We start from the raw sequence: 136,333 nt of genomic DNA on the forward strand, positions 1-136,333 counted from the left end.
CACTGGGGACGCTGGACGGGGACAGACGCCTGAGCAGAGCCCGGTTCAGAGAGGTCGAGGGTCGGGGGGGATTGCCAGGCCGTGGAACCGGACGGCCACCTTCGGTGCCGTCAGTCCACTGGGGAAAGGAAACCAAAGGCTGAGGGTAACTCGCCACAAACTTGCAGTGAATTATGCACGAGGAGGACTGTGTCTGTTACGGAGAGAACCGAGCATAAGGCAGGACCCAGCGTCGGGGTTCAGGGGGCCAGAGAGGCCCTGAGGGCTCCTGGATTCCCGGGGACTCCCCCCGCCCTCCCCCCTCCACGGCCCCTGCCCAGGCCGCCTCTGTCCTTCTGTGGGGGGCTGGTCCCGGAGGACTGGTCCCAGAGGACCCTGCCACCTTTCGCCAGTGTTGATGTTCGCCACCTACCACCTCCGGGGCGGGGGGTGCAGCGGAACAATGTGAGGCCTCTTGGGCCCAGACCGTGGAATAGTGACAGTAATTGGTCCACAGCCAAGCGTAAGCCCGACGCTGCCCGCCCGTCTCTGCATGTGTCCTCACCTGAGATCCGGGAAGCAGGTTTGGGGGAGCGGGGTTGCGGAAGGTGCACCACGCTGCCGCCGAGCTAGGAGGTGGTGCAGCTGGGATCCCGGCCCAGATTCCCCCGCTGATCCCCCCCCACCGGGTCCCAAACCCGCCCTGTGGTCGGCTTCCCACACCTGGGCCTCAGGCCTCCAGGTGGGACTCGTGAATCAGCACTCCCCCTGCTGGGTCTGGGGGGAGGTGACACAGAGGGGCTTGGTCGTCACGGGACGCCTCACCGACCCATCTGGTGACGTCCCGGGCCAGGCCCGGCGCCCAGAGCGGCCGCAGCGTCTGTGGCCCTGCCAAGCGGGACTATTTACACCCGTCTCACAGTTGAGGAAGCGGAGGTGCCCCAAGGCCGAGCCGTGTTCTGTGGCTCCGCAGCTTTTCCAGGCACAGACCCAGGCTCTGTCCCCGGCAGCCGGTCCCCGAGCCAGAGCCGGGCCGAGGTGCCCACTGTTCCCCCGGTTAGGTGCTGCCCCGCGGTCACTCGTGGGCCTGTGTCTGCTTCCTCAGCTGCGGGGACGAGGGGCCCCAAACCCAGCGGCTCCAACCACCAGGGCTGACTGTCTCCTGGTCGTGGAGGCACAGGTCTGAGGTCTGGGTCAGCGGTGGTCCCTGCTGAGGAAGGTGGCTCCAGCCTCTCCCCCCAGCTCCTGGTGTGTGCGGACAGCCTCTGCCTCCGTCTCCCGGGCAGTGGTCCTCTCGGCTTAGGGACCCACGCAGTCCCCGAGGGACCCTGTCCCCATGAGTCACGCCAGCCACACCCGTTTCCAAAGGAGGGTACACACTGATGAGCCGGGGGTGGGGGGTGCGGGGAGGGGAAGGCGCCCAGGGCTTCACTGTGTGGGATTGTGGGGACGTGTTCAGTCCGCAGAGGGCCCATCCACAGAAAACTTTCGGGGTGATTTTTTGTTCTCTGGTCGCCTGCGGAGCGAGCAACATGGGACAGCGCCCCCTCCTGGTGCCTTTGGAAACACAGGGCCTGCTGAGCCTCCCCTCAGCAGGTGAAAATCCCAGGTGGGGATTGTCCCACACCTGGCGGCCAGGGGAGGGGCGGGGCCAGGTCGCCCAGCCCGCGGGAAGCTGTGTACACAAGGTGTGCTCCGGCGCACACAGGTGATGAACACCTTTTTAATTGCTTCTGCTTAATTGCTGTTTGCTCCGGCTGACCCCACGGGGTCGGTAAGCCCCCTCTTTCCCTAGCGTCTGGTTGGGCCGAGCCCCGGAAGGGTCCTAGGAGGGGCCTTCTGCCTCGCGGCAGCGCCCGTGGAGGGGGCTGGGCCACACCCCCGCCTGTGCCCAGCCTCCTCATCCCGCAACCTGCCACCTGCCGGGGCGCCCGCTCCCTGCGCCCGGCCCCTCCCACCCTGTCTTCGATCGGCCCAACCAGGTTGGATGCACGGTGACGCCTCGACCTCGCCTGCACCCTGACCAAGGGCCACCTTGTCACCGGCTGCGCCGGGGCTCTGGCTGGCTTTGTTTGCCCTTCCTCTCAGAGTCAGTCTTCTCTCCCTGAGATGCACTCTGTGTGCGTCCAGACATTTAATTTACAAAGCGCATTCTGCTCGACACTCTCTTAAAACTTTGCAGAGGTTATGTTTTTGGCTCATGCACCTAAAATAGCTTTTTATTCTCTGCAAGATCAGAACATTTCTGCATGGCAGGGACCCCGCATCATTTTTGGGGGGAGGCAGGGCTGGGGGGGCAGGACAGCTGAGTGTCCAGCCCCCGAGGGCGGAGCAGGAGCGGGACCCCTTCCCCCGCGGACACCCGGCGTCTCTGGACTCCTAGTTCGCAGACTTCCCGGCTCTCCCCTCGCTGGGCACAGGCCCTCAGGCCCAGGGCCCAGGGGCCCGAGCAAAGGCTGCTGGGACCGAAACCCACGTCACCTGTGTGCCGAATGACCTCCCGAAGTCTGACCCGGAAGTGCATCGACTCTTTATTTTTCTCTTTCCAATGAAACCCTGCATTCTGAATTTCCACGCTGCGGTGCCTAGCCTTGGGAGCAGAGGCCGCCGGTGAGTCAGCGGCCGCCGGGGCTTTCTGTGGCGGCTTCGCGGCCCGTTCCCAGGCGGGAGGAGGCCGGGTGGGGGTGGCAAGGACGCCGATGGGGCTCAGCTGTGCGTCCAGACAGACCTTGGCCGGCGTGTGAATCACGCTGGGGGGCACAGTGAACTGGGTGTGACCCGGCTCCGGGGAGCGGGGACAGCCGTGTGCCGGGGACCCGAGAGGGGAAAGGCCTGGGCGCTGCGCCCACCGCTGCCCAGGCGCCGCGGGGCATGTGAAAATGCATCACCCTGGGGATGCACGCGGGGTCCTCGGACGCACCCGGGCCCGGGGTCCAGCCCTGGTTTGCGGCTGACCAGTCACACGGCCCTGACCCGGGTGCCCGTCCCCTCGCCTGTCAAAGGAAGGCGGAGCCGCCTGCTCATCAGACACGGTTTTGGTGTTTGTGTGCGCGTCCATCCATCCATGAATGTTCTTTGAGCACCTGCTGCGCACGAGGCTTTTGGAGGGGCGTGGGCGTCAGCAGAGGAAACACGGGGCAGAAAGGGCGAGAACGGGGGTCTCAGGGGAGTCACTCCTGTGGAGACGTTAGCTGGCCCTCCTGGGGGGCGGCCTGGACCCGACACCGGAGGGGAAGTGGATCAGCAGACAGCGATTGGGTCGGACACGCTGTGGGCACCCCCCCACCCCCCCCGGCTGGGCGGCCGGCAGCCCCCTCCCGCCCCCTCCCGCCGGTGGTGAAGGTGAGGCTGCGGCTCTCTGGAGCCTGGTTCTGACCCAGGCACGTCGCGTGCACGTACCCACTGAAGGTCCCCGATAACCGCGTGGCGTGAGTGTCACCATCCCCGTCGCCTTTCTCAAACCAGGAGACAGAGGCTCTCGGAGGCGGAGGAGCTCAAGGGGCAGGGCTGGAGTTCACGCCGCTGTGTGGCCCGTGGGTGCTGGCGGTCCCTCTGAGGAGGGCTCGGCCACCGGCGTGGCCTGGGGGAGGAGGACCAGGGTAGCCGCCGGAGTTCCCCTCGCCCCAGGCATCTGGCTGCCCTGCACGCCTGCGGCCTGGCTGTGGGGTCAAGTTCTCCGCCTGGTGGAGGAGGTGGCCCGGGCCGTTCTCGAGGTTTCCGCACGGGCTCCCAGTCCAGTGGACAGATGACCCTGTCCAGCGGCTGGCCCTTCGAAAACCTTCCGCGGACGTGCTGATCGTGCAGAAAGTGCCCGTGGTTTCCCTCTCACAAACGTATGTCCCCCTGAAAGAAACCGTCTCGGTCCCCGAGCGCCAAACGGCCTGCATCGTGGCCGAGGCTTTAAACTGGACCAAAGAGGGCATCCGACGTTCCCGCTCTCCCCGGCGGGGGACGCGGGTGGAGGTCCGGGGGTTGGGCTGGAGGGTAGGTCAAGACCAAGTCAGCTCCTTGAAGTCCCACGTTTCATCTTAAAAATCCGTGCGAAGTCTCCATTCCCAGGAGATACATCTGTGCTTTAAATAAAATCAAACTTTTTCAAACGAGCGGGTGGCATTGTGATATTCCAGCTGTTTCACGGACACCCCTGCCCCCCTGAACCCCCCACCCCTCATCCAGCCTCTTCATTCCCAAGTCTGCAAAATGCACTGAGACCCCAGATGTAACGCTGTCCCACTGGACCCGGGGAGAAGGGGGGCTGCGGCCCGGACATCGGTGGGGGGGCGAGGGTGGGCAGGAGAGGAGGCCTCGGGGGGCCTCGGCGGGGTGACAGGGGGGCCCTTGGTCACCCTTCCAGCCTGTTTCCCTCCTGGGCCCCACCCCCGACACCCTGCTGGAGTCCTCTGTCCTGTCCGGCCTCTCGGTGCCCAGGGAGCCCAGCCTCGAGTGCCCCGGTGCAGGAGGCCCCCGGAGCCCTACCTGACCCAGATTCGCAGGGCCCCCCCCTTCCCGCACCAGCTCCCTGTGTCAGGGGAGAAGCACCAGAGGAGGGGGTGGCGGGTGGCAGCTCTTCCGACTCCGTGCAAATTGGCTCGAGTCGGCAGCGACTCAGACTCAGCGAGATAATTCCTGCGACTCTCCCTCAGTCACACACCAAACGGACGTTCGGGAACCGTCAGAAATGCGAACCTGCGGGGAACTGCCATGAATATTCAGCGAACGGTAGAGAGGTCGCCAGACAGCCCCCTGGGGCATCTCCGGAAAGGGGTGCCAGAAAGGGGTCCTGTCTGCAGGAAGGTGGGGGGCAGCCGTGGCCTGTGGGGTGCAGCCTCGGGGCGGGGACCTCATTCGAGCCAGGTGGCCGGCCGCGGGCCCTGACGCACCTGGTCAGCCCCTGACCAGGGCTGCGTGCTGACTTTGGGGGCGCCGCTTGACCCCCAAGACTTAGAGGGTGCAGAGCGGGCGGGCCCTGCACCCCGACGGAGGCAAAGCCTGTGTTCTGAGCCCCGTGCACGGAGGCGGAGCTGACACGGCGCTCTCCCTCCGGGAGGCCCAGGGTCGCTTCACCTGGGGACGTGCGCTGGGGTTCGAGCGCCAGCCCAGGGCCGGGGCTTGGCCTGGGGGTGGGACCCCGAGTTCCCGTGCCCCCCACTCCTGGAACGGAGCCCGCCAGGGGCCCCGAGGACGGCCTGTTCCCCGTACTGTCGTCACTCAGGGCTGTGTGGGACGCGAATCTTTATTCTCCCAGCTCCTCACTGCTCTGTGGCGAGTCCCGGGCTAGGACCACTCCGAAAACAGCCGCCGCCAGCAGAGAGCTGGGCGGGCTCCCGTGGGCGTGGCCTCTCCCGGGGTGCCGGCCCCGGGGGTCTGGCGGACCCGACGGCCCCCTGTGGTTTAACAGAGGTTCTCTCTGAAAGCTCGTGGGTCTTGTCTGTCTGTCCTCACTGGGAGCGCGAGCGGCTGCCTCGGAGCCGGAGAGAAGTCCCCAACGCATCTCAGGTGTGAAGACGGCGGAGCCGCCGGTTCCGCTCCGTCCGGGGCTGTGCTGGTTTGGGGGCCGCCGGGGCGCCCGTGCGTGTGCGCGAGTGTGCGAGGTTGGTGTCAGGTGGCAGAGAAGGGGCTGGACGCAGCCGCGCTGCACTGTGGGGGCAGTGATCTTCGGATGAACGACTCCACCCCGCGGTGAGGCTGCTGGGTGTTCGAGGGGCCTCACGCTCGTTTCCGCGGCGGCTGCCCCAGCCTCCGTTCCCGCCGCGGTGCACGGGGCCCCTTCCCTCCACGCTGTCGCCGGCACTGGCTGCTTGTTGACTGACAGCGGTTGTTCCCGGGGGTGTGAGGTGACGTCCCGCAGGCCAGGGGGCACTCGCAAAACTGGTGTTCGGAGCGGCCAGCCGGGGCCGCCGGGGCCGGCGGCGCGGGCGACTCTGAGGTTGGAGGGGTGGGGCCTGCGAGAGCCTCCTGGAGGGTGAATGTCACCTCGGGACGCCGGCGTTCGGTTCAGGAGCCGTTGTGGACCGCCAACCCGGCCCCGGGCGCCCGGGCCGCCTGTCCTCTCAGACTGAGTCGGCTCACCTGCGAGGTTGGGGAGGCTCACACCTGTGCTCCTCAAACCTCCGTGTGCAAACGCCCTGGGACCCTGCTGGAAAGTGGGCGCTGGTTCTGTCGGTCGGGCCGGGCCTGGGGTCCACGTGGCCCACCCCCTGCCAGGCCGCACGTTTTGGGTCTGCGGTTCCGATTCTCAGGGCTCCCCAGTGGACAGGCCGGACACCACCTTAGCTGGCGCCGGCTCTCCCGAGACACGCCTGTGTCTCACGGGGTGACGGGGCCACGGCGTCTGCCGTGTTTGTCAGCTGTCTGTCCATCCTACGCGACCATGCCGTCCCCCGTCCCCCGACCCTGGCACTCGCCGGGACCCTGAGGTTTGTGTCTGCGGAGGGCGCACATCCGGACCCCCTCCCAGTGGCGCCTCCTACAGGAGGGCGAAGAGATTTCAGGTCCAGGAGCAATGGAAAAATTGCCCTGCGGTGAATCAGCTCACAGCAGCGAGACCCGGCCGTGCAAAGGCGCCCTCTTAGCAGGTGGCCCGCCGGGGCCCGGTGACACCCGTTCGCTAACACCGCTGACGGAGGCAGGGGCAGCCGGCGCTGACTCCGCTTCCAGGAACTCCTTCTCCGTTCCCATGGCAACTCGAGAGGCTCCACTTCCCCTCGCTGAGCGGGAGGCAAGGGGAAGGCTGTCTCATCCCTCATTCCTCGCCGCCCCCCCGCCAGGGTGGAATTTTCTAGAATTTGGGGGCAGTGGGTCACAATGCCATTTTCTAGTTCGGGCCACGTAAAGCCCGAGTTTTATGAAAACGCACGCCTCTCGCTGCACAGTCGGGTAGAGGGGTTCCCTCTCGGAGGTGGGGCGGGGGGCGCGCCCGCCTTCATGCCCTTCGGACCGGGACCTGAAGCAAGGGGTCTTCCCACCCCCACGGCACGCACGCTGGGGGTGCAGGGGGGGGCGGCGAGCGGGCAGCCTGCCCGGGGGCCTGGCCGCATCTCGCGCCCTGGGTGAAGCTGCCGCTGGTCTGGGTCTGTGTCGGCAGGACACAGGCGTCCCCCCGGTTCTGTCCCTCTCCGAACGCCCGGCTGCTTTGCACCCCCTTCCCCTGCCCCCCCGCCGGAGATCCCCGAGGGAGGATGCCTGGGGGGCAGGAGCTGCCGCATGGCCACCCTGAGCCGGGTCCCAGGGCTCCGCCAGGGCCGCTGAGGGGCCTGGCTGGTTGCTTCCTCCTTGCAACCCCCCAGCCAGGGGGAGGTGAGGGCAGACCCTGCTGAGTGCCCTCCCAGGAGCCGTGTCCCCTGACTGCAGCACAGTGTCAGCAGCTGAGACGGAGGTGACACGTAGGTGAGGGTGCCAGGCCACCCCGTCTGTCCCTGCCGCCGTCACCCTGCCATCTGCCCCTGCCCGGATGTCTGCCATCCCCCCTCACTCAGCAGCGCCCCGAGTCCCGCAGCAGAAGCCGACCCCACTGACGGGAAGGGCAAGGGGGGGTGCGTGGCTCAGAGCTCCCGGACCCGGGGACCGGGATCAAACGCCCTGGGGCCTGTGAGTGTTTGGGGAAGTGGCTGTCGGAGGCGACTGTGGCTTGGGGGGCCCTGGTGGGTGCCGGGGACCCCAGCTCTGGGCTCACCGATGGCTCACCCAGGCTCACCTTCCTGCCTGTTGTAACCACGAGGGGCTAGGCATGCCATCCCCACATCGTCAATGGAAGCAATTTCTTTTTTTTAAAGATTTTATTTATTTATTTCTAGAGAGAGGGGAAGGGAAGGAGAGAGAGAGGGAGAGAAACATCAATGTGTGGTTGCCTCTCACATGCCCCCTCCTGGGGACCTGGCCCGCAATCCAGGCCTGTGCCCTGACTGGGAATCAAACCGGCGACCCTTTGGTTTGCAGGCCGGCGCTCAATCCACTGAGCCGCACCAGCCAGGGCCAATGGCAGCAATTTCTCTGTCATCCTCTCTTTGGGGTCCATGACGAGATGACCGCCTCCTAACGAGGGTCAGGGCAGGAGGATGGGAGCCGGGGCGACCTCTGCCGCAGGAGCCAGAGCCCCCAGGGTCCCCGGGCCCCCCTGGGCCTGGTCCTTCCCATTGTCGGCAGCCCCCTGGGCACAGTGCGCAGGCCCAGGCCCCGCCGCTGCCCTGCTGCCCGTGGACGCAGGCCTCCCCGCCCCCCCCCCACCCCGCCCCCCAACCCTTCTCTGCAGCCTCGCCGCGTTCAGGTGCTCGGAAAACTAGGTCACAAACAGCTGCCATCCATTAGGAGAGGGAGTTAAGTGGCCCGGGGAACGTGGTGACTGTGTCCTTCAGAGACCGAGGAGGAGGAGGAGGTGGAGACCTGTGGCTCACGGCTGCAGCGGCCCTTGGCGGAGCTGAAGCTGTGGCCGATCCGAGGCCCGGACCTCAGGGCTGGGAACCGGGCCCGCGGCCTTTTGGTGCCCGGGCCCCGCTCCAACCGGCTGAGCCGCCGGCCAGCGCGATGGGTGCCGCTCAGACAGAGAAGCGGAGTGTTTAGTGGATAATAAACCCACGGGCCTATAGATAGCTGAACGTTCAACAAGTAAATACGTCAACACTTTTAACAACACGGGACGGCGGCCCCTCGGGCAGCAGGGTGAGAGGCGCCCAGAACAAATCCCACTTCCGAGGACACGGACCCGTGGACAGTCCGACCCCGGATCCTCTCTCCGTGTTCCCGGTCCGGACACAGTGGGGATTTCTGGCGGCCGCCTTGACCCTTCCGCGGGGCCCGACGGCACACACGGAGGCCGGGGGGGGGGCAGTTCGGCGCCTGGCCGGCCCCTCCCCGTGTGCACGTCCCTGCGTGCGGCGGCCGGGCAGTGGCGGCTGTCGGGACAGTCGTCACTTCATACAGATGGAAACCTCCTCGCTTCTCCGGGGGTCGGGCGGGACGACGAGAGCGATCTGAATCTCACCCCCTCGGTGCGTCAGGGCCTGGCCAGGGTGGAGGGCCACGCCGGGCCTCCCTCTGCCCCCACCGGGGGAGCCACCCCTCCCAACGTCGGGGTGCGGGGCGGTCCCCGGATCCCGGGGGGAGCCGGAGAGCGGCGGGTGGAGGACGGCACCGCTCGGGCGAAACCTCACGGCTGCGTGACAGAAGGCCACGCCCACGTCCGAGAGACAACACATTTTCTCCAGTTTCCCCCCCCCCCGCCCCGCCCCCAAGGGGTTCTCCACGATGACGAACCTCCTATCATAAATCCCCCTCTTCGTTTCCTGGGTAAACCTGATTCAGGTTAGCACAGCCCCTGACTATGACCCAGACACGGGGCGGGAGCTGCGAGGGAGGTGAAGACGCCTCGTGACACACGCGTGTACGGGGGCAAAGAGGAGCACGCGCCTTGTCGTTCCGGGAGGAATGAAGGAAGACTTCCTGGAGGAGGTGGCGCTGGAGCTGGGGAAGTGACAGCGGAGTGTGGGAAGAGGGGAGGAAGGCATTTCGATGGGAGGCAGCAGAGTGAAAGAGTCACAGACGCATGGAAGCCTCCAGAATGTCTAGGGAAAGTGAGCTGCGGAGCCGGGGGGAGCGGAGGGTGGGCGGAGAAAGGGGCCGGGAGGCGTGGGGGTGCCCTCGGGCTCGGGCTGAGGACGACCTTGGGTGCTCCGGGTCTGTGCTGCGCTCTGTCTGCTCTCAAGAATAAAACCACGTTTTATTGCTTCTGCTGCTTTGCACAGAAATCCAGAGGCTGCGCTCCAGAACAGCACTGCTGGGTTTTGCAAACTCCCGTTCAGCCCCTGCACCTCCTTGCAGCACGCACAAATACCTTGTTTGCCTCTGTACTAAAAACTGTCTGTTCTGTCCTCGGGGTTGGGGGGGGTGGGGGGAGCTGCTGTTTATCCTTCTCCTCTTCCTTCTGAGGCAGGAAGACACCCTTTCTGCTCGCTGATGCGCTTCGCAGAAGCAAACTGGCCCCCCGCTGTTCGGCCCAACGAGAACGGGCTTCCTAGAAGCAGAGCCATTAAAACCCGGTTTCATCGCGTGCTGCCCCGGAGCGGTGCCCGCACGGCCCTGGGTGCCGGACCCCCGCCCCCGCAGGCACGGTCCCCATGTGACTGCCCGTCCTCGTGTGCAGGGGCCGGTTGCTAAGCCACAGAGAGCACAGCCTGTGGCTGTTTTCATCGATCGATTCTCCTGTCTCTGCCCCTGGGGACGCGGTGCAGACGCAGCCTTCTCCCCCACCCCCGGCCCTCCCACCTCCCCGCTTGGTCAGTGGGGCACTGCGCCTGCTGACAGGCCAGGGCTGAGGCAGCTTTCGGTGGGGACACGGGGCTCCTGGGACTTGCTGCGGCGTTGCGCGGTGTGGGGCCCCGACTGTGTGTGGCTCTGACGGGAGGCCCAGGGTGCAGGGAGGTGGCGGTGGGTCCCCGCCATCTGGAAACCCATGACGCCACCCGCGGACAAGCAGGTCACCACACTGGGTGGCCGCGGTGGTGCCGTGTGTATGAGACAAGTGACACAGAGTGGCTGAGGCCTCCCCGCGCTTGGAAGTGCCGGGCGTTGCCGAGAGGAGCTTCAGGAATCCCCCGAGAAACGGTGGGCGGCCGAGCCCGGGCCGACCCGCCGCCGGGGCTCCCGCAAAGCTCCCGACGGGGGTCGGCTGCCCTGGGGCATCGGGGACCCTCCGGGAAGCCCTGTGCCCCCTGCCCACTGGAGGCGCCGGTGGACGTAGGGGCAGCCCGAAGAGTGAAGCTTTGTGGGCACACGATAAACCGTTTCAGGGGTCGGTGACCCGGGGGCGGGGGGGCAGGTGCTGCTGTGGCGTGCAGCCTGGCCGGAGGCTTCCGGGGCCAGAGTGGGGACACGAGGACTCACCTCGATCTCAGCGAATGCGTCGGCACGGCTCCTTCATCGTGACAAACGGGCCCTGGCGGTGCCAGTGGATGCCACCCCGGTGCCTGTGCGTCTGCCTGTACCTGTGCGTCCGCGCTGTTCTTGGTCCTGCCGCCCTGGAGACCCCCACCCACTGAGGGGGAGTTGCAGGGGGGGGACACGGGGGACCGAGGTGGGCGGGGGGTGGGCTGTGCAGCGGGTGCGTGACGCTGGAGAGACCACGGGGCAGGGCCTCAGAGCTCCCCCCCCGCCCCCGCACAGAGAGGGCTCAGCGCCGAGAGGACGGACTCGCTTCTCCCGCCCACACGCTCTCCCACGAAGGGCGTGGCGTGACTTAGGAAGCGCCTGTGATGGCCGCTCTCAGACGGGGTGGTGGGAGTGCAGCGACTGGGCACGAAACGGCCCGAGTGTCGGAGACCAGACGAGACGGGCAGAAGGGGGTCCGCCCCGTGGGGACCCACGTCGCTCACTGGGCGGGGAGTCGTCGGCTCGGGGGCCGTTTGGGGAAGACCCGCGGACGCGCCCTGGTGTGCTCACCGGTGCTCCCCGCACGGGGGAGGGGCGGCACCGCGACCAGGAATTCCTTCCCTCGGGAGACGCGGGGCGCCGTCGGCTCGAACAGAAGCTCAGGCTCGTTGCTCTCGTCACTTTGAGACCCATTGAAGCAAATTGCTTTTTAATACGGACTTGGAGATCAGTCACTGCAAACGCACCTGGACTTACTCGGTCCTCTGCGGAGCGTGACTGTGTCCGCCCACGTCTCCCGTCTCGGGCCTCTCTCCAAACGAGGGCGGCGTGGCCCGCAGCCCCCCGCCAGGGGCTTCCGCGCCGCCGTTGACGCGGGACCCTCACGGGGGTGGCTGTGCGCGGCCGTGCAGACATCCGCAGGAACTGCCGTGAGGTGGATGCGCCGCCGTATGGAGACGGCCGGCAGCGAAACCGTAAAGGACGCCCAGGCCGCGTTCCTCCCTCCGAGCTCAGGGTCTGTGCGAGATGCTCTCCCGTCCCACACAGACGGAGCCCTTCCTCCTCGTTCCAATCCCGCCAGTTATACGTGTTTGCACACGGACGTCGTTTCATGAATATTCAACTGTGGAACTCCTCAAATAGACCCGTGCGTTTCCGTTTTTAGGGCGTGAATGCCGAGAGGAACCCCCACCCTCGTGGCCGGGTTCCCGGGCGGCGTGGGCGCCTCGAGGGCAGGCGGGCCGCCAGCTCTTCCTGTTCTGCTTCGAAGAGGCTGCACGTCGGGACTCCACCGGCAGACACGGGCACGTTCCGCAAAGAGCAGATGTGTCGTTTGCAACTCGCCGGACGCAGCCTGCGGGGTGTGGGGAAGCCCCCCTAGCCCCGCCCGTGCAGCGGGACACTGGCCCACGGAGACCGGCCTCGGCCGAGAGAGGCTGCGCCGGCCCCCCTGGCCGCAAGCACCTGGGGGGCCTCTCAGGCCGCTTTTCAAGAGGGAAACGGCCGCAGGGAGGGTGGGCTGGGGGCAGCCTGCCGCCGAGTCTCCCACACCACGGTGCCCCCACCCCCCGCCCCCGGTGCCTCCTTTAGGAGTGACCGCCCCGCACAGTGACCGTGAGTGCGTCTCGCCGGCCCTGCGGCCACTGCTCACCGCCCGCCCCGTGCCCGTCCCTCCTGGGTCCTCCCTGGCAGGGTTCCAGTTTTACTCGGGGTGGCGCCGTGACCTTGTGCACCCCAGGCCCCTGCGAAGGTGGTTCGGCCCCTGCTGGAGCCCCGGGGCTCCCCTCCAAGGCAGGGTTCTTCCGGCCCGGCCTTTCCCGCCTCTGCCCACCTGTTTCTCTCTGCCCGGAGGTCGGCGTCGGCAGCTGGAGCCAGAGCCGCCCGTGGGGGCCAGGAGGCCACGCCGAGCCCGAGGCCACGTGCCGGAAGCACGGCGGACGAGTGTGTCTGGGGCCCGGTGTGGGGCCATGTCTCCAGAGTCCCCTGCGTGAGAGGACGGTCAGCTCTGCCGTGTCGGAGCCGCTGCCGCTCCAGTAACCGCGCAGCTGGGACGAACTCTAAGGAGTGTGGAGCCTCGTGGGTAACAGTGTGGTCTTTCCAGAGTCTGACACAAGTTTGGGGGGAGAGCTTCAGCATCGCAGCCAGCACCCAGCACCCAGCACCCCTCCGCCTCCTCGCCAGACCAGACCACGAGCGCCTGCCGCCTGGCAGCCCGGCTCCCGGGCCTGCGCGGCCCCCGCGGACCGTCCCCCCGAGTGCGGCCCTGGCCGTGGGTGTCAGCACCCCTGGGCCGGAGGGCGGCCAAGGGCATTCCACCTCAGGGCCCCTTCGCACTCTTAAAAATGACCAAAGACCACCAGGGGCTTTTGTCTTACGAGGAGAATATCTATTTATAGTTACCATTTTAGAAATTAAAGCAAAAAGCTTTTAAAGACATTTCAAAAGAACAGTGAAAAGCCCACACCAATTTAATGCAAAATGCTATATTCTTCAAAGCAAAACAATTAGGGAGAAACGTGGCATTTTAAAATACGGTTTTATACATTTTTTTACAAACCCCTGTATGGCCGGACTTAAGAGAAAGCAGCTGGTTCTTCCGGTTGCTCCCGTACACAACAGCACCACCTCCTGCAACCAGAAGGCGTCTCTCAATCTGGGCCCGCGGCCTGGTGACTCCAGGTGGTGGCTGTGTGTGGGGGGGCAGGGCGATGAGCAGTCGTACCAGCAGCGCCCCCACGGCCCCTGCCCCGCGGGACACCCAGATGGCTCCAGACCTTGTCCCACGTCCCCAGGGAGGGGGGCCACGCCACCCCGGCAGAGGGGAGCTGGGCCACGTGGATGGAGGCAGTGGCCACAGGGCCAGGGGCGGGCTGTGTGGGAGCCCCCATCCGGGGTCTGTGCACCTCCAGCAGAGGCAGCTGGGCCTGGAGGGCCCCGGATGGTGGGGAGGGGGCAGCCCAGCCGCTGGGCTGGGACTAGTCCCCCCCCCCCCCCGTGCGTCTTCCTCTGTCCTGGGGTCGTCGGGAGGAGGAAGCGCCGGAGAAAACCTGCAAAGGGCTCGAGGACCCCAGGCCGGGCCTGTGGGCAGGGGGGGTCGTCGGTGAGATTCATTCAGTACCTTTCACCTTCTCCATGGCGGCGCTGGGGTGAGGGGGGGCGCCGTGGAAGGAAAGCCCGGGAGTGCGGCCCTCCCCCGCCCGTCTCCCGGGTGAGTGAGTGAGCGGTTCTCGGAGGCATTGAGGTGGGGGCCCGGGTTCAGAAACTGGAGGAAAAGAGGCTGGCGAGCCGGCGGGGTGGGGGGGTGGGGGGAGGGTCTGAGTCAGCGGATGAACCAGCCGCCTGAGACGCTCAGGAGCTTCGCTGCGCGGGGAGAGCCAGGCGTAGGCGAGCAATGTTCCCCGGCGCGTGGGGGCTGAGTGTGCCCCGGTCCCAGGAGTCCACCTGTCGCCAGGTGCCCTGGCTGACGCAGTTTCGGGGCAGGTGCCCTTCAGAGAGCCCGCCTCCTCCCTCGCACCCCAGCCCCGCGCACACCACACGCGTGCACACACACGCACACGCCTGCACAGACGTGCACGCCGGCCCCCAGGGGGCGTCGCCGAGTCAGGCAGGGCCCGCGCGCCCGACACTCCGCAGCGCGGTGCTCACCGGGAGTGACTGTGCCGCCCGACTGCTCCACTTACCTAATTACTCTGCCCTTGAGATGTTTCTGTTGGGAGCCGCTCGGAGGAGAGGAGCGTTGCCACGGCAACCTGCCGAAGGATGTTGTTTGGCATCGTTGAGTGGATGACATCGCCCACGGGGCCCATCGCCGGCATCACTTCCACCCGCCGAGAGCCTTTCCCGCTCGCTCTCGGTGGAGGGCCGCCGCCGGGGGAGGGGGGACGGGGGCGGGGGGAGAGGTCACGGACGGGGCCACTGCCGTCCCTGTGCAGGTCCCCGGCCCGGCTGCCCGGGGGGGGCGGGGGCCGCGGGTCGGGGGGCAGCTGTGGGCTGTCAGAGGGCTCGCACTGGAGCCGGAACCAGAATTCCTTATCAGCAATGACTCACTGACATCATCTCCGAGAATTCTGAAGTGTGTTTTTCTCAGGTGGACGACAGGCTGAATACTGCCCTCCTCCCCACCGCTCCCCGGAGGCCGCCGGGGACCGGGTGGGTGGGAGGCGGGTGCTGGGCAGCAGGGACGTGGGAGGGGCCTGTTCTCGCTGTGGTCCCCCGGCCCGGCCCACGCAGGCCTCCCGACCTGGGGGGGGGGGGTCCAGCGGTGGGCTCCTGCAGGGGCCGCTCACTCCCCGCCCTGTTCGTGAGCCGGGGGCCTCCTGACCCCCGTGTTTCGTGGGGGACGAGAAGACCCCAGGTGGCTTTCTCCGATGGCTGGCCGCACAGTAATCAACTTCCTTTTCGAGGATCTCCGCTGGCAAACTCATCTCCGCTCTCTCCCCACGGAAGGGATGAGGCAGGTCCTCGACAGACACGTGGAACGGCTTCGGGACCCGAGAAAACACAGGGTCCCCGAGGCTGCTGCCCCCACAGGTCCAAGCGGCCGGAACGCACCGGCCATCCATGGACGCCCGTCCCTCCGGTGGGCGGCCGTGACCGGGGCGGGGGGCGGCGGGGGAGGGGTCCTGGGAGCCGAGAGGAATGGGGGTGGGGTGAGAGCGTGCAGGGGGAGTGTCCCCCATGCCCACCCTCCCTCCTCAAACCCGCCGAGCACCCAGTGCCTCTGGCCTGCGCAGAAGTGACGGACATGCAACCGGAACGGACAGCTTCCACCCCCAGTTTGGGGGGGACACTCAGTGAGGAGACTCGGGCCGGCCCCAGCGTCGGACAGGAGGTCCGAGTCCGCACAGCCTCCCGCTCCCCGGTCCCCCGCCCCGCCCCCCACCTACCCAACTCCTGGATCGACCCCTGAGCCCGGCAGCCCTGCCCTCCTCGTGCCCACGCTGCACTCTCCCCGAGGCCCGAAGGAAACGCAGGTGCCTCTGATCACGGCCTCGTCTCCCGGCCACCCGAGGCAGAGGCTGAACCGCACCTCGCTGCAGGCGTCTCCCCACCAGCAGAGTCTCCCCACGCGCGTCAGACAGATTCTTGCGGCCCGGAGGGGCGGGGGGCAGGTGTGGCTACCGTCCGCTGGCTCCGCGGGGGCCCTGATTCTTGTTTGTGGGGGCAGCGGGGTCCTCGGGCGGGGCAGGGAGCTGGGCCCGGAGGTCAGATGCTGCTCTGGGAGGGTTTCAGAAGGAGATTCCTGATGTCCACGTCCCCCGGGGAACTCGGGTTTTCCCCCAGAAGTTGACTACGGCCTCAGCGTGCAACAGAGAGGGAAGGCGGGCGGACTCCAGCCACACGGGTGCCACCTGCGCCTTCCACGCCCTGCACCCCTGCCCGAGTGCGGTCCCTCCCCCGGGGTCTGAGGGGCCGGGCCCTTCCGCCCCGTGCGGGACGCCCCGTGAGACGGCGCCACGTGGCAGGTCCGCCCGGCCCCTGCCCACCCAGACGCCGGGGGGCTTCCCCAGGACACAGACCCCCGTGGTATCAGGCAGGTGAGCCCCCAGCCTCGCACCTGAACCCCAGGAGACCTGCCTGAAGTCAAGGAATCCGTAAAAACGAGGTCTTTGGAGAACCAAGTTCTTCATGTCGCCAGCACCGTCGGGAACGCCGCCTGACGGAGAGACGGAGTCGGGAGCTGTGCGCGTGTCGGCCGGGGCTCGCGCTGGGCTGGCCCCCACCTCCTCACACTCAGCTCCCCCCCCCCCGGGGGGAAACGCAGCCGGCAGTGGGAAGCCCTCCCAGACGTCTTCGGGAGTGTCGAAACGCCCGAGAAGGCAGGACATGGTCATCGGAGAGGTGAATGAGCGTGCAGCGAGAGGTTCCACGGGTCCCTGAGGTCACGGCCCCCGTCCACTTCCTGCGGGGAGGGAGGTGTTCGCCCCGACCCACCCGGAATCCGGCTCAGCTGCTGGAGCTGCTCACACCTGGCTCAGGACGGATCCGGCTCAGCTGCTGGAGCTGCTCACACGGGACTCAGGGCGGATCCGGCTCAGCTGCTGGAGCTGCTCACACCGGGCTCAGGACGGACAAGCTCCCCTTTGGTCCGAGTCCGAGGCGGCAGCTTCTTCGTGGCCCCCCTCGTGTGGCTCAGCCTGGTGTCGGGGACGGTGCTCTTCCAGGGCCCGCCTCTCCTTCAACCGTCGCCCCCCACGTCGGAGGCCCTTCCTGACCGGCTGCCCCTGCCTGGGCCCGGCGGGCCGTCTCTGTCACTCTGCACCGCGCCTGCGTCCTTCCCGCTGCGCCGCCAGAGACAGGTACGTGTTCCGTGCTGCGAGGGACGGGGCGGGGGGGGACTTTCCTGTGGTTTAAGTGCTTCCTCTGGGATCATGGCCTCTGCACCGGGCTGCCCTGCTCGGCCGTCCCCTCGCGGTGCCACCGAGGCCGGGCCAGGTGGCCGTGCCGGGTGCTTGCGTCTCGGATGTGGGGGTGAGTCTCACCCCGTGCCTTCCGCAGCCACAGGCGCCTTCTGGTTTGCACCCTCTTCACCTAACCGCTTGATGTCTTTGCTCCTTTCTTTAAAAATCCTCACCCAAGGACACATTTACTGATTTTTTAGGTGGGGGGGAGGGAGAAAGAGAGGGAGGGAGAGAGAAACATCGATTGATTGCCTCCTGCGTGCGCCCTGACCGGGGATCGAACCTGTGACCCAGGCGTGTGCCCCGACTGGGACCCCGGCCCAGGGTGTTCCAGCTCGCGGGACGACGCCCGACCCACTGGGCCACACCTGCCCGGGCGCCTGTGTGCTGTCCAAACCAAAGCTGCGGGATGGGCCAGGCACACGGCCGTCCCCCTGCTCCAGCCCGCCCCCCAGCTCTGCTGCAGGGGCAGGCTGTTTGCGCTGCGCTGGGGCCTCCGGGGCGGCCGCCGTCGGAACACCTGCCCGGGTCTTTGAAGTAATCGGTCCGTCACACGGTGTCGTTGTCCAGGTGCTCGTGGCACCTGCAGTCTCGAACCGTCTTCCGCTCACCCTGCAGCCGGGCGACAGGTGTGCAGGGTGAGCCACCTGTGCCCCTCCCTCTCTCAGTGTTTTGGAATCTGGTCTGGGGACTCAGGAGCTGGGAGACGCGTTAGGGTGCGAGTCTGCCTGCAAACAGGAGCGGCGTCTGTCTGCGTGCGTGTCCCCGCCCCGGTCCCGGTCCGCGGCCCCCGGCTCCGTGCGTGAGGCGGAGAGGGCGTCACGGCTGGGCTGAGGATGTTCTGAGTAAGAGTTCCAGAAACGTCCTCCCGGGCCCGTGCTCCAGCGGCCCTCCCGGCCGTGTGTGGCCGTGACCTTGACCCCGGAAGGCCCCGGTCTGCAGGTGCCGGCCTGGAAGCAGGGGGGGTGAGAGCTGGGGCCCTGAGATCCTTTGTCTCTGACCGGACAGAAGCTACTGCGCGGAGAGCCCCCCAGCTAAGCCCATGAGCTCCGGGGGCCCCCGCCCCCCGCCCCCAGGGGAAACTCCCGGTGACCCTGTTTTTACAGAAACGTGAGCACACCCCACGGCGTGCGTGCGTGCGGCCCCACGAGCCCTTTTCCAGAGACTCGAAGCCTCCAGGACCCTGGGGCCGTGGGGGAGACGTTTCCTGAGTGTTCTCTGCCTGGCAGGAGGTGTCTCTGCGGCTGTGCCAGCCGTCCTGCCCCCCCCGCCCCCCCAGGCTCTGCGGAGGCTGCAGCCACCGGAGGGGGGGTGCCGGGCGGGCGCTGCTGATTGGCTGCCCGGCGGTGCCGGCTGGGCTTTAAAAGGGACCTGCCGGCTGGGACGAAGCCGCAGTCTCCGGAGCATCTCCAGAGCAGAAGAGGCCAGAGCGCTCGCTCGCAGGGCTCGCAGGCCCCCAGCGCCGCCGCCGCCGCCGCCGCCGCCCTCCCTGCGGACGCGCCCCCCCCCGAGGATGTGCAAGGGCCTGGCGGGGCTGCCGGCCTCCTGCCTGAGGAGGTAAGGGGACCTTCGGTGGCGTCTGCGCCCACTGGTGACCCGGCGCCCCCCCCCTCGGAGTCGCGGCGGCTGACCTTGGCTTTGAGCGCTGTCGTGACCCTCCTCCGGCCGAGTCGGCCCCAGCGGGCAGCGAGGCGAGGGTCTGCCCGGGACACGGCCGTCTCTCGAGCCTCGGCTGTGACCGGCGCGGTGGGAGTGTCACCGGGGCACGCCGGCTCCCTCTCGGGGCTCTTGGTCCGCAGACACTGGGTCCCGTGGGGGGGGACACCCAGCCGGCGTGAGCTCTGCCCCCTGAAGGGCGCTCCGCTCCCGGGTGGGGCTGGGTGTCGGCCACAGCCTGTGCTCTCTGGACCGATGTCACAGCCACACGTGACTCCAAAGCCGGACCCCCGCCTCTCGGCCCCCCGCCGGGTCTTGGAGTGTCTCGTGTGGGTGGCGGGTAGAAGCAACGCCCCCACCTGTGGGTGCAAGGTCTCACCCCGGGTACGTGGTTCTGTCCTGCGCTGCATCTTGATTTTGAAAGCCCGAACAGCGATGCAGTTACTCACACGTCTTTGGGTCTTTAAAGGGGGTAGTAACTGCTCCCGGGGCACCTCTGCACTGGGCAGCTGACGTGAGATGAAACCCAGCCCCTTCTGGGAGCCGACCTCAGGGGAAGCCAGGTGGCGGGGGAAGCCCCCGCCCTCATCTCCCAGGAAGCGCCATCCTGGGCACCCCCAGACGCGTGGCTTGGGCTCCGGGTCATCACTGGGGCGCAGGACACATGACCCCCGCCTGCCCTCCCACCTGGCGGCTCTGACACGAAGCTGGGGTCCTGGCAGAATCGAGAGGAGCCCCCCACGCCCCGGCTGACTCTCGGGAAATCGGCTGTGCAGCACACAGGCGTGGGAAGGGGCTGTGCTCGCGAGCACCTGGGCAGGTGGACGAAACCCTGGCGCTCTGCCCGCCAGGAGCCCCGGGGTGAGCTGCCGGCCTCTGTCCTACCTGGGGAGCATGGGCACCTGGCCCGGCCCCTTCCCTCCTGTGCCTGTCACTGCGGCTCGGGGTCACAGTGGTGGGGGGCGGGGCCCAGAGTGAGGAGCCGACCCCAGTGTCCTGGCCCCCACGGGGCCCCTGGGGTTTTCTCCCCGAGGGGGCGTGGTTTCTCGAGGACAGGCATCTCCGTGTGCGGTGGCGCCGCGTTGAGCGGCTCCGGCGGCCAGTGCGCAGAAGTGGGAGCGGACTTCTGTTTTCCGACCGAGCACCGCCCAGGGGCGCCGTCCCGGGGCTCGGTCCCTGCGTCCTTCCGGGGGACGGCGAGGGGGCGCCCGCGGGCCACACCCACAGCGCAGCCGCCCCAGAGCCAGGGCCCCGCGTCTCCCCCTCTGAGCAGGGACGCCCGGCACTCGCTTCCCCTAAGAGGCTGCTTCTCTCCTGAAGCGACTGCGGGGTCTTGGTGGGGGAGGGGAAACGAGCACAGGGCAGTTACTGAGGACGAGGGGGCTGAGCGGGGGGGGGGGGGATCCCCGTGTCCGAGTCCCCCGCCGCCCCCAGTCAGAGCCGCGGCGAGGACGCTGCCTGCTCCTCCCGCTCCTGTCCATGCGCCCAGGGCCCTGAGGGTGTAAACGTCTCGGGGGGCGGGGGGGGGGGGCAGGTGGCACGAGGGGGCTGGGGCTGCAGGCTCCACGCCTCCCTGTCGGGGCCCTCCGCGGCGGCCACACGCCTGCCGCAGGCCGCTGGCCCCCCTTCCACGAGGCGGGGACCCCTGTGCAGCCCAGGGGGCCAGCGGCCAGAGTGGCAGTGGCGACCGCTGCCCAGGAGGTGGCGCCACCGGGAGGTGCCCGGCCTCGGCGCCTGCCGCTCCCTGCCCTGCGCTGGCTCCAAGGTCGGCCAGGGTCCCCCAGCGTCTGCTGGAGATCCCCTCCCCCCGCCGTGTGCTCCTGGCGACAGGGCCGGCTCGCAGGAGAGGCTGCCGGTGGCCGGCGGGGGAAGGGGCCCCGCGGCCCCGGAGATCTGCCGCAGCCCAGCAGCCAGGGCGTCTTGGGACGGGAGCCGGCGGCCCTGACGCTCCGCCCCCTGTTCCGCGCAGCGCGAAGGACGTGAAGCACCGGCTGGGGGCGCTGCTGCAGAAGTCGGGGTCCTGCGAGCACGGCTCTTCCCACGGCAGGAGGGACAAGCTGGTCGTCTGCCAGAGGTGAGCGGGCGGGCGCCGCCGGTCTGGAACCGCAGTCCGCGATGACCGAGCCAGGGGGTGGGGTGGGGGGATGATGGGGGAGGGCGGCCCGAGGCAGCGGCGGGCCTCGTCCCAACGGCCGGCGGAGAATAAAGTCTCCGAGTCGTACTTGGGGTCTTAAATTTATTCCCAGCTTCGGAGCATGGCAGTCACACTGTTCTTTTCCTTCAGGGTGGGCCCGGAGGAAGTCAAAAAGTGGGCGGAATCTCTGGAGAGCCTGATCAGCCATGAGTGTAAGTCCGCCCCGCCCCCCACGCCCCCTGGACACACGCCGTCTCACTCGATGTGGGACCTGCCCCTGAGCTCTGTCCCCTACGATGGGAGGCTCATGCAGAAAGTGGGGGAGGGGCAGAGGGAAAACCTCCACACGTTGGGATTTCTGGCAGAACCCACCTCAGTTTCGCTCCCCCAAACCCACTGGAGCACGGGGTGTGGCCGGACCCTGCACAGACTGACATAGGTTATGGGCACCTGCCCCCAGCTGACCCCGCAGAAGGGGGTGTGGGGGTCCGCCCGAGCCCCGCCCCATTCCCTCCAGCCCCAGCGCCGCGTCTGAGGCACGGGGCAGGCCCCCCCTGCCCCCCAACCCCGTGTGGTGACGGCGGTCCCGTCCCCTCCGTCGCAGGCGGGCTGGCGGCGTTCAGGGCCTTCCTGCAGTCCGAGTACAGCGAGGAGAACCTCGACTTCTGGGTCAGCTGCGAGGAGTACAAGAGACTCGCCTCGCCCTGCGCGCGGGGCTCCCGGGCCCGGGAGATCTACGAGGAGTTCGTCTCGGTCCAGGCCGCCAGGGAGGTGCGTCCTCACCGCGAAGACGTGGGGGCGTGGTGGGGCGTCCCGGGGCTGGCGGGTCGCCGGGTCGAAGGGGAAGACAGCGCAGGGGAAGACAGCGCAGGGGACCGCTCACTGTGACCCCGAACCCCCGAGAACCGGCCCAGGAAAAGGCCCTTTCCCCCGGATGACCCGGGCGGGTTTTCGGAGGAGTGCGCCCCGTCTGCGGGCAACAGCAGCGGGGGCGCCCGAGCCCGGCGGCCCCCACGCGGGGCCCGTGCTCCCCGGGGCGCGGCGTGGGCGTCTCACCCGCCCGGCCTCCGCCCCGCAGGTCAACCTGGACGCCTGCACCCGGGAGGAGACCCGCCGGAACCTGCGGGCGCCCACGGCCACCTGCTTCGACGAGGCCCAGCGGCGCATCTTCCACCTGATGGAGAAGGACTCCTACCGCCGCTTCCTCCGGTCCCGCTTCTTCCTGGAGCTGGCCCGCCCCGCCGCCTGCAGGCCCGGGAAGCAGAGGGGGGCCAAGCCGGCCGCGGACGGCCCCTCCCTGGTGCCCCAGTGTGCCTAGTCCCCCCGGCGGCCGAGACTTGTGCCGGAGACCCGCGGCCAGCCGTGGTCCGTGGGCGGCAGGGGCGTGCGAGCCTGCACCGTAGCCTAGAACCCACGCTGCCCGCCCCGTGCCCTCCCTAGATTTCGTGTCCATGTTTCCGCGTCCGCTGGGCCAGCCTCTCATTCCAGCCCGCCCCCCCGCCCCCCGGTTTTTAGAGACCGTTGGCCGCTCTGTCTGCCCAGCGGCGTGGCCTCAGGCGGGTCGGTCGGTGGGTCCCCGTCACGTGACACCCACAGGCTCACGGGTGGTGCTGGCCAGGACCTCCTGCAAACTGGGGGCGTTTGGGTGAGGCTGATCAGTCGTGTGTTCACGTGCACGCACGCAAACACACGCGCGCACACCCGTAAGAATGGACGGAGAGGCCCCAGGCACTCAGCGCCGGTGTGTACACACGCACACACACTTGCACGCACATCCAGTCCCCGTCTCCACCCAGAGACCCAGCAGCATCCCGCTCCTGCCGGCTCGCCTGCAGGCCCGCCGCCATCCTCCAGGGGGCGCCATACCTGATTCAGCTGTGCCCCCCCCCCGCCCCCCGGGCCCACTGAGCAGCACCCTCAAGAGCAAAGGTCACCGAGAGTCTTGTCCTCGACTCGCACTGCACGGCTGCCCCTGGGTGCCCGAGGCGCAGGGCCAGCAGCCGGGTGGGCGTGGAGCTGGAAGGCATGAGGCCTCCACCCGCTGCCCCTGCTGACCGAGGTGGACTTGTCACCCTGTGTTTTCCTGGGGACGCAGCTGTCCCCGGGGGACGTGGGCAGCTGTCCCCAGGGGTGTGGGCTGTGGGCTCCAGGTCGTAGCCCAGGCTCCAAACTGCCCCGGGGACGGTGGTCCTGTCTACGGAACACCCTTCTGCAAACCAAGGGCCCCCGGAGTCGCTGTTCTGCGTGGCATCCACTCACCGCATCCGTTCGTGGCGTCTCACACGTCAGGGTGACGGGCCCGCGTCCCCCGCTCCCTCTGAGAGGAGGATGAGGGCGAGGGCAGGCCAGGGTGTGAACGGCTGGAACCCCGTCTGGAACTCTCCGAGGCACACGAAATACTTGAAGACTCCTCACTCGTGTTGCTGATGAGGCTGTTTTGTACCTGTTTTTATCATCGCGTCGTTTTCTAAATAGAGGCTCACGGCAGCCCCCGAGCGGTTCACGAGGGGCCAGGAAGTCTCGTCCTCCTCCTCCTTCCGAATCCATGGCCCGAGAAGCACCCCTGCGCCCAGTCCCTCCATGCCCATCACACACGAGCCCCGAGTGCTTTGAGGCCCAGGGACCAGGCCGCGGTGGAAGCTGCCGGCATGTGCGCTCTCGTGTCCCGTTGCGTTGAAGCCGCGGGGCCTGGGCCATGCCCTTGGCGTGTCTGGCAGCCACACTCTCCTGTCCCGGGGCCCCTCGTGGGACACCCCCCCCCCCCACACACGTCCACAGTTCTGTCCCTGAAGGGCGCAGGGGGGCGAGCGGGTGACGCTGTGGAGACTGTCAGGACTTGCAGGCGTGCCCACGCCGCCCCCCAGGCTGGTCCGCGGGTCCTTCTTGTGGGAAGTAAACGGTTTTACGGAACGCCTTTTCCCGTGTGCTTTTCAATTGCGTCTCATTATTTCATCAGCATGTGACGTCCAGAGGCCCCTGGTCCTGGGCCCGAGCACCCCTCTGTGTCCTCCCATGGGTGCCAAGGGTGGGTGCTGCCCGGGAAACACACGCACCGTCTGCTGGTGGACGTGACGACGACCCGCGGGGGCAGGGGTGACAGCCGGGAAGGGCGCGCAGCCTCTCTTTCCTCTGCGCCGTGCCGGCTCTGCGGACGAAGCAGAAGATGCACACGGTGTGTGTCCGCCACGCCGCTCCCTCTGGTCGCAGGGCCGGGCGCCTCGGCCTGGGGGCCCGCTGGTTCGCTGCAGGTGCTCGGCGGGTCTGCTGCCAGGAGAGGGCAGGCGCGGCGTCTGGAGGTGCCGAGGGGCAGACCCCGAACGGCTCGGCCTGCCTTCCTGCCTTCCCAGATTCTCTTCCCCGGAAAAGGGGGCACAGGACGCTCGCCTCACGGCCATGGACCCCACGTCCGCCATGTCACGGGCCCCCACTCCCTGACTGCCTCCTTGTCCACCGCGAGACACACTTGCGAGGTGTCAGGAGCCCAGGGTCCGAACTGCTCAGAGTAACAGGCCCTTCTCTGGATCGGGTGAGAGCTGCGGCCATCTGTGGGGAAAAAAGACAGAGGAACCCCCTCAGCCCCTACAAGCGGTGTCCTGGGCTCTGGCGGGCGCCCTGCAGAACTGGGGTGTCTCTGCATCCCGCCTGAGTCGGGGCCGGTGAAGGTCCCTCGGGGACCGTGAATAGGGAGCCTGGAAGTGAGGGGTGGGGGGGGGAGGGGGGGGACGCCGGGCCAGCTTCCTCCCTGAGAATCACTCCCCGTTTCCTTGTCTAAGTTTGCCAGGCCCTGACCTGCTCTCCAGAGCAAGTCTTCCTCCACATTTTATTTTAATGTCTGAAGAAAACAGAAAAAAAAATGGCTCCGCTACCCTTGGGCCCCAGGTCACCTCTGTGGTGGGGGGGACAGCGCACAGGGACTCCCAGTCATCCGGCCACCGCAGGAGTCACACAGGGACAGGACGCCATGCAGACACGGGGTCCTGGTCCCGTTGCTCCTGCCTGTCCTCTGGGAGGGACCCCGGCCGTGACCCCAGGGCCCGGGGGGGAGGGAGCCCCCCCCAGAGTCCGCTCGAGGCCACTGCTCCCGAGACAGAGCAGAGCACGGCCGTGGGAAGGGGTGAGCGGTGATCTTCCAGGGTGACTTGGGGACAGCGGCTCTGAGGAAGGAAGACAGAGCTCTGTCTGTCGCGTTCCCAGCCTGTTCCGCGGCCTCTGGCCTCCCTGCAGCTGTCTGCCCCCCGGACCGGGCGTCCCCGAGACGTGGACACGGTGGCCACAGCCGTGACGGGAGGCAGCGGCTCTAGTTACGCCATCGCCGAGACAAGGCCGCCCGGTGTTCTGTCCCCTCCCTGCCGGGGGCACCACGGTCCCCCCCCCACCTGACCACCCCCGCAGGACGCCGTGTGCTCACGGCCCTCGCCTTGCCCCTGGCTGTTGCGTACCTTTGGGGTGCCCGCAAGGACCCTGCCAGGCCCGTCTGCAAACCCCAGGCCAGGGTCCGCTTTCGGCTCCATCTCGGAGGTGGCCTCCGCTGACCCCAGTCCCTCCGGCTGAGGTTTCCAGACGCGCGCCCAGCTCCTTCTCAGCCGCTCGCACGCCGACGGCCTCCACTCTGCAGAGTCCTCTGGGGGGCCCTCTGAGCCCGCACCCCCACCTCTCCCCCGGCCTGGACGCTGCAGGCCCCTCGCGAAGGGCCGGGCCTGATGCCTGGGCCGGACTTCCGGTCGCTCAGCCTCCAGGCCGAGACCCCTTGACCCCCGGTAACGGGAAGGGCTGCGTGCTCCCAGGTGCAAATCCGCCCGCCCGCTGCCCGGGGGGAAACGGGCGGGACGCCCGCTCGGCAGGCAGGGTCCCAGACTCTGCCTCTGGGCCCCGTGGGGCGTTCAGGCCCGGGCGCGGCCTCTGCCGCCGCTGCGACGACCTGAAGCCGAGGAGGTGGCGGGTGGGGGCCGCCGCCGTCACCCACCAGCCCCGTCCGCCTGCCACCTGCGCCTCCGGCCCGCGGCCTCCCAGCTTCCGTTCGACTCCGTCGCGGACCCTCCCACGTGGGCGGGCGGCTTCCGGCTTCCGGCGCGGTTTACTCGGTTCTCTGCGCCTGCGCCCTCGGCTCTGCGCGGCTCCCCGTGACACCTCCTAGTTCTGCAGCCTCCAGCTGCTTGCGAGTCCTCGGAGTACCCGGCCGGGCTCGAGACCGCCCGCAAGCCGTGCGCGGGCGTGAGCCTCGCACAGGGAAGGGGACGATCTGCAGACGAGGGACGGACGCGCGGTCCCTGCTCCCGGGCGCACGGGGCGGGACCCTCAGCGCCTCTTTCCGCGCTTTCCCTGCGCTGAGCGTCCGATGCGCGGCGCCCTGGGAGGGCGGAGGGAGAGTTATTGGCACCCTGTGTTGCATGCCTCTCAAACACTTATTTTTTCCAAAAGGCAAACTGTATAAAACACTTAAGAAAACATAAAAATGCTTAGAAAATTGGCTCTGGCTGGTGTGGCTCAGTGGGCTGAGCGCTGGCCTGAGAACCAAAGGGTGGCAGGTTCCATTCTGCGTTGGAGCACATGCCTGCGTCGTGGGCCAGGTCCCCAGTAGGGGCGCAGGAGAGGCAGCCACACACTGATGTTTCTCTCTTTCTCCCTTCCCATCTCTCTAAAAACAAAATCTTTTTAAAAAATGTTTAGGAAACTGTAAACATAAGCGGGTTTGGATGCTGATGATAAGCCAGGATTCCGGTTGGAAACTTAGAAACTTCTAGCTAGGAATCCCATTTTCTGGGAGAAGTAGTGTTGGTTTTGGAAAATCCTCACCTTCCGGGTTCACTGCCCAGCCTCAAGGCCATCGCCCCAGGACGGAAATGAGCAGCCCAGCCCAGTGTTTTCTGTGTGATAAGCGGAATTCCTTACTGATCCTTCTTCAAATACGCCCCTGAGTGATTTGCCCATCGTGACGTGGAGTCCTGGCTTATCTCACAGTTTCTGGCAGAAGCAGCGGCAGCAGTTCCCGCTGAAGCTGTTTTTGTTCCCTCCCCCTCCCCCCGAGTTGTTTTGTCTGCTCTGAGCTGTCTTCTGAGTCAGCTGAGCCGAGGGCCGAGGGCCGGGGCGGCGGTAACAATAATGCAGCTCACATTTCACGGGCTCTGCGACCTGCCTTCCGGTCTAGGACCCAAGCCAAGGTCCTCCTGCCCCTCGCCGTGGGCGCCGACAGGATGGGCTGAGCTCGGAACAGCAGATCAGAGACTTCATTCTCTGATGAAGGGATGGGGGCAGGTGAGCTCGGGCCTGAGGCACCTTGCCCCCGCCGGGGCGGGGCCTCTGCCTCCACAGGCTGAGGCCCTGGGAGACGCAATCAATCCCGGGAGCTGCTCCGGCTTCCCTCTGGGCGCCGGGGCCCTCACCCGGCCCCTCTGCTCACAGCCCTTTTGCGCACGAGGCCCCGTGGCCACCTCGGCCTCTGCACCCGCCCTCCTTGTTTCCCAGAACCCTTTGCAGTTCCCAGAAGCACACAGCTCGTGACATAGTTTAGGTTTTGAGAAAGGTCTCGGGCTCCTAGAGGATGCCCCGTGGTAACACTTGAGAGCAGTGATTTTCAGCCGGTGTGCCCCACGGGCTTCTACAACAGGCAACACCTGACTGCTCAGTCGGGGCCCTGACCGCTCCTCCCTCAGGGCAGAGGCCGAGAACTCCAGGCCCGAGGGTGAACTGGCCCTCTGCCTGGTTTTATCCGCTGGGCACCTTGTCTCTACCCTGAGGCAGTGCCGAGCTCCTGGCCCTAGTTAAGGAGTAGTTAGTTACAGTCACACAGTCCCAGAGTTGCACTCGGCCCTCTGAAGGCCACCGAGGTGAAAGTGCGGCCCCCGGTGAAAATGAGTGTGACACCCCTGACGTACAGCGTCCAAGAAAAAAAAATGACAATGAGCCCTGGCTGGCCTAGCTCAGTGGATTGAGCTCAGGCTGTGAACCAAAGTGTCGCAGGTTCGATTCGCAGTCAGGGCACATGCCTGGGTTGCAGGCATGGCCCCCAGCAACCGCACATTGATGTTTCTCTCTCTCTCTTTCTCCCTCCCTTCCCTCTCTAAAAAATAAATAAATAAAATCTTTAAAAAAATAATAAATTTAAAAAGTAAAAAAAAATGACAACAAATACCACAGTAGCCGTCCAGTGTGAATGAATCAAAACTATTCCTATTCTTTGTCAAATTGGCAAAAAGAGTGTGTTTCAGTGCACCCCGGGTGTTTAGTGACCAGTCTGTGTGTGCACTGAGATGGGGAAGGCTGAAAACCACTGCTTCAGATGATAACACCTTTTTCTGGACGGTTAATAGAGCAGATAGCATTATGGTACCTCTTCATTAAGAAAAAAGAAACAAAAAACACTAACAAAAAGATTTTAAAAAGAAACGTGTTCAGAGACTTTATTTCTCTAACACGTGCAGCGAAAGTCTCCTCCAGGACGATGCACCTGGGCATCACGGAGCGTCGCTTTGCACCTGCAGGTCTCACGGACGTGCAGCTGGCGGTTCACAGTGGCACCCACTTCATCTCGGACCTCATTATCTCTAGCCACACGTTTGACCGGTTCCTGCGCACCAGGCAGGGTGCAGGCTGGCCAGCGGGGACCTCGCTCACAGGCCGTGAGAGAAGCAACCGCGTAGGAGCGAAGGGAGAGGTGGCTGTGGTCCGATGGCCCTGGGTGTTTGCAAACAGAAAGGACGGGGAAAAGTCGGGAAGCTCTAACAGCAGCTGCAAAGACGGGGGGTCTGATGCCGTGAGACACACGGCCACGTCGTCTGGGAAAGAGGGACGACACTGTGCACGGCAGCTTTTCTCGAATCCGGCGTGACCCGGGTAGTGGGAGCCTGCAGAGCCGGTGTGCTTGGAAACCGAGACGCGCTGCCAGAGGACGAGGGTGCCGCCGCCCGAGTGCGCTCAGGCCCGGGGCCGGCCGCGGAGGGGAGTGCAAGCTGGCCGGGGCCACGGAGTCAGCGGGAGAGCCCAGCGGCCCTGGGCCCAGCCCACGGAATGGCAGGAAAAGCGGCAGGAAAAGCGGCAGGAGCCAGTCAGCGGAGGGGACGAGAGGAGGTTGAGGAACAGGCAGGAAGGGAGGAATCCCAGGGCACCGTCGGGCCAAAAGCGGGGCGTGCGGCCCCAGAGGCAGAGCCACCAGGGCCCAGAGGGCGAGAGGCTGGCCCTGGGCACGCTGGGCGGGGGAGAGGATCAGACGGTGTGAAGGAAGCGTCCAGAGGTGAGAGGTCGGGAAACGCTTGCAGGACGTGACCCCGAGCAGGGCATGCCGGCGCTGGGGCGTCACGGGAGGACGTCACGTCACGGCCACCGCGACGGCCGGCGAGTCCCAGGTCCCGGGCAACGTGACAGCTGGCTGTGCTCTGAGATCAGGCGTCTTTTTGTCCCTGAATGTATTCGAGGCGTGTAACTCTACGGCACGTCACGTGTGTGTCGATCCATCGTGCGGTGTGCTCACCGCCCCAGTCAGGTCTCCCTCCGTCCCCGTCCACCCCCTTCGTGCTCCCCCACTGCCCCGCCGTCTGTGTCTGTGAGGGTTTTCTGTTCCTCAATCCCGTCACCTTTGCCCCTGCCGCCCCCCTGCTGACAGCTGTCCGCCCGTTCTGTGTGTCTGCGAGTCTTCAGCCACAAGAACCGGACGGGGGCTTTGTGAGTCTGACCGTGGGTGGGAGCAAGGTCTCCGCGTCCCCACGCGGCACCAGCTCTCACCCACTTGGGAAACCGACTCCCTCAGTGGGAAGCCCCGTGAGGAGGGTTCAACAAGAACCATGCTGTTTACACGCACACACACGCCCACACGCGCACCGGCGGTCCTCTTCCAGACCGCCCACTCTGCCGCCAGCCTGAAGCGAGGCTTTGAAAGTCAGAACTGGGGCCAGACGCCGCTCGGCCCCGACTGCTGACCGTCCCCGGGTCGTCTGCCACGTCCACCGACTTCTCCTGTGTCACTCAGGACCCTGACCCTGCGCCCCCTTCCCCGGAGGACGGCGTCACCATGGGGAGCCGCCGTGGGGAGGACCCGTCGGGGCCCCGGGCTGTCGGGGTCCCAGACCAGTTGGTTGAACTCCGTCCCGGACTCAGGACGCGCAGCCTGCGAGGACCAAGACGGGTGCCTCTCCGGCTCACGGCGAGGGACGAGCTTGGGGGGGGGACAGTGGGTGGGCACAAAGCACATCCCTGCTCGCTGCCCTGGCGACACCTGAGACACTCGGTCCCCCGGTCACGGCCGGTCAGCGAGGCCGGCGGGAAGCAGACGGGGCTGCTGAGGCTCCGGGGAAACGCCCTGCTCTGTGGGGCGTTGTTACAGAACAACGGGGCGGGGGGGGGGACTGGGGCGATATGCTATCACTGAAAGGAACCCCCCCAAGTCTGTTATGTCCACCCCCAGAGGAAAGACGTCTCTCAATGCCAGAGATTTGAGAAAAGGAAAGGAAACGTTTATTTAATGCTGTGCAGACTTAGAGTAGTGACCTAATGTTTTCATCAAAATCCCAAAGTCCCTTAAAACACCCACAAACACACATAGTCCTTCCTTCCTTCCCCCTTTGCCCAGTCTGGGGTACCGCATCTCAAGAAAGGAAATAGAAGTCCGAGGCTTGGGCAGCCCCCAGTTCTTCCCAGTAATCCGTCTCGGCTGGGAGGCCTCCCTGGGTTCCCGGCACCATCAGCTGTGTCGTCGGGACCTCTGCTAAAACTGGGTGGTGGTTCCCCCTTCTAAAGCTGTGGGGGTCCCCACTCTGCCAAAGCCATGGTTCTCTCTGCACAATGGCCATGGGAGTCTCCACTCTGCCAAAATGGAGTGGTTTTCCCCCGTCAATGGCTGCAAGGAGGGGGGTCGCCACTCTGCCACAGCCGTGTGGTTCTCCCTCCAATGGCTGCCGTGTCTGGGTTTAAATCCTCACGCCAGTCCTCCTCTGCAGCCCCATTTCCGACTCCTCCCACAATTGGCTACACCTGCCAGCACTCCCCTATCCTTCCAGGTTTACTGGGCTGCCATCGTGGGTCTGGGCAGGCGTGGCCCCATGGCGTGGAGCCAGTCACCTCCAAGCTCCCACGCAGGCGCTGTAACTTGGGGGACCTGCCCCCCCCTTACACCTTGGTGAGGAAGTTACTTTCATTCCCCTGGCTCAGAGTAAGGCCTCAGCTATTTAACATATCCATGGAACCATTAAAGGTTATAGATATGTTAAATGACCACACCACGGGTTAGCTGCAAAGCTGTTGCTGTGCAAAACAGCTCTCAATGGCCCTGCTCCCTGTGTCCCTTCCCCCAGCCCACACCTGTAGGGGGCGGGGGTGAGGATGTCCTAATATTTCCTGGACACCCTGAGTTCTGGGCCCCATTCCAAATCCCTACTTGGGCTGCCCCCTTGGCCGCACCCTCTAACAGCGTGGAGCCCGTTCCCTCCTCACCACGGCCGTGCCGTCAACTCTAAGCAGCCCCCGCGCACGGGCAGAGGGAGGCCAGGCGGGCCGCAGCCACGGAGCTGCAGGGAGGGGACCGGCAGCGGCGACTAGGAAGCCGTCTCTCCAGCTCGAAAGCCCCGGACGGCCCACAGGCGGTGTTCTGGAGCCTCACTCACTCTTCCAGGCGACGTCGAGTTGGTTTTTATCACAACACGCCGCCGTCCCTCCGAAATCCCGTGGGCGTCTCTGGTCTGTCTCCAGCCACTAAGATCCGAATAAACGCTTTCACCTGGATTTCCAAAGGCTCTCTCTCTCCGGGCCGGCCCTCTGCGGGCTGATGAGAACACAGAAGGCCCCTCATACAGGCTAAAACCAGGCGCTCTGGCCTCTTCCGCCTCCTCCTAGTCTTTCTAGGAGGACGGGGCCGGGCAGCTTTGTCCAGACGAGACACACACAATCCCCACGGGCCACTCATTACCCCTTCTTGGGGGAATCAATGTGGTTTCCAGGGGGTGGGGCGAGCCCCACCCTGCTCCCCTCCTAATGTGAAATACACACGGCGTTTTTTTTAAAAAAAGGTTTTATTTATTTTTAGAGAGAGGGGAAGGGAGGGAGAAAGAGGGAGAGAAACATCCATGTGCGGTTGCCTCTCACACGCCCCTACTGGGGACCTGACCCGTAACCCAGGCACGTGCCCTGACTGGGGATCGAACTGGCAACTTTTTGGTTTGCAGGCCAGTGCTCAATCCACTGAGCCCCACCAGCCAGGGCTAAGGGGGAACTCCTGAGTGATGGACAATGGCTAACAAAGGGGGACGAGTGGCCACTGACGGTTTACGACTGGTACTCAGGAAAGTTGGCGTGAGAACCCTGCCGGCCCTGGCATGCTGGGAGAGACGGGAACACCGCACGGTTGTCGCTAGAGTGACGCAGCGTGAGAGGCCGGTCGGGCCCCTGCGTCTGGGCTGGGCCCCCGCGCTGCCGGGGGACGGGGCTGCGGGCCATGCGCGAGGGCGGCCGGTCTCCGACCTCGGCAGACCTCTCTCCCCCCGCCCTCGGTCAGCGACCCTTCCCTCTGGCTGTTTGCAGGGAGGTCGCAAGAAACGCGCGATGGGGCCCATCCTACGGGAGTCGTGTTACAGTGCGAAGAGCTGATACCTCTCCAACTGGCTAGTTCACTTTGAGAGAAACGTCCGTTAGCGGGAAGGTTGTCTGTCTGCTCGGGGAGATTACTGGGGGGCGGGGGGAGGCGTCTGTTTCTGAGAAGCCTGTTTTCCCGGGCCCCCCCCCCCCCCCGCACCCCCCCCCCCCGGCTTCCCTGACGTCCGGCGGCTCCCTGCCGTCCACTCTGAGATCGCCTGCCGCCGTCGGAGACACGATGGGATGGGTGTCGTGCGCACTGAGCCCCGGGGAATACCGCCCCGGGCTGGGGCCACGTGCTTCTGTGACGCGCCTGCCGTCACCCAGACGCGCAACTTTGGACAAATCGTCTGCTGTCCGCGGGCCTCGGCGCCTCCTCCTGCCGGTGACGAGGGGAACGGTGCCTCCTAGCGCGGCGGGCGCTGCTGTGGGGGGGGGGGCGACTGTCCCTGGGCTGATGCCTCCTCGGTGCCCAGAGTGTCTGTGCCGCCCCCCCCGCCCCGTGCCCCCCGCGGCTCCCACCGCTGGTGTCTCAGCTGCGGAGAGCCTGCAGGCGGAGGAGGGCTGGCGCTCTGTCCCCAGTGCGCCGGGACAGCCGCCGCTGTCCCTCCTGCTCTGCTCGTGGTCCCCGGCCTGTTAGCGAAAGCCCAGCGCACGCAGAGGCTGTGCGCTTGGCAGCTGTTCACCCAGCAGCCGGAACAGACGCCGGCGAGAGGATGCACGGAAACGCCGGCCTCGTCACCCCCCCCTCGCTGCCGGCCCCGGGCACCGGCTCCTCCAAGTCCGCCGGCTTTCCAAGGAACCTGCAAGGCAGCCGGGGGGCTCAGTGCGTCTGGGGCGGGCGTCACATGTCACGGGCAGTCCCTTCCCGGCAGTCACGAGGCCGCCCTTCCAGACGGAGCTAAGGCGTCTGAATGACGCCCTCCACCGCGGCCTCGGCCGCTCTGCGCTCTCCGAGGGATGCTGCTTTGGGGCCGTGACCCACTCACGTGGCCCGGCAGCGGCCGCGCGGCCAGCAAGTGGGACCGGCCCCTCACAAGCGCTCGTCCTAATAAAGTTTCCACCCACGTTCTTTACCGTCTGGGCAAGTTCAGACGTTGGGAAGGTCGGGTCGGACCAGAAGATGGAAAACCTGCAACAGGACCGGGGATGTGCCCTACGAGGCCGCCCCCCACGCAGCGTGCGCCAGGGGCTTGGGGGCCGACAGCACACTGGGGTGTTTGGAACGAGACTTTCGGGGGCAGTGGCTTCCCCGGCTCTCTGAGTGGGGACGCGCAGCCCGAGGCCGCTGTGCTCTGGAGACACGGGGCTTCCGGGGCCCGCCCGAGCGGCCGACGCACTGGGCGGCTGGGCACTGAGTCCTGCCCGGCCACGCGGGGGCCGGTGGTAATCCTGCTGTTTTGACGGCTGCACTGACCCAGCCGTCTGCGAGGGGTCGGCCTGACCTCGGAGCCCCGCTGCTGGTCCGCAGGGTGACCCTGAGGGCGTCGCCTCTGCTCTGTGGGCCGGACGGAGAAAGAGCGGCGACCTTGGCCCTCCCAGCCCCGGGTGGACGCACTCGGGCCTCAGCCGTGGCCGTGGGGATGAGGAGGAGGAGGACAGGATCAGAGGGAGGCAGGGGCCGCGAGGCCCAACAGTCAGCGGCCCGCCGGCCCTGCCCGTCTCTGTCCACCCCGCTGTCCCCACAGGGTCCTTTCTCCCGGCCCCTCCGCGCCTGGTCCTGCTCCTCCCGCACCTGTGGGACTCAGTCTGTCACCTGAGCCATTGGGGCACCAGACCCAGGCCAGAGAACAGAGCTTCCAACAGTGACACCGACCTCGGACCTCCCCCGGCCCTTCCCAGGCGGAGGGGACGGGGTGGCTGTGCCGGAGCCACAGGACACCAGGCGCTCGGTCCCTCCTGACTGGGGAGAGCTGGGTCCCCCCCGAGCAGAGGGGAGTGGTCAGCGGCGTGGAGAGAAGGGGCCCTTGGAGGGTAGCTCCTGTCCGGCCCGCGGGTGGGGCTGCCGGTCAGCGGTGACCGCCAGGGCAGGCGTGGTCCCCATCGACAGAGGGCTCCCCGAGGTCGGCAGCAGGGGGGAGCGCGCGCCCCCAGAAGGGAGGGTCTCTGACCGAGAGTGTTCGCGGCCCAGGAAGGACTCGCACGCGGCTGTGCCTCAGGTGTGCACGGTGCTTTATTGGTGGAGCGTGATTGTGGTTACAGAGACACTTGGGTGCGCCATCCACCGGGACGGACACGCCACCCAGCACACAGCGCGCTGGATGCAGAACCGCGAGATGCACGCGGGGCCCCCCCACGGAATCCCGCGGCGTGCACGCCGACACGGATCTCCAGCGCCGCCATTCCCGCCCCTTTCTCCGGCCGCGTCTGCGGAGACAGGCCGCGCCCGGCAGCCTGCTACACAAGTCTGGTGTCCCCCGGCCCCGAGCCCGGACACCGCGACCTAGCAGGAGCCACGGGCGGCCACGGCCCAGCTCCCTCCGCGTCACCCCGGTGTCGCTCCCGTGCGGCCCCGGACGGGCGGGCGGCGCTCTGCACGCGTCACGCGTGTGTGGCCCCGGAACCGTGTTGGCGCCGACCCGGCTGACGCCGCCCCTCTCGGGGGAGGGGGGCGGCATGCGTGAGGCTGGCCGAGCCGACGGGAATGTTGGGGCGTGGTTTGCGGCTCCTCTGCGGAAAGGACACGGGGGCTGTCACCGTTCGACTGTGCGATGAGGACACCGTCACGACGTGTCTGGGTTCCGCCCTCTCTCGGCCGGTTTCCAGCCCGAGCTGCCTCTGTGTCCTCGGCCGACCCCGAGCCCGGGGCCTGGGGGGAGCCTTTCCCGGGGCCCCAGCCCTCTGCCCGGCCTCGGGCGCGCGGGGGCGCGGGGGGGCGCGCGTGCAGCAGCCTGGACCACGCTGGGCGCCGGGAGCCGAGACCCAGGCGAACGTGAGCTGCACACGCGTGTGCGACAGGACACGGAGACGCGTGGGGACGTCACATCCGGGACCCGCCGCTGGCCAGGCCTCGGGCTGGGACCCCTGGGTGTTGGAGGCGGAGCCCACCCACTGCTGCGTGGCCCGTGCGAGCCACGTGGGGCCGGGGGCGCTCCGGAGCACTGACGTGGACCCTGCCTGCCTCCCTCCCCACAGACACGCCGAGGCCCTGGGCACGGCCGCTCGCCCCGCACCCCTTCTCCTCCTCCCCGCCCCCCGCCTCCTGCTCTCCTGCCCCTGCCCCTGTCCCTCCCACACCTGCTGCGTCCCCAGGACTGCTGGGGGGGGCGATCTGGGGGCTGAAACTGTTTCCCTCAGACATGATCAGCCTTTGAGGTGACCCTCAGACCATCACATCGTGACGGGACGGGCAGCTGGATGGAGCCCGGCCCAGGGATGCGTGGGCGTTTTTCAGCTGACCGGCGACGGCCAGGTTTTCACCGGAACCCCTCGCAGCCGCTGTCCTTGGGGAATAACTGTCAGCGCCCCCTGCCGAAGGGGGGTGAGTCCAGAGGGCACCCCAGCCGGGCCACTCGCGAGGCCACACGCAGAGGGTGAAACTGCAGCCATTTCCTTCACCACCTTCCTTCTTCATGCACCAAACCTGAGACCTCCTTCAAGCGTAACGGCCGCCGCCGAGACCCGGGTGCGTGCAGGGCGCCTGCTGGCCGGGAAGCGAAGTTTCCCGAACGCCTCGGCGAGTCCCGGGTGTCAGACGGTGTCCGTCCGGGAGAAAGACCGCGTGTGTGGGGTGTTCACACGCGTGAGCACAGCCCTCGCGGACAGACACGGAACACAGGGTCCCACGGTCCTCCACAGCCCGCCGCCCGTCTGGTCCTTTGGGTCCACGTCACTCCTGGTCTGCCCCCAGCCGGGGAGGAAGGCTCAGTCACGGGCCACCCCCGGCCGAGCCCTGGTCCCCCCCACCCCCCCCCCCCGAGAAGGAGGGCCACCCGCACGTTCCCACGGCCGCCTGCCACGTCCCAGGTGCACTCACAGCTGCGGCCGCGCTGTCCCTGGGGGCGTGTGCCCCCCAGGCCCCGCGCCGGCCACTTTCCCAGGCCACGCGCTGGGGGGCGGGGGCGGGGCGGGGGCCACAAACAGCTGTTACAGTTTCTTTCCCGGAAAGATCGTCCCAGACCATCTTTCCCAGGGTTAAAAAAAAATGTATTGTCTTTGTGTTGCCATGGAGACTTTAGAAACAGTGTTTTTTCCCTTTTCCTTCCCCGCTCCTGCTAAGACTGAAAACATCTCCAAAAGAGTTCAGAGAACTTTTCTGGGCTAGTTTTCTCATGTCTGGCTTTTCGGCGGGGCACCCACCGCTCCGAGCTCAGGCTCACCCCCACCTGTCCCACCCCACGTCACTGTCTCACTGTCGCGGTCGGCCGGGAGGGGCCCCTCCGTCCCCCCCACAGCTGCCCTGGGGCTCGCCCGCCCCCGCCTCCTGGGTCCGGCCGGTGAAAGGTGGACCCACGAGCCCTCCCACCGCCGGAGAGTCCAGCCGGCCCGAGTCTCTGTCCGGCCGCCCCTCCGGGTGAGCCCCGTGCTGTGTCCAGTTAATTCTCTGGGCACCTTCAGACACGCAGCCGTCTCAAACAGCGTGAATAAAGCATCCCATTTTTCGTTCAGTCCTGTCTGGCATCCAGGGAAGAGCAACGGGCCCGGGGGTTTTGGTTCCTAGCACGGCCGGCGGCATTGGCTGCCGGGGCCACGGGACAGAGGGCTGGGGGAGGGGTGCTGGGAACCCCCGCTGCTGGTCAGCGGCGCGGGTGCATGGGGTGGGGGCGGCTTCGCGGTGGGGCGTGACCAGGCCCGGCCATGCACGGCACGGAGACAGGGTCTCCTGGGGCGGCTGCCGTGCAGGATGCGAACGGGCTGACCCGCAGTCCCCTCCCCCCAACCTGGGCAGAGTGTGGAGTGGATGCCCAGCTGGGGCCGGCCGGCCGGCCTCTGCAGTGACCACAACTGGGGGCACCCAGCAACCCCCTGCGTGTCTGCCGGACGGACACCGGAAGGGACGGCTCCCCCCTCCCAAACCGGGAGCGGGGGAAGGGATAAAACCCAGGAAACCGAGACTGGACGATGCAACCTTCCGCCGAAGCAGTGCGGGCTTTATTCGTCCTTAAGAGCACTCTCTTGTTAATTTTCTGAGCCGCCTCATCTTGGTGGCCCTCGTGCAAGGCTCCCTGCGACTCTCCTTGTTCCCAAACCGGGCAAATGCGGACTTCCCCTGAGCACACCTACCTACTCTCGCCACGAAGATGCCCTGGCAACACTCACAGTGGTGAGATACAGAGGTACAGCCGTGCACTGCCAGCGGTGCCGTGGCGGGCCGTGAGCCGTGAGCCGTGAGCCGTGCGCGGCGGGGCGGGGTCAGCGTGCGGGGGTGACGGTTTACTGACCCGGGGGGCGGAGCGGCAGGGGGGGGGCCGGGGGTTGCGGGACGAGTCCGTTCTTTTGCGGAACGCGGAGACCTGGAGTGCTGCCTCTCGCTCAGAAAGCCCGGTGGGCCGGCAGGTCGGACTTCCCCCACGGTGACTCCTGTTTCTCAGACAAGCGTCACGTGCCGAACACGCAGCGTCACGGGGCCGTCAACCGTGTCAGTCCCCGTGTCGGCCCCCGGCCCTCCGGACTCTGAGGCGGGAGACAGCAGCTGTTCCGTTTTTGCATCCTGGAGTTAAACATTTCAGAATTTCACACTCACACGGATTTAAAACAGCGGGGACACCGAGTCTCTGGGCCCACCCACTGCAGGCTCAGGTGTGTTTGTGAAGGAGCCCACTGTCGATCTCAGGGCCTAACACAGAACCTGGCAACTCCGTGGGGGCGTCTGGGCAGGCGCAAAGGGAGAATCGATGGTAATTGTGCTCAGACAGATAACACACATGTTGTCGGTGGTACGCCTGGTTTCTAACCTCCGCCTGCACGAAGGTTCTCCATGGGGAAGAACAACGGTTTCAATGATTTGCTGAGGACATCGGGGGGTGGCCGCCTCGTGGAGCGCTCACCACCGCCCTCCAGCCCAGGTGGGAAATAACCGGGCGGTGATGCCCCCCACCCACAGTGAAGACAGCCAACGAGGCGACTCATCTCACCGGCGGTCGGCCCCCCCCCACCACCCCCGTCCCCTGTCCTGTCCGACCGACATCGGGCGACCTGTGACCTCAACCCAAGGCCCCCCGGTCGGTCGGGGGGGCCTCACACGCCTGTCTCTTTGCCTGGGGCAGAATTTCCTGGGATTCTGAGCGGGTTTGACCACAACGAACGGACTGGAGCTTGATTAAGAGTCGGGGCGGGAAGAAGCAGCCGGGAAAGGAAATCGTTCAGACAACCACCGTCCCGAACCACGCAGGCCGGACGAGGAGGCGGCCGCCGGGGGGTCCCCGTGGGGGCGTCTGGGAGCAAAGCCGGGGGGGGGGAGGGAGGGCCGTCTGCTGGGGGCGCCAGGCTGCCGCGCGGCTACTTGACGAGCTCCTGGTAGAGCTCCGAGCGCAGGAAGCGGGGCAGCGAATCCTTCTCCATCAGCGCGTGCACCCTGCTCTGCGCCACGTCGAAGCTGCTCAGGGACGGCTCCGCCAGGTTCCTCTCCGTGAGGTCCTTGGTGAAGTGGTCGATGTTCACCTGCGGGCGGGCGGCGCGGGCGTGAGCGGGGGGCGGGCGGGGAAGTGGGACTTCTCACTGACAGAACACACACCGGGGCGGGGGGGGCGCCGCAGAGGGAGGACTGTCGCCCTGGCCGGGTGGCGCGGTGGCTGGGAGTGTCGTCCCGCACACCTTAAGGCTGCGGGTTCGATCCCCGCCCGGTCGGGGCGAGGACGGGCGGCAGATGGTGAGTGCTGCTCTCTCGGGCCGATGTTTCTCCCTCTCTTTCTTTCTTTCTTTCTCTCGAGCCCGTACACGCACCCTCGGGTGACGGTTAAAAGCAAAAGTGAGAACTAACGTTTCTGCTTTCTAGGCCGGGGGCGGCCGCCGGTGGCTCGGGCTAAGTGTGTGACGGCGGCTAAGACGCAGCCAGCGCGGGACGGGCACTCGGTGCCGGGGTCCCCGTGGCTGTGGACGCACGCGAGCCTCACGGACCCCTCTGCACCCCGAGACTCAGCCTTCCCTTCTAAGGGGGGAGGGAAAACATAGACACACAAGTATCCAGGTGACGTGGCTTCCTCACGGTCACAGAGCTCAGGGGCGTGTTGAAACCAGAGCCCCAGACTCTGAGTCCAGGGGCGAGTCCATCTCACTCACAGCTCAGAGGACGCCGGCCGGGCCGTCCGCGGGAGCCCAGGGGCCCCTGGGGGGGCCGGACGGGCTGCCGTTTGCGGGGGCTGCAGACCCAGCCAGGGCTTTGTCTGCTCTGCAATGCCACTTCCAGCGTCTCCGCGTTTCGTGAGGACGCCAGGGACCAAGTAAGGAACCCGAGGACAGTGTTTCCCGGGACGCAGACCAGCAGGCCCTCGCCCCGACGGGCGGCCACCAGGAGCGGAGATGGCAGCGAACCCCCGAGTCCCGCGAAGGGGAACGGAGCTGGCGGGAAATGGTCCCTCTACGTCCTCACCATCTCCTTGCGAACATCATCAACGGAGACTCGTGGAGGCAGGGAAAGGGCGGCCCGGCACCACGGCCTCAGGAATGGGGGGGGGAGCTGAGGGGCAGAGGAGGAGGCCGGAGAGGGTCCCAGGTCTCACTCTCCCCCACGGCAAGGCGGGGCCCAGGTCTCTTCGGGACCCTCACCCTCTCCACCTCGCCCGCCGGCTCCCACCACCAGCTCCGCGGCGGGGAGCGCGCCCCCTGGTGGCGGACAGGGGCATAGCTCGTCATACTAATTTGTGACCAGAGCCTAGAGAATCATGAGGGAACAGGCACACTGGGGGCCGGGGTCGCAGGGGCGTCCCTCCCACACCCCGTCTGGGGTCGGCTGCCACCCGCGGGGCTTGCTCGGACCACTCCTGGGTCGACTCCACATCCTGTGAAACACTCAAGGCCCAGAGCGGAGTATGGGGCCCGGTGAGGCCCCGGGGTGTTGCCGGGGTGAAGCCACGGGAACCCCGAGACCGGCCTCTGCCGTGGCCGCCCGGAGGTCCCCGGAGGGCCTTGCGATTCCCTTCTCACGGACAGCAGAGGGCGGATAAACCGCCCCAGAGCGTCCGTGAAACCAGCACCCATCCTGTCTGTGGTAGCCAGCCGCCGGGACCCTGGCTTGCAGGGCCCCTGGCTCTGTGCTGTCCGGGGCTAAGGGGGTTTCCGCGAGCGGGGACCCTGCCGCTCCAGCCGGAGAAGCCACGGCGGACGCCCGGGGCGGGGCGGAGGGTGGGGAGGGGTGAGGGGAAGAAGATGTTCCACGGAAAGAAAGGGGCAGGGGCGGGGCAGAGAGACGGTGCGGGGTGGGAACACTCGTTGGCAGTAATGAGTTGGCACACGGACGGACGCACCCACTGGGTGAGTCCGCCCTCCCCAGCCTGACAACCGTCCTCCGGGCCCCGTGCTCCCCCCCAGGGAGTCACGGGACTCGGAGAGACTCGCACGTCCATCCAGCCTGGACGACAAGGTGTGTGCCTCCCACCTGCTGCAGTGGGAGGCAGCGCAGCCCCCAGGTTCGGAGCAGGGTTCAAGCTCACACCGGCCTGGCCGCGCGCCCCGCCCCTGCACCCCGCAGGGGACCCGAACCCGGGCCAGAGGTGAGTCCTTTCCCGAGGGGTGGCTGCTGCCCCCGCCCCGCCCCCTCCCGGGCCACGCCCTCCCGCTGGCCCCTGGGACCGACCTCCTTGGGGGCCTCGGTCCGGATGAACTCCTCGTAAATCTTCCTCGCCTTCTCCGCTATCTTGTCCGGGGACCTGGTCTTCTTGAAGTCCTCACAGGCCATCCAGAACTCCAGGTTTTCCTCGCTGAACTCCGACTTCAGGAAACTCTGGAAGCTGGCAAGTCCGTCTAGCGAGGGGAGAGGCCGGAGGTAAAACAGATACATGTGTCTGTCTACGTATCCATCCGTCTGTCTGCCCACCCATTCCTGCGGCCTGTGGTGCCGCAGCCGAGGCCTGCTCGCTACGTGCTGACCCTCCACCGCTGACGACGGGGAACCTCACGGAGCTCCCTCCTTTGCTTCCCCTACTGACCCGAGAGGCCGGTGTGACTGACACCCTACTGCTCGGGGGAGGGCAGCGCGGTCACGTGACCTGCCCCCCCGCCCCCCGCCCAGCGGGTGGGAGGCCGAGCTGGGTCCGGACCCGAAGGCCGTCCGTCTGCAGGTGAGGGGGGCTCACCTGCAGACGGCCTCAGGGCGTGCCGGGACCGAGAGGGGGTGCCTGCTAATTTTGGATTTCGAGGAGGAGAAAAAACACACTTAAGACTTGGCTCGGGGGTGAGAGCAAGACGACTGTTGAATATTGTGCATAAATGACGTACAACCCTTTTTGTCTTTCCGCAGATGATGTCTGAGCAAGTCAGGCCCTGGGAAGGGTCGTTAGTGAGTGACATGCACGAGGTCCTTCCCGAGGGAGTGACAGACTGTGGGGTGGGGGTGGGGGGGCAGACGGGAAATGACCACAGGAAGCACACGCGCCCAACGGAGGAACCACCACGAGGAAAGCAGTCACAGAGGGATGGATAGACAGGAAGACAGGGAGAAGGGCCCTCGCCTGCTCCAGGAGGACGCGCGCGACCTTGGGTTTCGGCCCTGCAGGGTGCAGGGAGGGGCCTGGGGCCGAGGGCACACCAGAGGAGGGGCTGTGCCGCCAGTCACCCATCGGTGTTAAGCCGGAGCGAGTTCACCCCGGCTGGTGCGGCTCAGTGGGATGAGCACTGGCCTGCCAGCCAAGGGGTCGCTGGTTCGATTCCCAGTCAGGGCATATGCCTGGGTTTGGGGCCAGGTCCCCAGTAGGGGGCGTGAATGAGAGGCAACCTCACATCGATGTTTCTCTCCCTCTCTTTCTCCCTCCCTTCCTCTCTAAAAATAAATAAATAAAAACTTTAAAAAATAAAACGGGGTAAATTCAACCTGACTGTGGCCGCTCTGACCCTGTGTTCAGTGCGCTGCCGCTCATGTGACTTCTGCGTGTCATTAACAATACACACGGGTTTACACACACACGCAAGCACGCACACGGGCGACTCCGGGCCCGGCCCTCCACGCCTGAGGGTCTGCCTGCTTTCCGGCCCCACACCGTCTCTGGGAGACCGGGAATGAGTCACTGGACAAACACAGACACTGTTCTCGGAGTTAACCTCGTGGGCTTGGGGGCTCGATAAGCAGATGAATTCGTTGCCATCCATCGAGCCAGTAAACATTTATCGGACACTTTACATGTGCCAGGGCGGGGCTCTGTTTAGCCAAAAAAAAAAAAAAAAAAAGAAAAAGAAAAAAACAAGAAGAGGATCTGAAACGGGTAAGACTGAGAAAGTCCCAAACACAGAGGTGTCGGGGTTCTGCCTCTGAACACAGGATTCTCAGCGCACTGCGGGGAGGCGGGCGCTTACCCACCAGAACAACGAAAACATGTTCGTGTGGTTGGAACTCACATTGCTATCTACTCCGGGCTTGTCGGTCTTGAAGATCCCGCGAGAAATGGTTTTTAAATCCTGGTTCTCGCAAAGCATCTAACAAAATTTCACATGCCATTCTGGTGGTGAAGATGGAGAAACATGGGGTGGATGTCTTAAGTAGACTCTTTTTTTAAGAGTGAACTCTTGAACAAGTATTTACTTTCCTCAAACTGCACTTCCTGCTGTGAAATTTCCTGGATCAGAAAGACCAAGTGCCAGCTGCCAGTGAGTCCGGGATCTCCAGCTGGAGGAAATCGATTTATAAAGAGAACACAAACTAGCAAACACTAAGCACGAAGTAGCAAACACTAAGCACGAAGTAGCAAACACTAAGCATGAAGTAGCAAACACTAAGTACGAAGTAGCAAACACTAAGTACAAAGTAGCAAACACTAAGCACGAAGTAGCAAACACTAAGTACAAAGTAGCAAGTATTAAGCAGCATAACAGAGGTGCGGGCAAATGTCTCTGGAAGCTCGGAGGGAGGAAGACAGACCAGACACTCAGGGCTTGGATTAGCCTTGATAGGGCTGGGAGAACTTCCACAGAAAAAACATGAAATCAGAGCACACGCAAGAGTCACCCCATGAGTGCATAACCAAGTGGAACAACTGATCAGCATTTCTCTGTCTAAAATCAATCAATGAGATACACAAATACACAAACAGACGAACAAGCATCCACACAGAGGGCCGGAGGGCAGTTCCGTGTGGCCGCTGACCAGCCCCATCATCACTACGGAGGGTCTCCAGTGTTGGAGACTGGCACCCGACACACTACAGGAGGCCCTGGAAGTGCTAAGGATCACGGATCGGGGGAAGGTGGGTTCAGGTGTCTCGGCCTTGTCCTGGGAAGGCGTCCTCGCCGACAGTGATGTCGCATCTCGGACGAAGCTACGGCATGCGTGCTGCCAGAAGCGGGAACCGGGGCTGGGGACATTACGACCCGGGTCAGGCCACGAAGGCAGTGACCACACTCGCCGCCCGGGGGCCCCGGTCCCGTGGTGATCCCACGCCGTCTCAGCCCCCACTGACCCGCCACGAGGCCCAGCCCGAAGGGGCAGGGTCGCTGTCACACACGGAGATGCCGGCCTGCGGAGGTCGCGGCTCATCTGAGAGATACCGGCCAACTCTTTTCTCAAACATCGTTACGTGTGTCGGTGCACGGGTTCAAGGTCGTGGCTGGCTGAGCGTTAGGCCATAACGTGGAAGCCGTCAGCTTGCTTATCGCACGTATTTTGTGAGGGTGTGCAGTTTCCTATAGTAAACTTTATCTGGGAGATACCACAGACTCTGAAGTCAGTGTTGCTGTGGCGGTTTTTTCGTGAACTTCAAAGTCAGTGTCGTGGGTTTTTTTTTTTTCTCATGTACTGTTGAACATGGCTGGAAAGATATATCAACTCGATAATCCAAGAGATGCTGGAGAACCTGAGCGCTACTCAAGCCGCCTATCAAAGCAGTTTTGCGAGTGCCGTGAGCAGTGTCCGTGCCGGGAGCGCGGCCACACTGTGTGCGGAGCTGATGCAGACGCCCGCAGGGCCAGTCGCTGAGGGTTCTGACTGATTCACGCTGAAGACCTGGTTTGGTTGTATTTTTTAGCTACACCCACGTTTCCGTTATTTGAAAAGAAAAAAAAATTATTCTTTACGTTTTTACCTTTGTTTGTTGACTGACTTCTAGACTACAGCTGAAACTAAATGGAAGTTGTGTATTTTATGACACAGATATAATAAATGCAAATTTGCAGCGTTTTAAAACTTTTTCTCGCATCTCAGCACCTACCAGTAAGGAACGCATCTCTCAGATGCACGCGCCCTCTGCAGTCATTTTTGGGGGCGCGCGGGTCAGGACACAGGTGCCCCTGCGGCGGGGGCGGGGGCGTGGCCTGTGTACTGAGTCCTCGCGCCCCCGCCCCCTCGCACCGTCCCTTGCGGGGGTCCCGTTGGAAAATCTCAGAAACGCGAACGTCGTAGGAACGGTCGGACTTACAGTTGTTCTGCAGCAGCTTGTCCAGGGAGTCGCGCCACTGGAGAGCCTCCCCCGACGAAGGCCTACGGCGGGGCGGGGACAGGACGGGACGCCGTCAGAGGGAGGCAAACCCGGGCGCCCACCACACCGTGCGCGCGCGGACCCGCCTCCGCCGGGAGCGGCACAGCGGGGACCCGCCCCCCGCACAGGGGCCCGCCCCCAGCACCAGGGGGTCGTCGACGGAGGAGCTGGCTTTGCTCTGGGACGTCCGCTCTACATTTTGACCTCTTTCCGGACAGCGTGGTTTGGGGGGCCCCTTTAGAGGTGCAGTCTATTTGCCTGAAAGCTGCGTGTGACCTTCTTGTAGACACCGTGCGGGTGGCTCCAATTGTGTTTTTTTTCCCCTAAATGGGAGTGGGTGAAATCAGGGCGCACCCCGGGGTGGGGCCCACCCCGGGCGGAGTCGGCCGAGGGCACCGACGCCACGCCCGCGCCCCACCGCGTCTCCAGCCGAGGCCGCTGGAGGTCGGCCCGTGTGTTGGGGGCGAGTCTTCATTCTCAAACCTCTGACTGCATCCCCCCCCCCCCGCCCCCCGTAGGACCAGCTGGCGACGTCTAACAGATCCTCCGCGTCCTCGGGCGCGAGGCGGCTCTCCGTGCACAGCGGGGGCGGGGGGGGGGGTCGTGCGCCAAGGGTCCAGCCTGGACTCGGAGCGGGGGTGGGGTGGGGGGGTGGGAGCCGCCCGCCGAGGCCCCTGCGCCGGGTTCGTTGGAACACCCACAGGCGCAGCGCCCTGCGGTCCCCCGGCTACCGCCCGTTCTCTCGGCCCCGCAGGCCGGGCGGGTCGCGCAGGGCTGTCGGGGAGGGCGGCTGGCCGAGCCCGCAGGACTCGCCTGCTCGCGCTGGGACGGGACTTCCTCGTCGGCACGTCCCCACGGTCCGGCGCGGCCTTCGTGGGGAGGGCCAGGCCGGCAGAGGCGGTTCTCCTAATCGGACTTTCCTGCTTCTGGGCTTTCTAAACCACGGTATCTCGGGGCTTCAGTTGTGCAGATGGGAAGCAGAGGCTGAGGAGGCCCCAGGCTCCTCCGGTCCCGCCTGCGTTTCCGTAGGTGCTGGCGGGGGGTGGGGGGGGGTCCCTGGTGTTCTGGGCGCAAGTGTCGGAGTAACTCGTCCGGCCTCTGCCTCGCGGCGGGACACGCACAGATCAGGAGACCCCATCCTGCGACTAACGTCTCACCAAGCGTTAGGGTCACTGTTTGAAGGTCGCACACGCCAGACACGCGGGTGACCCTCTGGGCGAAATGCCATGAGGGGCCTCTTCCTGTTTCCTGGCCGGAGCTCAGGGGTCCCCGGGCAGCACCGCAGCCCTTGTCCCTGGAAACTCAGTCCCAGGAACGGACGCCCTCCCCGCCCGGCGCAGGCCGCGCGGGAGGGAGGGAGCAGGTGCAGAGGGGTTACCAGTGTGTCCCTTCATTTTCTGCCCCATTTTATCGCCGCCCAGAGACGGGCCTGGCTCCCTGGGGCCCCACTCCTGGGGCCCGGCTCCTCTGTGTTGCCCCCCCCCCCGCCCCCCCAGAACTCGCCCTGGTCCACGCTCTTTCACGCCTACGTCCCTGGCGCCGGCCTCGGGGACCCTCACGTCCTCAGGGCCCGGGCTCGGTCCTCTGCGTGTGGCAGAGGCCGCCGAGTCCCTGCTGGTGGCCGGCAGACACCGCAGGACGCGAAATCTCCGGGCGAGAGACACAGGCCCGCGACCCGCCCGGAACCTCTGATTCTGTGAGCTCTCGTGAAGGCGCCGTCCCCGTCCTTCCCCGTGCCGGCCGCCGTCGGCTCAGGGACACGGAATGCCGCCAACGGCCGCGCCCGCCCTGAACTTGTCCCCGGGGCCGATTTGTCCCCGAGCCCCTGGGAGAACCGGACCAACGCCCACTGTCGGCGGGACGTCGCAGCCGAGACCCGGTCCCTGCAAAGGAGGCGAGTGCGGCCCCTGGGGGGGCCGAGGAGTCCAAACTGACCCGGGAACACAGTCGAGCGAGACGCGGCCGGCCGGCCGGCCGGCAGCACGAGGCCGGCGTCTGAGGAGCGGCCTGCCCCGGCCCCCGGGTCTGCCGGCCCTCCCTACGTCTGACCCCTCAGGAGCCGGGCAGGCGCCGCGCTGAGTGGCCGCTGAGTGCCCCGGCCCGCAGGCGGTGGCTGACCGCGCAGCTGGGCCCGCAGCCTGTGTGGGCGTGGCGTGGGGTGGGGGGGCTGGCTCCGGCGGAATAAACCTCACAGAGGCCATCGGCTGGCTGGGCGCTGCAGGACACCCGGGCGCAAACGCTGCCTGGCCCAGGAGGTGACAGCCTCTCCCTTCACTGCACCTTTCCCGCAGCGCAGGGCGCTCAGCCTGAAGGTGCGGCCTGTCCGTCACGGAGAGCCCCTCCCCCTCCGTGCTGTGGCACCTCCCCGCAGCCTGTCCGTCACAGATAGCTCCCTCCCCACTCCATGCTGTGGCACCTCCCCGCAGCCTGTCCGTCACAGATAGCCCCTCCCCCTCCATGCTGTGGCACCTCCCCACAGCCTGTCCATCACAGTTAGCCCCTCCCCCTCCATGCTGTGGCACCTCCCCACAGCCTGTCCGTCATGGAGAGCCCCTCCCCCTCCGTGCTGTGGCACCTCCCCGCAGCCTGTCCGTCACAGTTAGCCCCTCCCCCTCCGTGCTGTGGCACCTCCCCGCAGCCTGTCCATCACAGTTAGCCCCTCCCCCTCCCATGCTGTGGCACCTCCCCGCAGCCTGTCCATCACAGTTAGCCCCTCCCCCTCCATGCTGTGGCACCTCCCCGCAGCCTGTCCATCACAGTTAGCCCCTCCCCCTCCATGCTGTGGCACCTCCCCGCAGCCTGTCCGTCACAGTTAGCCCCTCCCCCTCCGTGCTGTGGCACCTCCCCGCAGCCTGTCCGTCACAGTTAGCCCCTCCCCCTCCATGCTGTGGCACCTCCCCGCAGCCAGCCTGCGGGAAGGTTCCGTTCGCCCACAGTGAGCCTGGGTGCCGACAGCCGGGAGCAGCCCCCGACTCAGACGTGAACGCGCTCAGCCCCTGAGCCGTCCCCACTCTGACACCGAGTGGCTGTGGCCGTGGGAACGCGTGCCAGCCTCTCTGAGCACCAGGGTCTCTGTCCTCCTTAAACAGCTGCCCCGTCCCCGCATCTACCTGACGCTTCCGGTGCCCGCCCCACCCGCCCTCGCTCGTGGCCCGGGAAACGAAATCCCAGCCCCTCGCCGGCACGTGCGGGTGTCCGCCCTGTCCCTGCGTCCCTCCTCCCCACAGAGAGAGGGGTCTCAAGTCCACGGGCACAGAGCCCCTACCCCGAGGCCTACAGGGACCGGGTGCGGGGGGGAGGGGACACAGACACAGACAGACACCTGCCACTTCCTGGGCTCCGTCTGGGGCCCAGACGCCTCTCCCCTCACGGCGCTGCTGGCCGTGCGGCCGTCGGTCACAGGGCTGGCGGAAACGCTTCCGAACCACCCTGCCCGGGACCGGTCACGCGTGGGGTCACTGTGCAGCTGCTGAGGGGTAAGGCGAGGATGAACAGGGGAGCCCCAGTCAGTGACGTGGCGGGGAGACCACGGAGTAAAGTGCAGGGGGGCACGTCTCTGCCGGCTGCCCAGCAGGTCGCCGTGGGGGCGACAGGCCTCGGAGACCGTGCCTGCGAGCTAGAGCCGGGCGGCTCACTGGTCTGTGTGTTGTGTGTCACGGGCCGTGCCCAGGGGACCGGGGGACAGCTATGGAGGAAGACAGGCTGAGGCGGCTGGCACAGGCTGGGGACCAGCGAGGGTGAGGCCTGCGAGGGGGCTGCCCGGCTCGGTGCTGGGGCTCGGGGAGCCGTCTGGGCAGGTGCGGGAGCAGGCCCTCGGCGTGCAGAGGTGTCCGGCGGGAGAGGGCAGGGCCAGGCGGGGAGGGCGAGGGGCCGGGGCAGCGTGGATGCGGGTACCGGCCTGTGCCCCTGGGGCAGGGGCAGAGGGACCACCTCCCCCCGAGTTCTGACCCAGGCGGGGAGGCCGGCTTGGGCGCTGGGGCCGAAGGCAACAATGATCTATTCTTGTCATGGTTCTATTTTTTCCCCAACAAGAAGAATAAAAATATATTAAAAAAAATTGAAAATGTTTGTTTTTTTAAAAAGAGTGGCTTCTTTTTTGGAAAGATAAAAGGGGTTAAAATCACCTCCTGTCTGGAGAGGGTTTCTTGCGTCCTCTGACGCTCATGCTCATGAATAGGAAACAGCACAGAGAAACTTTGAAGTGAGAGAGGGGTGGGGAGACCGCCAGGCTGACCGGACCGCCGTCCCGGCTGGTCAGCCTGAGGGTCAGCCTGAGACGCTGGGGAACCGGCCGAGCGGCAGGCGGGGGTGGGGGCGGCCCGGGGGCCAGGGGTGCGTGGGAACGCTCCGTCCGTGGAGAATGCAGTCTCCAGGGGCATGATGAGTTTTCCAGAACAACTCCAGCCCCTGCAGGAAGATGGGTCGGAAGGCAAGGGAACCGTCCAGTAATGGCCGCAGGTTTCCTCCCAAACTGCTTCGCCCTGAACCCCTGCAGCCCCAAGAGTCCGGGTGTCCGTGAGGGGCCCCCGGAGCAGAGGTGCCTAGCGGGGAGCCCGCTCCCGGGCTCGCGGGTGACGGGACGTCCAGTGGACCGGCCAGCGCCACCACTGACCTCCAGACAGACTCTCTGACCCACTGCCACTCCAAAACGGGGTCCTCTCCTCCTGGCACCCGCACCCCACCGGGACGAGCGCCCCCTTTCTGAGGGCAGGAGATGCAGTGATGCCTGCCTTCTGGCGGGGGGGGGGGGCTTTGGAGCAGCACCAACAGGGGGTGGGAACCCCGCCCCCCCCACTGGGGGAACGGAAGAAGGATGGACGAAGAGGGACCCGGCCGGCTCCCAGCCAGGCCACTCTGTCAAGCCCAAGGTCATCCGTGCGGACACAACATGGGCCACTTTGTACAAACGGTCACATCTAAAAAGAGGTGGAGGTTAAAGGGGTTCCCCTATTCCTGCCACCCTCCTCGGCCGCCTCGGAGCTCCTGGGCGGGGAGGGACGCACTGTGGACACCTGCGGCTTCTCTCCTCCCACCGTCCCCCGGGCTCCCGGGAGACTGAGTGTCACCGTCCCGGCAGGGACGGGCTGTGCCGGGTCAGGGGTGTGGCTGCTGGAGCCGCGGTCCTGAGTCAGGTGGGGCCGGGGCAGACAGGGGCCACGTTCCCTGCCTCCCAGCCCCGTGTTTAGAACCGCGGTTCCCACAAACGGACGGGGTGTGTGCGGGGAGCTGGGGGGTGCGTGCGGGGAGCTGAGGGTGAGGCGCAGCCGCAGGGGCCCCGTGGTGGTGGTGGTGGGGGTTCTGATGCAGGAACTGGGGGGGAATCGCCCGACGACGTGCACTGAACTGAAACAGCGGGTCCGGGGCTCACACCTCCTCTGCCCCCCTGTGGGCCCAGGAGATGCCACAGCTCAGGGAAGACACCGAGGGGTTAAATGGTCAGCCTTGACCTGGGCGTCTTCCTCAAGGGGGGTTCCCCCTGGCACGTCCCTGCTGGGGAGGGAGGCTCGGAGACCCCCAGCAGGTGCGCACTAGTGGTCTGCTTTCCGTGGGTCCCAAGTGGTCACCTGACCCCAGAGCAGCAAGCGACCAGGGGACGAGGTGGCGGGTGCCACGTTTTAAGGTTTGGTCGGTCTCTCCAACGAGGTCCCGGGGTGGGAGGCTCCCCTTTACTTTCCAGCATCCTGCCTACGTGCAGAGCTGCGCCCCAGACCCAGAGTGGACAGAGATGCCCAGGCAGCAGCAGCCTGGGGAGGCCCCCGAGCTCAGTGGGCAGCCCGAGGGGTCTTGAGGGCGGGGGGCTGAGCGCCGAGCCCCCCACCCCACCACGCTCCGGGGACCCAGGGGGGTGACCCACGCCCACGACTCACTTCTGGGCCTTGGCTGGCTTGGCTGGCTTCTCGTTGTACGGGATGACCAGGTCGATGGCCGAGTCCGGCTTCTGCAGGAGTGTCCCCAACTTGGTCTTGATCTCCTTGGCCCTGAAGGACGAGACAGAGGGAGGGGACAAGGGACCCGTGAGCACCCGGGCGCCCCTGCAGGAGGCGGGGTGCTCGGGTCCCGGGAGTCAGCGTCACCGAGGCCGTGCCGTGTCCTTGGTTAACATGCGTCGTCACGCCTGCACCTGAGTTCATACGTGTCACTCCGCACACGGCAGGGGCGGTGGCGCCCCTCCCGTCTTACTGGTGGGGACAGGAATGGCGGGGAGTTGAAGTCTCTGGAGGCCCCAGCCCCGGCCCCGAGGGGTGAGGGTGGGCCGGGCTGTCCGAGCCGGGGGTCCGCAGACGGCCCCCCGTCGCACTGCCCTCGGGGCTTCTGCGGGCTCTGGCCGCCGCCCCATGTCAGCGAGACGCCCAACACGTGAAAGGAATGACCCCTCCCACTGCCTGGCCTCCGTCCCGACGTCCGGGAAACGGCCACGTCCCGCCGTGGACTCGCCTCCCCAGCCTGGCCATGGCCCCACCACGGCCCCGTGTGGGACCTGCTGCCCGCGCTCGGGGTCCGATCGTCCCAGCCCCCCGCCCGCTGTCCCGGAGTGGCCGCTGCGGCGCCTTCCGGGCCGCGAGCCCTCCCCGGGCGAGCCTCTGTGTGTTACACTCCTCGCTGCCTCCCACGCGTCAGAGGGTCCGCGTGGTCGGGGCCCCGGGCACGGCTCCATCAGGGGTGCGACGCCCAGTTTCACGACCACCCTGCTGAGTTGTCTGTCACCACGCGTCTGAACTCAAAAGGAGACCCACCAAGTCTTTTTTTTTTTTTAAGATTTTATGTATTTACTCTTAGAGGGGACTGGAGAGAGAAAGAGAGGGAGAGAAACATCCATGTGTGGTTGCCTCTCGTGCGCCCCCTACTGGGGACCTGGCCCGCAACCCAGGCACGTGCCCTGACTGGGAATTGAACCGGCGACCCTTTGGTTCACAGGCCGGCGCCCAGCCCACTGAGCCACACCAGCTGGGGCGAAACCCAGCAAATCTTACACATGAATCCACAAGACACGCCGTGGTAGATGGGCGGAGCCAAAAAGCCGCCCGTCCCTGTCACCTGGACACTTCACGCAGACCTTTACCATGGAGTCCACCAAGCGGCATGATGGTTACTGATGTGTGTGTCTGTTTTCCGGGCCGCAGTGAGAACAGCCCGCAGTGGGAAACTGAGTCTTAAATACCTCTGACCCCCGAGTACAGCCCAGCGCTTAGCGACACAGTCCACACGCAAAAATATCTGCCGCAGAGAACTAAAAATATCCTGGTTGTGCCGCTCACAAATCCCCTCACATCCATCTCCTGGGCAAGGCGGGTCCCAAGCAAAGCCCTGGAGGTCTGTGGGGGTGCTGGGGGGGGGACGCACGCTGCGGCCAGAGCGGCTCCGGGGCCGGGGACACCCCATCACCGGTCGGTCCGCAGGGGACGGCGGAGGGACGGCCCCAGGAAGAAAGATGCGTGAGAGCAGCCATCGTGCAGGGAGGGGGAGGGAGGTGAGAGAAGCCGCGTGTAACTCACAAAACGCCGTGGCACCCAGTCACGCCGAGGCACCCAGTCACGCCGTGGCACCCAGTCACGCCGGGGCTTCCCGCGGCGTCGCGAACTGTGACTTGCCCACCGCCTTCTCCTTCCCGGGTCCTGTGCACCCGACCCCCCCCCCCCCCGGGGGACGACGCTCTCTGCGGCTGAGGCCAACGGGGGGCCTGGGACAGCGGCCCCCGCGTCGGGGCCGAAGCTGGGACGGAGGCGGAACCAGAGGGCCGGGAGGCTCTGAGCCCGGGCTCTGCACGTTTCCCGAGTTGCCCACCCCCCAGTTGACCCTCTGCCGTTGGGACTGAGGAGCGGCCCCCCGAGCAGAAGTCCCAGATGATCAGTCACGCGTGTGAGCCACGCAGTGCCGGCGGACACACGGACACACGACAGCTTCCTTGGAGTCGGTCCCGGGTGTGCGGTCACCCTCCATCATCCGCACTCGGTGCCGCTCCTCCGCGGCGTCCGTCACCGAATCAAAGCCTCCCCCCCCCCCCGAGTCCCACAGGGCACTGAGAACCACACCCGCCACCGCCCGTGGTGTCCCTCTGGAGACACGAGTCCCCGGTTGTGTGTCTGTCCCCCTGCGGTGGGGCAGGCGGGCGGTAGTTGTGGCCGCCTGCCGGGCTCCTGTGCAGGGACACGGCGGGAAGCGCCGGCCCGTCCCCTGGGCCGGGTCCCGGCCCCTGCCCCCTGGAGGAAGTCCCCTCGCCCCTCCTGTGCCTGTGCCCACCCCCCGTCCCCACACACACGCGCGCACACACACACACACACACACACGCACACGGGCCGTGCACCGTCTCCACGCTCAGCCCGGACCGGGAGCGCACTCTCTGCTCTTCAAGGAAAGATTCTCCACCGAACACGCTCGGGGCTTGGCCCTCAGTGCGGTTGGCTTCTAGGTTTTCACCTGCTGTTCCCTCCGTCTGTCCCGTTCCTGTCTCCCGTGCCTCTCGGGCTCCGTCTGAGCCGTTCGCTTTCGCCAGAGGCAGGCAAGCGGGCGAGTGCCCTGCAGCTCCACTGACCGCCTCCGGGATCCCGCTCACGTCTGGCCACCGCACGGCACCCACGAGCATGCACGGGGGTGGTCCTCGCCTTCAGGGAGCTCACAGTCGGCTGGGGCCTGCAGCTCAGTCTCTAGAAGCTTCCGAGGAGTGGAGGCCCGCAGGGCAGCGGAGCATGGGTGGTGGGACCCCCTGCCCACGGGGCGAGTCCCAGGGCCTGCCGGGGGAGGGGAGGCTGCAGCAGCTGGTGGGCACGAAGGGACACGCCTGCCAGGCTGGAGAGGGGTCTCGCCCGCGGTCGGGAGGGACGCAGGAGAGACCCCGCGGCGCCCCCTCCTGGTGGAGGCGCGGGGACGGGGACCCCGTGCAGTGCCAGCCCCCAGCAGTTCTGGCTCCGAACACAGAAGGGCAGAGGCCAGCACGGTGGGCTTCAAAGACGCCCCCGCTGGGGACGGGCGGCGTCCTGTCCTGCCGACTCCACCTGTCCCAGCGCTTCCCACGGCTCACTGCCCGGGTGCCGGGCCCCGGGACAGCGATGTCCGTACGTGGTGGCTGTGCGACGAGACGTCCACGCAACCCTTTTGGGACCAGAATGGATCAGACCCCAGAGCAGCTGCACCGTGTCTCTGCTCACGGGGGACTTTGGGGGGTGCCTAGAAACCCACCGGCTCTGGGGGCGTCGCCGGTGGAGTTGGAGCCCCCGCCCCAGAGCCCACCCAGACTCCGAGGTGCCCGGGCGAGGGACAGAAACGCCGTCCTTGGAGAGCACCCTCCCGGGGCTCACCTCCGGGCTCTGCACAGGCTCAGACCTCGACGTTAAAACATAGACTATGCTTCTCTCTCTCCCACCCTCCCTTCTCCTTTCTAAAAACAAATAAAATCTTTAAAAAGAAAAGAGACATAGTTAGACTATGTACGTCACGATGTCCGCTGGTTTAATCAGGAGTTTGCGAGAACACAGAGAAGGAATGTCATTACTGCATCTCACGGAGCGGTGGAGGTTTAACAGCCACAAAGCTGGCAAATGCGGGAGCGGACGGCACTTGGAATATTTTCTTTTGGTAGGGACCGAGTGTTTCTACCTTTGCCCCGCCGCTGACGGGTTCCCGAGACCCCCCCCCCCCGTTTCCTTCCCCCCCCCGGCAGCCAGGCCGAGACAAACGCCGGAGAAAAACCCACCAAATGGGAGATGAAACCAATGAGGGCTCGAAACCGCCGCCCTACTCTCCCCTTCAGAACGCACAGGGCTGCGTCTGACAGACTCCACGTTCGGGCAGCTCCGCCCGCGGAGGACGCTCCCAGCGTGTTTTCGGTTCAGCTCAGCCTCGGCGGCCGCGACTCAGTTGGCGTCTCTCCCGGCCGCGCCGCGGCAACGCCGGTGAGCGGGCGGCGGTTTCCGTCTCCTCCTACGTGGCCCCCTTCCCTCCCACCTTCTGGGTGAAGCTTTAATTAAAAGTTTGGAGGACGCCAATGCTCTCTCTCGATGGCTCACGTCAGTGCGTTCAGCCTGCAGACGGTTTGACTGATCTCAGGACGGCGCAGCTGTGAATGTGTGCCCTGCGTGCGGCCGCCGGCTGGGAAACCCACCCTTGACGGGTCCCGGGCCGCCGGGCTCCTTGCTGCCCGTGGGTGGCCCGAGAGTGGACGTCACTGCCTCACCGTGCCCCGTGCGGAAGGCCTTCCAGGTCAGCGAGGACAGGAACATCGCCGACTTGTTAAAAATAACACAATGATATTCAAGCAAGATTTGTCCACAGCCGCCTGTTCATGAACCCCTGTGCTCGGCGTCTCAGGGTTACGGCGATGTCCCTTGCCCTGGACACGCGTGGCACAGCTGCCCCCGGGGCACACACGTGTGAATCGTATGTTAGGCATTTCCTGGCAGAACCGGGCGGGACGCACCGATGGTGGGAAACACAGGCCACGACCCCGAGGAGCCCCACTGCACCTCGTGTGGCAGCAGGAGGACCGTGCGGTGGGGTGGCCGTCCCCCCCTCGCTGCCGGAGCCCTGGGCGTCCCCCCCCCCGGCCCTCACGTTACTGGGCTGCCATCGGTCCCTCCCACGGGAGTGTCTGGTCCCCAGGCCATGCAGGCAGCACCTGCTTTGTTCAGAGTTCCCGCCTGAACCCAGGGCCTGGCTTTGGCCCCAACGTGGCAGGTAGAACACGGTAGCCATCACCAACACCATCATCATCATCACCATCATCACCATCAGCATCACCACCACCATCATCATCATCACCATCATCACCACCACCATCATCAGCATCACCACCACCACCTCCATCATCATCATCACCATCATCACCAACACCATCATCACCACCACCACCATCATCATCATCACCACCACCATCACCATCATCACCATCATCAGCATCACCACCACCACCATCACCATCATCACCACCATCATCACCATAATCAGCATCACCACCATCACCACCACCATCACCATCACCACCACCACCATCATCACCACCATCATCACCACCACCACCATCACCATCATCACCATCATCATCACCATCATCACCATCACCATCACCACCACCACCACCACCATCATCATCACCATCATCACCACCACCACCATCACCATCATCACCATCACCACCACCATCACCACCACCACCATCATCACCACCACCACCATCACCATCATCACCATCAGCATCACCACCACCATCATCAGCATCACCACCACCACCATCACCACCATCATCATCATCACCATCATCATCACCATCACCACCATCACCATCATCACCACCACCACCATCATCAGCATCACCACCATCATCACCATCATCAGCATCACCACCATCACCATCATCACCATCATCACCACCATCACCATCATCACCATCAGCATCACCACCACCATCATCATCATCACCATCACCACCACCACCACCATCACCATCATCAGCATCACCACCACCACCTCTCCCTTAACGCCCAGCTTGTACCCGTCTATTGTAGTTGGTAGTCGTCCCCCTCAGCTTCTGGGACATTACTACTTAACGGCACCAAGGGTGAATGAATGAATTCTGCGCCTCCAGCTCTTGCTGATCAGCTGGGTGATCTCGGGGAGTTCCTTCAACTCCAAGCTGCCATTTTTCTACGTGACATGGCGACGGTACAGTTTCCACCTCGCCTCTGCACGCACGTGTGTACACGTGTGTGTGTGTGTGTGTGTGTGTGTGTGTGTACATGTTATGAGGCTGAAGGGGTAACGCACTAAAGAGCCGAGCCCAGCCCCTGGCCCACGGTGAGCAGTCTACCGTGTCCCCCTTCTCTTCCCACGCGGGCGTGTGCGTTCTCTTCCCCACCGACAGCGTCTCACTCGGGGATGTCGGCTAAGGGGTGTTTCTCGAAGGGACAGACACACAGACCAGGACGGACCCCAGCAGACGGTGCTCAGCAGGGGTCTGGAGTCCACGACCCTAAGCCTGGCGGGGAGCACGGCCCAGACACCCAGGGCCCGGAGCGCCACGCCGAGACCCCGCTGTGGCCCGGCAAGGCCCCGAGTCCCGCTGGCACGTCACCTGCCCTGAACTGCGATTTAAAACTAAAATGGCCCTGGCTGGTGCGGCTCAGGGGGCCGAGTGTTGGCCTGCGAACCAGAGTGTTGCTGGTTCGATTCCCAGTCAGGGCACGTGCTTGGGTTGCGGGCCAGGTCCCCAGTAAGGGCGAGTGAGAGGCAACCGCACATGGATGTTTCTCTCTCTCTCTCTTTCTCTCTTTCTCCCACCCTTCCCCCCGTCTAAAAATAAATAGATAACATCTTTAAAAACAAAAATAAAATAAAATAACAGAGCGAGGGAGAATGTTGTTTTTTCCGAGCACGGCCACGCCCCGGGCGGGGATTCCCACGGAAAGAAAGCCGCTTCCCAGGGTCCCGGGGCTGCCGCTGACCACTCATCCATCAGAGAGCTCCCGGGGGCGACGAAGGAGAGAGTCAGGGGTCAGGACAGGACAGGACGGAGGCATCTGGCCCCTGCGCCCTCCGGCCCCTGCGCCCTCCCGCCCCCGGCTTGTTCCGCACTGCTGGCAGCACTGCCGGACCCCGGCGGCCCCGCTGGGAGGCCAGACGGCCACCAGTGGGAGGACGGCCCTGCGGTCGGGGAAGACAGGAGGTGACGGGTCATTTATCCCGAGTTCCGCAGGCGGACGGGTCAGCGGGCGTTCCCACGGGAGCTTCTCGGGGCCCGGGCGGGGCCGGCCGCTGTGTGGCCTCATGTTGCTCGGCTCTCGGTCACGAGGGGGGACCCGAGACGCGGTTCCCTGTTGCTTGTTTGCGGTGCACGATGCGGAGGAAGGGAGGAGAGGTGGGGGGTAAAGGGTGCCGGAGGAGGAGGAGGGCGGGAAGAAGAACACAGTTCACCGAGACCTTCCTCCGCGTCCACGCGGACCGCGTCCCTTGGTCACACTGAGTCCCACGAGGCAGCGTGTCCCGTCCCGCCGTCCCGTGAACTTGGGTCACGGAGGCGCAGACCCGGCGCCGTGGCGCGCCGGGTAGACTGGTGCCTTTGTCAGACCCGCCGGCGGCTGGACCCAGAGCGACTGTCCCGTCCGGAGGGCGGACTGGACTTCAAACCAGCCCCGTGGCCCAGCCCAGCGTCTGGTGCCAGCACCTCGTTGGTCTCAAGACCCTCGTTTCCAAGGTCCACTTCTTGGTTCACACGCTTGTCTCTCCACTTGCTCTCTGAGACCCCAGTAAGGCCACCGCTGCCTGTCGGGCCTGGTGGGGGGGCGTGTTCCCCAAGGTCAAGGAGACCCTGCTCCTGGCCTCACCCGGCTCCCGCCTTCGAGAGGAGACAGGTGCCCCTTGTTCCGGGGCTGCGGCTCGGAGGTGGGGGGAGGGCCCCCCCGGAAGTTAGCACACCAGAACTCCGGGCGTGCAGCGGATGGTCCGACCTCGGGCCCGATGGGACATTTCCCTGCTTCTTCTCTGCTGAGACAGCGAGGCTGACAATGCCCAGCACGCGGGGGCTTAGCAGAGGACAAAGCTAGGTGACGGCAAATGCCCAGCCCAAGCTGAACCGGAGGGCCGCCGGGCAAGAAGGGGGGGTGTGAGCCGCGAGGAGGACGGGAAGATCTTCCTGTGAGAGGTCGCAGGACCCCGGAGGGTCCGCTGCCCGGGGGTGCTGCTGGGGTGCGGGAGGGGGCTGGGCCCCCAGGGCCAGGGGCGTGGGTGCTGCTCCCACCCAGCTCCTCAGGGGTCCTCCCCGAGCTGACGGAGAAGCCCACGTCTTCCGAGGACATTTTCTGGAAGTTCCGAAGGAGCGATCAAGGTCCCCGCCTCTGTCGCCAGGTGCTCTCAGCCGGTTCCTTCCCTTCCTCCTGGGGCAGCAGTGAGGTCTGCCCGGGGCACGCAGAGTCCGGAGCCGCAGCGCTGGGGCTCCCGGGCGGGGTGGCTCCTGGGTGCCAGGCGCCCAGTGGGGGGTCCGGGCTCAGGGTGGGGACACGGTCCAGGGACCTGCACATGGCTGCCCAGGGGCAGCAAGGGGACAGACAAGCGGGGTCTGCGGGCTGAGCAGCCCCCTGGACAGAGGAGGGTGGGTCCCACGGCCGACACCACCTCCCACCGCTCCCTGGGTGGCCGCTCCCAAAGGACCCCCCGGGTGGCCACGCCCTAGTCCTGGGACGCAGCTGCCTTAGGGGACGAAAGGGATCCTGCAGACATAGCCGGGGCCGTGACTGGTGGGCAGAGCCCTCGTCCACAGCGAGGGCCCATCCACCCGAAAACGATAACGTTTGCCCCCAGAGGAAAGCTCGCGGGACCCGTCTGGCTCCCGATTCAAACGCTCCAGCCACCGGGAGAGCTCGAGGAGGTCCGGACGCCGCCTCCCAGCTCCCGGCGGGAAAGAATCGTCCGTCTTTAGGAACGGGCGTGGTTTCTAACGCCTCCCGTACGCTTCTCGAAGAGTTGGCGTGGCTTCTCAAAGGAGGAGCCGCTGAGGGAGTTACGGGTGACATGGCAAAAGCATGGTGCCACCTCACAAATTCGTCGTCGTCACCGTCCCGGTCCTCCTCGCCCGAGGACTCGCTTCTCTGGGTTTCACAGGGAGGGAGGACGGGGGGGAGAGCCGAGGCCTGTGGCCTGCTGGGTGGCGCGCCCGGCCTGGGATCGAACCCGCACGCTGGGGTTTTTGTGGGATGGTTCTCCAGCCCACGGAGCCGTCTGGCCGGCCAGGGCTCCTCTGTACTGTTGACGACAGACTCGGGGGGGATGGGGAAGCCCAGGAAGAAATCAGCGCGACCACCGTTTCGTTGATTTCTGAGGCTCCTGCCTCGGGGGGAGCAGCGCCCTCGTTCGCAGATGGCGCCCAGAGAGGTGCGGAGACTTTCCCAAGCACACACAGCGAGGAGGAAGGGCCGGGGCAGGGGGCTGCCCCCCACTCCGAGGTCCCTCTTGCCCACCCCCTGGCTGCTGCTCCCGGGGCGGGGCAGGGGCAGAGGGCGGGCTGGACCCTCCGCCCTCCTCCCTCTGGGTTTCTCCAGCGCCCCGAAAGGTGTCATTGCAGGAGCTGCCGTCCGAGGCAGTGGGAAAGCCACCGTCCACCAGGGTTCCGAGCTCCGTGCCCGCCGGGGCTCTGCCTTTGCAGCGCCGCGCAGACCCCTGCTGCCTGAGAGCGGATTGGGGGCTTCCAGGAGGAAGACAGGGACCCGGAGTCTCTGGCCTCCAGCCACATCCTGGCTCCTGTGACGCGGGATCCTGACCCGAGGAGTTAAGGTCCAGGTCCCTGCGTCCAGGCCAGCAGGACGGACAGATGGACGCCATCAGAGCTGGCCCCTGGAGCCCGCCCTGTCCCCTGACATCATCCCTCCGTGACAGGGAGCGGGCCCGGCTGCAAAGGGAAAACAGACCAGGTCACCCGCCCAGGGTCCTCCCAACGCCAGGCGCTGGGCCCCAGCAGCTGTCTGCGCTGGACGCTGGCAGTCTGGCCCGGCCCAGACCCAGGGAGGAGGGGGAGGGGGTGGCGGCCGGCCAGAACCCGCAGCCAGACCCGGCCTGCGTGAGAGGGGGCAGCTCGGCTCTGTGACCACCCCCCCCCCCCCCCACGGCCGAGGGCCTCCCGCCCTCGGTGGCCGTCAGGCGTCCCCTGCGTGCCAAGGACAGTCCGTCCGTCTTCTTGGTAATTTAATGTTTAGGCCGAGGAGACACCAGTCTTTCCCCTGCATGAATCTCCTGAGTGGAGAGCGCCAGGAGTGGGGGGGAGGGGCACTGGAGGGTCTGCCGCGGTGCGGGGCCCGGGGCCGGAAATTCAGTGTGTCCCCCCCCCACCCCCGCTGGCCTGGAGAGGAGGCGGGGCCGCAGCCGGGACCCCCGCCCTCCTCCTGTCTGCAGCCGGCCGACCGCCGGCCCCTTCAGGAGCCGTCCCGAGCCCCGTGTGACTGCCAGGCACAGCTATCTCTGGACCACAAGCTCCCCAAGCCCCCAGGACCGCCCCTCACCTCCCCCCCACCGCCTTGCTTGCACTTTCACTCCCTCCCCGGGGGTCCCAGCGCCCAGGGCACTTCCCCCTGTTTCTCCGAACGGCGGGGGGGGGGGTGAGATTTTCCAGCGAGCTCTCGGGCTGCCCCCCGAGGGCCAGCACAGGGGTTCGAGCGGCCCAGAGACACAACCCACGCCGCTGCATCGGCGACGGGGGAACCGGGGGCATTCCTAGCGACCGCCCCGTTTTGTCACACGGCTGGCTCGCTGTCTCGGCATCTCAGAGCTGCGCCGGAACCTCTGCGGCCAGCTGTGTCTCGAGGCCCGGTTCCCCCACCGCGAGCTCCCGGAGGGTGTGACCCTACTACGCTCAGCCGCAGCTCTGCCTCCCGGCTCCTCGGACGGTCCGGGTCCGTCCTCCCTGAGCCACAGTCCCCACTCACTCCGCGCTCGCTCGGCGTTTCTCTCCGTGGACCCCGGCAGGGCTTGGGAGGAAGCAGGCTCCGTGGACCCCGGCAGACCCTGGAGGCTGGGCCCCTCCCTGGCTGAACGCCCCCCTCCGCCGACCCCCCACCCAGGCACCCAGGAAGAGGCCCTGCCTCCAGGCGCCGTCCCACCCTAAACCGCCCCGTGAGACCCACCTAAACCAGAGACGACGGGGGAGGGGGAGGGACCGGAACGGTCAGTAAAACACGGAACCAGAGTGTCCACGTCCCCACACGCTATGTGCAGCTCCCGAACACGCCGGCGTGCCCCCCGAGAGACGGCTGAGCCCGCGAGACTGTGGCCACACGCCCGCCCCCCTCCCAGCAGCAGGAATCAGACCCTCGCGGTGCAGGGGAGGGGAGGGGTCCGTGGCGCCCGATCCCCGCCCTGTGGCGAAGGAACTCTGTCCGCAGCTCAGCCCCCGCCGTCCCTCCCTGCCCCCGTCCGCAGGGACGGCGCACTGGGTATCGGGCCGTCACCCGAGGTGGACGAACACAACTGTCATCGCGCTGGCTGCCTGCTATTAGGGTGGCATTTTGGGGACCCTAATAATTACACTCTGTATGTCAGAATACTCTCATCTTTTCCCAAAGAGCGCTGTTCGCTTTAAAAATTAATCTCCCTCAGGGAAGCTCAAGAGGCTCCGGAAATAAAGTGAGTTTTCAGACGAAGTCTGACATTGCAGGTGGATTAGTCACCGGGCGAAGACAGGCCCCTCAGCTGACTCAGCCCCTGTCCCCGAGCTGCCTGGGCTGCCCCCCCAACAGGCTCCGCCCCCCCCACAGGCTCCGGTGGCGGCGGCCTGAGCCCTGGGCGGGGGGGCGGGGGGGCGCGGGGGGCGGCCGCTGCCGGCTCAGATGCCGGGATTATTGTTCTCTTTAAACACATAAAAACACGCGAGGTCAACTTTGCGTTTTCATCAGCAACCGTCTCGGAGATCTAAATAGACAGAGAAAGAACAGCTCCTATAAATACATCAAAGTGGACCTTGGTTAATGCCTCTTTGAACGCGGAGACGGAAATACTTCCTAAGATTAAAGCTCTCTGCAGACGAGCGGAATTTGCGTTCCCGTAAATCGGCCTCAGCTGGGCGTTCGGCGCAGGGCTGGGCCGCTTCAGGGCCACGACGAGTCCACTGCCGACTCTTCCCCGCTCCCCAACTTTTAGGGGGAATCAGCCAGGGGAAGTTCCCTCTCAGCGCATCTCTGGCTCCTCCCGGGCACCCGCTGCGTCTCCCTGTGTGTGAGCGTGAGGGGAGACCGGAGGGGGACGCCAGGGGGTCATTCACCCTGGGTTCACGTCGTGCCCCAGGAGACAGAGCCCCAGAGGGCGAGGGAGGCGGCCCGTGGGTGCAGACCGGAGCCCGGCCAGACCCAGCCTGCTCTCCCCGGCGCGTGTGTGTGGGACGCAGGGCTCGCCGTGAAATACAGGTTGCCCTGCAAAGCGTGTATGCGCGTGTCGTCCTAATTTACTTTATGCGGATGTTAGACACCTTGACCTAAGCACAGAGGCTCGCCGGGGCCCCTTAGCAGCCTGGAGAGAAGACAGGGAGGGGGTGTGGGGGGGAGAGGGGCGTGCGGACCCGGGGACGGGAGGTGGGGGACCGTTCCTCATGCAGGCTGCCAGCCCCGCCGCTCCCCGGCGCCTGTCCCCACAGCAGCCCCGCGGCAGCGCGGTGACCGGAAAGGGGCTCCATTTATGACGGGCACGGGGGGCGAGGGACGCACACAACCATGGCGGGCTCTGCCGCCTGCCGGGAGAGCGAGGGGTGCAGGAGCCCGGCGCGCCAACGGCCCCCCCTCAGGGGGAGCACGGCGTGCCCGTCACCGGCAGCTGCGTCCGGCGGCGTGAGCACTGGCTGCGGTAGAAGGTGCAAGAAGGGGCCGTGAGCGGTGATGGAGCCTCGTCTGTGAAACGCCGGGCGGGGGCAGGGATGGGAACGTCCCCGCCGTGTGTCTCGGGGACCGAGGTGCACAGCGCAGCAACACGAAAGCAACGTCAGCAGTGACGCCGAGCGGGTGACCGGCGCCGAGTGACCGTTTCCCGGCCGCCAGGGCCGAGCCACAGGCCGGTGTCACTGCACTGCAGAGGTGCCCGGTTCCCAGAGAACCAGGTGGCTCCGGCCACGACGGGCAAGGACGGAAAGATTTCGGGCAACAGGAGGGCAAAAGGCGCCCGTTCGAGTTGTGTGGGGTGTGGATTGTGGTTCTCAGAGCTGCACGCCTGGGGTGGGTGGGGGGGGACACCGTCGGGCACCGCCTCACCTCCAGGGGCACCTGGGCGCCGCTCGCCTGCCCGGGTCTCCCGCCCTCGGGCTTTCTGGGGAGTGAGGGCCAGGCCGAGAGCCCCCAGCAGGGACGCCTCCCCCACCCCAGGTGGGTCCGATGGCCAGTGTCGCTCCCTGGTCACAGTCCAGCCACTGCAGCCTAACAAGCTACTGTTCTGTGTCTTTTTAAAAACAGCCTTCGCTTCTGACAGCAGGGAGCGAGGGCGGGCTTTGTGTCCTGTCTGCGCATCCTCGGAGACAGACAACCCCCTTCGCTGTGGGGCCGTCTCTCTGAACACCCTTCGGGGGCTGTTTCTCGGGTGGAAGCCGCGGAGGAGGAGACCTGAGCCCTGAGCTGGGGACAGGAGGGGCCGCGGCTGCCCACCGACCGCATGGCCTCGTGGGGAGACAGCGCTGGGGCCTGGTGAGGGGGTCAGGGTATGAAGGCCGGCCCCCCTTGCCCTCCTGCAACCAGGGCTCGGCCCAAACTCAGCCGAACCCCTTCCTCAGAGACACCAGGGAGCCCCTCCTCCCGTGTGTCAGCTGGGGTCGCCGGGGTGAACTCCTCACCAGCCGGGCCGGGTCCCCGTGGCGTGGCCCGCCTAGGACGGCGCCCCCCCCGCCCGCCCCGGCCCAGAACAGCACCCAGCTGCAGGGGAGCTGGGCCTCCAGGGCGTGTCCGCTGCCCTGAGAGGAACTGGTGGCCGACAAACCGACAAACCGCTCCTGCCCCAGGGCCTTGCTCTGCCCTACAACCGGCTGCTTCCTCCCCGCGGGGTCGAGGGGCACCGAGCAGCGAGACGCCCTGTGCCTCCTGTGGGCCCACCTTCCTCCCTCCCCGCTGGCGTTCACGCAGGACCCGCAGGCGCCGGACGGGTCCCCCGAGTTCCCTGTCCAGCCGGCGACCCTCCCGACCGGCCTGCAGCCCACGGGCTGGGCTCCATTTCACAGACCGGAACACCGAGGCGCCAGAGCGGGTGTCTGGGCTGTGGCAGCTGCTCGGGGTGCCGTGGGGTGCGGGGGTGCCCCGCCGCCTCCGCCTCCCGGCCCGGCTCTGCAAACCCCCCGCAGTGGTGCACACGGGGGGATCCGACTGCCCCACCGCAACCCAGCCTCCCCCAACCCTGCTTCCTGGCCCAGTGGGGTGCCCTCCCGGGGTGGACAGACGCCCCTCTGCAGCCGCAGCCGCAGCCATGAGGGCTCTCACCTCTCCAGGCAGGAGTGGGGCAAGGCTGCTAGGCCTTTGCACATGTTGGCGGCTGGCTCTTCGGCTGGGAGCACGGGGTCTGAGCTGAGCGAGTCTCTCTGGGAACGGAACTGGGCACTGACCAGGGCCGGCCGGCTGCGGGCTATAAGCAGGCCCTGCCCTGCCGCCGCGGGGGCTGGCGGCCAATCCCAAGCCCGGGGAGCTGGGGGGGGGGGGGGTGGGGGAGGGGGGCAGCCTGCACTGAGGGGGAGGCTGCATTCCTTCCAGGCCAGCAGGCGCCTGGGGCTCTGCCGGCTCCACCGGGGCGGCCACTGCTAATCCAGGGCAGGGCCCTTGGGTCCCCTGGGGCCAGGAGCCCACCTGGGGCCGGGGCTCTGCCAGGAGGCCGCTGAGATGCTTCCACGGGGGCCCCCAGGGCCCCAGACTCCGGGTTTCCAGGGGATGAATCACAGTGTGTTTGGACGGATGTACCGACACTTGGAAACGGTGTTGTCACTTTCACCGTATGACCCTTCCACCCCGGGATCATTAAGAAATGCAGGGTGGGGGGGGGGTTGTCACTGTAGCTCACTTTCAAAAAGTGTCAGTTTTACAGTAAGACTTTCTTCACTGTAATTGAATGAGGTCTGGAAATGTCAAATTCTGTTGAAATTTGCTCTCTGTTAGTTTTTTGGTAAACATTCCTTCTATGCTTGGGAGAATGTGCATTTTCTTTTTGGTAGAGACGGGCAAGGTCCCACACACCTGGAGCTGTTATGATTATTGATTATACGCAAATCTTCTCCGTGCCTTCCTGTCCATCAGTGAGTGACAGACACAGTTCAGTGTTCTCAGCAGGAGATGGACTTTTCAGAATCCCCTAGTCACCAGCCGTATTTGCTCCGTGGACTCTGAAGCTTTGCTGTCGGATGCCCACACAGCCTTTGTGCCTCTTCGTGGAGTGGCTTTTAGGAACCTGTGTATCAGGCCTGCGATGGTCTCTTCCAGCGAATTTTGCTCTAAAACCTTTCCTGTCCGAGGTTACCATTTCTGCCTCACCTTTGTTTTGATTAGTAGAGGCCTTCACCCATCATTTCTGGGTCTTTCTTACATTAAAAAACGTATCTCCATGTTTCAAATCCAATAGTCTCCCTTCCTTACCAACTGGTGATCGGTAATATCTGTGGGTATCTCCTTACCATCCTATGTCGTGTGGACATTTTCCCCTTTTTCTAAGCACTGAGCTTATCCGTGCCTTCCTATCAGGCTGGACTCATTCGGTAGTTACACACTCCAGTATTTTAACAGCTACCCAGAGATTTTTAATACGCGTATTCAGTTAAAGTCTAAGCGTCTCTTAAATAACTCTCTGCTCTCCTCAAGTAAATCAACAACCCGAGCCCCCACACACCCCTCCTTCTGCCACCGGGATCTTCTATTCTTGTCCGGCCGAAGTTCTTGTCCGGCTGAGGAGAAACGCCCGCGGCACAGCCGGTCGCTGCTTCTCTGCTAGGTAGTCAGTCGGTCACAGTGGCCGGGCTTGTCCCCGACGTTTCCACCCGCAGCTACTTTGTGTCTCCCGCTTTGTTTTCTCCCTTCATCTTCCTCCTGGGTTTAGTGTTTCTGTCAGCGCGGGTCTGTGGGTGTGGACTTCCCGGATCCTGGTGTTTCTTAAGGAAAAAAAAAAAAGGGAGGCTGGTTTGGGAGTCTTGGTTGTGGAATCTGGTTCCTTTCCACCGAGCACGTTGAGGGTGCGATGTTTACGCCTCTGGCGTCTGTTACCGATGGTGCTGCCCGGCCCCGAAGCCTGCCAGCCTGGCTGCGGGCCCGCGAGGTCCGCCGGGGGGGCCCCGAGGGGTTCCCTCCGTGTCCAGCAGACACTGAGGACGGTCCACGCGGGGGTCCCAGGCTGTCCGCGGTGCCAGACGCCGCCCGCCGTGCTCTGCCCGCGGCCGCACTGCCCGGGGTCTCTGCTGTCTGGGCGGCCGGCTTCCTCCCGGGGGGGGCGAGGTCCGGTGTCACCCCCCCCACCTTGGGGTGTTTCCGTCCCGCTCAGTCCCCGGGGAACGCTGGGAAGGACAGTCTGAACGCTGTTCTGCCCGCCCGCGGACTCTGGGTCCGGCTGTGGTGGCTCTTCCGTGGACCCCTAACACAGGTGTTTCCTTTCTAGAAATTCTAGGGGCTACACATTGAACTTCCAGGATTCCTACTGGCCCCGTCGGGGTAACTGTCCTTGTTCCGGTTTTATGAACCTAATGTGCTGCTTCATTGCCTCCACATTTTTTTTTTTTTTACATTCAATACATCTTTTTCCCATCACAGCTGACAGGTGCACAGCCCGGGAGTCAGACAGCCGCGCACCTGGCACAGCGGTCTCCCCGATGTTCGCGGTGCTCACCCGGCACCGACCCCGTTTACACAGGGTCACCGACCGAATCCCCTGTGCCTCAGGCCCAACACTGCCCGTCTGGGCTCCTCCCTCCCTCCACCTTCTCCACGCAGCCCCCGGCCCCTCCTCCCCCCGCCAACCACCAGCCTGGTCTCTGCGTTCGTTCGAGAGTCCGTTCTCTCTCGTGGGTTCACGCAGTTGCCCCTTGGGTCCCACCGACACGTGAAACCACACGGTGTTCGCCCCCGTCCGTCCGACCTACTCGCCGAGCGTGACACCGCCCAGGTCCATCTGTGCCGTCGGAAACGGTCAGCGCTCGTCCTGCTCACGGCCGAGGACCGCTCCCCTGTGACCCTGCACCCCGTCTGTACCCGGCTGTCCGCGGGGGGCCCTGGGGCCGTGTCCACGGCTTGGCTGCCGCTCCTCACGCCGCAGTGAGCGCACACGGGGTGCCTCCGTCTTTCCGAGTCAGGGTTTTGAGTGTCTTGGGGCGAAGACACCAGCCACGGAATCGCTGCGTCCTGACACTTTTAAAAGCACGTGCCTGTGCCCTGCGGGCTGCCCGGCCCCCCCAGCAGGGCGGTGGGACCTCGTGGCCCCGAGGGCAGACGGGAGGCCGCCCTGCCGCCGGCCGTGACGCTGAGCGGACCCTGCGTTGTGGCAGCCGTGCTTTTCGAGGAGCGGAACCTGACGGGGCGGGGCCCGCGCTGCGTTCACACCCGGGGGGCACTCACCGACGGTTCGCCGCCGGGACGGCCTCTCGCTGGTTCTCTGGTTTGTCTTCCCCGACGCCGAACCTGCTCCGGGTCTCTGACCCCGGCCTGGGGCCCCGTGGTTTGCACGGGTTCCCCTGAGCGTGTCCTGGGTGTCACCGATGGCGTGGTGGCCCGGTGTCGGGGTTCGCGCCAGGTGTGCACTGGGGACTTGGCGGGAGCTGGAGGTGGGCGGCGGGACGGAGAGTCTGACTTGGGCCCGAGCGCCGGCCCGGCAGCCCCACGGGACGGAGATGCGAGGTTCCGCACTGAGGTGGGGGGGGAGGGGGAGGGGGAGGGGAGCAGACTCGGTTCCGGCCTGACTCCCGCCAGCTGACCGCGGGAGCCACCTGGAGACGACAGAGAACCCCACCCGCGGGAACCCGCGAGTGAGTGGGGTGCGGGCAGGTGTGGCCAGGGGTGGGCGGCTCTCTCCGGGAGGTGGGAGTGCCCAGGAGAGCGCAATGGCGGGGCGGCGGGCTGAGGTTCGGGGTGGGGGGGGGGTGGGGGTGTGTGGCCCCGCCCGAGACCGGGTGGAAGGTCGAAGGCGGACGACAACTGGAGGGGACTGTGGGGTGACGGGCACAGAGGACGGGGCGGGGCGGTGGCTTCGGGCTTCCCCACGGAGCCGAGGAAGGCCCGGAGGCCTGGAGACAGGCTCGGTCGCTCTTCCCGCCCGGTGCCAGGAGGGCCGGGCCCGGCCTCCCCGTTTTGTTCAGTCGGCAAAGGTTTCTCTGTCAGGGACACCCCCGCCCCCCAAACAGGGCTCCGCGGCCGGGCCGGACGACGCCCGAGGACATTCCGCGGGCCCCGCCGGTGCGTGCCAGACCAGGTGTCGGGGCAGCCGGCCCCCACTCCGTGGATCTGCCTCAGGCGGGCGCGGACAACAAGGAGCCCCCCCCCCCGTACCCCGAGTGTCTGAAGGGAACGGACCGAGAGCACAGCCCGGTGACAGCCGCTTCCCCGGTGCCATCACCCCGATGCGCGTCTGTCCTGAGGTCAGCAGGCTGCTCTGGGGGCGCCTCCCCCCCCGGAGAACAGTGTCCTCCCCGATAAATCGTTTCTGTGGCAAGAACACGCTGTGAGTCCATGTTCCCGCCACAGCCATCACCAGCCCAGTGCCGGGGGCGTTTCAGAGACACGACCTGTCTCGGTCGTGCGGAGCCAAGGGCCTCGGGGTGGCTGCCCTGCCCCGTGGCCGGGCCCGGCCGGGCCTGGCGCTGCTGGGCTCCAGCCTGCGCAGGTGCCACCCCCAACCCCGGCCCAGGTGAGGGGGTGGCTGGACGCCGCCCACCCCCCGCCACGTCTAATGTGCCGGCTCAGATTCCAGCGACCCCAGCGACCTGCCTCGCTGTAAACCCGTGGTGTGGCCTCCGCATCCTGAGGTTGCCTAGGGGACAGGACGAGGCTTGGGGCCCCGGAGCACGTGGGACGGGAGGCTTGCGTCGGTAACTCTCGGCTTCTGACCACGGACGTGAGACCGTCAAACGAGGGGCCGTCCGTCCCAGCGCTGCGGCTTCGCCCCAGGGGCCACCGTGGAGAGAGTCAGACGGGAGCCCCAGCCGAGTGTCACCCCTCTTCTCGGCCACGGGCTCCTGTGCGGAGCACGACCTCCTGTGAGACGTGAGGGTCGGGCCCCCGCGGCCCCCACTGGGTCTGCAGGCGGCCCGGCTGTCCTGGGCACCACAGTGCCGCTGACCTCAGCACCCAGACTGGGACACATGCACGCACACACACGCACACATACACACACACACACGCGCCCCTGAGGTCACCGACCGCCCGCCCCCCCCCCCACGCCCCTGCCCCCCCATCTTTGTGGACCAGCCACTTCCCTTGTCTTCCCCCGCCCGCACCCCCCGCTGCTTCCCGGCGTCACAGAAACCGAACTGCCCCTCCGACTGGGGGGGCTTCTTCCCACTGTTGTCTGTGTGTTCACAGCCCGCAGCTTCTGGGGCAGCAGGTGGTTTGGTCCCCTCTTTGCACCGTCGCTCGGAGACTGGGGGCGTCCCTGCCCCCCAGGGGGACCCTCCCGCCGAGCCCCGCGTCCCCTGGTAGGACGCGGCCCGCCCTCCTGCGTCCCCATGTGGACGGACGGATGGACGGACGGACGGGGAGCTGGTTCTGAGCGGAAGGCCCGCCGTGCCCAGCTTTTCACACGGCTGAAACGAGCCTCCCTGGGCGCCTCGGCCCGTGCGGCCACAGGGTCTGACTTACCCCGAGCGCAGGAGACGCAGCTCCCCAGGCCCCGCCGCCCCGTCTGACCCGAGTGACAACCGCGGCTGTGGGCCCTGGGTCTCGGGGACCCGGAGGCAGCGAGCGTGACCGCAGGCAGGGCCGCACGGGGGAGACGGGGGTTGGGGAGAGGGGCCGGCATGAACGCGGAGGGCGTCTGTCTGCGCAGACTTCCTGGGAAGCCGGGGGCGGGGGGTCCTCGGGGGCTGGTGACGCCTCGGCCGCTCTGGTTCCTGCTCCTGGCTCCCCTGGGACCATGCCCGGGTGGACCGGCCCCCCCACCACACACTGTCCTTCATCCCGGCTGTCAGCGCTGGGACGTTGGGACCGAGGGGGGGGCAGTTGATGTGTACCCCCAAAGACCTTTCCCGCTCACTTCCGAGATGCTTTGTCTCACGGCCACGGACTCGCTCAGGATTGTGCCCAGACCAGAAACCCCCCCCCTGCCCCCACTCCCTCCGTTCAGCTCCTCAGACCCGAGCCCTCCCTGTCCGGCACCCGTCCCCCCCGCCCATCGCCCAAGCAGTCCCGTGAAGATGATGTGGGACCTCGTGACACCGCCCCCAGGAAGCCCTCCCTGAGTGGCTTTCCCAGGAAAACCGCTGTGAGACGCCCCGATCGCCACCCTTCCTCCCTGCACGTAAGCACAGCTTTCCTTGGGGCACGTTCCACTGTATACGTGTGTGTGTGTGCGTCTCTCCAAAAATACCAGGAGTCCAGCCGTGCGTATTTATTTTAAGCCACACGAACCACGGAGTCACTCTGTCTGAGACCTCTCCACGTGGATTCGCATCATCTGGGCCCTTCTCTGGAAAGTCTGTGCGTGGTTGCCGTGACGCGGGCCGACGCCGTGTGTTCGAGGGGCCGCGGTGTGCGGGGTGGGGGTGTGGGGGAGGGACGGCGCCCGGGGGTGGGCCGTGGGCTTCAGCCCGAGCCCGTCCCTCGCCGGCCGGGGGACCTTGGGCGAGGAGGCCTCTGGTGTCTCTGGCGTCAGCCCGTGTGTCTACAGAACGCACGCAGTGGGTCCACAGGCCCGAGCTTTGGGCTTCAGGGGGGCGTTGAACACGCTCACCCGTGCGAGTGAAGCGCCCCCCCGCCCGCCGTAAGCACGCGGTGCGAGGGGTCGGTGGGGAGACAGGTGGCAGGTGGGAACCGGGGCGTGCGGGTCACGGGGAGCGGGTCGGGGCGTGCCCAGAGAAGGACCAGTCGGGGACGTGCGGGTGAGGGGGGCCTCCAGGGGCAGGACAGGGACCCCGGGCCGGACGCAGTCAGATCCGCCCCCAGGGCCGGGGGTGGGGGCAGCAGAGGGGGGTGCAGACGGGTTCCGCCCCCCGCCTGGGCCCTGCACCCCCTTCCCGCGGGAACCTCTGGGGGGCCTGGAGCGCGGTGAACGGCCTGTGCGAATGGACCCCAGTTTTCCGCCCGAGCACAGAGCCGTCTCGCGCCCCTGACGCGGGCGCAGGCTCCTGCCCTCGGGCTGCGCGTTCTACGTCCTCGCTCTCCACGGTCGGGCGCGGGGGAGGTTTGCTGTTCCACGGAGGCGCCGGCGCGGGGGACCCTGTGAGAAGGCGTCCTGCTGGGGGGGCGGTTTCCCAGGACGGGTGATGCCGTCGCCGGCGGGACGGCAGGGTTGTTCTTCCCTCACGACACGGCGGCGCAGTTACCTCTCGGACCCTGGTCCGGCGAGGAGGGTCCCTCAGCCGCACCCCTGCCTCCCACACACCCCCTCCCCCCACTGGGCTCGGGGACCGGCTTCCGACCAGTTTAGAACATCATCAGCCCCCATTCAGATCGGACACCCGAGGACCACCCCAGCGGCGGCGCCCTGGGCTCCGCCAAACCGTCTCCGGCCCCGTCTACGTGCTGCTGTGGTCGCAGAGCTCTCACTGCAGCCGGGGCACGTGGGTTCTTGCATGTCTGTAAAGCTGTAAGAATCCCGTCCCGGGACAACACCCCTCCCCCGCGGGACCTCCTCGCCTGTCGTCGCAGCCCCGCGGGCGCCGCGTGGCTCCCGGGGAGACGGAGACCAACACCTGTTCGCCCGTTGACCCTGTTCCCTCCGCCCGGGCCCACCCAGGGTCGGCCAGGTTGGCTCTCCCCGTCGGCCGCCCCCCGGCTTCTCGGCGTCTCCCGCGCGGTCACCCCCGGGGGCTGTGACGCAGGGCGAGTCCTCCCCATCTCTGCGCCCCGCCTGTCTCCCCCCCCCCGTGGGAGGGAAGGGGGTTGCGGCTCTGAACGTCTACAACTGAAGAGTCGGAAGAAGGGAGACGTGCACTTCGGCGCGTTTGTCCCTGGGCCACGTGCCGGTCCCGGCGGTCTGGTCTCGGGCGGCGCAGGCAGAGCAGCGATAAGATCTCCCTCTTTATTAGATCTGGGGGAGGCCGGCCGCCCCGGCAGGCGCCGAGCCCGCCCGTAATGTGGTTAGAGAGCGTCCCTGCGCCCTGTCCCTAGCCGTGTCCCTGCGCCGTGTCCCCGTGCGGCGCCCTGGGGCCCGAGGCGGACGGCGGCCAGGCCTGCGGATCAAAGGCTCCTGTGGTTCGTCTCCCCCACTCCCTGTCATGACAGCTGACACCCCTCAGGCGGCCCGGAGCCCAGATGGCGCTCGGTGGCTGTGCAGCACGAGGGGACAGACGACCCGCCAGGCTCTGCCGTGTCCTGTGGTGAACCACGGGGGGTGGGGGGGGGCAGGGAAGAGCGTCGGCTGCTCTGGTCCCGGGTGAGCCGGCCCTGGGAGGGACTGGAGACTCAGAGGGGCGGACGGCCTCTGCTCCGGGCCGGGCGAGAGGGGCCCCGGAGGGTCCGGAACGGGCGTCTCCCCGCGCACATGCCACTCAGTGCGCACGAGCCCTTTGGTCCCGTCCCCATGGGCGGCGCTGGGCGCCTCTCCCCTCTGTGGGCTCCTGGGGAGCGGGAGATTAGGGGGAGGAGACCCAGCCCCGTGGACGGCTGGTCAGCACAGCACAAACGCAGGGCTGGTCGGCAGGGCCGGGGTGGGGGTGGTGGCTGGGCCTGGGCCGACCTGGGGCATCCGCAGGTCGGGTGCGGCGGGCAGAGCAGGGTCTGCTGCACTCGCTGGACGGGGGCGAGGAAGCAGCCCACCTGCGCCAGGGGGGGCCGCCTGCCTGTCTGCTTGCTCAGGAGGGCGGAGGGCGGGGGGCCTGCCCCTCCCTCGACGTGAAGTCAGGAGAGCGCTGCAGAGGCGGCCAACCCCCCCCCCCCCCCCCCCGAGTGCCTGCTCCCTCTCCCGGGAGGGACCTGGGGTGTGACGGCAGGCCGTGCAGGGGCGTGAGGATTAAAGGGGCCAAGGTCAGAGGGCGCCCGTGGGTGCTATGTGTCCTGCTTTGCCCTCCCCGCTTGGGACACGCGTCCCGGTCGGCGGGCACGGCCCCGCCGCAGCCCCCAGAGGCACCAGCGGGTCTCGGCGACCCGGCGCCAAGCCCCCAGGGGCCCCCTGGGCTTTCCCGTCCAGCCCCGAGTCGCCCAGAGATGTGGCTCAGCCGCGGGTGCGGGGACAGCCGCCGGCCGGTGGAACCAGTGCTCTGCCGGGGGCGGGGGGGGTGGAGGCCAGAGACGCCTGCTACGGATTCACCCGGTGGAGACGACCGGGCGGCTGTGAAATGCCACCCGTGGGCGTGTGGAGCAGCTGGGGACAAGTGTGTTGGGGACGACTGTGCTCAGGGCAGTGAGCGGCCTGGGGGCGTCCGTGCGTCTCGGGGACCTTGTCTCCTCTGCCCCACCCCCCTGCAGTCCTCGGCGGCGGTGGGGGGGGGGACAGCACTATAGCCCCGACGGGGACCCAGCGCCTTGTCCCTACGGGCCACCTAACCCAGGGCCGCCTCCCCTCGGGCCACCGGCTGGGGGCGGCTGCGGCGGGAATGGGGACCCTCGCTGCAGCTGGCGCGGGGGCGGGCCCCCAGGGTCTGCTCCTCGGACAGGAAGGGCTGTTTCCTGCCCACCTCGCCACGCCGACGCCCTGCCCACAGACCTTGACAAATGGAAACTATTGTTTGTGCTAGAGAAGAGCCAGCTCCAGCACGGCCGGTGGGGCAGGAATGCACCCCAGGGGCCGGCGGGGAGCAGAGGCATGAGCAGTGCCCAGGGTTCCCAGGCCCTTGAATTTACAACCTGACAAGTCCGCCCATAAAAGGGAAAAAATCCGGGCACACGAGTGGCAGACGGTTTCTGCCCGGGGCCTGGGCGCGAGCGAGGGGGGTTCCAGGAGGGCGAGGTGCGGGCATTTCTGGGCGTGTCGCCGGCCCGCCCGTCTCTTCTGGGGGGGGGGGAAGCCCAGGGAGACAGAGGCACCGTGGGAGCAGCAGGGCCACCCCTCGCTCACCGTTGGACGCTGGGGGTCTCCGGGAGGGAAGTCCACTCGTGCACGCTGTCTAGTGATAGAGTTTTGATATTTTCCCCCTCAAATTACATTTCTGTTGGCCACCGCACTCCATGAATTAACAGGCTCTCCCTCTGAGGAGGGGGCTCCCCGGTGGAGTCGGGTTTGAGAAAAGGACCCCAGGACAAGCAAGAGAAGCTGTGTCCTGTCTCCAAGGTGCTCACAAACACACCCAAACGTTCCTCTGAGCACTTTCCACGGTTAAAGCAATGGAACTGCCCCGGCTGCTGTGGCTCAGTGGACTGAGCATCGGCCTGCAAACCAAAGGGTCACCGGTTCGGTTCCCAGTCAGGGCACATGCCTGGGTTGTGGGCCAGGTCCCCAGTAGGGGGCGCACAAGAGACAACCACAGAACAATGTTTCTCTCCCACTCTTTCTCCCTCCCTTCCCCTCTCTCTAAAAATAGATAGATAAGTATAGATAGATGATAGACAAGTATAATAAATAAAATATTTTTAAAGTGATAAAACTACAATGGAGAAAATAAGAACAAGGGAAAATTGCCCCCATCCCCCTCACTCTAACTCCCTGCGGCCATGCCTGCCTCAGTTTCCCCCGTGCACCCCCTTCCTTTTCCCACGGATCCCTGACCGTGTCCGGGCCCAGGGCTCGTCCTCGGCTGCTTCGCCCGCTCTGCGTCCACCTCCGGAGCGGCGTCCGCGGGTGTCCACCCTCGGGCTGGCGGTGTCGGGTCCCGGCTGCCCCGAGACCCCGTCCCCCCGCGCAGCCGCCAGCAACCACACAGACGTCCTCCGGCTCCACACTTCGGTCGTCCTGAGAATCCCACACAGCTGGAACCGTACGGCACGTCACCTTCCGAGATCAGCCTCCCCCGCCCAGAGACGCACCTGGGCTGCCGTGTGCTGACGCCCCCTCCCCCGCGTCGAGGTCGGAGCCCCGTTGTCCACACGGCGCCCGCAGAAAGGCGTGCAGACGGCCGTCCACGTTTGGGGGTCACGGAGAAAGCTGCCGTGAACATCCCCACACGCGTGTGTGTCGTGTGGACACTCACTGGTCGCTTTGGGGTACGCGCCCAGCGGCGTGAAGGCGGGCGGCGCGTCTGCGTGTTCGGTTTTTGGAGAGACCCCCACGCCGTCCACCTCCCACCTGCGCCGCACTCAGGGGGCAGCTGGTTTCTCCGCGTCCTCACCAACGCCGAGGGCCCCTGTCCCCTCGGTCCGGGCCTCGCCGGTGCCCGCACACGGCATCTCGCGGTGGGGTCTTCGCTCCGCGGGCGACGGCGAGCAGGGATTCCGGCGGGAGTCCGCCCCCTGCGAACGCCGGCCGCTCAGGGGCCGCCTCCCCGCGTCTCCTGCCCACTTCCCCGCCGTGTGGTCTGTCCTGCGGCTGCCGGCCTGTGGCTCTTCTTCGTCGGACCCGCGGTGGCAAATGTCTTCTCCGCCTGTAGCTGGCCCGTGCGCCCCCTCACGGGTCACGGGCACCGCGAGAGCGAAACCCCCCACCCGCCTGGGTGTGTCCCGACAGTGCTCGGCGGGCTTGCCCGAGGTCGCGCCGCTCGCCCCCAGGTAGCCTCTCACGGCCTTTCCCGCAGGAAACACAGACTCCAGTCGCCTGCCGTGTCCCCAGGTGCGCCTGCCTGAGAACACCCGATTCTGCCCGGTCCCGCTGACCCTCCACCGGGGTCGGCGCTGATCCGAGACCCCCGTTCACGGCACGGCTGCTCCTCGGGGACACGGGACACGCTGTCGGGGGCTCCTGCCGGCAAACATCGAACAAGCCGGAGGAGCTGGGGAAGGTGGGAACTTTAGGGTCCCGGGAGCTGAAGGGGAGCCACAGACGGAAACGGTTGTCCCAGAGTTGCCCCTCGTGGTCCGTGGGACCCTGGGTCAGCTGGTCGGTCCCAGACCCCAGGGCCTCGTGGGGAAGAACGAAGGGGCTGGAGCAGAGGAGCCGTCTCAGCGGCAGGAAACTGCGGCAGCACCGCCCCCCCCCCCCGACCCGGACCCCGACGTAAACGCAGGTCTCGTGGGCGAGGACACCGTCCGGATCCGCCGGGGCTCACGCAGCACCGGCTGCGTCTCCGAGACCCTCGGAGCTCCCGGGCAGCCCCGGTTCTCACGCGGACATGAGGGCTTCCCCTCGGTTGCTCCTCAGAGCCTTGACCTCAACCCCCCACGTCTCCGGGGTCCGGGGTCGGGACGCCGCGAGGCTGGTTCTGCTTCACGTCTCCTCTGAGTCGGCACCGGACGTCAGTGGTCGGGGGAGTGAGGACGGAGTGCACCCCCCTTCCCCCCTTTCCCAGCGTCGCCTGGATCTGGGGGGGCCGGAGAGGGAGGCAGGGGAGCAGGGAGCCTGGGGAGGAGGCCGACGCCCACCCCTGACCCCTGCCCACCCAGAGACTGGTTCGCCCCCAGGTGGGCAGGGCCCCCGCCTCCAGTGATGGGCACACACCGAGGTCCCGCCCCCAGGGGGTCTGAACGTCAGCGTGGAAGGGTGCTCTTCTCCCGGCCTGGCTTCCGGAGCAGCTGGGGGCACGGGGGCGGGGGCAGCAGTGTTGGGCACCTGCCACCCTGGCACCGGAGGAGGAAAAGGCAGAGACATGAGACTCGGGGAGCAGACGTCTGAGAAATCGTGCAGGAGGGCTGGCGGGAAGAGCGCCCCCCCCACCCCGGGGACCGCGTCCGAATGGAGGGAGCACCGGCCCCCGGACCAGAGCTGGGCGGACTCGGGCTTGGAGGGAGCAGAAAGGCCACTCGGCCGCTGGTGCCCATGTGTGTGTGGGCCCGGCGTTTCCCCGGCAACACCGTCCGCGCGGGGAGCTGCCGTCCTCGCCCGGCTCGGCCGGGCCGCCCGACCACAGCCTAGTTAACGTGCTGTGGGTCTGGGTTTCTGGGGATGGGCCAGGGGAAACTGGGGGACGCTTCCTCCCGCCTGGGCGGGTGGGAGGCCCTCGGGGCGGGGGGCGGTTCGGGAAGGGAAGACAAGGTGGGAAAGGCCCCTTCTCAGGGGTGACCGACACCCCGAGTCCCCTTCTCTGAGGGGGCAGGCGGGCTGGCGCGAGGGCGGGGCGGGGCCACCAGACCCCACGATGTCCCCGCTTTCTGCGTCCGAGCTGCTGCCGCCTTCTCCACCGTCCAGATCAGTCCCCCGGAGCGTTCTCTCTCCCCCCGCTCTGCTCTGCGTGCGCCTCGGCCGGGGCCACGCCTGGGAACGGCCCCTCAGAACCTCAGCACGAGCGTTGACCTCACGGGAGGTCACGGGAAGGGCGGAAACTGAGTCCCAGCAAGACGGCGTCGCGCACCCCAGAACGTTCTAGCATGGCGGGGGCAGAGCTTCTGCTCCCTTCCCACCCCCCCCCTTCCTGCCTTCTCCCTGCAGACGGCCTCCCCGGGGGGCTGGGGAGGACAGGCACAGTCTGGCTGTTTCCATGTTCGCCTAATTTTCCCATGAAGATGATGTTTCCTCTCAGGCGTGACCCGTGACCCGTGACCCGAGGGCCGCAGGCTGGCCGGCAAACCGATCCCCCTTCCCCCAGGACATGCTGGCGCTGTCCCCGCCCGCCCGGCCCCTCCCACGGCCCCTCGCAGGCGGTGCACTCCGACCCCTCGCAGGCCGAACCCAACCCCGGCCTCGTGTGGCATTGGAGGGGAAAGCCGACTGGGGTCTGCGGCCCCCGCCCCGGGAGGTCTCCGGCGGCAGGAAGACCACAGTTCGGCAGCTTGCCCCCTCACAGGGGTTCCCGCGGGTGGGAGACGGACATTGGTGTGGAAGGAAGGACACGGCTGACCAGCGGCAAGGCCCTTTCCCCCGAGCCTCTGACCTCCTCCGGCGACTCACTGGGAACCCCGCAGCCGAGGCCAGCGGCACACGGAGGCGGGGGGGGGGGGCACGGCCGCACTGACGTGTGGTTTGGGAAAAGGAAAACCCGCACCCACCCAGCTCCTCGCTCCCCACGACCCTCCCTCTGCACGGGCCTGGCGCGTCTCTCTCGGAGGGGCCCCGCCTGGAGCCACACGCCCCGACGCCCCGTCCGCTTCCGGCTCTGAGTTGCCGCAGACTTCGGTCTCGGCTCTCCAAGGGCTCCCGGCCCCCGGGGACAGACGGGCCGTGAACAGGGGCCACCGCGCGGTGCGGGAGCCGGGTGGATGGTGCGGGTCTCGGGGATGGACGGCTGTGCACAGGGACAGGCGGGGACCTCCGGCTCCTCTGGGCCGGTAGGGGCTGTTGGCGCGTGACTCCCGGGAGCCGCACACGCCTGTCACTCGTGGTTGTGCAGTATCCGGGCGTCCGCGGAGACGCCGCTCGTACCCGATTAGGAAGAGGGACAGCTGGGCCGCAGGGTCCCCGGGGCTGGAAGGGGGGAGAGGAGGTGCCGTCCGCAAACCCAGAGTGGCCAGGAGGGGCAGGCGGCCGGCGTGCGGGCGTGCGGGTGGGGCTGGAGCAGCGGCCACCGGGCTCTCGGGTGACAGGCTGGCCACCCTCCGCCTGGACGCCGAGAGAGGGGGGCGGAGCGTGTGTTTGCCTGCATCGCTGATGGGGGGCTGACGTGATCCGAACACTTTGCCATCACGGTCGATTCACTGCATCTTCTGACGAGGACCCAGCGCGGGGGACCGCCGACCTGCCCTCCTGCATGAAGACCGAGGCCCAGAAAGGGAGGGAGGGCCCAGCAGCCGCCTCGGCCCGGGCCCCAGAGCGGGAAAGGCGGGGGGTCGGGGGGGGGAGCAGGAATTCAGACGCGAAGCCAGAACGCTCCCCACGCTGTGGCATCAGACGCACTTGCGTTTAAGTAAATAAAAGTGGATTCTGTCCTTGTCCGGGGCGAGTTTTGTTTTTATCTCCCCTCTGCGTTAATGAGGTCTTCGTTAACGGGCCTGTTCCAGTTCTGAGCCCTGTGTAAATATTTGCAGCTCCCGGGGGCCCGCGCTGGCTTTCGGGAGGAAACATTTTCGGCTCGCGGAGGTTGCTGGCCGCGCGCCAGAGAGCGCGAGTTCCCGTCGGCTCGCCACGGTGGTCGGCGAGCTAGGAGCACGTTTTCTCAGCCAGGGAGCGCGCAGCTCTCCCGGCGCCGGCGCCCCCGGACGAGGCGTGTGGAGTCCTCTCCTCGAGTGGTGTGCGTCCCCCGCACGGGAAGAGGGACGCCCTTGGTCTTTCCAGGCCGTGTCCTCGGGCACTAAGCCGCGGTGGACGCCGGCAGGAGCCCAACAAGCCCTTGCGCGATGATTGAGTGACCACCGGACGTCGGAGAGAGTTGAGGACTCGAGAGACACCTCCCGGTGTCCGTGTGCGTGTCCAGGCGGGGACCGGAGAGAGAGGCTGCTGGGCAGGTGTCCCAAAGCTGGGCTCTCACTCTGGTGTGTGGGACCCTGACTGTCCCCCTGTCCACCCCACTGGGGCTTGGCCTCTGTGCTGCCCCCAGGCCGGCAGACAGGGGACGTGCCCCCTTCCCGTCCCCGGCCCGAGCCCACCCTCGGCGGGGGAGAGCTTGGCGGGCCTCGCCCCTGGGGTGCTGCCCGACCTTACCCGCTGTCCCATCACCGTCGCCGTGTGAGCTCTGCCCCTCTCCGGGGCTCCTTCGGGGGTAGGGGCTGGGGGCGGTTCCCTGACCCCCTGCCTGGGCGCACGGATGCAGGCACTCCCACGCCGCTCTCCGGCCACCTCTGGAGGACCGCCTCTGGGGCTCCGCCTCCATTCTCCCGGCACCCACGCCCCGCGGGGGGCTCGTCCCCTGTCCCGGGCTCTGTCTCCAAAGTGGCCCGCCAGCTCCCAGGGCCCCCAGACCTGGCAGGGCCTTCCCAGGACCGTCCCAGACAAGGAGGGACAGGGGCCCTTCCTCTCTTGTGTGCGCAGAACTCCGTCTTCAGTGTCTCCTCCCCAAGCCAGAGCTCTGCACCCCCACCCCCTGAGGTCACAGGGAAACGGGGGCCACCCGTGAGCCAGAAGGACAGGCTCACCAGGAACGGGCGCGGCCGGCCCCTCGACCCTGGCCTCCCCGGCCTCCCGAACGGTGAGCAACAACCGTCCACGGCCGAGGCCGCCCCGCCCTCGGGGCTGGCTGCGCCGGTCCCAGCGGGCTGGGACGCAGCCCTGCAGCTGACTCAGCCTGTGGGGGCCTCAGGGAGTGGGTTTGCTCGTTGAGAAGAGAGAGTATCGGGCAGATAGACAGAACGAGGGGCACGCTGTCCTGCAAAAGACGTTCCAGAAACTTCTCCAGCCCTCGTCCCGGATGAAGTGCAGGCGTCCGCTGCGTGGACCAGTCTCTCCTGGGCCGGCGGGGAGCCAGGTGTCCTCTGGGGGAGGAAGCGCCGGCCTTTCCCACAAGCCTCTGCTGCTGAGAGCGGGGCGGACGGAGTCGGACGGTGAGAACGCGAGGCCGCCGGGCGCAGCTCCGTCTAAACAGACGAAACCGGACTTGACCGGGGCGCTGCCCTTTGCCGCCCACTGCTTTTTTAAGCTCTTGTTAAAATAGTTACTAAAATAGCTTCAGGGAAGCACATGTGTTAACTACCCTAAAGTCCGCCAGTGGAAGTGCACAATCCAGTGTTTCAGGAACTTCCCAGAGTGTCACAAGCTGCACCACCGATGGGCCCCTGGACCCCCCACGGCACCCCCCCCCCCAGTTCTCCCCGACAGGTGCTGTTTCCGTCTCGGTGACTTGGCTTCCTCCGACCGCCCCACGGACACGGCACCTCAGGCCAGGAAGTGGGCCCCGTCACGCGTGCGTCGGTTAACCCGCGTCGCCGCGGGCACCGCAGACGCCTTTCCCTTCGCCGGGAGTGGTGTCCTGTCCTGCTGGGGGGGGGGCTGCACACCCGCAGTCACCTCCAGCCCCAGTTGGTGGGCAGCCGGGTCGTTTCCAGACAGAAAATCAGTGAGAAAACAACAGCTTTTTAAATGTCGTGTCAGACGAGATCCGCTGAACAGACCCGTCAGGCAAAACCTGCGGCATGCACCGGGACTCCCGGTGCCGGGGAACGTTCTCCGGGGCAGATCACCCTTCGGGGCATCGGACAGCCTCCGGGGACTCGGGGGCACGGAGGTCTCCGTCAGCCCCTCGTCCGACCTCAGTGGCCTGGAAGCGGACGCCAGCTTCAGGGAGAGAGCTGGGGAAGAGACCGACACCCCGACTCTCGGCAACGCGCCCTCGACAGCCCGGAGCGGAGAAGGCAGGCGGGCAGGGGACCAGGAGCTGCACCCCCCCCCCCCAAAACGTGCGAAGGGAGACTGGCCGTCCCAGAGCTGGCGGGACGCGGCCCGGCTGCTGAGGGGGGTGGAGGTCTGCGCAGGGCTGCATCCTGGACAGAGGAACCCGCAACGGACGACGCACCCCTCCAGGTGAGCTGGGGAGGAAGAGCCAACCCAACCCCAAGTAGACGGAAGGAAGGACACCGCTGCGGTCGGAGCGGAAACAAACAAAATGGAAACAGAAACAGAAACACAAACACAAGACGGAATACGAGCTGGTTCTTTGGAAAGCAAGTAAAAAAAAGCCTGTGCCAGCCTCATCGATGAAAAGAGAAAACCCAAATACGTAAGATCATGGACAAAACAGAAGCTACGACGGACACCAAGAAATGCCAAGTATCCCAAAGGACACCACGAACCACGAATTACCTGCCAGCAAACTCGGCAGTTTAAACAACACGGATAGATTTTCCACAGCTCATCACCTTCCGATGGAAGAGGAAGAAACACGAGACCTCGGCAGGCCCATCCCAGCCGTGACCTTGAGGCCGCGACCAGGCCCCCTGCTGACCGGCCGTGGACGCGCGCTCGTGAGTCAGGGCGGGCTCTTCCTCCTCGAAGCCCGGCGTCCGAGTTTGTATCACTCTCCAGTCTCCCTCTCTGCCCAGTGACACTTCGGGGCCACACCAACGACTGGACAGGGTTTAATCTCAGCCGTCACAGCAGTGGACACTGGTACACTCACAAACTGCCCCGAATCTTCCCTCCAGAGGCAAGTCTGGTGTAACTGTTGGGCTCACCGGGGCGGACAGTGCCGTGTCCTGGCTCTCAAAACGCTGGGCAGTGGGTTACAAGCGTTTGCCCTCTGAGTACAGACAACAGCAGATTTAGCCCTGGCTGGCGTAGCTCAGTGGATTGAGCTCGGGCTGCGAACCAAAGCATCGCAGGTTCGATTCCCAGTCAGGGCACATGCCTGGGTTGCAGGCCACGGCCCCCAGCAACCGCACATTGATGTTTCTCTCTCTCTCTTTCTCCCTCCCTTCCCTCTCTCTAAAAATAAATAAATAAAATTAAAAAAAAGAACTGCAAAAACTAAGAGGAAAATAAATATTATAAAAAAAGAAAACAGTGGATTTTATATTAAAAATACGACTGGAAACGAAAAATAGGAAGATAACCTGTTCCATCAGTGGACCTGGCTCCATAAAAAAACCAGACAGATTACGTCGGTTTGGGAAAAGCGGGCTTGAGCTGCGATTTCCGCAGAAAGGCTCGGAGAGAGCACAGACAGGGATGGGCCCCCGTCCGAGACCGTCAGAGGCATCACAGAGCCGTGCCTGCGACCCGGTGACCGCCTGGGACGCAGCCCCCCGCTGGTCCACCACGAGTGAGGCGTGGGCCGGTCCGCACCCCGGCCGGCCGGCGCCCAGGCGCTAGAGGCCAGTGCTAGAGGCCGGCTGGGGAGCCACGGGCCACGTTTACAGAGCGATTACTGCTCGCCGGGCAGCCGCTAACCCATTCACGTGGGCGCAGGAACCGAGTCCTTAAAACAGCTCCGTGACGGCACAGCTGGTGTCTCCCCGGTGTGACCAGGTGACAGGTCGGGCCTCGCCCTCCGGTCCTGGACAGTCGGCTGCGAAACGCTGCCCAGCTGCTCCCCGGGGAGAGCTCACAAGCCGCTCTCTCCCCTCCCCCTCCGTCTGGCCTTCCTCACGGCTCTTCTCTCCTGACTCTGGCCCCCGCCCCCGTTTCTCAAATCCCTGGGGCGGGGGACAGTCACGACATCAGGACTGGAAGCGAATGTCCTGGCTCCAACCTTGACGGGTGGCATCGGCTCGATGCTGTGAAACGTTCAGAAACGTAGATGTTTTTGTCCTTAAATACTTCAGAGTGTGGCATCAACAAACCAAAATAAAAAAAAAAGTCTCTTGATAATGTTATTATTATACGCGGCCAGTTTCTTCCTTAAAAAACGAGATCAGCTCGCCCCGTTCAGAGAAGTGGGCCGGGCAGGGGGAAGGAACAGGACAGAGAGTCCCGCGGCCACGAGGGCCCCTGAGAACCGGGGGCTGGTGCGGTTTCCCGAGAACGTGACTCGGCCCTCACTGCACCCGTGATGCACGGAGCATCCCAACAGGCGGTGCAGCAGCCGAGGCCACCTCGCCCGGCCTCCTCGCGCTCTGTCTTCCGAGCCGGGAAGACAGAGGGCTGCTGATTGCCCGTCGTGTGTCGGGAACGCCCCCAAGCTGGGCTCCGCTGGGGGGGGGGGGTGATCCGTTTTTCTGGAGGCAGAAGGAACAAAGCCACTGCTGGGCGGTGCCGACACACTTGCACACCAGCCTTCTTCTCTCACGTCACGTCTGATTTCACAAACACCTACTCACGCACTAACGACGAACCAGCCCAGTGCGAGGGGTGAGGGAGAGGAGAAGGAAGTGTGAGGGGCACACGCGGTGTGCCCCTTCACCCGGAGGGGCAGGCGCTCACAGGCACACGCACGCACACACGCACATTCGTTACATCCACACTCACCCTCAGGACTTCTCCCTGCAGGTGAAATCGACAGCTGCCTTACCTACTTGGGGCTGCGGGCAGGAAAGCCAGTCCGTGCTTCCCTTTAAAAGGACACTCGGGTTCTGGGACAGCGGCGGCCAGCCGAGAGGGCGTCCCCTGGTCAGGTCGTGCGATGGGAACCCGAATGTTTTCATGCCCAAGTGTGTGATTTCCCACGTTAGCGCCTCCCCACGCAGTTCCTGCGCAGGTTCAAATCCCGAGTTTTCCTCTGTGCACAAACCCTTCCTTGGAGGTCGGGGTCTGGGGAGACAGACCCTCGCCCCCTCCTGGTCTCCCAGGTGCGCTCTGCCGCCTGCTCCCAAACCCCACAGGCAGCCCGTCAACGGTGCGGCCTCACCGGCCTTCGCGCCTCACCCCCACCTCGCCAGCCGGCCCCTGGGCTGGGGGACCCCCCTTTCCGGGGTCTGCTGCCACTAATTCCTGTCCCGTGCCCGGGGCGCAGCGAAGTGGGCGACCAGCCGGGGTCCTCGCACTCTGCTGTGGCCCGCCCTGCCCCCCGCCCCCCCACGCCCCACCCCCCGCCCCCCACCCCCGGTCCTGCCACGCTCCCGGCCCAGCCAGACGAGGCCCCGGCTTCTAGGGCTGGAAGGACCCTCTTCCTCTCGGGCACTTCTACGGCGTTCTCGCGGCAGGTTTCTCGTAAACCTCACTTTCACTTGGCAACTCGGTTATTTGTACGTGAGTCGCATTGGGCTCTGGAGCGGAATCTACGCCTGGTTCCTGCTTTCTCTTCCGCACAGCCCAGCTTTTAATAGGGTGGCCGATTTAAAAAAGAAATTAAAACGCAGTTACACTTGAATTTCAAATAGAATTATTTTAAGTGCAATCTTTGAATATGCAAAACACGCAAGCACGGTGCACGCGCTGCGTTTCAGGAGTCCCCGCTCCTTGTCGAAGCTCAGACTGAACGAGGCGTCCGGCCGAACAGCGCAGGCTGGCAGGCAGCGTTTCCTCCGCGTCCTCCAGATCGGGGGCGGGGGGGGGGGTGGGTACGGCGCAGAGCCGGCCTTAGAGAGTGCGGGGACCCCCGAGACAGCCGTCGGAGATGAGCGAGCCCCGCCCCCTCCCTGGGGGCCTCTCCTTAAGGACCGGGTTTCTCCTAAGAGACCGGCCCGGGCGGCGCCCTCCTCGGGGCCCAGCGGCCCTTTCCAGGCTGCCCCGTCCCACTGCTTTCCGTGAGTCTGTGCGCACGCGTGGTCTGGTCTCACGTGTGCGGTCCCAAGGGCCGGCGACTGTCCCGCAGGCTCAGGGAAGTGCCGTCCCGAGACACGTCACCAGAACTGGCCTCCCACCGCTGGCCCCTGGCCAGGCACCGCCCCGTCTGCAGTTCGGGGCTTGGGCGTGGCTTCTAGGCTGATACTCTGTTACACTCTTTCCGCGGCGTCTCGGTGGGTTCACTTAGCATGCACAGTGTCAGGACGGGCTCGGCCCAGCCCAGTGAGTCAGCCGCCCTCTGTGCTCTGGGGCATGTAACCTCCCTCGTCTCTGTGACCGAGACCCAGAGTGTCAGTGTTCTGTTTACTCCCCTTGAAGCTATCCAGGCCCGCCTGTTAGGAGTTCTAAGAAAAATGAAATGGAATGAATCACACAGGCCGAGCGTGTGGCCCTCAGAGGACACCGGTGATGGAAACATAATGAGGGATTAGGGCTCCATTTAAACCCGGGCTGGACTCTGCCCTGCGGGGAGCTGGCACACGCGCCCTGCTGGGGCCCTCTGGCTATTTATAGGTCCTGCTGGGGAGGGCTTCTGGCCCACCCTGTGGCGAGCCGGCAGCCGGGGGCGGAACTGTGTCCTCCAGAGACATGGGGGGTCCTCGCCCCAGCACATCAGGATGGGGCCTCGTGGGCAAACAGGGTCTTTTGTGAAGGTGGTCGGGCTAAGGTGAGGTGGTGAGGGTGGCTCTGATCCGCTGTCACTGGCGTCTGGTGAGAGAGGGGACCCCGTCGCGCACAGACGGGTGCAAAGATGGAGCAGGGGTCAGGGTGACGCGTCTGTGAGCCGAGGCCCCACAGGCCACCAGCAGACCCCCAGGAGCCGGGGCCAGACTCCTCACAGCCTCGGGACGAACCGGCCCGCCGCCCCCCGGCTCCCGTGTCTGAGCCCGGAACGAAATCCTGGCGGCACGGAACCAGACGCCCCGTCACCCCACACGACCACGGCCCTGCAGTGGGTGGGGGCAGTAAGGGACTACACAGTCCTCGCCCGCAGGGCGGGCGTGGTCTCTCAGCAGGACGCAGTCTGGTCTCTCCCTAGGGAGTGAGGCCCACGCAGCGCGGACTCCGTCCGTGTGGGGAGCACACAGGGGCTCCCTCGGGAGAGCAGGGCTCAGGGCGGAGGAAGCGGGTCGCGCGGAAAGCACCCATCGAGGGCCGAGCTGAAGCGCGGAACCAGGGGCCGCTGGCGGTCCACGGACAGCGAAGCCGAGAAGCTTCCGGCGGAGATAAAAGGAAACGGAGAGAACCTGGGACCTCCTTTTTCCTGGCGGCCGTCTCGGTCCCGGGAGGCCGGGGCCGGGAGAGACCCCAGACGCGGCCACGGTGGGGGCCAGAGGAGTGGGCGAGAGGACGAGGGGCTGCCGGCCCCCCGCACGCCACCACGGGGACACCACCACGGAGCTCGGCAGGTGGATCACAACCGATGAGCCAACTCCTTCCCACGAGAACCGCCTGCCCCCCGGGGTCTCTGTTCACAGCTGGTGCGTGTGCATGTGCGTGTGCGCGCGTGCAGTGGGAGGTGCTTGGGGCCAGAAGGCATCTCGGGGTCCCATCCCTGCAGGTGACAAATGTGCCCACTGGCCCACCCCCTGTGCTGGGGGCTCGACAGCAGGCAGCGCGGTGGGTAGCCGAGGCCGGAGCTTCTGCCGCTCCGTTGCTTGGGTTCGGGTTCCGGCCCATCGGCCTCCTGGGCGTGTGACCGTGAGCCCACTGAGTGTTCCTAAGGGGCTTGTTCTCGGGTCCTCGTCTGAAAAGTGGAAACAGACCCTTCTCTCTGCTGTTGCGGTGAGAAGTGAGTGCAGTAACTCAGGGAGGACCTCGGGCACCTCCCAGGAATGGGAGCTGTGGGTGCTACCATTAAGCGCCGTGTGCAAACTGTAAACACAACGCATCTTAGTGGGTGGGTGACCCCAGCAACGCTACTCAGGTACCAGTTTGGAATTTGTGTGGGCCACCTGTTTTCCAGGTTGAGCCTGCTTAAAAAATGGTGGAGGGGGGTGTGTGAAAACTGACTTTATTTTCCGTCCAAATACTAAGGATGAAATTAGATGTTACTTGGTTTTACACAGAAAGGTTTTGAGAAAACTGGCCTCCGTTTGTTGATAGAAAACGGGATTCGGAGCCATGAGAAGTGGACGGGAACTTCGACGTGACCTCCCCCCAGGGCTCCTCCCCCCGGGGGCTGACCGTCGGGGACAGAGACCAGGGCACCGAGGACCCCACAGGACGGGGGGCCGGTTATCCCCCGGGGACACCGTCTGACTTGGGACACTGCCATCCTTGGGTCCAGTTTTTGGAACTGCCCTTGTTTCAAACTTTGTGTGATAAATGATTAACCTTAACACTGATGTGCATGAACATTAACATTTCCCCCCCAAATCTCAGTAGCTCCCCTGGAACAAGTGGGCAGACCACAGGGCAATGTAAAACGGCTGCTGAAACACCCAGAGCAGAAAACTTATACTAAAAAAGTCAGGTTGGGCAAATATTTTCATCAGCTCCCGAGGGTCATCAGCTCCCCAGGTTCTCTCCACGGCTCACGTCAAAATCACGAAACTCCCGGGGGAAGCGGAGGGAGAAGACCTCAGTGGGGCGGAGTCCACCGGGCCCCGGTCCAGCCTCCTGGGACCTGGTCTCCAGCCCACCCCCAATGCGCTTCGCACAGGACGTGCATTTTAACGTTTCTAACGGAAAACTGCGTGTGACTCCTTCACGCGCTGTCAGCCTCAGTTCTCAATCCACGAGTGAAAGTGAACACGCGGCGGGATGGAGCAGGCGGACAGGTGACCTGAATCCAACGCCGTCCTCCTTCCGGAGCCCCAGAGCTAACCTCGCGTTTCCAAGCCGCTTCATTCACACTGATCGTCCCACCCGGAACGGAACCCTGCGTCCGGCGTGGACAGCCTGACTCTGTTCACGCGCGGAAGGAAATGGGACCAAACTGCCGGGTGTCGGGTTCACGCCGGGGCGGCAGCGCCACCCAGTGGCTGCGCGGCGCACGCGCCACGCTCCCGGGATTTGCTCTTGCGAGTCCCGGTGCGTCTCCGGCGAAGCTGCAGCCCCACCAGGTGCCCCAAACAGGAAATACTCCGCAGGCACGTCCTGTGCACCTACTAAGTGCAACGCTAAGTACTCAAAAGCCTTGAGCCTGCTTGGCTGTCCGTTCATAATTAAGTGCAGGAACGCTGTGCGAAGGCCAGTCCGACCCCGGACCGCGGAGGGGTTTTGCACCCACGAACCCAGCCGCGAGCTCGCGGCACCCCGCCGCCCCCGGCCCCGGCCCTTGGCCCCGGCCCCGGCCCCACTTTCTGCGGAGCGCGATTCCGACCGACGCCCGCGCAGTCCGCGCAGCCGGAGTCTTTTGAGCCCCACCGGCCGCCGCCGCGACCGTTACCGGAAGTGGGCGGAAGGGGCGGGGCTCCCGGGCAGGCGGGGCTTTCAAATCGGGACCGCGGTCCGGGGCTGGGCGCGCGGCGGCTCTGCGGACTCGGCGTCTCCCGGGGCGGCGGCGGCGCGCGCGGTGAGCGCGGCGGGGGCCCGCGGGGGCGGGGCGGGCGGCTCTGCGGGGTCACGGTCCCCGGCGGCGGCGCGTCCGGAAGGCTGGTCGGGGCTCCGACGTCGCCCGGGGGCCGCGGCCTCAGCCGAGCCTCGGGCGGGAAAGCCCCGCGGTGGCCGGAGGCGCGGCTGCGCGCCGCCCCGAAGCGTCCCTGTGCCGGCCCCTTCCCCGCCGCGAGCAGGGGCTGCGACCGCGGGGGGACCCGGGCGGTCGTGGGGGAGGGGGGCTGCCGCCCTGGAGCCCCCGCCTTCCTGCCGCCTGCAGTTTGGGGGCGAAGCGCGACCCCTGCGAAGCGCAACGAGGCGCCGCGAGGTAGAGCGAGGCCCGCCGGTGCTCGGCCCCGCCCCCCACGAGCGGGTCGGAACCGAACTCTCACAGGCGGAAACCGGGTGCGGGAGGGGCCTCCAGGCCCCGGAGCCCCTGGGAACCGGACGGCTCCCCGGGCCGGCCTTCCCCCCGGCGGCGTGTCCGCCCCCGACGCGGTGCGGGCAGGCGAGCGGGCGCGGGCAGGTCCTGGGCCGGTGGCCGCGGGTCGCGCGGACGCAGCTGTGCCCCGTGTGTCTGTCCGGTCCCCCGTGGGGCGAGCAGGGCCCGGGTGGCCGCCCACGTCGCACGGTCGTGCTCGGGGTCAGCGTCCCATTTCAAGGAGACGTGGACGAGAGCTGGTCTCCCGGGGGAGCGGGGAGCGAGCGGCACAGGTGTTGCTCGCTTGCGGGACTGAGCATGCGCACAGCGGAGCCCGGGGGCCTGCTGCCTCCCCCGGGAGCGGGGTCCTCAGGGGCGCTGGCAGGTGCCGCCCTCTGGGCGGCGGCCGCTCCTTCCACGGCTCCCACCGCTGCTGCCGCGAACCGGGAGGGGGGGGCCTCGCTGGGCAGCCCGGCGTTCTGTGACGTCACAAGCACTGTCACGCGGCAGCCAGGGTTGTGACGTCACGCAGGGTTGTGACGTCTCGCAGGGTTCCAGGCCGGATCTCCGGCTCCAGCGTCACTGCGGTTTGACAGCTCGTTTTGACTGCGGGGCATCCCGCCGCCGCCGTTCCGTGTCTCTGACCGGCTCTTCTCCCTGCAGGCCCGCGGCAGACCTCCGGGATGGAAACCTTGTCCTTCCCCAGATACAATGTGGCTGAGATTGTGACCCACGTGCGAAACAAGATCCTAACGGGGCCCGACGGCAAAAACCTCTCCAAGACTGACCTTTACCCCAACCCGAAGGTGAGCGGGGAGGCTTGGCGGCCGGGTGTGTCTTGGGGGCGAGCGTGGCGCCCCAGACACAGGCTCCAGCCGGGCCGGTGGTTTCAGCGCGGAGGCCCCGCTCCTGCACCTCTGAGCGCGGCGACTGCCGCGTGGTCCTTGTCTTCCAGAAGAAAAGGCTTTCGAGCCCCAGGCACGCGGACCTGCATCACGTTTCCCGATGTCTCTGGAGGGCGCTCTGAGGGTCGCTGGTGGGGAGGGTCTGCAGGGGACGCTCTCGGGGGGTCCCAAGCACAAGGAGCGGGAGAAGCAGCCCTCCTGGGAGGCTCCCAGGTTAACGGTCCTCCGGCGTCCGCCCCAGGGGGCTGACTTGCTCTCACAGGCGTTCCTCTCTGTGCCTGCGCTTGTGACCGGGGGGACGACCGGCCTCCGTGACACAGAGAGCCCTGGAGGCCCCTCGAGCTTCCCGCGCTGGTCGTGAGGTGGCGGCACAGGGCGACCCGCCTGGTTTATGATGCGGAACTCAGCCTCCTGATCGCGGGGCCCCTTCAGTTCTTTAAAGTGAGAGAGGGCGGCTCTCGGAGTAAACGAGCCTGCGGACGAAGCGGGTCCCCCAGGCCAGTGCTGGGGGACAGCTAACACCCCTGTCTGTGGGGTCGGCTGGGCGAGCCCCCCGGGCCTAGAGGTCGCCGGACCGGGTCCCCGTCGGGGCGCGTGCGGAAGGTGGCCCGACAGTGTCTCTCGCACACTGGTGCTTCCCTCCCCCTCCCTCCCTTCCCTCCCCCTCTCTGAAAGTCAGAAATAAACCGGACCGTAGATGACGAGACTCCAGAAGTCCTGTGCTGCCCTCTGACCTTTGAGCCCCACTCAGTGCTCGCCAGGCTCTGACGCCTGCGGACGCCGCACGCCCGGGGTCTGTGCAGCGGGCGGGCGGCCTTTCCCTTTTCTAAGGACAGACCGCCCCAGGGTCCCCAGGGCCCCCCTGTGGAAGATGACCCGCCCCCGCTCTGGTGGGGGGGTCGCTGGCCTGGATTCGGGCAGCCTTGCTCTCGCCCCCTGAGCTCGAGCGGCCCACCTCCCTGACCCCGCACCGCTTCTGCGGGAACTGGCGAGCATGCGGGGGCTCCGGAACGCGGAGCGGTGGAGGGCGCTGTCTGGGGTCCTCTGCTGCAGGAGCCCCGCTGTGGGGCAGCACGGCCGCGTCACTGACAGGCGCTTGCCCCCGCAGCCCGAGGTCCTGCACATGATCTACCTGCGCGCCCTGCAGATGGTGTACGGCACGCGCCTGGAGCACTTCTACATGGTGGGTGCGGGGCCGCGGGCGCTCGGACGGGGCGGGGGGGGAGTGGGGGGCGGTGGCGCTGGGGGCCGAGCAGCTGCACTCGGGCGGCGGGGCCCTCGCGGGTTGGGGAGTTCTGGCGGGGAGGTCCTGCCTCTCACGGGCGGGTCCTTGGGAGATGCGCAGAGACAGAGTGTCCGTCGGTGTCCCCAGCGTCAGGCGGGCAGCCCCCAGCCCTGGGCTTGTCCCGAGGGTCACGGCGCCCGGGGAGCAGCTGGTGGGCTGTGCTGCGCGTCCGTGACGGGAGCCAGCCCCTGCCTTGTCCCCCGCCGCGGGGACTGCTCGTGAGCACCCGGCGACCCCAGGGTCCCCGCCGCTGACAGCAGCCCTGGTCCGTGTGCACGTCTGGCTGTGGGTCGCGCTTCCCCTTCCCGGAGAAGTCCGCGGGACTCGCTCTGAGACCGAGGGCTCTCCTTGGGGGTGGGGGGGCCCGCTTGGTGGGTCGGTGCCGCTCAGCGCCACTTCCCCGCAGATGCCAGTGAACTCGGACGTCATGTACCCGCACCTGATGGAGGGCTTCCTGCCCGTCAGCAACCTGTTCATCTACCTGTGAGTGGGGTGGCCTTCCCTTCCGCAGCCCGCCTGTCCCCGGGACGCTCGGCTGTCTTCACGACGGCGTGGTCTCCGTTGGGGGGGAGTTCCTGTCGTCCTCCTCCCCGCCCCGCCCCGCCCCACCCTGCCCCGACTATGGTCAGAACGGCACACACCTGGCACACACAGCTCCCGGCCCACCCACGGCAGTGTCCACCCACGGGCATGGCCCCGAGCCGCCCACCTGTGCGTTGTCTCTGGTCTTCGCTGCAGCTGGGTGTGCACTTGGGTGCTGGGCAGGAGGCGTCCTTCGGTGCTTCCTAGTGGGCGTTGGGAGTGGCCTTCTGCGTGGAGGACGCACGCGGCCAGGGCTCTCGCTGACGGGAAGGTGGTTCTTGCCTCGGTGGTGGGTGTGGCGCACGACGCGCTGCTGAGCATCCCTCTCTCCCCCGCCCCTTCCAGGAACTCGTTCCTGCCCATCTGCCGCGTGAACGACTTCGAGACGGCAGACATCCTGTACCCGAGTGAGTGTCCCCTCTGCGGAAGGGGCGTCCCCCCGGGAGGTGGGCGGGTTTCCACCCTGGCGCCGGATGTCGTCCAGCAGAAAAGCTGTTCACAGTCCGCGGGGTTGAGTGCCCCGGGGTTCTCCTGGGGGCTGCTGTCCTCGGCCACCTGCCCGCAGTCGGGGTCCCGGCGCTCTGGCCGGTCAAGGGCGAGGGGGGATCGGCCCCTGTCCTGCCCTCCGGGCCGGAAGTGGTTCGCTTCTTCTTGGGTCGCGGGCGCGAGGGGAACCCTGGTCTTAGGGTCGTGGAGCGAACTCTGGGCCCTGGGAGGGCGCAGCCCACACCCAGCTTCATTCTGTCCCATGGGCAGAGCCGTGGTGGGCCAGGGGTCCCCCCGCGCTGTCCCCCCTGCGCTGTCCCCAGGACCCACGCGAGAGCCTCGGCCTGTGTTTCAGAGGCCAAGCGGACCTGCCGGTTCCTGAGCGGCATCATCAACTTCATCCACTTCCGGGAGGCGTGCCGGGAGACGTACCTGGAGTTCCTCTGGCAATACGTGAGCCCTCGGGGTGGGGGTCCCCAGCGGGTGAGGGGTGTCATTTGTGGGCTGTGGGCTGTCTGAAGCGGTTCTCACGGACGGCTCGTCGTGGTGGGGGAGCCGAGTTCCTTCTCACGTCTGAGCGGGGGCGTCACACTCGTGCCCACCGGGGGCCGCACCAGCCTCCGGCTGCCCCTCCCAGGCTGGAATAGCTCTAGGGCTGTACGGGTGGGGCCGCCCCTCCACTCTTCGGAGCTGAAACTGCGCCTGGCCCTCTGACGGCCACCACGAGGCCGCTGTGGCCCCCGGTGAGCACGAGCCGGACGGCCCTGACCTCGAGGAGGACGCAGGTTTCTGTCCCCGGCGCGTCTCCGAGTGAGGCTCTCTGAGACGGGGCAGCGCTGGGCGGAGGCCGGGTCTCCCGCTCCGGTCTCGCGCCTGAGGTGCCCGTCCCCGCGTTGGAAGCGCAGGGAGGGGAACGGAGGGGCCCGTCTCTCCCTGCCTGGCGGGCGGGGTGACGGCAGAGTTCCTGAGGCCCTCGAGGCCCCAGGCCTGTGCTTGCTTCTGAGTGACGGCCCCGCGGGGGTTCGCTCCGTGTGTTGCGCTGGTCGGCGTCACGCATTTGCACGGCTCAGCCCCGGTGGACGGCAGAGAGACTCGCTCCGTCACGAGTCAGGCGCTTGGGGCGGGGGCCTCAGAGGAGCCCGGGGCCCAGGTGGTCAGAACTCGCGCCCCGGCTGCGCGGGGCCGTGGGTCAGTGGGCACGCCCTCGCAGGGGTCCCGCTGAGCCCGTGCCCCCTGGCGCCGCGTGCTCTCCAAGCCCACATGTGCGCACGCAGCTTGGCTGCTTCCTCCTCGTCTGTGAGGTGCAGCCCGACGCCCTCTGTGACGCTCCCCCAGCCGTCACCTCGGCTGAGTCGGATGCCACCGTCCTGGGCCCTGCATCCTGGGCCCTGCGTCCTGGGCCCTGTGACAGCTGTGCTGCGGTTTCGATTCCTGGGTTTGCCCCTCCGAGGGGGCCGAGCTGCGGACGGCCGGGCTCCGTGTCAGCCTGCATGTGTGGGCCTCCCCCCACCCCGGCGGGAGTCGTGGTGAGGGAGCTGCAGGCTGGACCGGCCGGTGGTTTCTCGGCGCGCCCCTGACCGTGGTGGAGAAGCACTAACGGGGAGTCCCTGGGGTCGCTCTGCAGAAATCCTCGGTGGACAAGATGCAGCAGTTGAACACGGCCCACCAGGAGGCGCTGGCGAGACTGGAGAAGCTCGAGTGAGTGGGAGAGGAACAGAGGAAATCAGAGCAGCAGCGCTGGGGCCCTCCCGTGGGCGAGGTTGGGACGGGCGGGGCCTCTGCTGGTGCCGCCGGGGAGGGCGGGGAGTGGTCCCCTCGGAGATCTGAGGGCAGGGGCTGCGGGAGTGCGTCTGTGGCCCAGGGGGCACGTGGTGACCCCACCCTTTGCTCAGCTCCGTTCCAGCCGAGGAGCAGGCGGAGTTCCAGCAGCTGTCCGAGGAGATCCAGGAGCTGCAGCAGCTGCTGAACCAGGACTTCCGGCAGAAGACGGTACCTGTCGCTGGAGACCTCAGCTCTGGGCCGGCCCGTTCCTGGGGGCGGGGGCTGCGTGCTCCGTGATGGACCACCGTCACCACCTCGCCTGTTGGGGCTCTTCCGAGGGGCACGCGCCTCCGTCAGCCCCGTCCGACCGCCGTGTCGCTGGTGGTGCCCAAGTCACACGCTCTCTGGGGACGGGGACTTCTGAGGGCTGTCCTCGGCCCAGCCCTGCTGTCCTCAACTGCGCCGGCCCCTGGGCACTGCAGCCAGCCCCCGAGGGCTTCTGGGCACTGGACCGTTTCCAGGGAACCGGGGAGGGCGGGTCTGTCTGTCCGTCCCGCACTGCTCGAGCTGCAGCCCACGTGCGCTCGGGTCCAGCCTGAGCCCCGCTCCCTGCTGTCTGAGCCGAGCCCCGGCCTTCGGCACTCGCCATGACGGGTGGCGGGCGCCGTGCGCAAGTCCTCGTGGGGCAGCACCGCAGGGCGCCCGTGGGCTGCGTCTGGGGTGTGCGGCTCCGGGGCCCAGGGGGTGCGCGCCCACGTGGCCGTCCTGTGTGTCTAGGGTGAGGGGAGGTCAGCGCCCGCTTCCAGCTGGGGCTCCCAGGCGTCAGCACGTGGGTGCTCGTGCACCTCTGTGGACGTGGGGCCGGGGCCTCGCGAGCGGAGTCTGACCCTCCGACTCCCGTCTCTGCTCTGCGAGGAAGCGCGGAGGCAGCGCTGACACCTCGCTCCGCATCGTCGGAAAACGGTCCTTCGCTCTCCCCTCAGACGCTGCTGCAGGAGCGCAACGCCCAGAAGAAGGCCGACCTGTCGGAGAAAGCCAAGCACCTGGTGAGAGCGCCCTTCCGTGCGGGCGGCACCAAGGGTGCAGAGGGTGTGTGCGGGGCACGGAACCGTGTGTGCCGTGGCTGGGTGCCCCTCCCGTGGCCTCCCCCCACACAGCGTGCGGGGGGCCAGCCTCTCCCGTCTGGCCCGATCCTGCGATGGGAAGTCGCCGAGTTTCTTGTTGCCGCCGACACAGAACGGTGTTTGGTTTCCTCCCAGAACGAGCTGAAACTGTCCGTGGTGTCCCTGAAGGAAGTGCAAGAGGGTCTGAAGACCAAAGTGGTGGATTCTCCAGAGAAGCTGAAGAATTACAAGGAGAAAATGAAAGACACAGTGCAGAAGCTCAAAAATTCCAGGGTGGGTCTCCTTTTCACGGGGGCCAGTCCCTCGTTCAACCACACGCCCCCCCACCCCCTGGGGCCGGGGCGGGGGCGCGCTTGGCCGCGGGGGCATGCTGCCCTCCTCTGTCCGCGGCGGCTGTCCTGGTTTGAGGGGAGGGAGGAGCGGGAGGAGCTGTCCTCACAGAGGACCGAGGCCACGTCAGTGCGTGGTGGTGCCGTGGGGGCCGGAGCCCTCGGGGGCGGCTGGGTGTGGGCGGACGTGGAGTCTCCCAGGTCACTGTGACGAGCCCGGGTGGGTCCCCCCGAGAGGTCACACTCGTGTGGTGCTCCGACCCCTGGCAGCCCCCAGGCGAGGCCGCCACCGGGCCCTGCGTTCCCCCCGCAGCTTGAGGTCATGGAGAAGTACGAGCTCTACCGCGACTCGGTGGACGGGCTGCCGTCCTGCCAGCTGGAGGTGCAGCTGTACCAGAAGAAGATCCAGGACCTGGCCGAGAACCGGGACCGGCTGGCCGGCGTCCTGAAGGAGGTGGGTTCCTGCTCCCTCCCCGTGGGGGCGTGCGCGTCCATCCGGGGTGGGCTGCGGTCCCCCGGGCCGTCGCCAGGAGAGGCAGGGCCGCCCCAGTCGCCCGTGTGCGGGGCAGAAGGGCTGTCTCTGACCCGGGTTTCGGGAGGAAGCGGGGGGTTTCCACTCACGCAGACAGCGGAGGTGACCCTCCCAACAGCGTGCACCGGGGCCCACGAGATGCCTGGCGCGGCCTGGGACTGACCAGGCCGGGAGCCAGGGCCCACGCGCGCTCAGGCTCTCAGGCCGCTCAGGCTCTCAGGCCGGGAACTGGAAAACCCTCTCCCCCCTCCCCCCTTACGTCCTCACCCGCCTGTCCCCAGGGGCGGTCACCGTGACGTCACAGGACACGGCTTCCTGTGGGAGGGGCCTGGGGCTGGAGTGTGGTGATGCCCGGGGTGTCTGTCCCCCGCTGCGTGGCTGGCGGGGACAGCGTGGGGGTCCCCGCTTCCGACCCCTCTGGGCCCCCCTCCCCCGCGGTGGGTCTCACATGTGCCCCGCCCCCACCCTCGCTGATGGAGCAGCGACACGAGCCGCCCGAGCCTCAGCGTGTGCCCCCCCCCCCCCCCGCCGGCACCCACTGCCGTGCAGTCCGTGAGCCTCTGCGGGTGCCGGGCATGTGCCGCCGCGTCTCGGGTCGGGGCCGCAGCCCTCACCTGCGGCGTCTCCCGGACGGCGGTCGTCCATCCATCCGGTTGGCACGCCCTCCCCGGCTGCGGGACCCTGAGCCCCTCCCGTGGCCCGCAGAGCCTGCACCTGGAGGACCAGATCGAGAGCGGCGAGTCGGACCTGAAGAAGCTGAAGGCGGAGGAGAACGCCCTGCGCAGGCTGGTGAACGCCAAGAAGGAGCGGCTGGCCACGCTGCAGTTCAGGGCCCGCCAGAAGCACGAGGACGCCAAGCAGTACAAGCGCGCGGTGATCGAGTACGGCCCCCGTCCTCGGGGCCCCAGTCCGCGGGGCTCTCGGGGCGCGTCCAGGCTCAGAGAGGTTTCCGAGCCAGGGGTCACGGTTCCGGGATCCGCGTGACCCCCCGGAGGGCCCGGGGGTCTGCCACGTCGCCCGGCGGGTCCACCGCCCAGTCCCGCCGGCTGTAGCCCCCGTGGAGCCTGCGCTTTGAGAGCAGGTCTTGCCCCCTGTGTGCAGATCAGAACCGCGCTGACATCTGTCCTCGTCATCTGTTTGCTGGGGTCCCCCCGCCCCAACCCCGTGGCCTCAGACTGAGCGTCTAGCACAGTCGAGGCCCCCGGGGCGGCTGAGACGCCATTGTGAGCCTCTCCAGGGTGCGCCCGGGGCGAGGGCTGATTTCCCTTGTTCATCCTCCCTCCTGCGGGTGGAGCACAGGGCAGAGCCCCCTGGGGCCTTGGGTTCTGGGACAGGCTGTGCGGCGGCCAAGCTGCGCCGACTCCCAGGCCCGCCGACACTGGGCGGGTGCACACCAGGCGGGTGCACGCCGGGCAGGGGCCGTGGCCGCAAGACCCCGTGTGGCCCACGGGCGCGGGACCCTGAGTCACGCCACCCCAGGGTCTCCCTCTGCTCGCCGTTTGCCCAGAGAAGCGGGCGCCAGACCCAGGCCCACCTTGTAGTGGCCGTCAGAGTGAGGCGTCGCCGCCTTAGGCGCTGCAGGGGGTGGTAGCCCGGCCGTCTCTCCCCCTCCAGAGACTGCAGTAAAGTCCAGGAGAAGAGGGGGGCCGTCTACGAGCGAATAACCGCGACCAACCAGGAGATCCAGAAGGTCCGCTCCGCCATCCAGCAGCTGAGGGAGACGGCCGAGAGGGAGAAGCTGAGGTCCCAGGTGAGAGCCGACAAGGAGTGGGCGCGGGCCGCCTCTCGGGTCCACACGGGCCACCGGGGCAGGCCCCGTGCTGCGGCTGGCACCGTCCGGGCGCCGGCTGGTCTGCGCGCCCCTCGCCCCGCTGGCCTCTCCCGACAGCAGCCGGTGCCCGGAGTCCACGGCGGTCCCGCGTTTTTTCCCGGTCGAGGACCTCAGAAGCGTTTCTCATCCCCGGTGCCTGCGCGTCTGAGATGCTGCCCGGGACGCGGGGGAGGTCCCTCTGGCACAGGGGTGCCGCTGGCTGGGCCCCGGGGGACCGCTGGTTCGGACGGGCACCAGCTGCCCCTCTATCTGGCCAGGAAGGATCGCTTCCCACCAGGTGGTTTCAGCTGCTTCTCTAGTGTATGTACACACACACACACACACACACACACGTACATATATACACACACACACCTATAGAACCTAAATTGATAGCAGGTGCTGAACATGCTAATTTTTTAAAAGGGCACTTACACGTGCTGGCAACTAGTCCACCGCACTTTCCTACCAGAGTTAGGAACCAAAGCTTTAAAACTCTGCTGGCTTGTTTTCCTGATGCTTCGTCTCCCGTCCCAGTTGTGGGGCCTCGAGGTGCTCGCACAGGCGCCTGCCCCTGCGTCCGGGTCCGGCCCTGTGGGTGCCGACGAGAAGGCGCTTCCTGGGGCGTGTGGGCAGTGGTGCGTTCTCGCCGGCGTTCGGGCCCCGGCCTTAGGGGTGACTTGGCCGGCGTGCCGCCCGGCCGCAGGGCGGGGGCCAGTGGCAGTGGGCACGGGCGTGCACGGGGGACGTGGGGCCGCAGAGCCGTGGCCGAGCCCCACGGAATCCTCGCGGCCCCCGGTTCCTTGGGGTCGCCGCACGACTGACCGCCTCTCCTTCCCTCCAGGAGATCTTTCTGGCCTTGAGGGGGGCCCTGGAGAAGTACCACGAGGGCGTCGAGAGGGCAGCGCAGGAGGGCCGCGCGGAGCTGGACGAGCGGGCCGCCGAGCTGCAGAGGAGGCTGTCCAGGCTGCCGGCCTGACGGGCGCGCGAGGGCCGTCCTGTCAGGACTGGGGCCAGCGGGGGCGGGGGGAGTGGACAGTGCCGAGGAGGCTGTTTTCGGGTGGCCCCCGGGTGGTGGCACCCCCAGGTGGTGGCGCCCCCTGGTGGTGGCCTGTGGGGCGGTGTGTCTGGTGCAGACCCTGTGGTGTCACAATAAAGTCTTGCAGCTGCCTGCGCCTTGGCCGCCCCTCTGTCGGCTCCTGCGCCCCGTCGGGGGGAGCCCCCTCGCAGCCGCCTCGGGAAGCGTGGAACACCGGGGAGCGAAGTCAGCCCAGGAGGTGAGGACTCCCCCGCTGGCACGGGTGTCAGCCTCACGTTCCCGGGGCCGCAGCAGCCTTGTGGCCGCCTTCAAGGGGCTGAGTGTGACTTCAGCTCCCTGAGGAGGGGTCACATCTGCGCAGTCCTGAGGTCATTCTGGCCCTTTGAAGGCCCCCGCGAGGCTGCTCTCCCCCGGGGAGAACGAGTCTGACCCCTGCTCTGAAAGGTGAGGGACACCGCAGGGACCTGAGTGAGATCCAGTTCGGTCGCACTGAGAGACGGGAGGCCGTGCTTTGCTCCTGGGGTGGAACGCACCGCCGTCCAGATGTCCTCGCCTGACTCGGAAACCCTCCGTGTCTCCCGCACTCAAACCTCCGTCTGGCTGCTTTGGCTGAATAGCCTAGAAAACCTAGATTTCCCCCCCGAACCTCCTTGGAAACGACGCCCGTCAGGGCTGTGTGGGCAGGCAGGCTGGTCGCCAGCGTGGGCGTGGAGCCCAGGCCGGGGGTGCGGGCCGAGCCCGACCGTGAGGCAGGCGGACCTCGGGCCCCTGGCGAGTGCGGCTCCTGCGCTGCCGGCACGCAAGGGCACACACGTTCAGCGGCACGTCCCGGGGGCCGTGCACTTGGGCCCAGAGCCGGGGGGCTGCGACGGGCGCCCTGCGGGCGGAAGCTCACGCACCTTCTAGTCGCACGGGACGTCTCCCGGCTTTAGGGCGACCAGAGCAGCTGTATGGGAAGTTCCTTCTCGAATTCGCGTCCTGCCGCCCATTTCAGTTAAGCTGGTGCTCCCCCTTCCACGGGGGACGCTGCCGTCTTCCTGCCCCCGCTGCCCCCGGGACACGGGTCTGAGACCCCCCCGCCGCAGCGACCAGGCGGTCAGAGCGACGCAGGGGGCAGGGAGGAGCAAGTGACCGCCCGTCTGCGTGGACCAGCTCCAACCTGGCACCTTGGCATTCCTTCAGGGGCTCTCCGACGGGGCGTTGGCCTCCAGAGCTCCCAGCCCGACCCTGTTTTACCTTTTCCGGGTTGTTCCCCCAGACTGTCCCCCGGCCGGTGCTGGTTCCGGGTTTCCGGCTTGGACTAAAGCACGTGAGCAGCTCACGTGGGACTGGACCCAGGCCTCGCCCAGCCCATGCTCTCGTTCTCTCCGTGTGCCTCCCTCCCTTCTGGTGGGACGGTGAGGTCGCCCCCGCCTCGGCCCCACGCAGATCTCCCTGAAACACGCGCCCAACCACCGCTTGCCCGCCGGCCGCCGTGCGGGTCTCGGAGGCCCGCCCATCGCAGGGCGGCGACGCTCAGCCACCGACACCTCGGCCTGACGACCGCACACGGGGGCACGCGACTTCCTTTAGGGGAGACGTCTGGCACAGACCACCCCCCCACCCTGAGTCGCACGTGATCACGGCCACCCACGCGCCGCCGCCCAGTTCATAGTCCATGGAGAGATTCACAGGCCGACCGCCGTCTGCACCGTCGCCCCCACGGCGGGCAGCCCCCGCTGCTCTTGGGGAGGGGGGGCCCCTTACTCTGGCGTGAGGTGGCTTGTTGCACCGTGTCCGGCAGCTTCTGCACACATCGGCTGCCCGTGTGACGCGGCCCTGACACCGCGCGGGCATGGCGCAGGGCGCCCGCCTCTGCCGCTGGTTCGGTTCAACGGGAACCGCCTGAGGGGCCGGGAGGACCTCAGGCGGGTGGGGAGGCTGGAGGCTGGGGGCGAGGGGACGAGGAGGAAGGACGGCCCCCGGGGTGTCTGCTCACGGCACCCAGTTCTGGGCCCCCCCGGACCGAGCCCGACAGCGTGGCTGGGACATGGTCGCTGTCTCCCAACATCGGCGGCTTCTCCGGGACTGCGGGGAGGCCCGGACCTCGCTCCGCGCCGGGACAACGAGGCCGGAAAGAAAAGATCTTTTTTTATCTTTTTAACATTAAAAGAGAAGAAAGCGAGTCAGAGCCGAGCAGTTCAACAAGTGTTACTCATGTCGTCGGCAGGAGGAAGAAAAGGGGGTTCTGAATAAAGCTCGGGAGGCGCACACGGGGCCTCGTGTGCTTATCAGAAAAATTAATCTGCACACGGGCGCGAGGGCCTGCGATCGCAGAGCCGGGGACCGGGACAGCCCGGCTGAGGGCGATTTTCTAGCCAGTTAATTTAATTGCATAAATCATTCCTTTGTTAGCAATAAAGAGATATAATTAAAACGAGATTGCCTCTCGTTTCTATTCTCTAGAAACTAAAGGAATTGGTTTCGGGCAAAGCATTCTTCCAAATACCAGATCGGCAAATTACATTTACCTTTTTAGAAGAGCGAAATTATTTTGCCTTGATATCATGGTGGGTTTAATTAATTATAGATCTGCCATATGATCTTAAGGAAATAATTTGTTTAATGTCCTCAGAACAGAAGTTTGCCGCCCTGAGGGTGTCCCTCCGGGAGCCGGTGTGCAGGTTTCTGCGCGCACGCAGGTCAGAGGCCGAGCCGCTCGCTGTCGGGGGGTCGGGGCTGGGGGGTCGGGGCTGGGGGGTCGGGGCTGGGGGGCAGCCGAGGGGCGGTTTGGGGTTCGGGTTTGCTGGCAGCGCCAAAGCCCAGACGCCACGCTTGGGTCGGCGCGCTCTCCCCGGCCTCACTCGCTCCGGTATCCCGAAAGTGCTGCCGGCAGTTGTTTGCCGTCTCGGAAGCTCTGTGACCCGAAGAGCCCAGGGCGGTCTGTGAAACGGGGGTCCGAGGACGGAGGGACGCCGGGGGCAGCCTCCCACTGTAAGGCCAGGCCCGCCGGCCGCCACCGCGCTGCTGGCCGGGACGGAGCCCAGGCCCGTGTCCATGGGGTGACCTTGAATTTTTAAGAACACCCTAAACTGCCCTGGGTTGCTCCGGAGTTGTGAAGGTGGGGCATCGCCCAGTCACGGGTCTGCGGTGCGGAGGTGGGGGGTTGTCCCCTGGGCCGCGCTCCCTGCGCTCACAGCCTGTGGACGTCCGCCCTGGGGCGTCAGTGGGGGCTCCCCCTCCCCAACCGGATGGGACACCGGGGTGGCTGGTGTGTGAGATCACTGAGCTGTGTCCGTGTGCTCCTCCCGTCCCAGCCGGCGATGGGCGCCGGGTCTCTGGCCACCGTGACTGGAAACCAGGGTCTCTGGGTCCCCGTCCCCCCCAATGCCACGGGCCCGAGCCACCTGAGGTCATCAGTGGCCCCTTCCCCTCCCTCAAAGTTCCCAGCGGTCCCTTCCACGGTTCCTCCTCGAGGTGCCGCTCTGGGAAGGTCTCCACGCGGCCGCTGCAGACGGGACGCGGTGCAAGCGAGCAGCCTCCCCCTCTGACAGCGGGTCCGCGGCCACCAAGGGGCCGTCGGCTGGCACACGACAGAGTCACCCCCGGGGGCGACTCGTCTCACCGGCCTCGGAGCCGGGCGGTTCCCTCCTCGGAACTCACCCCGACGGGGCCCACGGTCCAGCCCTGGCACTTTCCCGAGTGCGAGGTCACACCCGCTTGTCCTGCGGATGGCTTCCAAACGAAACCCTCGGTCAGAGCAGGAGATGCTCTGGCCAGAGTTGTGGGGACGCCGCCTCTGCTGTCCCTGTGCGCCCCATCGGCGGCCCGCTGACTCCCCCGGGTCGAGGGGGGGAGGGTGTGGGAGGGGAGGCGCTCACACGCGTCCACACGGGGCGGGGGGGGGCGGGGAGCTGCCGGCTCGGCAGGACCGCCGCCACCCGGGACAGGCTGGCAAACTGCAGGCTCCAGCCGGGACCGAGGGGCGGGCGCTGGGAACACGGAGCCAGCCTGGCCCCTGAGAGTGGGAGGCACCCAGTGCTGCGCTCTGAAGCCCCCGAGAGCTGCCGGCTCCTCGGAAGCCGGGCAGCCGCCCGCCGGGCTCCTTAAACCAGTCAGTGCGCGTGCAAGGGGGCCGGCGGTGAGGGTCCCTCCTCTCCCTCCCTGATGACGGTCCCTGAAACACGGGGGGGGGGGGAGGCGCGGCCAGGCCGGCAGGAAGGGAGACCCACCGCCGAAGACGCAGATCTCTCCGGGAAAGGCTGCCCGCCTCCCAGATTCTGCGTCTGCCCGACGGCACCCAGTGGTGGTCCCCTCAGCCTCCCCCCGGGGCCGGGGCCCCGGCTCATATTTTTCCTCTTGAAAACGAACGCAGCGTCAGCTCGCGGCCCGGAAAGCTCTCCAGCTGTTGACCCACCTGCACCTGCCCGGCCTGCTCCACCGCTGCCAGCGGAGCCCAAACGGAACCCGCGAGGGCGCTCAGGGCCACGACGGTGGGGGCGGTCCCTGCTGTCCCCGCGGTGGCCTGTGCACGTGGGCACACCCCGCAAGCGGGCCCCCAAGGGCCGGCGTGAGGACAGCGGCGATGCCCATGGTGCGCAGGGGGCCGGGCGGCCCCACAGCTCATTCCGCCCGGGTAAAGAGAGCGCCCCCTGCTGCTGTCCCGTGATCACACACCTCCGGACAGCCAGCGACCCCCAGGCCCCCGGGCGTCACGGGAGTCGTCTAGTCTGAAGAGAAAGGCACCCGATCGCATTAACTTCTGTCCTGCACGCTGGTGTCGGGCTCTGACGTAGGACCTGGGAGGACCGGTCTTCACCGGGAACTCCCCGGGAGGCGGTTGGTGTCTGTCTGCCTCGCGGACCCCGCACCGAGACGCCGCTGCTGGTGGGGGACCACCGTGGGGGACCACCTCGGCGGGCCGTCAGGAAACGGGGGTCCACGGTGGTGTCCAGGCGAGCCACCCGCCTTTCCTCGCTTCTGCTTCGGAAGCACCAGCTCGTGGCCCGTTACTGTCTCTCTCTCCACCTGCAGCAGCAGGTCCCGGCGGCCCCGGGGCTGGGAGGTGACGGTTAAAATGGTTTGTAACTGTCCTGATCGCCTGCGCTGCTGATGCGTTGGTTCTAATGCCAGCGGCGTGGCACCCATGGAGTCCCCGCGGGGGCCAGCCGAGGTGGCCAGCTGAGGGGGCAGCAGCCTGGGGGGCACGTCCATGCCCACCCCCCGCACCCAGTCCCCCCGTGGGGGCAGTGAGGGCTGCTGGCATAATTCCGGCTCTTCTCTCTCGGACTCCGTCATTCTCCTCCCCGTGGTGTCGCCCTTCCTGCTCACGGGCCTCCAGGGCGTGGTGGGTCCCCTCCGGGTCCCCACGGCCCCTCACAGCTGCTCATCCCCGGCCCCGAGGGGCGAGCGGCCGGCGGGTGGCGGCCGCCAAAAGTTGTGAGCAGAGGTGCAGGTTCCTCTTGTCCGGGCGCTGACTTCTAATAGCTCGCGTGCGTGGGGCCCATCGCTGACAAAAGTCAGCCTCTGTTCATCGAGTTTATCACACTTCATCATAAATCCTTTGTCGCCGGCGGCGTTTTGACAAGCCCGGGGTTAATTAAAACCAAGAAGACAATAACACACACCTAATCAAACATCACAGGTACAGAAATCAATTAGCGGATTTATCGTTCTGTGGGGGTTTCCGGAATGGATGAAATTCAAAGAAACTGTCGTTTCCATTTCCCCCAGACAGTGTAATTAAATTTCTCACTGGAACTGGATTATCAGCAGATAATGCACAGGCCTGATTTCAGTTTCGGGGGGTCGGAGGGGGTCGCGAGAGCCCGAGGACACAGGAGGATCGTTGCCTCAGGTCCCAGCTGCACCGGGTCTGCCGAGCGCCGGGGAGGGTGCCCGGAGTGAGGGGGGAGGGCAGACACCGCCCCCCACTCCACCCTCCTTCCCCACGTCCCTCCCGCACCCCAGTGAGTGCCGCCCTCCCCTGCGCCTCCACAGACTGCCCTGCCAACCACGGTCTCTGTGTCCTGCTGGGACGTCTCTCTCAGACGCTGGTCCTCTGGTGCCACCGGCGGCCGGCAGATGTGGCCCCCCCCAGACCACCCCTTCCTGGGCAACATCACCGTCCCGAAGACAACCAGTAGAGTCTGAGTTTTCTAAAACAAACAGACAAAAACGTGCAATGACTCGAACTCGGTGGAAGTTTTCCATCACCCGACAGCATGGGTGGGGGGCGGGGGACAGCCCGAGGGGCCCTTCCCCGGACGCCGCCCTGTGGGGCCCCCGTTGTCACCAGCCCCGCCAGGCGGGGCTCTGTGGGGGCGGGCCTTTCTGTGCCACGTGACCTCTGCCCTGTCCGTGGGCCGGAGCTCAGGGTCGCGGCCTCCCTCGTCAGCCGGGGCGGCTGGGAGAGGCCGCCCGGCGATGCGATGCGCCCGGGACATGGACTTTGATGGGCGGCCACCTGGCTCTGCCACAGGCACCTAAACCCACACCCGGCAGTCGGTCAGTCCACGGCAGAGGAGGCCAGGGCACGGAGCGGGGCACGGAGTCCCTGAATCCAGTGCGCGGTGCTGGGAGAGCAGGGCCGACGCAGGGAGAGTGAGGCCAGGCCACCTTCTTGCACCTCACTCGAGAACACACTCTTGACAGCGGTCCAGGACGCACACGCGAGACCTGCACCACGGAGCTCCGAGAAGGAGACACAGGCGGGGAAGTCTTTGGGCCAGCTCTTAGCCATTTTCGGGGGGGGGGGGCATATGTCTTCTTGGGCAAGAGAAATGAAAGAATATACAATTTCTGCAGAGCCAAGGAAACCATCAACAAAATGCAAAGACAACCCACTGATGGGGAGAAAATATTCGCCAATGATACCTCTGATAAGGGGTTAATATTCAAAATATTTAAGGGACTCGGTAATTCACCACCAACAGATCAAGAGAAGTCTAGTTACAAAGTGGGCAGGCGACCTGCACAGACACTCCTCTAGAGAGGGCACAGAGGTGGCCCGCAGACGGGCGGGAAGATGCTCGCGTCACCGACCCCGGGGGACGCACATCTAAGCCGCAGTGAGCTAGCCCCTCACGCCTGCCAGGCTGGCCGTCGTCGACAAGTCCACACACCACGAGGACCTGGTGAGAGGGGGACCCCAGCGCACGGTTGGGGGGGCACGCAGACGGGGCACCCATGGTGGACAGCAGACTGGAGTCGCCTCAACAAACTACACGTGGAACTGCCTCACCGCCCTGCGGGTCCGCTGCTGCGAACCCCCCTCGGAAACCCACCCACTCACTCACTCACTGGAAGGACACGTGCCCCCCCCGCCCCCCGTGCCCCCCGCTCCCCGCAGCAGTCGTGTTACAGGTGGGGAGAGAGGCCCCCAGCCAGGAGGCCCCGCCCCCACCTGGGTTCCTGTCTCCCTGGCCGGAGGACGACTCAAGCGAGAGACCAGCCTGCGTAGTGGACGCGAGAGAGCGGGTTTAAGTGCTAAACCCGTGGCGGGCGCCCCCCACCCCGACCCCCCCCGCAGAGTCGCTACTTTGTTAATAAATTTGGGAGAGTTTATGTAGGAAACACGCAGCCTGTGTCAGCAGAGTCGTTACTTTGTTAGTGACCTTGTGAGCTTGTGTATAAAACTCACCGCGGGTGCCCACGGAGTCGTTCCTTTGTAGTAACTTTCTCCCGCACACTCGAGCCGGGGCTGCAAGCGGGCGCTTAGCTCGCCCACCCACGCCGACCGCTGGGGCTCCGGGGTCACACGCCCGAGCTGGCTCCGGGCAACTGCCCTCTTCCCCCTCTTCCCGACCTGGGAGCGATGTGCGGCTACAAAGGCTTTCTTTCCCGTCAGTAGAGGCTCCGTGTCCTCGTCGGTGGGACTGTTACAGGGACCCCTTCCCAGCACAGAACGTGAAGGACCGCCCCCCATTTCCTGGACGATTCCCGCTTGTGGCGTTCAGGACGCAGCAGCCTTAGCAACACTGATTGTTGCAGAAGCAGCTGGAGGACACGCCCCGCCGCCTGCGCCGTTCTGCTTGCGACGCTCCCGGCAACCTTACCAAACGGGGCTCAGGACGGCCGAGTCCACGGGCGAGACGCGTCTCCCTCGTGCTTCGAGCCCCCCCCCGTGTTGACTTCTGGCCGGGTCTCCCTCCGGCTGCTCCGTCCCAGCTGCTGCCTCCCAGTCCCAGTCCCCCGGTTCGGGAGCAGCCCCGGGGCCCCCGGTAGGCGAGCGGACGGGAAAGCAGTGGCACGGTCACGCAGCGGGCGGAGCACTACTCGGCCGTGAAAAGGAAGGAACTCGCACCTTCTGTGAGACGGCATGGACGGACCTGGGGGCATCACGCTGAGCAGAGTCCGTCGGACAGAGACCAGCAGCGTCCGATTTCACTCACACGTGGAATCTCGAGGACAAAACGAGCCAACACACGGAACAGAGAGAGACTCTTCCACACAGAGAACGAACTGACAGTCCCCAGACGGGATTGGTGCCGGGGGGCTGGTGCATCGGGCACGGGTTAGGAAGTGCAGATGAGCGGTCACAGAGCGGCCGGGGGACGTGAAGTACAGCACAGGGACACAGTCGGTGACGCTGTAACATGATGCACGGCGTCGGGTGGTGCCAGACTCATCGGGGCGATCGCCTCGGAGGTTGTGCCGACGTCCCATCACCCGAAACCAGGGTAGGGCTGCCTGTAACGTGATACACGCGTGTGGTGCGTGGTAACTTGTTACACAGCAACCGGAAATGAACACACGCATTTCCCCAGTGTGCTACTCCATTACCGTAAAATACAGGTTTGTGTAAGTTTAATCATGTTGAGAATATTTAAATGTTCATTTTAAGACCTGGGTTAATTACAATACAAAAACTCACACCAAACAAGCGTGCTTTTGACTCCAAAACACTGATGGCACCCCCGGTCAGGAAGATGGCTGGCCACCCCTCCCCTCTCCCCGCGCCAGCATCCACCCCCTGCTGGCCTGACCTTTCCTTCTGGGAGCCCCCCCTGGGGGTCAGCGTCCCCAGAGGCTTTGGAGGAAGACGGGGGTCTCCCTGCTGGTCCGGGGGAAGGGTTCCGGGGAAGCCGCGAGCAGGCAGCCCAGCCATCCCTGCCCGCACCGCAGGCACACGGCCGCAGCCTGTGAGCACCGCCCAGCCCAGGAGAGAGCCAGCCCAGGGCGAAGAGGGGAAGGTGAGGAGGTCTCGCCACCCCAGGAAGCAGCCTCAGGGGCCGGGGGGGGAGGCCTGGGTGTCCCCTCCTGGCTGGTCGGTCTGGCGAAGCTCTGGCAACCCCAGCACCCTCCAGCCTCGCCGCCGGTGACTCAGTTACCTGACGAGAACCCGGGGACGGGGGCAAGAGGGGCGTCCCTGCTGGGCAGCCGCGAGCGCGTTCTTGTCCTGAGCACCCGCCCCCCGCGGGGAGGGGTGGGGGGCCTTCCCCGGAATACAGCACCCGCCCCTCCCCCTGGCTCCTCTGCCTGCCCAGCCTGCCCTCCTTGATTCCTTGAGAACAGCCTCTGCCCCCTCCGAGCCGAGCTGTCCACTCTTAGAAACACAGCCGCGCTTGCCCGCCAGGGTGTGGGCTTCTGTGCCTCTCCCGCCTGCACGGCTCCGTCCCCCATCTCCCCCCCCCAGGTCTGGGTCCTCCCCGGGGGGCTGCCTCAAAAGCCACCGACTGTCCCTCTGGTCCCTGTGGGGCCCCTGCTGGTTCCTCTCGGCCAACAACCCCCCGGAGGCTGGGACTGGGGAGGCCTGGGAGGACGTGCCCCACCCCCAGCTCCAGGAGCAAACTCAAGTGCACAGCCCCCCCCGCCCCCCACCGCAGAGCAATTACCCCCACAAGCACCCCCCTCCCCCCCCAACCCAAGCGCTGGATTCTGACGAGGAGCCGACAGAGAGACCAAACTGAGTGGCCGGGGAGCCAGGACTCACGGGGGCCGCCCGACGCCCTGTGCCACAGGTCTCCCCCTCCTCCCCTCCGCAGGGTGGGTGGGGCTCTGCCCAGGTGCGCTACCCATCTGCCAGGTATCCTCAGTGAGTTTCCACAGCCCGTGCAGCCCCGCCAGAGGGAGCAGGCAGGGTGGAGGGCGTCACTACACGCACCTGGCCTCCCCACCTGCGCCTCCTGCTCCGTGGGTCAGCGCCCCGCTGGCCTCAGCACCTGCCCGCTGCCGCCTGCGCGGCCGAACCCCAGCGCGCAGTGGACACAGAGCCCCCCACGTCAGGCCCCTCCCGAAACGACTGTGTCTCACTCACGTGAGCAAACATAGGGTCAGAGCGAACGGTAACGAGAAAAGCTGCCGGATAAACCCCCAAGGGAAACAGAGATAACTGCCGCTCAGAGAGACCGACCCGAGGACGCCCGGCCAGCCCGCGTGCAGCGGGAACTCTGGGGGGAGCCGCCCCCACCGAGAGGCCGGGGCGGCAGAGAGCCGGCAGAACGGGGGGCGGGGGGCTGCCTCCGCAGGGGGGCGTCCCTTTCTCGGGGCGCAGACCCCCGGTCCGGTCACGGGACTGAGTGCGCCCGAACGCAGGGCACCTCGGGGACGGGTGGCCGCTGGCCTGTCTGCCTGGTGACCCCTGTCTCCCGGGCCGACCCCTTGGCTGGGGCGCAGCAGGGGGAGGCGGGCCGGCCCCTGGAGGCATGCGGGGCCTCCCCGGGCGCGTCCGCGGTTGGGGACTCCAGAGGGCGGGTGGGGAGACGGGAGACCGACGCCGGCCAAGGTGTCCGTGGCGCACGGGCAAAGGGACCCGGTGCGGCTCGGGGCCTGCAGGGTCCCGCCACCAGCACGCCGCAGCCCAGAGGCCTCCGCGAACCCTGGGCAGGAGCGGCCCCGGGGACGCCGCGCCTCCCGGGTCTCCCCACCCCCGTGGCGTCTCCAGACTCCGGTCTCCCCGCGTCTGGGTCCCCGCGGGCGTGGTGGCCCGCGCCTTTCCTCGAGCCAGTTCCAACCAGAAGGCCGCTGGGAGGTTTCCGCGTCCCTCCTGCGGCCACGCGGAGCTGGAGGTCAGGACACGCGGTGGGGAGAGGGTGGTCAGCTGCTGGGGGGGGGGGAGGCTCACCCAAGGAGGGCTGCGAAGGGGAAATCTGGGGCACGGCGGCGGGGGGGACTGTGGGTGGGACTCCTGAGAAGTCAGGGGGTCCACGGCGTGGGGGGCTCCCCAGTGTCTGAAGGCGATGGCTCCCCAGAAGGAGCCTTCCTGAGGGAGGGAAGAGCCTGCTCCCCGAGATCTCGGCCCCTCCCACTCCCCCCCCTCGGGCTGAGCTCGCCTCTCTGTGACCCTCTCCGCTGGACCCCCATTTCCACAGCCACAGACCGAGACCCAGTGCTGCCCTGAGGACAGGGTGCTGGGCAGCGGGGGACCCCCGGAGAACTCCCCAACCTCCTGCACCCAGAAGAGCCTGCACCCCACCCAGCAGAGTGCGGTCCCCAGCCCTGGGGCCCAGCACCCTTCTCTCGTCCGGTCGGCAGCTCCGGCAGCCGCCTGAAGAGGGCGCTGCTCACCTGGAGACGACGCCCTCCCAGCCGGTCCCGGTCGCGGAGGCTGCGGTCTCTTCCTCTCCGCTTCCGCCCCGCCAGAGGGCGGGGGAGGGCCAGTGCCGTGTCCGGGACAGGCCGGCGGCTGCGACCCTCCACGGGGCTGCCCGCGTGCCGTCCAGGTTCACAGCGCGTGGGCCCTTCCCCGCGCCCCCTCACCGACCGTCGTTTTCTTTGGGGTGAGGGACGTGTGTCCCCAGACAGAAACCCCCTGTGCAGGTGTGCACCTTCCTCTTGTCCTTCTCACACAGCTGCAGCCCCGGGGCCCTGCCGAGCGGTGCGCTCGCGAGGGCGCGGCGGGGGGCGCAGGGAACAGCAGGGGCACGGCAGGGAACAGCAGGGGCGCGGGGAACAGCAGGGGCGCCCAGGGAACAGCAGGGGCGCGGGGCGCGGCGGGGACACAGGGCACAGCAGGGGCGCAGGGAACAGCAGGGGCGCGGGGAACAGCAGGGGCGCGGGGAACAGCAGGGGCGCGGGGAACAGCAGGGCAGCACGCGCAGATTGTGGGCGACACCAGCCGTCTTCTCTGTGGGCTGACCGGTAAGGGGGCCGGAGTGCCTTGATCTCTGACCTCTGGTGTCAGGCGGCCACCCGCTGGGTGTCCCCGCTCTCACCCTTGTCCCCTGCACACGCCTCTGAAACCAGCTGCCAGGACCCTTCCAGAAGCCCAGTTGCACAGACGTCTCCTCTGCCCACGGCTCTTTCTGCCGTCGGCTAAAAGCCGGAGTTCTCATAACAGCTACCAGACGGCCGGCTGCCCGCCTTTGTGCTGGAGGCCCCCCGGGCCTGGGGGCGCATCCCCCCGCCCCCCTCCCCGGTTTCCAGGAGGCCCACGCTCTCCCCCCGTGAGTCCCTTTCCAAACGGCGCCGCTTCGAGGACACTATTCCCGACGAGCCCGTCGAAGACCATTTCCCGCCCTCATCCCCTTCCCCGCCCCCCCCCCCCGAGAACCTACACCCCCACCCGACACACTGTGAACTTGACCCGTGCGCTGTCCGCCCTTCACCGGCTCTGAGTCTCCCTGGCAGTGTCTCCGCTGGGCCCCGGGGCCTGGGCGTGGCGTCTGTCCCGGAGACGCGCCCGGGAAGAGAGCGGCCAGACCCCCAACGGCCGTGATCTCCGCGATGCGCGCCCTCCTCCTCAGGGCAGCGGGGGGGGGGGGGGGGGAGGACGTCGAGTAAAACCCCAAAGCGCCTCGGTGGGCCTGGCTTCCGGCCGGCACGGAGAGGCCCCTGCTCGGGCTGTGGGGCCCCCTGGTGGGTCCACAGGCCGTCAACATGGGGCCCAGGCCCGGGGCCGTCTGGGGTCTGGCGCAGTCCAGACCGGCCCGCAGAGGGGACTGGAGGCCCTGGGGAGTGACTGGTTTCGTGAGAGGAGACGACCCACACGTTCGGACGTCAGAGCAAACGTCCCTCGGTCGTCCGCTCGGCTGCCAGGCCTGGGGCTCCTTCGGGGCGGGGCCTCGGCACCGGACCCGGCAAGGCGGGCGGAGAACACGCAGGCCCGCCTGCCTGTCTGCCTGTCTGTCTCTTCCTGCCAGAGGCACAGGCCCGGTTGGCGCGGTGGTGCCTGCGAGCCCGGCTCCGCGGGGACAGTGCTGACGGCTGACGGGCCGAAGGCTCCCGCGAGCCTGGCCGTGGTTCCGTCACGAGCGCGTCACACGAGGGGGTGGGCGTCCGTGAGAGTGGACTGTCTGCCTTGGCTGAGAAGCGCGACCTTGGTCCCTCAGGCAGGACACCCTGGGGGAGGCGGCGTCCGGGGTTGCCGGCCCGTGTCGACTCGGGGCGCCGCACCCGAGACGGAGCCGACGTGGTCCCCGCCGCAGACGCCTGTGATGGGGGGACAGACGGGGGGCAGACCGCGATGGCTCCCAGACACGCATGGCCCCAGGAGCCCGAGAGGGGCAGTTGGTGCCCCTCCGTGTGGCTGAGCCGCAGGCATGGCCTCTCTCCCTTCTCCTTCCTCTTCTCAGAGCCTAGAGATTCCGGGGCAGAAATGAGGGTTTTTGGTGAAACACCGGGTGGGGGCGGGTGGGGGGAGGTTGGTTCAGCGGAGCCCGGACCCGTGGGCCTCGGCCGGGCCCTTCGCAGCAGGAGCCTGTGCAGCCCTGGGACGGCCCTGTGTGGTCCGTGTCCGTGCAGAGAGGGTCGTGCAGGGAGGGCCAGAGGGCCTGCGAGGGTGACGGGGGACCCCGGTCAGGGTCGGGACAGAGGTGCCTCATGTCACCAAGCCACAGGAGCCCCGGGGGAGCTCCGGCTCTGGGGGGCGGGCAACAGTGGCCCGGTGGTGTTTCCGCAGCAGCCACAGCTCAGCGACACGGGACGCGCGTGTCTGCAGGGACAGACGCGGTTTCTTCTCCATAGCCGTGGCCTCCCTGGCTGCAGCATGCACGCACACATGAGCACACGCACACAATGCACGACCACACACAGGCACACATGTGAGAACACATGGACACCAAAAGCACAGGCTATCACACACTAGAATACAGGCACACACAGCACACATGAACATACAACCACACATGAGAACACATGAACACAGAAAAGCACATGTGAGCACACAGACACCCGTGAGAGCACATAGACACAGAGACACACCTGCATACGAGAACACACGAACACAGAGAACATGTGAGCACACACGAAAGCACATAAACACAGCACACAAGCACACACAAACACGCGAGCACACGTGCACACGCAGGCGTCCCCCAGTCCATCACATGGTGCACGCATCCCGGCAGCCACTCTCCCGAGGACCGAGAGCGCGGCAGGCACAGAGCAGTGCCCGGGGGGCCAGAGCCCGCCCCGCCCTGGGGCCTGGGTGTGGTCAGGGCGGGCCCCCGAGAGACGTGAGGCTGTGCACACGCCTGTGACACGTGCCCTGACCATCCTTACGGTTCCAGCGTGAACACAAAGGACCGGCGGGGAGACCCGCTGTGGGCCGCTGACGCCCAGAGGGAACTGCAGCTCGGACGGCTCTCCCGTGAACACTGGGCGCGGCCCATGGGTCTCCGTCCGGTACGGGGCGGGGGGGGAAGGAGGGAGCCGGGGGTCTCGAGCCCAAGGCCAGCGAGGAGGCCCGGGGTCCACGGGGCGGGGCGGGCGGAACGAGGACCCCCTGCCCGGGCCCCACGTGCTCCAGTGGCGGTGGCGGCAGCAGCTGTGGCCGGACGTCCCGAGGAGCAGGAGGAGGAGGGGTTGGTGGAGGGGTCCGGGGCCCGGCACACGCACGGCCCGTCTCCGTGCGGCCGCACATCCGTCCTCCCAGGCCGCGCGGCCTGACTCCCGGAACAAAGGGCGGGCGGGCGGGCCGCCCTCCAGCGCCCGCGATCCGCAGGAATTTACATCTCGGCGCGGCCTGTGCGGTGGTCCCCCATCTCCCCCCCCCGTCCACCTCCCCAGCCTCCTCCCCATGGAGAGGAGGGCCCCCCCCCCGCCGCAGGAGAGAGGGGAGTGGGGGGGGCTGCAGACATCGGAGGGAGGAGATTTACGGGCAGTCTGGCCAGAATTTATGCCCTCGGAACCCTATTTATTTTATTTATGTGTGTAAATCATACATTACCAAGTACAATGAAATCTCCTAAGAACCCGGAAGGGAACTCACTGTTCTCCGAGCTCTGACAGGAGCGGGGCGGGCGGGCGGGCGGCACGGAACCGTCCGGGGTCCCCTGTGTCTGCTGGCTTCCCCGGGAGTGGGGCGCCACCAGGTGCCTGTCCCCGCGCTCTCCCCCGGCAGGTGACTGACCGTCAGCGTCACGGGAGGGACCGCGCCTGGTGGAGGTGTGAGAGCACAGTCGCGCCTCCCGTAAAGGGGCAGGGGACTGGGCGGCATGGCACCAAGGAGCCCTCGGGACAAAGACGGAGGCCCCCTCGGCGAGGACGCCAGGGTCCCGGAGCTTCCGCTCTGCCCCCCAAACGGGCCACCCTGTCCCTTCCACGGCTGCTGCAGAGGGTGGGGGGGCCGGGGGCCGAGGGCCCGAGGTTTGGCTGCGGGGAACAGTGGCCCCACTGGGACCCTGCACGGTGAGTGGGGGTCTTATTCGGCTGTCGCTCCCACCTGTACTCAACCAGCACCGAGACCCGCGCCCTCGCCCCCAGGCGTGTCCCCGTGCTCGGGGCGCTGACGGGCCGGCACGCGGCCTAGCACAGGGAGACTGGAGATGCAGAGGGGGCACCCCGGCGGCTGCATGGAGGAGGCGGCACGTGACGCGCTCTGGGGAAGCGAGAGGGGCTGACAGGCGAGCGGCCCGGGGAGTGCGGCCGGCGCCCAGGGTGCAGGGGGTGGCCGCGGGCGGCGTGGTGCTGGGTGTCGGTGGCAGAGACGGGTCGATGCGAGACTTCACTCGACGGCACCTGCTGTGCGCGCACCACGCAGATGGGTTCTGGGTTGTGTTCGGTGGAGAACGAGGCACTCCCCCCGGAGGGAAGGAGGCGTCTGTGGACAGCTGGGTGGGAAGGAGGCGGGAGAGGAGAGGAGTGGGCCGCGGACATGTGGGCGCGCCCCTCCTCTCGGGGGGGTGGGGGGGTGAGGGCCTCTCAGCCAAAGCGAGGGCAGAACCAGGGGTCAGGCCTGTCACACCACAGGGACATCTGGTCGACCGCAGCTGGCCTTCCCGTCACAGGGCCGGGCACCTGTGCACGGAGGCCCACCTGGCGCTCCGCAGCCGCTGCTTTCGGGAAAGCAGGTGCGTGTGGATCCAGCCCCCCCCACCCCACTCCAGGTTCCAGGTCTAAGTCCTCCCACTGGACACCCGTCGGTCCCTGTCCCAGGAGCCGCAGCTCTGGTTCCGACGGGCGGGATTGGGGGCCGGTCGAGATGGGTCCCCGGGGTGCAGGGCAGGCCCGGGGCCCGGGGATGGTGAGGCGGGGCCGCAGCTGAGCGTTCTGTGACGTCACAGGACTTGGACCTTCGGGACCGAGCGCCCTGGGGCCACGGCGGACAGGCGGGCCCCCGCTGCTCCGAGCCCCTCCGGTTTCGCTCAGGGGGCAGCCTTCCCTTGACCTTGGGAGGGGCGTGGGCGCGAGGGGGGACGTGGCCCGCCCAGGCTGCCTCGGCCCTCATCCTTACTCCAGACTCGGGGAAGCGCTTCGGTTCAGAGGGTGCCCAGCCCCGAGCTGCGGGCCCCCGATTCTCGAGCTCCCCCCGGCTGACCCCCCCACCCCAGGCTCCCCGCACACAGCTCAGCCGCAGCGAACCGCAGAGGGGGCGGCGGTCACGCGGTCTGCCGTCTCAGACGCAGGTCGGAGCCGACCGGGGTCCCGGGCCCTTCGCAGGCCCGCGTGCCGTCCTTCACGCGCACCGACGCCGCCTGGGCTCCTGTGGTGTGTCCCTGTGCCGCGTCCCCAGCCCGCGGTCCCGGGAGGCGGGGCCCTGGGCCAGAAGCATGGGCCTCACCTGGCGGTTGGTCAGGACGGAAGCCCTCGGGCCTCACGTGGACCTGCCGCCGGGGGGCCGTGGGTGGGGCCGGCGGCCTGTGCCCGGCAGGACCCCCAGGGGCGGCCCGCCTCGGGTTCGAGGAGCCGGGGCTGGGCCGTGAGCAGTGGCAGTGGCGGGAAGACCGCCTGCCGTCCCCGCGACCAAGGAGCTCAGAACTGAACACGGGAGTCTGGCTCTCAGGTCCCTGAGGACGACAGGTCCCACCTGCCAGGACAGCCTTCCGGAGGCCCCGCTGGGGGTCTTCCGTGACCCCCACAGACGGGCCATGGGTTGTCCCTCCCTCCACCCCAGGTCCGATGTCACGGGGGTTTGCGCGTGCGTCCACGTAGAGTCGGCCTCACGGCGCCGACTCTGGACCGGGTGCTGCGGGGCGGCCAGGGCGGGGGAGGCGTCCTTCCTGCCTCCAGCGAGGTTCTGGGGCGGACGGGAGTGGGGGGGAGGCCAGTGAGCCGTCACTCAGCGCCGGTCGCCGCCGTGTCCAGGGCAGCAAGAGTCTGTCGCCCTTTGGGCGGCCTGGGACTGGGGCACGAGGTGGGGAGGAAGCACTTCTCGCTCCTGGAAAACACGCGCACGCATGTCCCGAGGCCTGAGAGGAATGGGTCAGGCCCGGAACACGGGCGCAGGCGGGGTGACCCGTACGGAGGAGCGGGCCTTGCGGGGGTGCCACGGCCTCACGCCAGGGCCAGCAGGCGGGAGGGGGCTTGTTCCCGGGGAACCGGCGGGGGGGTTGGCTGTCTGGGAGCGCATGCTTGCAGACAGATGGCGGCCGCCGCCGCCGCGGGCCCCGCGCGCCTCTTGGCCGGGGATCACAGGGCCCCCGGGCGGCGGGGGAAATGGGATGTGACGGGGCGTTTCTCTCGCTCTCGTTCTCGTCTGGAGACGTGCAGTGACGGCGAAACTTCGTGACAGTCTCCCCGAGTTCATGTTGGTGAGTCGGCTTGCGGCCGGCTGAGTCAGGGGCGGCTGGGCCCCCCGGCCTGGAGACGAGGCGGCAGAGAGCGGGGCTCACCTGGGGCGCCACGGAGCCCTCGGCCGGGGCGCGTGTGTGTGTGTGTGTGGCCAGCCCCGGGGGGGGGCAGGGGGACGCGTGTGGGAAGCACACAGCAGTCCAGCCGCCTTCCCACCTGCGCCCGCACCAGCTGCCCGTCTCGCCACTGTGTCCCTTCACTGGACGGGGGTCCCGGCCTGCCTGCGGGGGCTGCTCAAGGCCCTGGGGTCTGCAGCTGGGGGCGGGGGGCGTTGGCTGGGTGGCCCCGGAAAGGAGGGGTCCCCACCGCCGAGACCTGGGTGCTAGAGCCGCCACCCCGCCTCGTCCCTCAGAGCGTGGCCCCGGCTGCCCGCTCAGCGTCTCTGAGTGACCGCTGACGCAGCCCCGCACCGCGGGGGCGAGGAGGGGGACGGGCGGGCCCCTGAAGCCGCTGGTGCCCGGGAAGAGCCTCGACGCCCACGGCTGACCAGTCGGTTTGGGACCTGGGACAAGGGCTAGACCGCCTGCTGCTCCAGTCCTCACCAGCCAGCCAAGGGTTCAGGGTCACGGCCACCCCTCCCCGACCGGGTCTCAGGCCGGGCCTTCGACTGGGGGCCCCAGCGACTCTCGGACTTGGGGTGCAGGCCCGCCCCGGGAGCTGCGCCCACACGCACGTCCCGGGCCCAGGAGCGCACTGTGGGGCGTCTGGGAGGGCCCCGCACGGTGTTTCCGCCTCGTCCCGGTGACGGGACTCTGAGAGCACCGGCGGTGGCTGTCCTCTGGCGGCTCCGCCTCCTCGCGGGCCCAGGTCCCGGCGCCCGGGGCTGCCCGGCGTCCTTCCATTCCATTGTCCTCCAAGCATCTTGCTCACCACGGACCGGCCCGCATCGCAGCGGGACGGGGGGGTGGGGGGGGGGAGACCTGCTGGAGCCAGCAGAGCCGCCTGCTCTCCTCCCCCCTCCCCCTCCCCCCCTCCCTCCTGGCCCCCGCTGTCCCTGCCCCTCCTCGGGGAAGGAGGCAGGAGACGCGCAAGGGGCCGGCCGGAGTCCGACGTCTGAGCAGCCACCACAGCGACAGCGACAACGGGGACACCGCGGGGCTCTGCCCAGGGTTTTCCGTGGACAATACTGCCACCCTGGGGGGCGGCACAGCCACCCCACTGCCGGCACTGACGGGGAAACTGAGGCACGGACAGGCCCAGTAACTCGATGTGAACACGACCGAGAAGAGAGCTGGGCACCCGACCCGTCTGACCCCGAAGCCCGGGCTCACCCACCACGCCCGGCTGCGCCTCTGCAGGAAGGGCAGTCTGGGTGGCGTTTGGGGGGCAGTCGGGGACGGGGCAGGTGGGACTGGCAGCAGAGCAGGGGCCGAGGGTCACCCGGGGGCACTGGTACGCCTGAGAAGGCCGGTGGCATCGCGGGGTGCCCTCCGTCCAGGCCCTGCCCCCCAGCCGCTGCCCTCGGAACGTGGTCGGCTGCCTCAAGGGCCCAGGGGGGCCTGGCGCCTTGGACCCTGCGACCTCTGCGCCCCTCGATGGGGGTCCGCCCGCTGAGGAGGCGTGCTGCAGGGGGCCAGGAGACGCAGGTGGGCCGAGGTCAAGGCCGGCGCCGGGGAAGGAAGACTGTCCGCAGCTCGCTGGGTGCCGCGCTCTGTCGCAGGAGCCCGCGCCCACCCACTCGGGGCTGCCGCGGGTCAGAGCGGCCTGGGCGCCCCTTCCAGCTGGAACCTGAAAGGGGAGGAGGACGGAAGGCAGCGACGCCCATGGTGTGGCCCGGGCAGCCACTGCCGACGCATCCCCCACAGGGAGCCCCCGGGGAAGCGGGGGCCCCGCGAGGAAAACACTCGTCCCCGCGGACGGAGGGCGGCAGCTTGAAAGCCTTTCACTTCAGAGCCAGTGGGAGCGCGAGGGGGTTTGATGTATGACGGAGGCTCTTCTCCCTCTCCCCTCCCCTCCCTCATCTTCCTCCCCCCCCCCGTGCTGGCGGAGCCGCTGAGCTAAATGAGAACAACCTGCGGAGCGCCGCCCGTCCGGACGCAGCACACGGCCGATCCATCACCGCCGGCCGGGCCGCTAATGGGCCCCGTGTGGGCTGGGCACACCGAGTGCCCACCTTGAACGGGGAGGGGGGCACGCACGGCTGCCGCGGCGCCCCTGACAAGGGGGTGACGTCAGACTCGGCCGCAGGTCCGGCATCCGGCTGACATCCTGCTCTGCTTGGCGGGGTCCCAGCCCGGGCGGGCACCGAGGGGCCCCGGTAGGCGGGCGGGGGGCCGCTGCTGGAGAGTCCTGTGGGCTGAGTGGTCAGCACAGACTCGGACTTGGGGCGGGAGCAGGTTTCTGTCCCACCTTTCTGTGTGGGAAGCGGGCGATCGCCGGCACGCGGTGTTTCCTAATGAGGCCACGGGTGGGGGGGGCAGGGCGCAGGGGCCACGGGGGGGGGGACAGGACGCAGGGGCCACGGCGGGGACAGGGCGCAGGGGCTGAGTTTGTGCCTGGCCAGCGAGAAAAGGGAAGAGCAGCCCCCAAGCCCCCGACCGTGCCCAGGCGGAGGGCAGGCCGGACGTGGTGCTCCTGGCTCACCCCTGGGGACCACGCGGCCGCAGACCGGAAACGACAATGACTCGGGAGTCCGGACGGCGCGCGAGGCTGTGGGCCAGTCCCCTTGTCTCGAGTGTCCTCCGGTCCCGGGGGTCCCGGGGGAGCCAGCAGGGCCTCTCGCCGGAGACCTGCAGGGGGAGCGGATTCCCAACAGGACGGTCGTCCCCAGAGAAGGGCGGGTCTCGGTGCCACCGCCGGGCAGAGCCAGCAGGGCGGCTGCAACAGGGTGACGCCCGGGTCCAGCCCTGAGAGACACCCAGTTTTTAAAAAGACGTCGGTGGGACGGGGCCCAGACATCGGAAAGCCCCGGAGGCGGTTCCGCCCCGCACCTGAGCACCTGAGCACCTGAGCCGGGGGGCGGGGGGGGCGTGCTCACTGCAGCCAGAGCCCACGAGGCCAGGAGGCGGCCAGGCGCCCCGACAGTTTGGAAGTTCACCCCGGAAGCAGAAATGAGCCTCATGAACGTGGCTGTCTTTTGAAGGTCGAAAGTGCCAGGGGCCCCGGGAGCCCCAGGCTGAAATGGGTCCCAGGGGCCCCGGGAGCCCCAGGCTGAAATGGGTCCCAGGGGGAAAGGCAGACTCTGCCTGGCCTCGCTGATGCGTGGAGTCCGTCCGACACACGAGACAGCGTGGGCTCGCAGGAGCAGAGCAGACCGGCGGTGGCCGGGGCGGGGGGGTGGGGGGGTGGGCGGAGAGGTGCCGGGATGGCCGTCAGTGAGACGAGTCTGCACGGCGGCAGGTGAGCGCTGGAGCCGGCGGGACGAGCACACGTAAGGTGTAAAAACGTCCAGTCCCTGTGCCGTGCGCCCAAAACCCGTACAACTAGTGCAGCCGAGCGCCAGCTGCGCTTGAAAAAAAATGACGTTGAATTCAGTCACGTGTGTGCGCACAGCAGCGACAGAACACGGGCAGTTTCACGGGGTTCAAGCAGCAGGTCAGGGTGCGGGCCTGGGGGTCCGTCCCCTGGGGTCCCCTGAGCCGGCGGGCAGTAGGTTCCCGGGGCCCCTGCCCCCGATCACACTCCTCTGTCTGTTTTAGTCCGACTGTGCCCTATAGTCTGCTGCAACCACGGCAGCACACCCCCGTGTGAACACACTCTGGCACTCGTGCCCCCAGGGCAGCAGACGTGCATGTTAGAAGACGGTCAGAAAGACGTGGGAAAAGGTCGTTATGGAAATCGGTGCCTGGGGACCACACTCGAGTGTCAGTGCACACTCGGTGCCATGTTGCGCTTCTGGAAACGCAAGACACAGGTGGGACCTGTCCTCACCGCGTCCGAGGACGAGGGGTGTTCGCGTTGGGGGCCGCACCCGAGTCTGCGGCGACTCGAGTAACAGGAGCCTCGGGGGCAGCGTGGGTGAACGCTGTTTGTTGGGGGGGCGGTCGCTGTGACGGTTTCAGGGCTGTTCCTTGGGGTCACGGCTCAGCGGGGTGATTTTTGTGCTGAGTCGCTTCCGGAATCGAGGGGCGGCCGGCCGGCCGGCCAGCCAGCGAGGGCCGCAGCAGGACCGGCCCGGGGCGTGTCCGCACTGCTGAGAGGGGGACCCAGGGGCTGCCGGTGCCGCACCAGGCGTCGCTCGGAGCTCCCCAGTCGTCCGGGCGGGGAGACGGGGTCTGTGCTCATTGCTCGTGTGGCCGACTGTGGGCTCGGGGGGCGGGCTGGTGGGGTGGGGCGCAGCGGGGGTCCAGACAACCCTCCCCAGTGCGATCAGAATCACTTGGAGGTCGTTTCCTCGTTCGCCAGCCTCTCCAAGGACAGTGACAGGCCCGCCGCTTGCCGGTCGCCGGCATCTCGGCGCTTGCCCGCAGGGGACTCGACAGACGCACAGGAACTCCCGGCAGTTGGTGCCCGCACCCTGGGCTGTGAGCCCCGGAGCCCGGGGGCCAGGGCCGGGGGCCGGGGGCCGGGCAGCGAGGAGGACGCAGAGCCCCACCCGCTGGTCTGGGCTCGAGGGCGCCAGGGCCGGCTGCGCAGAGCTGGGGGCGGAGAGGTGAGGGGGACGGGGCAGTGGCGTGGCTCTCAGCATCTGCAGGAAAGGCACCGCCTGGTCCCCTCCCCCCCGCCCCGCCCCCCACCTTCTCGAGGCCTTTCGGGGACGACCGACCTCCCAGCCGGGAGGCCCACGTTCCCCGTGACAGGCCCTCGCTGACGCAGCACTCGCCGCCGCGGCTGTGCCCTCAGGTCTGATCCCGGGTGACCGCCCGGGCAGATCCTCCGTGAATCTGCACAAAACGCCCTCCTGTCGGCCTCTCTGAAGCAGGCAGAGCCGCAGCTGCGCTGCCTGCAGGGGGCGCCGGCGAGGACGCAGTGCGCACCTGAACGCGGACGCGCAGGTGTGCAGCCTCTCTGTCCCGTGCAGGCGGAGGTGTGGCCCGGCGGGTGCGCCCAGGGGCGCCCGTGTCTGTGGGGACCGGGACCCTGAGGTGCTGAGGCCTGTGTGGCTCCTGGACGGGCCGGGACCCCACCCACCTGCAGGGTCGGCGGGGGCGGGTGAGGAGTCCCCGATCACTTCCAGGAAAATTCTTGCGGGATAAGAAAACAAAATAAAGAAAAGACACTTGGTAACCCCACGTGGTTGGTGTGAGAGGAGAATTTCCCCGTGAAAACCCAACACCCTGATGGACCCTGAAGACAGACGGTGCCGGGCACCCGGCACCCACCGCGGGACGGCCACGGAGCCTCGGGCCCGCAGGGGCCGGATCCGGAACCGGTTCCGGTCCAGACAGTCGGGTCGGGGCGGCAGGGAGCTCGCGGCTCCGACACCGTCTGAGATGCCGCTTAGGCCTCATGTTGTCCTTGCGCACTGAACTCACCCCGTTAGCGACCAGGGCGTTTGACACAAAACAGTTAGAGTCTCAGGCCGAACCCACATGGCCCGGCTGTACTTCCAGCTTTCCCCTGCGGGCGGCGGTGGCCCCGAGGGACGCGGCCGGGGGGGGCCACGGCGGTCGTCCCAGTCGGCCGGCTCCAGGGGCCTGACTGGTCAAAAGAGGTCGTCCCCCCTTGCGTTGAACCTACTGAAATCCCTTCTGTTGTCTGAGGGAAATCTCACGTAGAACATGCAGAGCCCTAAGGCAGAAGGGAGGGTGAACCCAGGCCCTCCCACACACCAGCGGAGCCCGCCCTCCCGCTGGCCCCCCGGGAGCCGGGCGTCAGGAATGCAGATGCCCAGGGCTGTGCTGCGAACCCCCCCACCCGCCCCCGCCCCCGCGGACCTGGCCGTGCCCTTCCGGCCAAGACCTGCTCTCGTTCCGACGCCAGGGTCTGTACCTGCCCCCAAACCTGGTGCCCCCGTGCGTTTCGCTCCAGGCCGCGTTTTAGACGGTCCCCACGGGGGGACGAGGGGACGAGGGGACGAGGGGACGAGGGGACGAGGGGACAGGTGTCCTTTCCACGTCGGCACAGCCCCGTCCCTCCACTCCGCTCACTGGCAGCCGCACGCCCAGCGCCCAGACGTCCCCGGCCGCCGTGCGGGGTGACGACTCTGCCGGAGGGAAGGGACACGCCCTGCCTCCGTCGTCACCACCACCGTCACGTCCCCACTGCCGTCCAGTGCCGTCTCCGCTTCCAGCCCGGAGCCTGGCCTGCGGTGGACAGGGCAGCGTGTGCCCCCCCCCCACCATGTGCTTGGGTGCAGGGCCCGGCGTGGCGTACCGGCGGCCCCCACGCCTGAGAACGAACAGGGAGCCCGTCTGGGCGGTCAGCGCAGCGGCAGGAGCGGTGAGTCCAGAAGTCTGGACGCCCCCGCTCCGAAGGGCGGCCCCGTGACCTTGGACACGTGACGCAGCCTCTCTGCCCGCCCCTCCCCCTTCGTGGCCCAGAGAGCAAAGTGGGAGGGAAAGCTCGGTGTCCCTGCTGGGTTCCAGGAACACCAGTGGGCGCAGGAGGGGACACAGCGAAGACCCGCGGGTGGTGCCCGGGCCGCCGGGAGCCCCGCTGACCCTCCACGGATGGCAGCAGCCTCTTTGGGGGGCCCCACAGTGATGGGGCGGCCCCACCCCGTCCCTCTCCAGCACGACCCTCCACGCTTCACACGCACTCCGGGGCAGCTGGCACCCTGACTGTTCCCGGCGTCGGTGCTGGGAGTGGCGCCCTCCCACTGTGGCCACCGCGCCAGGCTGCTGACACGTGTGGGACCCCCACGGGCCTCGAACGCCTCGAGGCCGACGGAGAATTCTCAGAGAGACCCGCGGCCCGGAGACCGAGTCTGCCCGTGGAATCTTGCGCTGCAAACATCTGTGTCCCCAGCTCTTAGCAGAAGGGACGGTGACAGTGGGGGAGACGTCCCTCTCCGGGCCGGAGGGCTCTGGTGCCGGGAGGGGAGGACGGAGGAAACTCGAGAGAGACCCGGGGACGGCGGCCCTGGGGCTGCAGACGCGCACCCGGCCGTGGGGGGGTTGCTGGTGAGCACGTCGGCAAAGCCCATGGCTGTTCCCCCATGCCCCGCCCCGCCCGTGCCTCCCACTGTGTGCGTGTGTGGGAGACGCTCCGAGACACAGCCCCCGCCGGGACGCTGAGCCCCTCCCTCGGTGTCCCCCCGCATCCCGACCCCACGGACCAGGTTTCTAACCTTTGCAGGAGGAACTGCTGGGCACGTGCCCCTGCCCCCGGGGCCGGGACCCTCGCACACAGCAGAGTCCAGACCCTGAGACGGTTCATGACTGAGATTTTCCTCCTACAGGAAGTGCTCCAACCACTTCCCAAAGCGGAGGACGAGACGTGGGGGGGGTGGGGGTGGGGAAGGGGGGCGGTGCAGAGAAATCCGTGAGCCCCGACCTCCCCGCAGGAAGGGGGGCTCTTCTCGGAGACTCTGTTTCCTGCGGGTCCAGTTGGAACATGTTTTCCGCGGAGAAGCCGGCTGCTGGACGGACAGGCAGCGAGTGCCGCAGCGGTGGACGGAAGACGGGCTGTGACCGCTTCTCGCTGGTGGTCCCGGGAGACGGGGCATCTCCTGACCCCTCCTTCCAGTGCAGAGGGGAAGGGAGGACAGACGCCCCGGACGCGGCCCCACGTGAGCGGGGGTGGCCCTCCGCCCTCGCCCTCCCCTGCTCTCTGCGCAGACACGCAGAGCACTGCCGTCCCCCGTCCCCTGGCACGCGAAGCAGCGGCGTGGCTGGCACCTCGCCGCCGCGGGGGAGACACGGGCAGGGGCAGCGGCCGGGCCCTGCCCGCCGAAGGGCGAGGCAGCACCACGGCCCCGGGCCCTCGGACCCCACGGTCAGGGAGGCGGCCCGGCTGGGAGATAAAGGGACATAATGGAAATGTAAGCGGGAAAGTTTCTCGCGGGCCGGGCCTGACAGCGGAAGATTGATCCCCGCGACGCTGTGTCCTGATGAGACAATGAAAAATCGCCGCGCGGCAGCTGTGTCAATATCGGCCCCGGCGCTGCCGGGCCGGCGCGGGGCTTTATTTAATCCGCTCTGCGCCGGGATGATAGCGGCTGTTACTTTTCCGGGGCCTGTCTGTCAGCGCCGGCGCGGCAATCTCCCCGCGCGGGCGGCGGCCCCTCCATTTATTTTAAAATACCATTTCACACACTGCTGACTTTTAACAGTGTTCCGTGTGAGTCTGCGAGATTGAACAGTGACAGAAACAACGCTCTTTATGAGAGTACAGAATATTAAAAACGGGGCCGGCGCGCGCAGATGGCGGCTCTCAGCGCAGCTGGCGCCCCCGCCCCCGCGCGCCCGCCGCCTGCATTTGTAGGGACACCATAAATGTCACTTTCGCTGACTGCCGCCTGGCGCTTTATTCAGACGGAACGCAGCTCCGGGCGGGCGCTGCCGGCGCGGTGGTGGCGGCGGCGGCGGCTGTGCCACGGTTCCCGCCGTGCGTCTGCGCGCCTCCCGTCCACGGCGTCGCCCTGCGGCCCTCGCCGGGAGGCCCGGGGAGAACCGCCAGGACCCTGCGAGAAGGCCAAGGGGCCTGAGAGGCGTCACCGGGATGGAGGCCTGCAGACACGTGTTTGACCTTCGCGGCCACGACCTTGAGGGCATCGGCTCCGGGCTCCGGGGCTGCCCCCCAGGGGGACCCGAGTGGCTTCGTCCTGGCGGGGAAACCAGCTCCCGTGAGCCGCCCGTGAGCCGCAGGGGGCGGGCGGCTGCGGGACGGCTCTGATGGCTCCTCTCGCCTCGTGTCCGGGATTCCCAGCTGGAAATGCCAAGCGGGGCGGTCCCCCTCCCACCCCCCAGGCTCCCCCCACCCCGCCACTTCCACACTTCCAGCTCGGCGGGTGTGTGCTTGGCCGCTGGGCCCGTGGGCGGGCGGGGCCACGTGCTGCTCCGTGGGGACGGGAGACAGAGTGGAACAGGGCGGGGGGTGGGGGCCGAGTTCCCACCCCAGGAGCACCTGCCGTGTGGGGCCGAGAGGTCCTGGTCCAGGCCGCAGGAGGCCAGCGGTGGTTTGCCGGGTCCGGCCCCGCCTGTGTGCCCACGGCTCCGGCCTGAGTCGGGGGCCCGGGGACCCCCGCCCGAGAGCTCGAGCTCTCAGGAGGCGCCGTCCGCCTCGGAGGAGAATCACACGGAAACCGTGACCCGAAGCCCCGGCCCCGGCCCCCAGGCGCTGGTGCCCTGGCCCCGCCCCCCCCCCCCGGACGATGCCCCCAGAAACGACGAGACAAGCGGGCACGCCGGGTGGGCCCCAAACCACGCCCAGAGCCCGGGCCGGCTTGGGGACGTCTGGAAGTCTGAGTCGGTGTGCGGGGTCGCACAGCTGGGGGGGCTGAGGGACCGGGGGCGGGGGGCGGCGGCCACGGGGCGTCCAGGACCTCTTGCTCTGGGCCCTTCCCACTCCCTGTCCACAGGCCTTTCGAGCGCACCTCGGCCCAGGCCACGCGCGGCCACCCGGGCCCCAGGAGCACCTGCGCACGCGTGCAGGGTGGAGCTCTCCGGGCCCGGGCGGGAGGCTGGCCGGGGCTCCTCCCTGGGGACGGGCGCCCGGCCCGCTCTGTCCCCTCCCCGACCGGCAGCGCCTCTCGTGGGACGCGGCCTGGGCTTCACCCTCTTCGCTCTTCTCGAGCACGGACGTCTCTTCCTCCTCCTCTCTGGGGAGGGACGGGCCCCCGCTGGGTCTCCTCTCTGGGGAGGGACGGGCCCCCGCTGGGTCTCCTCTCTGGGGAGGGAGGGGCCCCCGCTGGGTCTCCTCTCTGGGGAGGGAGGGGCCCCCGCTGGGTCTCCTCTCTGGGGAGGGACGGGCCCCCGCTGGGTCTCCTCTCTGGGGAGGGAGGGGTCCCCGCTGGGTCTCCTCTCTGGGGAGGGACGGGCCCCCGCTGGGTCTCCTCTCTGGGGAGGGAGGGGTCCCCCGCTGGGTCTCCTCTCTGGGGAGGGAGGGGTCCCCGCTGGGTCTCCTCTCTGGGGAGGGACGGGTCCCCGCTGGGGGTCTGGCACCTCGGCCAGCTGGCCGCCGGCTGCGAGGCTGCACCGGGCCCATGACCCGTAGATGCCCAGGGGGCTGCTGAACACGCGTGTGTGTCTGGCGCAGCGGCTGTGGCAGAGCACCCGGGGACGAGGGCTCCACGCTGGTGACAAACACGTAGCCCAGGGCACACCCCCCCCAGAAGGACGCACAGGAAAGCCCCTCCCCCCTGTGCCAGGGGGTCACCCCCACCACACTGAGAGGGGGCACCCCTGGGTGAGGTTAGAGGCCTCGGGTTTGTCTACAAAACGACAGGGCGGAGTCGGCATTTCTGCCCCCCGTCCTGCCGGCCCACCCTGTTGTTCGGTCTGCACGTGAGGCCAGGGCTGAGGACAGTGACCCGGGCCCGGGGCGCCTGGCTGCCCTGCCCGGACCAGGGAGGCGTCCGAGGAGGAGCGCGGCTCTGTCGGCAGCTGCGTGGCCGCGTCTGGAGGGCCGAGGGGGGAGGGAAAGTCAGCGAGCCCTGTCTCTCTGCGTCACCTTCTCCCTCTGCCTCCTTAGGGTTCAGGACTCGTCACCGAAAGTTTCGAGTCATCTGGACTAGTGACTGTTTTTTCGTGTGGAAGTATCTGTTATCTTAAAAACCTCTGCAGTTATTGGCACGGCGTTTTGGCTTCCGTGATTCCTGAAAGCCCCGCCCCGGCCTCCTGTTTCTTCTCTGCACTGTCGGCCTCGCCAGTCCTCGGGGGCTCTCCTGCCCGCTTTTAACCTCGCAGCGCAGGTGCTCGCAGGCCCGTCTCTTTCTGCGGCCCCCGCGCAGGGTCGGGATCAGAAGGGAGACCCTGGCGCGAGGAGAAACCAGCCAGGACAGGCTTTCCTCAAACACGGGTGCCGCCCTCCCCGCCCCGCCCCCCCCGGGTGCAGACGCGTTTCCTCTCGCACTCGGGTGACTCCGGGTCCGAGGAGAGAACAGCCGGGTGACTGAAGGCTGGCGAGCAACAGAGTCAACAGGTCGGACTCGGCCTGTGGAGCCGACAGCCGTCTCCGGTTTGGTCTGCGTCTCGGGGTTTGCCAAGTTCCCTGAGAGCGGAGGGGACGCGGCGGAGGGGACGCGGCGGAGGGGACAGAGCGGAGGGGACGCAGCGGAGGGGGCAACGGGAGGGAAACGAGGCCACCTCTGGGGCATCTGGTGTTCGGATGCAGGCGGGTCGGTGCGCCCCGGGCTCGGGCACAGGGGTGAAGGTGACAGGCGTTGGGCAGGTGTCAGCGTGAGGGGGGCAGGCGTGTGGGGCCGGAAGACCGTGCCCAGGACGGCGAGTCGAGGCGCCCAGCAGGGACCCGGAGCCCGGGGACCGGACACCGGGAGACGTGACACCCACAGGTGGGCCGGAAGGCGGTGCGCGGAGGAGAGACGCTGGAGGGGCCCGGCGCCGCACGGGGGCCAACGGCGCTGAGAACCAGCCAGGGGCGGCGGGACTCGGCCATCAGCGGGCGACCCTGGTTCAGGGAGGACCACTTCCCTGCAGCGGTCGTCGGGTGGGGGCGGCTCGATGGGGTGGGAGGGAACCTCAGCCCCCGCGGCCTTTAAGGGCAGGGACTTTTCTCCGAGCGGCTGCAGGAGACGGGGTCGGAGGTTGAACAGGACGCGGGAGGCGGCTTCCACGAGGCAGGTGCTCGTGGCTGGCCTTCTGAGCCAGCGGGGGCAGCCCTGGGAGCCGAGGCCTGTCCCCGTCCGTCGTCAGCAAGGTCCTGGGGACTTCGGTCCCAGAACCACAAGGAATGTGCTTCCCCCAAGACCGAGAACGGGGTCTCAGCCTCACAGAGGACCCGGCTCGCTCGGCCAAACTCCAGTGCGGGCGGGAGAGAGCCAGGCAGCCCGGGCGTGCCCTGGTGTGCATGGAGCGTGCACGCTGGACACGTCCTTCCTCGTGTTCACAGCGGTCCCGGTGGGCGCTGAGGGAGGGCGTGAGCCGGGGTGGGGGCGATGGAGCGCGAGTCACCCGGCCCGGGGCACCCCTCGTGGCTGCTGCCGGGGACGGTGACGGAGTGGGGCGGGCGTGACCGATCCCGCCCTGGGCAGCCCACGTGCGCACGGGCACCTCCTGTAAGTGGCCCAGACCCACAGACACTCTCCCCAGGCAGAGATCAGACCCGGAGCCTTCCGTGATCTCCTGTGACGCGGAACACGGGGAAGACAGAAGTCGGGGACACTCCTGCCGCGGGCTGCTGCCCGGAGCCCGCACCCCGGGCTCCACCGGGGGACCAGGGAGCTCGCAGCTCCCGCTGGGAGTCGGGGGAAGCGCCCGGCAGAGTGAAGGCTCTGGTCTTTGACCTCGAGTGACCCTGAAGGCAGGCCGGCGGGCGCCTGGAGGCAGGTGAAGGCGGAGACTGACTGGCTCTGAGCACAGGTGCCCCAGGTGCTGCTGGGTGAGCCCTCTGCGGAGCAGGCGCTGCGTGGTCCGGGGTCCGCTTTCTTTCGGGGAGGACGGGGACTGCACTTCAGGTCGGCCGCCACCCGCCTCGTCACCAACCCCCCTGATCACCGCCGTGGCTGCTTCTCCAGCCCCCGCCCCCCACCCCACCGACGGGACTGCACCTCACCCCTCCCCATGGTGACACGCCTGCCCAGGTCGCCGGCCTCGCGGCAGAGTCACGTCAGAGCCCAGGTCCGGAAGCTCAGGCAGACGTAAGGACAGCCACGGCCACGCCCCGGCTCTGCTGCGGGGAAACACACAACCCGAGGAGGCCCTGCTCCCTCCCTGTCCCTCCATCGCCCCTCGGGGTCTTCCCACCTCCCCCTCGAGCGAGCACTCTGCTGCCAGACACTGGCCCCCCCCCCCCCCCCCACACACACAAAGAAGGGCCTCGGCAAGGGTGCGCCTTCCCAGAGCTGGGCGCCTCCTGGGGTGGGGGCACGGGAAGACTGGAGTGTTTGACTCGGGGCGCGGCGGCCCTGGCCGGTGACGGCAGCCTCACTGCGACACTGTCACAGCTGGTTTCTGAGCCAGAAACACCCCTTGGGCCCGTTTTTAGGAATCGACACGGCCACGAAAGCGTGGGCATTTGCCGCAGTGACGTCACGTAGTGTCCGAAGGAACAGAATCCACGACTTAGGCCCTGGGGGGGGGTTGGCGTCTGTGGCCCCCCTCACCCCACTCACTGTGGGGCTGGCGGGGCCGCACATCTGGCCTCGCTCTTACTGGCAGTCGTGGGCCCGCCCCCCTCGCCCTGTCCCGCCTCCTGGTTCAGAGGGAGGTTCTGCTCCAGACAGGAACCACAGGGCAGACTCGGAGGGGCCGTGGGGAGCCTGCGACTGGCGCTGCTGTCCCGGGGCCGGTCCAGGAGGTAAAACGAACACGGGGACGGACTGCCCTCTCTCCTCGGGCTCCGCCGCCCCGTCGGGCTGCAGAGGGGCAGGGTGGGCCGGCCGCTCTGTGCTGCGTCACCTCTGAGCTCAGCGTTGTTGTGTCTGTCACCGCCCAGGGTCGGCGCTGCTTGGGGCTCAGCGCTGGTGCTGAGAGGGCGCAGCCCCAGCGCTGCTTGGGGCTCAGCGCTGGTGCTGAGAGGGCGCAGCCCCAGGCCCGTCCTGTGCTCAGGACGCCGCTGAACGCAGAGTCAGGGAGCCCCGGGGAGTCGAGAGGCTCCCCAAAGGCCGGAGCGGGAGCCGCAGCTCGCGGGCACCGTTCACAGGACGGGCTGGAGATCGACTGAGGCGGGTGAGCCCTCCCCCGGGGGTGCCCGGCTCAGCTCTGCCGCCGCCGTGATGTTCGTGAAGAGAGAGCGGGCCCATCAGCCCTCGAGAGCGGTCTCTCGCGAGGAGGGGGTCCTCCCGTGCGCAGGGCGGCCGTGGGTCTCGTGGTGGCTCCAGCTCCGGGCAGGAGCCGGGGCCTCCTGCCCCCGACGTGCCCTGGGCCCCCCTCCTCCGGCCCTCGTCGCCTCGCAGACGTGGCCAGCCAGAGCCGGGTCTGCAGGGCGTTTCCGGTAAAGGACGAAAACCCAGGGTGGGAGGAAGAGGGCCCCTCCCTCCCGTGTCGCTGGCCTTCAGGAACACAGTTCGTTCCGGGCAACGGGGGGGAGAGAACCGGGCCTGTGGGGGGGACCTCGGGCCATGCGGCCACACCGGGGGTGGCATGGCCTCCACAGTCACCCAGGCAGCGGGGCCTCCTCGAGCCCCCGTGACGGTCACTGCCCACCTGCCGGGACCTCCACCCTGGGACATGCCACCGAGTGGATGCCTTCCCTCCATGCCTTTTCTCTCCGGACAGAAGCTTGGTGTGGGGCACCAGCACTCACGCCCCACTTGGGACCACCCCACTGCTCTGCAGGAGGGAGAGGGTGCCGGCGGCCGGCAGTCGCACGGGGCCTCGCCGAGTGGGCGTCTCCTAGGAGCATTTGTGTCACCGTGTTCGAACGGGGAACGTGTCACGAGTTCGTTTTTTATCAGAAGGCCCCGATCCGGGCCGCCCGGCGCCAGGCTCTGGAAGACACGGTCCGCTGCGATGATGACACCACTTTCAAGTTCCGTGAAATTTGCCGCGGCTCGCGCACCATCCTCTGGCGCGGGTCCAACGCCCAAGCCCTGCAGCCTGGCCCATCGTGGGGCTGTTTATTATTAGGGGTGGGAGGCAGGAAGGAAATAACTCTTCTGCACCAGGAATGCCTCCGACCCCTTTTAAAACCTTGCCTTTCGCTATATCGCACGCTTTTCGAAGGTCTGGACCCCGGGCTTGGTTCAGAGGCACCGGAAGCTCACGCGCACAGGCGCTGCCGGCGATCGCTCTGCATCTCCGAGGTGGGGGGGGAGGCTGGCTGGCCCGGCCGCGGCGGAAGTGCGTTCTCCCGGTTCCCACGCGCCGGCGGGTCCCGCAACGCCGCTTCCGGGCAACCCGTGAGAACCCCGGCCCGGCAGGCGCGCCCGCCCGCGTGGCCGAGCCGCCCCCCCGTCCCCACGCTGCCCCCCGGTGCCGCGGCGCCCGAGGCCTGCGCGGCCCACACGCGTGTGCGCGCGTGTCCTGGAGGGCGGGCCGCGCTCGGACCCTCGCAGCAGCGAGTGGACGCCTGCCGCCTCGCCTCGCCCAGGCTGCTCCCAGCGACCCGCGAACCCAGGCCATCTCCCCGAGTTCCGAGCGGCACGGGAGCCAGGGGAGGAGCCGCGTTTCCGCACGGAGCTCAGTCCGGCAGCAACCTCCCAGGGCCCCACGTTCGTTCATAAAACAGCCTTCGGCGTCTTTCCACGGTGCAGCGTTTCGGTCCTGGGTGTCTGGCCGGGACGCGAGGACGTTCTGCTCCTCTCCGGGGAGGCGGGGCCGCTCGGCGCCATCCCGGGCGCGCTCTCCGTGGCTTTGCCGGCTTCACCGGGGCGTAGTGAAAGGTCGTGCACTCCCCCGCGTGAGGCGGCCGTCCGTGGGTTCACAGAGGGGCGCGGCCGCGGCCACTGCCCGCGCGCGCCAGGGCGTTTGCCCCAAAGAGAAGCCCCGCCCCCTCGACCGGGAAGCCCCGCCCCTCAGCCACGAAGCCCCGCCCCTCGGCCCCTGATTCGCTGACTCTGGGCGCTTGGCACGAGCGGAACCCGAGGGCCTGGGGCTGGGCGGCCGCCTGCCACACCTGCACAACCTCGGCGACGTCGCCGGTGTCCCGCCCCGCAGCTGACCTGCCCTTTCCCGGCTGGACCACGTCCCGCCGTGGGGCCACTGCGCGGCCTGGCGGCGTCGGGTGGTTCCCGCGTCTCGGCTGCTACAGCGGTGCCCGTGTGGACATCCGTGTGAGAGCTGCTGCGTGGACGTGCGCGCCCTCCCCTTAGGCACCCGCCTGGGAGTGGGATGGCCGGGGTCCCGTGGTAACCCCATCCAGGCGTCGCCTTTCTAAAAAAAACCTCACCCGAGAATATGTTTACTGATTTGAGAGAGAGAGGGGAAGAGAGAGAGGGAGAGAGCGAGCGAGAGGGAGTCACTGATGGGAGAGAGAAACGTCGGCCCATTGCCCCCGGCCGGGGACCGAACCTGTCACTCTTGGTGCACGGATGATACTCCGGCCAGCGGAGCCACCGGCCGGTGTCGCCTCCTGACGGGGCCCGAGGCCGTGTCCCACAGCAGCCGCGCCGGGGGAGGCTCCGCGGACGGAGCCTGGGCTCCCGGGCCGCACACCCCCGCCAGCGCGGTCATTGACCCGCGGTCTCCGGTCGCCGTCCCCTCGGCCGCGCAGCCTGAGTCTCTTCACGGTTCCGACCCACGTTTCCCGGACGGGCGAGTGCTGGGCATGCTTTGGCCTTTCCTGTATTTTCTCTAGAGAAGTGTCTACCCCATCCCTGTGCCCGGGTTCGGGCGGCACTGCCTGTCTTTTCCCTGCTGGGCTGCGGGAGTCCTTTCTACCTCGTTCCCGGTGCAGAGCCCTCACCAGCGACTCGATTCCCCCACGTTCCCCCGTCTCTCCCCCTCTCCACAGAGCGCCCCTGGGAGCCCAGGGTTTACAAGTTTGACAATGTCCAGTTTATCCGTTATCTTTCCTTCTCTGGCTGTGCTTTTGGTGTTGCAACGCGCTTCCCTGTCGCATGACTCTTCAAAGGAACCCCGGAGCTTTTGGGTTCAGGCTGCTGATGGCTTTGGATCCTGGTGCCAGCGAATGGGCAACATCCAGGTGACCGCTCCTGGCACCTTTACAGCACCAACAGGGCGCCATGTGTTGGCCAGAAAAATGTGTTGTAAAAAAAATTGTTGTTTAAACCCTTCCGAGTACATGTAAAAGCCTCAGGAACGTGCATGATCTCACACTCAGCTCAGAGACGCTATGCAGCATGCTCCCACCAGGTGGCGGCAGCCGCAGCCTCGCAGGAAGGGTCTCATTGTGGGAACCTCAGGAGGCCTGGGTCATCTGAGACGGGTTTTATATTCCAGCCGATTGTCGGCGTCACTTTTCAAGTCTTTGTTGAAAAAATTAGGCTTTCTAATAAAGGCAAGTCCCAAATGTTAGGAGCATTGATTAGGAGAATGATAAGAAGATGGAGAGAAGGAGAGAAAGCCGACATTTGCCGAGCTCTCTCCGTACAGCTCTGTGCACAGCGCTCCGGTTAACCCTCACGGCACCGTCTGCAGCTCCGGTGTCCTCCGTGTAGGGCCACGCAGCAGGGACAGGCCGGGGCGGGCTGCCTGGCTGTGAAGCCCGGGTGTCTGCTAATACTCCTCTATCCTGTGCCCCTCCCGTGTGTGCTGGAGGGCGAAGGGACCGTGGGCCCCACCCCACCCCACCCCTCCCCCAGGGCGCACAGCCCCAGGGGGCAGGCACACAGCAGGTGATGCGGGCGAGGTGACCGGTGTCCGTGGACGAGGAGCCGGGCGGGGGGCTGGGGGACCTGAGGACCGGGTAAAGCTGCCACAAGACGTCGGGCACAGGACTAAGTGAACTCTGGCCATGGGATGAGAGCGGGTTAAACACGTGTGCCGCCGGGGAGACTTCCGCCCCTCCTCGGCCGGGGGTGCCGGGAAGTGGGGGGACCAGGCTCTGAGGAAGATGAGGGCACATCGCAAGCTCCTAACAGACTCTGCTCAGGGGACAGGACAGCCAACTTGGGGCGCACCGGCTGGGGTGACCCCTCGAGGTTCTGGAATGATGGAACAGTGGCGGGAGGGATGGGGGAGCCCTGAGGGGGATTTCAAGGGTGTGCTGCCCGGGTTTATCTGACAGCCCCTCCCGGGGTTCACCGAGCCGCTGGGTCTCCCGGGTCCTCCATCCTCCGACCCGCCCTCCGTGCGTGGTGCGCACCCGGCGACGAGCGAACCTCGCCGTGACCTTGAGGGAGACGTGTACCCACTTGGTCCTCTTTGGGAATGGGTTTGGGCGGAGACGCAGGGAAGAGAAAGGAAGGGGGGGCGAATAAATCTGCGTGAGTTTGTGGCCGTACGGAGAGGGGCAGGAGAGGCCCCTGGGTGGCTGTGCCGCCGTCTCCGCCACCTGCACCTGCTCCGAAGCTCCTTGGGCCACAGGGCGAGCGCGGCCTCGGGGACATCGGGCCCACTGTCTGCGCCTCTCCTCTGCGACCTTCCGCGTCCTCTGAACCCCCCTGTCAACGCAGGGCCGGCCACCGGGCCCCCTTCCCAGTGTGGCGCTTACAAGCTCAACGCTCCCCGTGAGGTCACAGAGAGTGCTCCGTCCGCGTCAGCCTCCCTTTCCCACAGCGAACCTCCCGCCCGAGCATCTCCAGGTCCACATTTTCCACGGGAAAACACACCCTCCCGGTGCGCCACGGAGACGGGCCCCCCCGAGCCCGCCGCTGTCCTCCAGGCGGGTCTCTTGGGACCTGTGGTGCCGTCCCAGAGCAGGGGGTCCACACTCGGGGACCTCACCACCGGGGGAGGGGACGGGGGGGCCTTTGGAGACGAGGGCACGTCAGGGCCTTTCGTGCGGAGCCCCAGGGACGGTCCCCAGCAGCTCTGAGGCCCCCCACCCCCGCCCCCGCCCCGGGGATCAGATCTCTGTGCGACCGCGGATGGCTTCAATGTGCACTCCACGTGTGGGAGCCGGTGGGCCTTCAGAGCTGTCCCGGTGGGGGCTGGGCCTGGGGGGCTGGGCCTGGGGGGCTGAGGACACAGCCACAGAGGAACCCGGCCCAGGACACGGCAGGGGGGAGGGGTGCAGAAGCCGCCATCAACGCCCCTCTCTGCCCGTCCCACCCCCGCCGTGCCCCTGGGCTCCGCTCAGGCTGACAGCCGCCCTCCGCCGCCCAGGTGCCTCCCAGACACTGCCGTTCCCTGCCGGGCACCCAGCGAGGCCCCGTGGACACGAACTCTCGGTTGGGGCGCTCCCGGCAGGCGGGAGGAGAGACGAGGAAGTGGACGCCGACAGCGACCACCGTCTGGGCACTCGGTCCCCATGCAGTGCCCAGTGCCAGGCGGCGCGCACTTGCTC

The 136,333-nt window shown here is 67.1% G+C and overlaps 3 protein-coding genes across 6 annotated transcripts; 2 read left to right on the forward strand and 1 right to left on the reverse strand.

Annotated features, from left to right (window-relative positions):
- The first annotated feature begins 2,509 nt into the window (after positions 1-2,509).
- Positions 2,510-22,910, forward strand: RGS4 (regulator of G protein signaling 4). 3 transcript variants are annotated; one of them, XM_045838578.1, is made up of 5 exons: positions 2,510-2,589; positions 20,866-20,970; positions 21,181-21,242; positions 21,635-21,801; positions 22,109-22,470. In XM_045838578.1, the coding sequence occupies exons 1-5, from the start codon at positions 2,528-2,530 to the stop codon at positions 22,346-22,348; spliced, it is 636 nt and encodes a 211-aa protein (XP_045694534.1). In that variant the 5' UTR covers positions 2,510-2,527; the 3' UTR covers positions 22,349-22,470. The 3 variants fall into 3 exon arrangements, with proteins under 3 accessions (XP_045694534.1, XP_045694535.1, XP_045694536.1); XM_045838579.1 differs by lacking the exon at positions 2,510-2,589 and adding an exon at positions 18,725-18,797; XM_045838580.1 differs by lacking the exons at positions 2,510-2,589; positions 21,635-21,801 and adding an exon at positions 18,725-18,797 and having other exon boundaries at positions 22,109-22,910.
- An 11,828-nt stretch (positions 22,911-34,738) lies between these two features.
- Positions 34,739-65,182, reverse strand: RGS5 (regulator of G protein signaling 5). The gene is made up of 5 exons (XM_045838480.1): positions 65,054-65,182; positions 51,008-51,118; positions 45,081-45,142; positions 41,315-41,481; positions 34,739-39,183 (listed from the first exon to the last, which is right to left on the reverse strand). The coding sequence occupies exons 1-5, from the start codon at positions 65,095-65,097 to the stop codon at positions 39,022-39,024; spliced, it is 546 nt and encodes a 181-aa protein (XP_045694436.1). The 5' UTR covers positions 65,098-65,182; the 3' UTR covers positions 34,739-39,021.
- A 23,980-nt stretch (positions 65,183-89,162) lies between these two features.
- On the forward strand, positions 89,163-99,685 carry NUF2 (NUF2 component of NDC80 kinetochore complex). 2 transcript variants are annotated; one of them, XM_045838566.1, is made up of 14 exons: positions 89,163-89,256; positions 90,361-90,503; positions 91,711-91,785; positions 92,294-92,370; positions 92,815-92,876; positions 93,311-93,408; positions 94,580-94,653; positions 94,848-94,944; positions 95,700-95,762; positions 95,976-96,113; positions 96,483-96,623; positions 97,407-97,582; positions 98,316-98,451; positions 99,356-99,685. In XM_045838566.1, exons 2-14 carry the CDS (start codon positions 90,381-90,383, stop codon positions 99,488-99,490), a joined length of 1,395 nt encoding a protein of 464 aa, XP_045694522.1. In that variant the 5' UTR covers positions 89,163-89,256; positions 90,361-90,380; the 3' UTR covers positions 99,491-99,685. The 2 variants fall into 2 exon arrangements, with proteins under 2 accessions (XP_045694522.1, XP_045694524.1); XM_045838568.1 differs by lacking the exon at positions 89,163-89,256 and adding an exon at positions 89,508-89,604.
- The last annotated feature ends 36,648 nt before the right edge of the window (positions 99,686-136,333 follow it).

Source organism: Phyllostomus hastatus, unplaced genomic scaffold (genome assembly GCF_019186645.2).
Source record: "Phyllostomus hastatus isolate PE091 unplaced genomic scaffold, TTU_PhHast_1.1 phas_contig_283, whole genome shotgun sequence".
Lineage (NCBI taxonomy): Eukaryota > Metazoa > Chordata > Mammalia > Chiroptera > Phyllostomidae > Phyllostomus > Phyllostomus hastatus.

Coding starts and splice junctions, on each gene's coding strand:
- NUF2 (XM_045838566.1), top strand. CDS start 90,381: ATGGAAACCTTGTCCTTCCCCAGATACAATGTGGCTGAGATTGTGACC. Junction 92,371..92,814: donor AGCAACCTGTTCATCTACCT/GTGAGTGGGGTG, acceptor CGCCCCTTCCAG/GAACTCGTTCCTGCCCATCT. Junction 96,624..97,406: donor TGGCCGGCGTCCTGAAGGAG/GTGGGTTCCTGC, acceptor CGTGGCCCGCAG/AGCCTGCACCTGGAGGACCA.
- RGS4 (XM_045838578.1), top strand. CDS start 2,528: ATGAAACCCTGCATTCTGAATTTCCACGCTGCGGTGCCTAGCCTTGGG. Junction 2,590..20,865: donor CTTGGGAGCAGAGGCCGCCG/GTGAGTCAGCGG, acceptor TGTTCCGCGCAG/CGCGAAGGACGTGAAGCACC. Junction 21,243..21,634: donor GAGCCTGATCAGCCATGAGT/GTAAGTCCGCCC, acceptor CCTCCGTCGCAG/GCGGGCTGGCGGCGTTCAGG.
- RGS5 (XM_045838480.1), bottom strand. CDS start 65,097: ATGTGCAAAGGCCTAGCAGCCTTGCCCCACTCCTGCCTGGAGAG. Junction 51,119..65,053: donor CCCCACTCCTGCCTGGAGAG/GTGAGAGCCCTC, acceptor CTCGTCCTTCAG/GGCCAAGGAGATCAAGACCA. Junction 39,184..41,314: donor GGACCGAGGCCCCCAAGGAG/GTCGGTCCCAGG, acceptor GCCCGCCCGCAG/GTGAACATCGACCACTTCAC.